The sequence below is a fragment of the Aphelocoma coerulescens genome, chromosome 11 (assembly GCF_041296385.1).
Source record: "Aphelocoma coerulescens isolate FSJ_1873_10779 chromosome 11, UR_Acoe_1.0, whole genome shotgun sequence".
Taxonomy (NCBI): domain Eukaryota; kingdom Metazoa; phylum Chordata; class Aves; order Passeriformes; family Corvidae; genus Aphelocoma; species Aphelocoma coerulescens.
Genome location: NC_091025.1, coordinates 3,108,706 through 3,230,601, shown reverse-complemented (window position 1 = coordinate 3,230,601; position 121,896 = coordinate 3,108,706). Strand labels below are relative to the sequence as shown.

The 121,896-nt window shown below is 44.4% G+C and overlaps 3 protein-coding genes across 9 annotated transcripts; 2 read left to right on the top strand and 1 right to left on the bottom strand.

Annotated features, from left to right (window-relative positions):
- Positions 1 to 785: 785 nt before the first annotated feature.
- Positions 786 to 37,296, top strand: LOC138117029 (hepatocyte nuclear factor 4-beta-like). 6 transcript variants are annotated; one of them, XM_069026955.1, is made up of 14 exons: positions 786 to 912; positions 5,254 to 5,680; positions 5,989 to 6,212; positions 10,069 to 10,228; positions 11,716 to 13,067; positions 19,032 to 19,206; positions 21,098 to 21,192; positions 28,601 to 28,707; positions 29,745 to 29,900; positions 30,444 to 30,531; positions 31,305 to 31,457; positions 33,152 to 33,388; positions 34,204 to 34,317; positions 35,391 to 37,296. In XM_069026955.1, the coding sequence occupies exons 5-14, from the start codon at positions 12,953 to 12,955 to the stop codon at positions 35,525 to 35,527; spliced, it is 1,377 nt and encodes a 458-aa protein (XP_068883056.1). In that variant the 5' UTR covers positions 786 to 912; positions 5,254 to 5,680; positions 5,989 to 6,212; positions 10,069 to 10,228; positions 11,716 to 12,952; the 3' UTR covers positions 35,528 to 37,296. The 6 variants fall into 6 exon arrangements, with proteins under 6 accessions (XP_068883056.1, XP_068883053.1, XP_068883055.1 ...); XM_069026952.1 differs by lacking the exons at positions 5,254 to 5,680; positions 5,989 to 6,212 and having other exon boundaries at positions 11,716 to 12,265; positions 12,380 to 13,067; XM_069026954.1 differs by lacking the exons at positions 5,254 to 5,680; positions 5,989 to 6,212 and having other exon boundaries at positions 11,716 to 12,540; positions 12,886 to 13,067.
- A 2,040-nt stretch (positions 37,297 to 39,336) lies between these two features.
- ZDHHC7 (zinc finger DHHC-type palmitoyltransferase 7) lies at positions 39,337 to 59,529 on the bottom strand. Of its 2 annotated transcripts, XM_069026958.1 has the most exons (8): positions 59,381 to 59,529; positions 53,896 to 53,981; positions 51,355 to 51,680; positions 48,703 to 48,827; positions 44,087 to 44,183; positions 43,762 to 43,843; positions 42,468 to 42,598; positions 39,337 to 41,477 (listed from the first exon to the last, which is right to left on the bottom strand). In XM_069026958.1, the coding sequence occupies exons 3-8, from the start codon at positions 51,661 to 51,663 to the stop codon at positions 41,301 to 41,303; spliced, it is 921 nt and encodes a 306-aa protein (XP_068883059.1). In that variant the 5' UTR covers positions 51,664 to 51,680; positions 53,896 to 53,981; positions 59,381 to 59,529; the 3' UTR covers positions 39,337 to 41,300. The 2 variants fall into 2 exon arrangements, with proteins under 2 accessions (XP_068883059.1, XP_068883060.1); XM_069026959.1 differs by lacking the exon at positions 53,896 to 53,981.
- A 4,468-nt stretch (positions 59,530 to 63,997) lies between these two features.
- LOC138117117 (uncharacterized) lies at positions 63,998 to 72,526 on the top strand. Its single transcript, XM_069027146.1, has 11 exons — positions 63,998 to 64,360; positions 64,865 to 64,999; positions 65,775 to 65,899; positions 66,166 to 66,234; positions 66,413 to 66,526; positions 67,281 to 67,396; positions 67,691 to 67,746; positions 69,138 to 69,190; positions 69,932 to 70,059; positions 70,816 to 70,972; positions 72,056 to 72,526. Exons 1-11 carry the CDS (start codon positions 64,151 to 64,153, stop codon positions 72,141 to 72,143), a joined length of 1,251 nt encoding a protein of 416 aa, XP_068883247.1. The 5' UTR covers positions 63,998 to 64,150; the 3' UTR covers positions 72,144 to 72,526.
- The last annotated feature ends 49,370 nt before the right edge of the window (positions 72,527 to 121,896 follow it).

The following is a 121,896-nucleotide window of genomic DNA, read 5'->3' as shown; positions in this document are numbered from 1 at the left end:
CACTACCACGGGCTTCACTCCTCACTGACCAGTGCCATTGAGTGCAAGTCTTGAAATATTTGGGGAAAATGATAGGGAAACACCAACCATTGCTCTGTGCTGAACGTGACTTAGAATAGCAACTTATGAGCAGATTAAAAATCAGCTCTCGCATCACCTGGATATTCAGAGACCTTCACTGTGTGTTCCTGAGCAGTTCTTATGACTAAAGTGGTCTTAGAAGAAACAGGGATTTTCAGACATCAATTATTTACTGCTGTGATAGGTAAGCTCTGCTCTCACATGTACCATACTATTATTTTTAATTAACGTCTCTAGATTCTCTGGAAAACCCTACTTGCCATGTGAATCCTTATAGCTAAGCAGCATTGAAAATACCTGTATTCCTCACTGCACCTAGAGCTGCAGAGTCAGAATGGTTTGGGTTGGAAGGAACCTTAAAAATCCTCTTGTTCCAATCCACCTCCCACTATCCCAGGTTGCTCCAAACCCTGTCCAACCTGGCCTTGGACACTTTCAGGGACCCAGGGGCAGCCACAGCTTCTCTAGGCAAGAAGGAGATGGGTATTCATGTGAGTGTGGCATTTGTGCAGCACTTTGGGCCATACTGTTGGGCAGAGATGGATATAACGAGGCATGGAAAACATAAATTCAGCTGGCTGGGATCACGGGGTGAGTAATTATAACTGTGGAAGCCCAGCAGGTGGATTAGTTACTGGGCTGCCTCTGCAATAAGCAATTAAGGGAAAACATCTGTTTCACATCACCCATCTCTCCTTTTCCAGGATACTCCTCCGGTTTGTCTCTCTGATGCTGCAACCTGGAGACAAGTCATTTCTGTAAGGAGGTTGTGCAAACATCATGTGTTCCTGTGTGGAAAGCAGGGGACACGGCCAGGAGCAACAGGACACGGTAAGGAACATCCGGAATGAACTCCCGACTCCCTTGTTTTATTTTCTATTGGGTTCTGCCTTGTTCCATTCCAGAACGAAGCTGTTTCCAGGCACTGGCAGCAGCCCTGTTAGAGGTGCAGAAAATAAACCCTCTGCTCAGTGACTCAATATCTCTGCTGCCATCTTGAGTAAGAGGAAAGTCTGAGCATCTGATCAACCTTTTCCTGCTTGATTAGGGGTTTTAAAGTGGATTTTATTAAATTAGCCAGGCCAAACTCACATCTGGTGTGCAAAGTTGGAAAGGTCCTGTCTGCACCAGGAAAGGTTCCCATGCTCACCAGCGCTCCAGGGTATCCATGGCTGATGCTGAGTGTCCTTGTGCTGCTGAAAACGGAGAGCAAGTGAAGCAAAATGGTTTTTGTATTATCAGCACGGTTTCTTCATGCTCTGGGTAGATTTAATTGGGAGAGAATCTGTTCAAAATTATGGTAAATCCAGAATAACCCTGCTTTAGGTGAGCTGGTTTCCATACTGCTGCTGTAGGTCGACATGCACAGATGTAAGAGAATGGTTTTTCCCCCTAAATTGTGGCTATTTCTTACTGGGATAAGTCACCTAGAAGTTAAATCTGGTTGTCTATAGATTATCACAATGTCCAGGCCTCTGCCTGCTAACAGAACATAGACAGAAAAATAATTTTTGAAGGTGTGGACTTCATTATTTAATTTATCCAACTTGCCTTTAATTTATCCATCTTGCCTGAGCAAGCATTGCTTTCTCTAGAAGCCCCTTATCCTTATTGCTCTTGTCTGGGATTTATTTTTCAAGCAGGGATTAGATTAAATTTCTGTAAAAATATTTAATACACTTGATCAGAAATGTGGGGTTTAGCAATGGATCAGTGTGTCACCTGCTGTGCACCCAGTAAATGTTGGTTATTTTCTTCGTGTCTTGATCTAAAATCATGAATATACAATTGGAACATACATTTGGTGAAGAAATGTATCCACCCTCCTTTAGAATGACATAAAAATCTCATGTTTAATTTAAAGTACAATGGAATTGCTGCTTGGCTTGAAGTGCTTAAGTAATATTAGAAACTTTTGCCTAATCTCTGTTTTACAGATTAAAATACCAATATTTCCAGTGCAACCAGAATTTATTAAAGCAGGCTATTGCCTAGGGAAATATGCCTTTGGATGTGTTTCTATCAATTCCCCTGGAAAAAAAAAATAGAATATAATTAGTGTTGCATAATCTTCTAGAGAGAAAAGTGGGCCAAAACCTAAGTGCATAAAGGGAATATTGCAACTGTGGAGTGTAAATTGCTTGTGGCTGCCAGGCTGGTTGTCATTCCTGGGGGCCAATGCCAGTCAGAAAGTCCTAACTGGAAGAAAGCAGCAAGGCTGGTGATGTCCAGGAGAAAGATGAGAGGAGCTGTTGTATAAAATTGGGAAAACAGAGTCCCAGAGTGACAGGTAATTTGTTTTATATATACCTTGTATACCCATCAGTGAAATTCAGGCCAAAATGAAATTATTCCAGTCCCTGGTGATGGAGTTTCACTCTGAGTTCATGGAGACTCCACTGGCTCATGAGACGTTGCTAAATAATTCTCAGTAATTGTCCCATTCTTTCTCCTTCTCGTGGTGAAATCAGTTCTGTGGATCAGCCCCTCTTCCAATTAAAACAATTGGCTGATTAAACTCTCTCCGTGCAGTGAGATCAGATTTGGGTGATTCTCACAGTGCAGTGACTTGATTTGGTGGGGACTATGTGCATCTGGGACTGAGCTGCTCTGGTTTCCCTCTTCACTTCTCCTCCTCACCTCTTGTCTGCTGCAGTTATTATAAGCAGGGTGTTTCTTGCAACATTTCTGAACAGCACCTGGGCTGGAAGCTTCCATCCCCCAAGTGCTGCTGAAGTATAAATAAGAGCAATAAAGAGCCTTTTCCCTCTACTAATAATTCATTGGTGTTTTTATGCAGAATTCTGGCCTGGAGCAAAATATAATTGGCAGGCAGCTTTTAACAGGGGAGGCCACAGTGACCTGTTTCAGCAAGGGACCACGGAATAACAACCTCATGTTGTGCTTTAAGCATCACTGAAATCAGAAACGAAGCTTGGCTTGGAGAGCTCCTCCAGGATTTAAGGCTGGTTTTCCCATTCCTTCCCTGAAATATCTGGGGGAAAAAACCCCAAACACACAGGAGGACAGAGGAGGACAGAGATTCTGTTATTCCATGTGTCAGGGGAGAAATAGCTGTAGTAAGTAGCTATATGGTGTAAAAATGCAGGTCTGATCTGTCCCCAAGCCTGTGACCTTTGCCATACATTTGGGTTCCCCAGATTTGCTGAAAACTCTGCCCTGAGGGAATGTCGACAGTAGCAATTCACAAATGAAAAAACAGAGGAGTGCATAATTTGCTGGTTAACTCCAATTTCTAAATGACTCATTTGATGTCACATATTCTTGAAGATATGAAATGGTTCTAATTAAAGGCAGATGTGCAAAATATAGCCTATAGGATGGATATAGGGAAAACATACTTTTCCATGTGAGTGGCAAAGCCCACAGCCACAAATACCTCTCCAGTTTGGCAGCCTCAAAAATGCATCCACAAATATTATTCATCTCAGTGGTCTGCAAAGATTTATCAGGGGTTGCAGCTTCCTGAAAACATCTGTGAGGCTCAGGGGTTTGTGTGTGTTTGTCACTTGGCAAACAGTCACTTGCTTTTACTATACCCTCTAAGAGAGCAGCAATTATGAGTAAGAGAGTCTGGAAGAGACTGAAGTGTTCAAAAATGGATGTTATGGGGAAAATATAGCTGGATGTTTACAATAATTTCTCCAATTTAAAGTCATGAGAAGCATCTTTCCACACATCAGTATGTGTGCTTACTGCTTTTTTTTGGGGGGGTGGTAAATCTTTTAGAAAGGAAAATCTGTCTGAATTTGTCCCAAATACTTTAAAAGTAACTTGTCATTTTGGATTGTGCAGGATGGTTTGGGTTGGAAAGGATTTTAAAAGATCATCCCATTCCATCCCCTGCCATGGGCAGGGACACCCCCCACTATCCCAGGGTGCTCCAAGCCCCATCCAGCCTGGCCTTGGACACTTCCAGGGATCCAGGAGCAGTCACAGCTTCTCTGGGCACCCTGTGCCAGGGCCTCCCCACCCTCACAGGCAAGAATTTCTTCCTAATATCCCATCTAAACCTAAATTTTTGCAGTTTAAAGGCATCACCCCTTTGTCCTATCTCCAAATGCCCTCTCCAGTAGATGAACACATAATCCTGAAGCTCCAGGGGTTGAGTAAGAGGTGTCTTATTGATGAACAACCAGCACTTCCCTTATGGACATTGTTGAATCATTATGTTGCATCTATGATTCTATGGTTTCTCCATGGTCCCTAAGGCATTTTAAGAGATATCCCTTACTAGAAATAACAAAAAAGCAAAAATCTCCATGGGATATAGGATGGGCAACCTGTTAGAGATGATTCACACAGTGGAGTGGGCTAAAGACTGTGTAAGGGTACAAAAATGCATCCCACCAGCACCAGCATTGCTTTCCCACATTTCCAGAGACTGGAGTGCTGTTCATGTCCCTCAGAGCCTTGATTTGTGAAGGAGTCAGGGCATAAGCTGCTGAACACCAGTGAGGGATTAAATCTTTGCTGATGAGTCTCATTTTCTATCTCTCCATGCCCAGCTGAGATGGATATTTTTAATGACCTCTGGGTGCAGAGCTGGAGAGCAGAGACAAGCAGCGAGTCCCAGAATTACTGGGGTTTCTCATCTCCTGTTTTAAACAGAGATAAAATGGGCATTGCTCCTGTGCCTCAGTTCTCTAGAACAAGCTATTGGATGTGATGGAGCTGAACTCAACGATTCTCCTCCCTTGCAACTCAGGATATTCTGTAATTCTGTGATCTTTTCCTACAGGTTTTCTCATTTTTCTTCTTGAGTTTACCCCTTTGATGCTATTATGACTCATAGATGTTTTCTCCAAAGCCTCATCAATTTCAACACAATAAACATTTTCAGATAATCCATCATTTAAAAAAAATTTTTTTAAAAAAATCAATATTTACTTAGGTTTGTGCCTGTTTCAGCTTTCCAGTCCCCTGCAGAAAGTTTTTCTCCAGAGCACTTAACATGTTGGTTGAGGATTTTTCCCTTTTACCCTTGATGCTGAACTCCAACAAAATGTTTGTGTGTGTGCAAGAGCTGCAAGGTCAGATGTGCAAATAGGTAATGGATTGTTGCAGATGAAATGGACTTAGCCTTTGAGTTTTGTTTTGGTTTTTTTAAGTGGTCTGTCTCCTCTCTGAAATGTTTATATTTGCACTTAGTTTACTTAGAAGACAACACTGAAAGGAGTATTTTGGAGGAATTCCATCTTTGTCCTGAATTATGAACTTTTCTGAAGAATGGCAAAGATAGAAAATCTGGTGGACAGAAACAGAAGTCAAAACTATCCAACAAAACACTGCATCATTTCCCTGGAAGGAACATTGTTGAGTTTACTGTAAATCTGATGATGATTCCTGTGATCACAGTCAAAGGTCAACCCATTCCTGGTGATAATCTGAGATAAACCAACAGATGTTATCTCATATGAGAAAAACACAGTGTGAAGACACTGAGGAGAATGGTTTGCAAAAAGTCTTACAACCGGAAAAGGCGGCTTTTGGTGACATTTGAATCTTCCTTGTGATAAAACTGGATTCAGATTCCACCACAGAAATCTTAAAATGCAAAAGAAAAACAAGGGACAAGGTAAATTCTTTTAAACTCAGAGCTAGGCATTTGTAAGATACAAGGCAAGATTATAGTCCTGCATTAATTTTTGGGAATGTGGGAGATTACAGTTTAAGATAAATGAGTATGGCTGTGATGGAAGAATCCCTTAAAAATGGCACTTTATGTGCTAGAAAAGGGCTTGTAACATAAAGGCATTCCCTAAAATAGAAAGCACAACACCAACATAAAACACTCATCATGTTTTCAGTGCAAGGCGAGGATTTGCACTCCTAACCTCCCACGATGGAGCTGGGCCTTCAATAGCATTTCTGTTCTCTCCTCAGCTGAGCTAATGACAGATCTGAAGAAGTGTTAACACCGCAGCCAAACAAGCTCGAGGTGGCAGGGATGTTGTTCACAGGGGACATGGGATTCACAGCAAATACTCTTTTCAAGGCTGGTTGCTCCTGATTAAATGGTGTTTTCAGCAGGAAAAGCCAAAAACTTGCCCAGAGGCAGTGGAGTGCTCCAGATGAGTCCCATGCCTACTCCAGCAACAGTGGGTGAGGTAATGCTCTCCCTGGCTCCTCTCTCCTCTCCTGCTGCCAGCCCTGGCTCAGGCTGGGATATTTGCTATTTGCTTGCTATTTATTTGTTATTTTTTATTTATTTGCTGTTTATTTGCTATTTACTTTTTTAAAATTTATTTATTTGCCAGTTGCTTTATTCAGAGGCCGATGTCACCCACGGTGGAGGAATCCAACCTAATTCCCGATGGCTCCGTGTGTCATTTTCATTCTTGGCAAGGGGAGTTTGTCTTCTGTGACTTCACCACCCATAAAATTTGCAGGTTGAGTGGAAGTCACCTAAACTCCCCATGAGCTCTCTTTAGGGAGGTTGGCATTGCCATGCAGTTCCTCCGAGGTCTCTTGGACACCTGTCTGAGTTTGGGATGAATCACCCTCTGGACACAGCAGGAGAGGAAACGGCCTCGAGTTGAGCCAGGGGAGGTTGAGATTGGATAGTAGGAAAATTTTCTTCATGGAAAGGGTTATCAAGTGTTGGGACTGGCTGCCCAGGGAAGTGGTGAAGTCACCATCCCTGCAGAGATTTAAAAAACATGTGGATGTGGCACTTGGGGACATGGGTAAGTGGTGGGCTTGGCAGTGCTGGGGGCATGGTTGGACTGGATGGTCTTGGAGGTCCTTTCCAATCTTAATAATTCTATAATTCTATGACATGCCAATTTTTCTTTAGGGGTTGAAGAGATACTGATTTTTCCAATCCATGTGTGAAATCTTAGTTTGGGATGGTGAAAATTAGGAGAACTTCCTGATGGTGGTCTGGAGAAGGGGCTCTGATGCAACCTCGTAGTTCTCTGAGTGACAAAATCTGGATGAACACATGGGAACAACTCATCCCAAGGGCAGTGAGAGGAAAATGAGGGCAGAAAAGGAAGTTTAATTATTTTATGGTATTTCCCCCATGTTTTGGTTCTCTGGACAGCATATTCCAAAGCTGTTCTGTAGTTTCTATTCAGTGTTGGATATATCAACAATTTGGAGGAATTTGGGCTGGATTGCTCTGAGACAGAGCAGAACTCAACCCAAACTCTTGCAATTATTTGAGCTTGGATTTTCACATGTAAGCCCAGCCTAGGAAAAACTTTCCATCTTTGTAGGAAATAATTAGAAAAAGAACATTTCCCTGCCAGAGAGTGAAAAACTGTGCAAATCTCACCTGTGAAACACAATATGAGTTTGTTGAAATAAGTCCCATCTTAATTTTGGTGAGTGAGGTGAAGTTTCACAAATGTGTTGATGTTTTTACAAGCTGATGGTGCCAGATATGATCTCTACTGAATTCTTATATTTTCAGATAAAATGTGTTGTTCCCACAAATTTGTCAGTTTTGCTCCCTAGGACATAACTTTCATTTTAGTTTCAGAAGGTTGCCAAGGGTTCCAAATTTGAGTCAGAAACTGGTACCATACCTAACATTTGCGAACAAAAATAAGAACCAAAATGTTTCTGTCATTCCAGTGCTTTAAATTTTGTTCATAATTAAATACTTTAATTTCCCTCCCTTCAGTGACCTTCAAAGTTCCATTAAAAAAGAAACCAACAATTCTTTTTTCTATAAAAAGAGTATTAAATGAAACTTGTTCCTATTTTTCCGTAGTTTTTTTCAAGTGTTGATCAGCTGATCTCTTTCCAGAAAAGAAAAGAGACAAAAAGTCCCTGAAAGGAAGAGAGACAAGAGGTCCTTGTTGATGTGAGGAAAAATATTGGGGTTTTTTCAAAAATATTGCAGCCATTTCTTTTTTCTGAGAATTTACTTCTGCTCATGGAAAACAAAGAAGAGAAATTCCAGCTAGTGCATGGAGGCATCAGGTGTTGGCTATGAAGCATTTGCCAGGCAGGGACAGGTTTATAAAAGTCCTTGGACCCCACATAGGGGAAATGAGATTTTAATCAGATTTCACTCAGGTGTCCAAAAAAGGGGATTTATTTCTAAATCACCAGTGACCTGTGGCTCCATCTTTGCAAATCCAGTTGTTATTCCCAGCGGGAGCTCCTGTTTCTCAACAGAACTGAAATTCAGGCGGCTTCGCATTTAGGAATCAAAAGGAGCCCTTTGTGCTTCTGAAAGTCTGGCCTTGGCCAAGTGTTCTGCAGCCAAGAACAAAAATTAAGTTAACTCAGAAAGAACAAGTCATCAGCCTGACCTTTGGTCATCAGAAGAATGTAAAACATCTTAGATTTATTCCCCAAATCCAAGTCAGATTTCATCTGTGCTGAACATTCGGTGCAATAACTGGGAATTTCATGAATTAGCCAATGTGGAGTCACTGCTGGCAGTGGGGTCTCCAGGTGATTTGTACTTGACAGTTTGTAAAGACCAGAATCCAGCATTCCAGCCTGCTGGAAAGAGCTCTTTAAGGGCTTTTTAATTTGGTTTGGATTTGATCTTTTGTTGTTGTGTGCTTTTTTTCTTTTTTGGAGGGGGTGTTGTGGTTTAGATATTTCTTTGTTTGTTTGTTTAAATTGTCCTAAAGGAAGTTTTTCCAGCATAGTGATTGGAGCTTGTTTAAGTTTCTATTTACTCCAGAGGGTTGTTATGGAAGAGCGAACCTCATTGTTCTAAAGCAAAATGAGTAAATGATAAATGAATGTGTTTGGCAGAAGTAAATCAAAATAAGTTTGTCTGCAGAGACAGGAGGTGGAGGTCCTGATATTTTGCTTTTCTCCTCTCCATCCTCCTGTATGATGGGTGGTGATCTCCCACGTCTATCAGGTCATAGTCCATCACGGGACTTGTGAAATTTCTTAAATGATTTTTATTTTATGAATAATCACTACACAGACAAAATCTTTTTGGGAGATAACAGCTGGAAGAACAAGGAGCCCCTCACAGTGGAAGTTACAACATGTGGAAATGTAATGTTCATTGTAAAAAGAAATACCTGAAAATGTAGAGACATTTTGTTGTTTACTGTACCATAAATATCAAACTGCACCCAGGAAAGGGGAGAATTGATTTAATAACATCTCTTCTAGATAACTTTGAAATGTCTGCCATGGTAATTACATGCTAATGATATGATTTCACACTGCTTATAATCTCAGCAGCACACTGTTTCTAATTATACATTGCCCAGAAAAAGGGCCTTGCTGCTTTCTGTCTTTAAATTATTGTTTTTATCCAGACACCACCTGTCCAGGTAGGTAATATTATAGCTACTGTTGGTTCTGAGAACCTCCTGATCATTGATGGATTTATGTTCACTGCATAAAAATCCTTTTCCTGAACCCTGCAAGTTCACAAAAAACTGTAATTAGTGCTGCATTTCAGTCAGAGAAAATTTCAAAACAGTGGTAGGGGATTTTAAATGGCTCTCTATGAATAAAAGCAGAAAACTTCTTTTCCAAAAATACAGTTAATGACTTCTGCCTCACCATTTTGCATAGCAACAAGTCCTTCATTAAGTTTTAGTCTCTCAGACACCTCTCCCCATATGCAGCATTGAGTTAGTGTCCTTTAAAATCATCCTCCAAAGATTGATGTGCAGCTTCCATGGCTTGCAAACATCTTCCCCCATCACTTACCTCTCCAGAGAAATGTTATTTCTGACACCCTGCCCACAGTACTTTGTGTTCTCTCTCAATCAATCTCAGCATCCTTATCTTTGTTGCACTTCATCTTGTCTAACAAGCGTTCCCAAAAGCACCTGAATTTTATTTCTAGGAATAAGTGTGCTGTCTTATTGGGACCATGTGTTCTTCAGAGCCTGCCCTGTGCCCTCACATAGGAGAATCCACATTGATTCATTCCCAGAGCATGAACTTTGAACACTCATATTATTTTTATTAAACTTAACTCTGGTTCTTTCTCTTCTCTCCCCTTTCCCCTGCACCCTCCAGCTATATCCAGCCTCAGAGTCAAAACAGGGATAAATGGAAAACACATTGGAAAGAGGATTATGTCCATATGGAGGAGGATTGACATCCATTTCCAAACTGGGAAGAACGTGCTATACCAGCCAGTTTTGCCTTTGGTTATCCACCTGAGATGCCTGTGCAGGTGAGTGCCTGAGCACCCAAGGAAAAGAGGGACACTCTGGGAAGTGTCTCAGCAGAAAGTGTTTGTCAGCCTCACAAATCTCTACTCAAATCCATCCTTTCTGCGGTCACAGTCTGGGAAGGATTTGAGTTCTCTTCCCATCTGCCTGACTGCTCTGTCAGGTTGGATCATGGTAAGGTAAAAAGAAACCAGCTTGACGTTCCTGGCTCTTGGCTGGGCCATTGTCACTTCATTGTGACACGAGCAGTCATGCTCAGGAGATGTGAGGCCACCTCCGAGTCTCCTGATGTTGATAAAACTCAGCCCCAGCCTTGAGTAGGTCCCAGCTGAATTGCAGCTGTGACTCAGAAAGTGATGTAAGAAAGCAGGGAGAGGAAAAAGAAGAAACTGTTCAGACCTCAGCAAGGTTTTGTCCATCTTCAGGAGTGGTTTGGAACAGGGCACTGACATCTGTTTGGAATAAATGCCACGTACTGTCCCTCCAACCCCACCTTCCACAACAAGTCTGTCCTGATTATCAATGTGGATGTGGTGCTGAAATCTAGTCCTGAACTATGAAATTTGCTCTATAACCTTTTGTCATTTCCAGAATGAAAATTGTCCAAGCACATCCTCATCCCACAACTTTCCTTGGAAATTTTCCTCAACCCTCACATCGTACTGAGGGATGGAAAATGCTGAGAGATCTCTAAAGCCAACAAGATCAGGGCAGGAGCCCTGAGTTCTCCTCTCTGAGCCTCAGCTGTCCAAAATCTTGGTAAATACCAAAATGGCTATTTTAATGGTGAGAAATCCATTAAAAAACTCTCCTGGAATTGTAGAAATGTGAAAACCCTTTGCTGTAGTAGTAGCAGAGTTCTGAGAATCAGGCAGGATTGTGTCCACAGCTCAGTTTAAAAAAAAAAAAGAGCCAGATTAATGGGCATAATCAAGCCTGACATTGAGTAAGAGGCAAGAACGAGTAATCAGATCCCAACTTAGCTGATGCTGGCATTACTGGGAGCCTGGGGCACAGTCCAAGGATAAAAACATAATGTCTTATCTAAGCAAGGAGTCATTTGTGCACCACTGGTTACAACATGTTCTTAAAAAGGGAAAGAAGGAAAAGGAAAATATGGCACATGAAATTATTTTATTCCCCAGAAACGATAAGAAAGTAAAGCTAAAAGTTCCTACACCCAATCTTTATAGAGGAAAAGCCTTTCTAGAGTTAACCCCTTGCAATGTCCACTGTAAAACACCAGGAGATGAAAAAATATTTAAAAAAAAAAAGTGAAATGGGGATTAAATCAAATTAATATAATGAAGACACTTAAAACCTCAGATTTTGGAATATTTCTTGCTATTTGGACATTGCTGGGATCCATGGGGCCGGCCTGCTCCTCGGTTCAGTGAGAGTTCAGCAGTCTGGCAATCCCATCCTTTGGCCGAGGCTCCTTTTCTGGCAACACATCTCCCTGTTTCTCAAGACTCTTATTTTCCTCCAGATTCAACAGGACGTTGACCTGGATCTCTCAGAACAGCTCATGGAGAGGAAAGACCCTCTGACACAAAACAACGTCACTGGAGAGAGAGCTGTAATGTCAGGGAGGGCATCTGGAAGCTCAAAGTGGGAATAAACCAATCACTCCAAGCTGTATGGCTTTGCATGGCTGAGTTTTATTTCCATTCTTTTGAAGCACAGCTCATGAGTCTTAACAAGGAAAGAACTTTTGTGTGAATCAAAAAAGCTTGTTTGTGTAAAATTCAGTAAATTAAAAAAAAAACCCAGACCAAACGCCACAGGCCTGCGGGGAAGAACTGGAATTGAATTTGTGTAATACAGACCTTTCCCAGAAAAGCCAGGCGTGGGTCAGCGTGCAATGCAACACCACACATCTGCTAGGGATTCTGCCCAGTTCCTCCCAGTCTTTTCCATTTCCATCATTTGCCATCATTTGAAACCTTCCACGATGACGACTCTCAACCAAAGCCCAGCTCTTCCCCAGCAGGGGCTCTGGGACTCTGGGGCTGCCTGGAGTCGGGAGGAAGACACAGGTGAGAGGGATGGAGGGTGGTGGGTGGAAGGCACCTCCTCCACCTCACCTCTGCCTATGGAGCAGGGTGAAACCATGTGTGCAGCTGGAATGAAGCCTCATTTTCCCCTTCCAGCAGCGACTCAAGGTGTGACCCAGTGTAAGCACTGTGGTGTCTCATGGAAATTACTCAGGTTCTCAGTGCTGACCTGTTTTGATGATCTTCATCCAGTGGGACATGGATTTATTGTCCTCATCAGCCTCAAGTGACACCGTTTGCTCTTTCCCCATGGGCTGGTAGGTGAGCAAGGTGACAATTGGTGATTGGACGTGACCACTGCTCTGCCCTGGGAGAGTGACACATGTGTGCAATGGCCTCTCCTCAGCCCTTCTCAAAATGTTTGTCCAGGAGCAGCCATAAATCCGGCTATATTGACCCGAAGATGCAATCCAAGGCGTTTGAGTCTAGGCCTTATCTACATCACCTTATCTGGAGCGAGAGAGCGAGATGCACCCCGGGAAGGGAGGGGACTGCGCCAGAGGGATCGGCCTCGTCCCTTCTGTCCTGGCACGGGGAGGGGACTGCGGGCAGAGCTGGGTAATGATTTGTCATTGCAGGGACCGGGGTGTCTCTCTCTGCAGAGGAAACCTTGGCCGTGATTGACAGCAGGGCTGTTTCTGCTGCTTCCCTCGCTGTTGTCAAGTAATAATGAAGCTTTGTCAGTCCATCATGGACATGGATATGCCAGATTATGTTGACTCCTTGGACTCCTCTTATACCATGCTGGAATTCGACAACCTCCGTGTGCTCCCCAATAACACCGGTGAGATTTTTTATTCATTTCCTCTCGAATAAGCTCCACTATCTTTGTTATAAAGCTGGACTCCGAGGAAAGGCTGATGGGAGGCGTGGGGCAAAGGGTGGAAGGGGTAATATTTAAGCAGCTGACCTGTCAACCTCTCTTGCATCCGTGGTTATGTTTGGGCTGAAACGCGACCCCTTCGCTTGCCGGTCCCATTTTGGGTTATTCTTTTCTTTGGTGGGCTGAGCGTCATGTCCTGAAGAGCTCACCAGGTTTTGCAGACGTTGGTAGAGGTCTTCATGGCATTCCCTGTGTTTGTCCCCCTGTATTGCTTATGAGAGGAGTAATTACCAATATTTCTCGTTAAAATGTGCGTTTCATTCCCGTATATGACTTCGGTTGATATTTAATCCTCAGGAAAACATGTCGTGCCAAATGGCATTTGCCTGTGACCGCGTGTCGTGTTTAAGTTGGTCCCAAGGACCTGGATTGAGAAGCAATATCCAAATGATTACTAGCCTCATAGTTTTTTTTCTGGCTACCAAAATGGTCCAACAGTTTTTAGGGCACAAAAGGACTTGGCTGGGAGATGGAAGTGTTTATATGTCGAGACTTCCGCTTCGTTCACAGGAATAAGGCGCTTTGTGTAGTCCTTAATTTTTTTGCAGTCAAAAGTACTCTGACATAAAGTGAACTGTATTCTGTGAAATCAACTGCTCACTGTGTAAAAATAAAGGGCATTTTGGTCATTTTGCATGAAATCAATCGTGCAGCTGAATGAGATTCCAACATTAGTGATCCCTTTGGAGAGTTTTGGCAGCCTTTTCTTTTAATTTGTTAAGGAGCTTAGTGAAATTAAGATGGGATTTTCACATTTGCTCATTAACTGGCTCATCAAAAGAAATCAGTGTTTCAGTAGGGCTATCACCTACAGAATAAAATGATTAGAGTTATTATTGTGGGGCATGGAGGGAGGTCAGGAGGCAAGTAAAGTTAAACGGCCTAAAGAAACTTGAATTTAAAGTTGCCTTCAGTAAAGCTCTGGCTGTCCCGAAATCAAGGATTTTCAATGTATATAGGTTTTGCCATCTCCAGATAGACTGGATCTTACTCCTTATTCTTGCAGAAAGGTTTCCATCTCCCATCCTACTCCAGAAATAGTATTTAACATAGAGTTTTCACTTTGTCACTTCCCATTGAACAACAAGATATTTTTCACTTTTTGAAGTGGCACAAATTTCCTCAAAATTTGATATAATTTTGCAAATGAACCACCAACGCCTGTTTGGGCTCTCTGTTGATTCACGCAGTGGAACTGACAGGTTGAGTTTTTTTCTGAACTTTATCGAGCTCGGTATTGTGTTATTTGGTTAGCTGTTAATGACTAACCAGCTCTCTCGGGAAGTAGCTGCTTTGAAATTAGCTTGTTTGTCTTGGGTAAGTGTCCTTTTCTACAGTTTGTAAAAATAACTTCAAAAAAGGCCTGAAATGGTCATGCCTGGAAATCTATTGCTGTCCAGCTGAGTTCAGTCCCCTGAGATAACTCAAAATCACAATTTCCTCGTAGCTTCAGAGATATTTTAAAATTTGTTAGAATCAAGAAACAATCACATTTTAGGTATTTTTCACAATTATACTGGACTTCTTTAAGATTGTTTATATCTCTCCTAAGACTCATCTGTATTTTCCCTACTAAATGACGGCAGCTTTGCCCTCTATAAACATGAACAGGAAGGGATGCAATATTTATTTTAAAGGACTCAGTTTCTTACCTTCTGAACAATTCCAAAAGTGAAAATTGGAATATTATCAAATAAGGTCATGCTTTCTTGAAACCAACTCTTTCCTCCTTCAGAACATTATTTCACCAAAATTTTGGGTGGATTAATATTCTAGAGCACTTCTTGTGCTTAGATGTTTCTTCTTCAGGGAGCTGCTATCATTCTGAGATTTGCCCCGATACGTATTTTGGATTTTCCACCTTCAAATAGCTCATAATTTGCCAAATATTTCAAAATTAATTCAAAACAAAGACTAGAACATTCTATGGGAGTGATATAAAAAATATTTTGGTTTAAACAGATGGCAAAAGGAAAGGAGCAAAAATCACTTCTAATTCTGTCTCTCCCTTGAGAAATATGTGTTGTAACAGCAGAAATTTTCCCATTCTGTACAAATTTGTTTCCTTTACCTTGGCTGGCACTACAAACCTTGTTCTCGGGTTCTTTTGTGTGGTTAATGCTCTTGTCAGAGCTCTCACTGTGGTTAGGACATGAAGCATTATTGCCGTGCAGCCCCTGTCGGGGAGCGCTTTCTCCCGGGGTGGTGCTTGTTGTCCCGCCTCAGCACACGCACACCACACCGATCCTTGGGATTCTGGCACAAGGCTGGGGAAATATTCCCAGCCCTGCTGCAGTCTGACCCAATTCAGACCATGCAAAAGCCACCAGAGATGTTTTGGCAGTGATTTACCATCCCTCCAGCTGCAGGAGTGCCTGGAACAGCTCTGGCCTTTCCGGTTGGCCCCTTCATCATCGTTCCTGTAGGATTTGGGATCACTAAGTCACAGCTTTGTTTTATATCTCAAAAACCCTTCTATTTGCTGAAAGCTGATGTAGAAAGAGGCCAACCTGCACGTGGCCAGGGTTTAAACCCCCTCCTGCCCTACTTTTGTGTGTACAGGTTTCGCAATGCTGGCTTTGGCACCGAGTTTGACTCTGTGTGTGTGTACAACCCATACTCGTGATGTCTTCACGTTCTAGCCCAGCATGTGGAACTTGGGGATTTGTTAACTGCAAATTCTGTGCACCAAAACTGGGATTTCTGAGTAGGTAAAAGCCACTCTGGAAAGTACTGCAAGACAATTCTCTTTTACAATGTGCATCTAGAAGAGCTGTAGCCAATAATGGAACTGAAAGGAAAAGCAGTGCAGGGGTCAGGTATCATGAGAACATCCTCAGTGTCATTTCTTATCACTGTAAAACTGGCATTAACACTTCAGCCCTGGTTAGGCAATGATTTATATCCAGAGGCAGTAGGTAACAAAAATTTGTGTGCATTTCTGTTGTGAGATTGGCTGCCCCCAAAGCTGGGGAAGCCACTAGGATGATCTTCTCAGCCTTAGGTAGCTCCCAATCTGCACACTGACTATATATAACTCACAAAAAATGGTCAACACTTCAGATATTTCTGCCAGTGACCCTTGGGGACAGCCCCAATGAGGAGTCTGGCCACAAGCAGAGCCTCAGCTCAGAGCCCCACAAAGTCAAGATGAGTTGTGGTCTCTTCCTGGAGAACAAAATCAAGTGCATCTCTCCAGTGGAAATTTCTGAGGCACCAGGGCATGGCTTAGGAACTGTTCAGGTTATTGCCTTGTGTCAGGCAGGGATGGAGCACACGAAGCAGATTGCACAGGCAGTGAGGGGACTGTGCTGCCAGGGATCCTGGCTTTCCTCTGCCTTTCCTTGCAGAGATCAGTCCAGGAAAAACCCAAACACTGCCTGGGTTTGAAAGAATCTTCTGGTGCCTGCGATATCCACTGTGCTTTGCTCTTCTCTGAGCTAATTCTCATTTGGGACCCATCATTAGCTGGTGACAGGATTTTGTAATTAAAATTTATCATCCTAATTAATGTGCATTCTGGCTTAGGGCTTTCCTTTTATTTATTTATTTATTTTTTTAATTTTCTGTTCACATTCAGCCAATTCAGCTGAAAAGGACACGTGGATCCTTCCCAGGGATTGAGCTTTTAGCTGTGGAACTGCCCTAACACAGAGCCACCCAACTCACTGGTGTTTTGTTTGTGCTTCCATGGATACAAGTGAGGGCAAAATTTGGTTTGCTAATTTCCACAGGCCCTCTCACACACAGTGCTGATGGTTCCTCCTTCAGTAATACCTGGTTTAAGGCTAGATTATTAATTCCTTCCTTATATCAGCAAGCAGATTCTCATGTCCTACTTACATAAAGGAAAAAACAAAGCTTTTCTGCTGAGTAAATACTTTCCAGCATCAGGAATGTTTTGTGGTCTGGACCTAGCTGAAGGATGAGGGGTCCATTGGAGACCTAAACTTGGCTTGATTCCTCTAAACTCTAGAGAAAGCATGAGTGGAGTGAAGAGGAAATTGCCTGTCTTATCTTTATTTTCGTTGTGCAAAATTTTTAAATGGAATCCTACACACTCGGTGCATTTGTTTATGGTTATATGCTCCTTCAAAAAATGGATGGAACAACAGATGCCCAAATGTTCTGCAGTTATCCTCAAAGGAATATTCTGTACAGCTCATTTAATACTGAGTTATTAAGTAAAATAAAATCAAGAGTCATTGCAAAGAAAACCCCTAAAAATCAACCGAAATTGCTATTAAACATGTCTGACACAGACAACGTCCCCAGAGGACCCAAGTGTCACTTCCTGACAAATGTCAGCGCTGGGAGCCTCTTACGCAGATTTTGGGAAGAGGCAAATCTCAATTCCAAATCTCAAATGTCATTATGACCTAAGAATGATTTTGGTGCTGTCATTCTTGCTTGTCATGTTGCTCCCATCTTGCTATAACCTGCTTATTTACTCATCCATACGCCAGAAGGTGAATATGAACCAAAAGGGTTATTTTAGGGGGTGACGGGAAGTCTGAACTTTGCATTACTGAAGTCTTAGCTAAAAATATCTTAGTCTCAGTCTTAGCTAAGAAACTTCCCAGTTTTTGAAAAACTAAAGCTTTGTTGGCTTTGTTATTTTGGGGGGGTTTGATTACAATTTTCCTTGCACAGCAAATATTTTCACTATAAATTTTTGAAGTGTGTTCACACAGAAAAACAACCTTCCCTCGCTCTCTCTGTATATGTACCCAGATTAACCAGAGCTATTTTTATGCGTTATGGATTAGAAAACTCTCTCTAGGCAGATCAGATGGCAGTTCCTCCCCTTTGAGGAGTTTTCTCTAAGAAACTGTTAAGCTGAGCTTTCCCTGTCTCTGCTGCGAGGACGTCTCATCGCAGAGACGTGTCAGGATGTGCCTTGGCCCAGAGACTCCTCTGAGGTCACTGGAGCACGAGATGGGCTCCTCTGGAGCACAGAACATGCTCCCAAGAGGTATGATAAATTCATAAAACTGTCCTGCAGTGGGTGCCCGGGTCAGGCTCTGCAAACAGATGGAGAGATACAAGCACTGTCAGCTGCCTCTTCGCAAGGATCTCCTGTTTCTTCCTTCCCCAACTGTGCCTCAAATTAGGAGGATTAAGAGGGCAGCGAGTCTGGTGGTTAGGGCCGAGGGAGAGGTTCCAAGGGGAGTTTTCAGCAGTGTGTACACACAGGGCAGGCAGGGGCAGAGCTATTCCTGCCCCAAATGAGTGGGTGCAAATGGAGGACATGAGAGAGGGCATTCATATGACCTAATTTTGGGTCCCTAATTTAGAAATCTGATCTTCCTGCACACCTCTGTTGCTTTCTAGTGGAAAGCAATGAGCCTCTTCAGAGGGAGTTTCAGAGCAGTGACCAGACTTAGGACTAAAGGGATCCCTGTTGGAGCTGCTGTCTCTGCCTTCCAGCTGCAGAGGAGCTCTCAAGAACAGTCTTTTATCTTTAGCACCTCTGTCATGGGCATGAAGCAATTCATCCTTTCTGCCTCTGCTGTTTCTTCTCTGCATTCTATTTATTCAAGTTCATGAGGTTTTTTTGTATTTTCTGCTGTGGACACCAGCTTTGGACCATGTTCTCCAGGTATGTCATTCAGGAGGTGGCTCGCCATCCCTCAAAAACATAAAACTCACATCCAGGTGAGGTTTCTTTATATGTGTCCACAAAAGTATTGATAATTGATAAATTCTCAGGAGTCGTTTGGGTTATGCAGCTTGACCTCTTATCACTGAAGTGAAGAAAAGCACCAATACCAGAAGCAAAGGAGCTGAGCTTGGGAAGAGCATGGCCATAAATGCTGAGGTTTCCATTAAAAGGGGTGTCTAATTGTCCCCATTCTCTGCCAGCAGAGGCCATCGCGGCTGAGTCAGCAAACACCAACCTGCTCCCCAACGGTGTCAGCTCCCTGTGCTCCATCTGTGGGGACCGGGCCACCGGCAAACACTACGGGGCCTCCAGCTGCGACGGCTGCAAAGGCTTCTTCAGGAGGAGCGTCCGCAAGAACCACGTCTACTCCTGCAGGTACCGGCATTTCGGCAACCGATAAATGCAATTTATGGACGCGGGAAATGATTTGGGGTGGGGATCAAGGGCTCTTTTCTCAAAGTTGCCAAAGTTGCCACACCATGAAGGCCAACAGTAGGACTGCAGTTTGGTTTGCAAGGAGTAAACTCGGTCCTATGTCTAAACTCAGTCCTGTCTCATCTTGGACCCTGAGGCCTGCATTGAGTGAACTCACCATCACTGCTTTCCCCATGGTGTAAATTGAAGGAAACTCGTAGACTTGAGAATCACAGAAAGACAGCACTAGGTTGGAAAAGACCTTTGAGACCCTCGAGTCCAACCTAAAACCTGAGGTTTGACTGATGTGGAAAATACATAAATACAGACCCTGAGCATGGAGTGACACCATGACCTCGTCACAGCCCAGCAAGGGATAGCCAAGGTGGCAAGGACCAAAGCTCCAGAGATTTCATCATTCTTGCTTTTCCTGGTAAAAAACAACAGGCATCCAAGAATCTGTCGCCTCCAAAGCCCTCTCACAGCTTCTCTGTTCTTGTTTTGAAATACAATAAATGATGTACACTGACTTAGCAGTGATGATTTTATGAACGTTCTGAGAAATAAGTGTGGACTAGAGATGATTTGCATCCACTTTGGCACACAGGTATACATTTGAGAGAGGCTTTTTGCCAGGAGGAGGCTATAAATTACAAAGCTGCTATCTTGCTTGACCTTAGAAAAATGATGTTTATTTTAGCACAGGAGAAAGTGGAAAGAAATCCCAAACCTGAATACATTTAAGCCCTTCATCTCTAGCTAAAACCTGGAAGTTTTCTTTCTGTTCCAAAGCTTTTTATCCTCTAAGGGCATTCCCAAATTTTTGTAATGCAAGTCACCCTACTCCTTCAAAATGTTCCTGGTGCCCTTATCACTCTAGGACACACCAGCCACAAAAGACACCTGAGGAGACAGCAGCATCCACCCACACAGTGCCCATCCCATGAACTGTGGGACTCCTGCAGGAGGAGATGACAGCTAGTACTGGTTTCTTTGAAATTTCAGCTGTTGGTCTCCTGGGAGCAGAGTTGTTGCCTCTCCCCAGGAATCTGTGAATCTCTGTGATAGTTGGCAGCTCATAGAAGATCCACGGCATCGAAGCCAAGCTTGTGTGCAAGCCCTTATTTAGTGAGCTCAGCCCAGCTCAGGGCTCTGCTTATCACAGACGTGAATTCCTCTGAAAGTCTTTGGGCCTTTGTACCTTTGGCTTTTTACCAGTCTGGGAAAGTGCCTCAGCTTTTACAACCTCTTGGTCCTGGAGCAACCCACGTCATCCCCTCTCTGCATGGAAGATCCCCCTCCCATTGTTTCACCCACCATGGGGAGAGCTGCCAAGCCTGCGTGGGCCACCCCTGGAACAGCACAAGGGTTCCTAAATCCCTGTTGAAATGAGGAGGAATTAGGAGGCCACGGGCCTCAGAACAAGGCCGCAGACCCAAAGGACTTGTGGCCTATAATGCAGCTTATTCTACACAAATCATAGAATACTTAACAAGGGAAATCAGACAAAAACCCCAACACCCAAAAACTGTCTGGAAGTGGGAGATGGAGCTCCTACTGAGCCCAGCTTGAGTCACAGTCATGTTTTCACAGCCAAGACCATCCCAGTCCCTGCAGGGTGGGTGGTCTGAAGCCGCTGTGCTCCCATCTGGCAGGAGTGGCGGCGGGGAAGAGGAGGAGCTGGGCCAAGCCAATGTGGATTCAATCCATTTCTTGCAAACCTTTGGCTCTTCTCTAGGATTGTGCAGTGTGGAGCTCAGGGAGGTCTGGGGCTGTATTTGGGGCTGCTCAGGGTGAGGGGGGCGCAGATACCAGGCTGGTTGCTCATGTTGTATTTCCCATCTCCTCCCAGGTTCAACCGACAGTGTGTGATAGACAAAGACAAGAGGAACCAGTGCAGGTACTGCAGGCTGAAGAAGTGCTTCAGAGCTGGCATGAAGAAAGAAGGTGGGTGCAAAGAGACATTTCAAATGTGCCAGCTGCTGTCTCGGGCCCTGCTCCCATTGCAGAGCATGGCAGGGAGCAGCAGCAGCACTGGCTGGAGAGATGATGATTGTGTGTCACAATGAGAGATCTTTTGTTGCAGCTGAAAGCCCCATTTGCCATTTTATCTCCATTTCAATGAGAGCCCAGTGACATTATTCACCCATCCTGTGAGGCTGGTCTTTTTGGGATATTTTAATCCTGGGAAAGGAATGGGCTTCCTCAGGGTTTATCTTTTTTCTAAGTGTTTTACAATAGCAATTTCTGCTCTCCATACCCACTGGTATGACTCCTAGCTCCACCTGTGCCAGTCTCAGTGAAGATCTGGTACCTTCAAAATCATAAATACCATCAGTTTGCTGCTTCAGGTGGTGTGGTTGGCTTGGCTGATGCTCACGTAGCTGCGTGCAAGGGCAAGGTACAGCCTGAGTACAGTGCCTTAAGTAGCAAGAGCCCGTCCTCTGTGACACAGGGCACACAGGCAGAGCTCCTGCAGCAAGGTGACTCATGTGTCCCCCACAGGTGACACAGGAACCCCAAGAGAGGACATGAGTCAGAGCCAAACCCTTTGGTCGTGCTGCTGGTTATAGTGTGACCATGGAGCCACCAGCAGCACCAGCACAGAAGGGCCAATCCCATATTGGCCAACACCTTTTGTTGCATGTCCCACTGGCTGTATGGAGAAGGAGGAGAGTTGTAGGCTTGGGTGCCAGTGACCATCAGGATGTGCCTTTTCTAAAGGAAATACTGCTATAGTGCTTAATGCTCAGCAGCAGAAAACTCATTTCTGTTAACCTGTGCCTACATCCAGCTTGCCAGGGGAAGTCTGGGATCTATCACAGCACTTCTGGTCTCTGCTCATCCAGTTCTGCCTACTAGGAGAGCGTGGATGATCCTGTTTTACTGTGATTGTCCTTGTCCACTAAGTGCTTGACAAACTAGGGGCCCAACCAACCTGAGGTGTAGGTTTTCAGGTGATGGTTTCAACACCCTTCACCCTTCATTTGTGCTGTTTCCAAACCCACTGAAAGATTAGGGGGGTAGAAAGGAGCTTGAAAGTTTCTTTCCATGTCACCAACTTCATCCAAGAGGTGAAATTTTTGTCCCATTGAAATCAAGGGGAAATTTGCCATTGATTTCTGGTAATTCTTAAATTTTACTGGTGATGAAATGATCTTTCTGACATTCTGACCATATGTTTCCCTGGAAAAGAAGGGTGTCTTGAAAATTGGCATAAATCATGGATGAAGCAGAAATACTGGCTGGTTTAATTTAGGAGAAATGGAGTAAATAGAGCAGATGGAAAAACAAATAGAGCTGAGACTAATAAAGACGAAACTGAAGCTGATCTGGTTAGTTCTAGATGGGATAAAGCCAAGTACCAATGCAGCAAACTTCACTGCTTGGAAAGGCTGAAATCTGGTTATCAGATCTATTCTTTGAGCTGAAGCATGATTTTTATTGTTTTTTATGGTAAGAGTTATAAAACCTTGGCTCATGCCTCCATCACTGAGTGCAGCTTGATGGAAGATGACTCATTTCAAGTTCCACATTGTCACATTCCTTCAAACTTTTTTATGAGTGCAGTCAGGTTGTGCACTCAGAAAATGCTCCTGTGTTTGGCAAGGAAGATTTTAAAGCACCTTGAGCAACTGCAGCACAGAAATTAGCTTAGCTGACCAGAGCTCTATCCCAAGCACATACGCAGGACTGGGAAAAAAGTGCTCTTGCACAATTGTGTGCACAAAAAGAACACAGCTATTTGCTTTTGGATGGTTCTAGATTAATATTAAACAGTATTGCAAAGATTTAGGGAAAAGGAGAAGCCATGTCTTGGATAGAGCACTATTGGAGTGCACAAATATTTGTACTAAATCTTTTGGAGCGTGCAGCAGTTCATGCTGGGAGGTGGCAGCATCCACACTCGCCGTGCTCTGTGTCCCAGCACTGGCACAACCCCCTGTCCCTGGCACATTCCTTTTGGGCCAGCCCTTACAACAGCAATCAGAGTTTCCAGGGTGTGGCAATAGCATTGTTTATCCACAGCAGAGGGGAAGAAGCTGGAAACGATCCTTTTCCCAGGCTGGCTGTGACAGTACACCTGGGGTGGGGTCAGCAGGGCTGTATCACCCTCGAACGCGCCCCACTGACCCACTGCTCAGTGTCTGTGTGCACAGCCTTGGAGAACTTGCTATTCCCTGGCAAAACTAACAGATAAACAGGAATTTCGGATCCAGAGGGATTTTTTTTCCCCCAATCTTCCTGTGTTGTAAGACGTGACGTGACATGTTTGGATCTTTTTTTTCTCCCCTTTTTTTTTTTTTCCCTTTTGACAACAATTTCAGTGGATAAGGAATTACAAGGAACTGTGTAGCCTGGTAGAAGGGAAATTTCTCCCTAAAGAAATAGCCATGTGATACAAATACCTGAGTAGCCTTAAACTGTGCCAGCAGGGTTTAGGTTGGATATTAGGGAAAGGTTTTTCGCCCAGAGGGGGGTGGGGTGCTGACCAGGTTCCCCAGGGAATGTTTGAGAAAATTACCAGTAGGATCTTTAGACTGCCTTGTTTGTACAGACTGAATTCGATCCTACTTTCTGAAAGGACCAACACTGCCCCACACAAGAGCCCCACACCTTCAGGCTTGTGCTCTGAGGTGGGATCCGGGTTCCATCGGCACTAACGAGAGCAGGGAAGGGACAAAACTCCAGTGTTGAGGAAAGTCCAGTTCTCAGACTTCCTAGAAAATAGCTTGTTCAGAATCACTCCTCTCCCAATTGCATTTTTGGTATCAGTAATTCACTCTGATGAAGACCATTAAAGTTAGCACAAGGGGAGAGGGAAAGGCTTGCCTGAACACAAACCCCTCTTATGTCCCAAAACACCTCTATGATCAGGATTTAAGATTTTTACAGGAGATTCACTCCTTTATTCTTGTTTTGTGGTTAAGGCTGGGACTGTGCCAGAGGTTGGTCTGGATGTTTTGGGGATTTTCTGGCTGTTCCCCCTGGTTTTCTCTGTTGGCTCAGAAGGTTCGATTTCTATTGTCTTGCACAATGCTACCAGGCAGGTTTTTGGTCACTGCAGCATCAGTGGCTCAGAACACCAGGTACTTAAACACCCAAAGAAAACAGCAGGATTCTATTTTTAGCATCTCTCTGAGATCATGTTTAACCTCAAATAAATCAGCAGGGTGTGATTTCTCAAGTGAGCCTGGTCATCTCCTCACACAGAGCTGAGTGCCTGAAAACCTGGGAGCCTTCTGAAATGCCAGCACTGCACTGTCAGGGTTCAGTTTGCTGGTGGGAAAAGAAAAGAGGGGTTAATATTTGACCTCTCATCCCCTTCAAAGTAATTTATGAATGTGCATGAACTTCTTTAGTTTTATGCAGAAGTAAAAAGAATGGTTGTATCACTCACTGCTGCAACACAGTGGGAGGGTTTGAGGCTTTATTTATTATTGTGAAATTGGACAGTTTTATAGGACAGTTTTATTAGTGCTTCACAGGGCCTCTATCTTGTTTCATACCTTTTGTTTGCACATCTCTTTTGCCAGCTTTCAGAAGGCTGGGACTGCAGTTTATTGCAAAGGATGGAAAAGATAAAGGATCTTCTCTACCTTCAGTAGTCATAAATCATCCCACAAGCCCATGAAAGGATTAAATGTACATGTACCATCAGGATTTATTTGTGAATAACACACACCACACCTACAAAATCCGAGGTAGCTCAGGGAAAAAAGATTATTTGTGGCTATGAATTGATCAGGCAGCAGGAGGAGTAAATCTGTCGGTGAAGACAGAAACACTGTGAGCACCGATGAGTGCACCACGCAGGGACCTCCCTCCTCCTGCTCTCTCTGTGCCATTTATCACCACATTTCCAACTCCACCAGCATTAACTGACACTGGTTTTAGTGGAGTAAGGATGGAAACAGTAATTCCCGTGTAGGCAGGGGTTGAACCTCCGCAGTTGCCATGGAAAGTCACTGGGTTGCTGTTCTCCCAGCCAGTGCCTGTGCCCCATTTATTGGACTCCCTGGAGGTTCCTCATCCCAGGCTTTGGCTCTGAATGGCAAGGACAAATAGTTTGGGAAGCAGAGGCTTGTTGCAATCCCACAAACACGGCGCTGCATGCCCGGAGCTCGCGGCAGAGGGTCCAGCCTTGCTCTGAGTGACAAAACCCTTCCGAGGCTCCCCTGCGTCACATGGAGAATATGTTTGTTTTCCCATCCTCTTCCCACAGCCAGGACATGCTGTAGCCAGGGACAATTCCCTGGAGGGAGACACAGCCATCGTCCTGCCCTCTCTCCCCTCTCCCTGTGGGAAAGCCCAGCTTGGGGCCACGCTGTCCCTGGCCAGCACCATCCTGGGGGCTCACAACCGCTGACGTCCCTTCTTGCGGGGCTGTGGTGGCTCTTCGTGGTGTTTACTGGCTTTGGGAATGTGCAGAGGACAGGATTAGAGTGGGAAAAAAACAGGGAGCAAAGCTTTTGCCAGGCACTTCTGGAAATAGCAGCCCCCGGGAGACAGAGGGATCCAGCACTGGCTTTTTAGTCCTTCCTGCAGGTTGTTGCATTTTACTGACTGCAAAGCCAAGATCACACCTGAGCCCAGCACCCCCAGGGCCAGCACGTCCCTCGAGCACTCCCACTGCCTCACCAGGAGTGAGCTGTCCCTTCCCTTTTACAAACACAATAAATATAGCAATATAATCAGTGCACAGTAAGAGATTAATTTTTGTGGCAGGTGAAACATTAACTCCCCTTTGTATCTAATTCCATCACATCTTGGGTACTTTCAGCGATAACACCCGAATCACCTTGAGAAAGTCGGTCTGTACCATCCACTTACACTGGAAGATTGAGCTTATCAGAGCATGAGGGAAGCACTGAAATATGTGCCATAAAAAGCCTCGGAGGGAAAAACAGGCTGAGGCTTCTTAAAGGAGTCTGTTGTGGTGACCAGGTCTGCCTGGGACTGTGGGATTTACGTAAAATCGGATGTGTAACTCGGCTGCAAAGGCAAAACTTGTACCTTTTCTTGTAAGGAGGCAGAGAGCCTTACCCTGAGAGCATGTGGGGGAGCATCTGATATAAATCCAGGTGTAGAAGCTTGGATGGGGATTCTCCAGAATAGCCAGTGATGGCGCAGATTGGGTCAGGCTTGTTTCTCCTGAGTGCTGGATGCTGCCACTCGCCTTTCTGGTGGACAAATAAAACCCCTGAAGGGTCAAGATTATGGTTCCTATAACCACCTCCAGGCTTCAGGGAGGGGGCCCTGGCTGACCCCCCCCCTCCTGCATAGGGCAACTTATGCTGCTATCTAAGGAAGGTTAGCAGAGCCTCCCAAAAGCTGTGGTTGTTTTTTCTCTAAATTGATGACAAATTGCCTCTGTGGTGTCCATAGCCTGAAAATGCTCCAGGAATGTGTTTGTGTGTGGCACTTTTCACAAATGGATGCATCCACCCAGCCCCTTGCAGGCAAGACTGGCTCGGAGGTACAAAGTGAGATCTCCACAAGCTGATCCTGACTGACAGCAAGGCTGAGCCCCAGCTCTTGGAAAATAAGCACTGCACTCCAGTCAATAAGGGGAGACATTGATTTTTGTCACTGGTGCTTGTTTTCTGCCCTTTCACTTTGTTGGCCCCTCATCAGAGGCTGGTTAGGAAAACAGAGCAGTGGTTGGACATGAGCTGGCAAAAAAAAAAAAATCCACCTTCCCTCAAATTGTGCAAAGCAGTGCCCATGATTTTCCTCTGTATGGATTCCCAGGAATGAGCCCTGTGCAAAGAGCGATGCTCTGAAACAAGACCCAGCAGCGAGGCAAAGGCTCAAAGGAATGATGGCAAAATGACTCTGCTGATCTGCAGAAAAAAAAAAAGATCATTGCTGGAAAAATCTTCTCCAGTGGCCACTTTTGAGATAAACCCACACTGTTCTACACCTGAGGGGTTAAAGCACAGAGTGAGCTCTGGCAGCTCTGTTTGAGTCGCTCCCCCCAAAATAAAGCGAAAGGAGTCTGGGATTGCTGGATGAAGGAGGAGGGATGTGCTGCACTGTCACCACATGCTAAATCTTCCTGCTCCCTCTGCTTTAAGGACCTGACAAGTGCCTTTCTGAGCTGTTTGTAGCCAAGATCTGTGAGCTGCCAGGGAAGCACTGAGTCTGTGTTCAGGCTCCTTCCCCCAGCCTCGAGCTGCTGGACAGAGGCAAGAGGGCTTGGGGGAGACACCAACACTGAAATCAGGTTGGGTTAATTCTAAATTCTTCTTTCTCTGCTGCTGTCTCACTCGATGGCTGAGGTGAGTCAGCTCTTGGAGAGTGGAGGTGAGTCAGCTCTTGGAGACCGTGTTGCAAAAATGAGCTGCTGAAGTGCAATCCCAGCTCTTCCGTTCCCTGGTCAGGGCAGATGGAGCATGTGGCTCGTGCTTCGGGGAAAAGGATTGTTTAAAGGGTGGAATGGGCCCCAAAAATCAGTGGGTTTTTTGCAATTCACCATGGCATGTCCGTACCATTCTGTCAGCAAAGAGCCTGGGCTGATCTTCGCTCTGCTGTGGTCCCTACAAGGTGTGGTGTGTGTCCAAGGTCTGTGGCGTTGCTGTTGTGACCACTTCAGGACACTGAGCTGGTTTCCAGCAGGCATTTGCACCAGCAGGGCTGGTGACAAACCCTGGCTGCGTCTTGTCCTCAGCTGTCACTGCTGTTGGGGTTCCAGGCTCACTGAAATCAGATGGGCAACATTGAGGGAATGGTTTTAAAGGGGAAATCAGTGGATTTAATCTTCCTTTTCTTGATCTTCCTTAATGGAGTGGCTCTTTCTGTGTCCCATGAGTGGTGATGTCCCCTGGGATCCCACCTGCAATGCCTCAGGGACAGGGGACACTCCAAGGCTGCTCCAAGGTGGGGTTATGGGATGCTTTTCCAGCACTGCCATGAGATGAGGTGCAGCTCCAGGAGCATTCTGCTGCACCAGGAGCTCAGCAGGGGAACCCTCAGCGCAGCCATGGCAGAAAGGGTACCAAAGGCCAGGGCTCCAGCGGTGTGGGTGCATTGCCAAGGGGAAAGGGGTGACACCAAATCCCTAAATTACCCCTGAGCTGCATCAAACCCAGTGGGACCAGCTAACATCCCATGGGTGCTGCTCTTACTCCCAAATGGCCTCATCTCCCTCTTGTTCTTGGTCTTCTCCCTCTGAGGTGATGTTTTTCCCTCCCCCAGAGCCTGTTTATTCCAACATCCAACAGGAGTGGAGGGTCTTGAAGGAGCAAAGCCTCGTCCACTCCTGTTTAGGGACTGCAGGGAGCAGCAGCCTTTGGTTGGAGGGGGAAATTCTCACTGACACAAGCACCCCTCTCTCTCTCTCTTGTTTCAGCCGTGCAGAACGAGAGGGACAGGATCAGCATCCGCAGGAGCAGCTACGAGGACAATGGCTCTCTCTCCATCAATGTCCTCACTCAGGCTGAGGCCATGGCACAGCAGGTAGGACACGTGGGGACAGCCCTCCAAAAGGGTCCGTGGCTCTCAGCAGTTCCAGCCCTCTAAACCAAGCAGGGCTGGATGTTTTTTCTGCCCTTGGATGGCTCCTGCACAAACCCACAGAGAAGAAAATGCAAAATATCCAAAAGCAGACAGGAAAAATCCATTATCAAGGCAATGGAGCAGATGCAGCCTTTGGTGTGAGATACAAAGCTGAAATTCCAAGGGCTGAGGGATGTCACTGAGCCCAGGTCCCCTCTTCCCCCAGCTTAAATTGTTGCTGCATTCCTAAAATCTCACTGCATTCACACGGAATTTCACCCTTCCTTGCTGCACTCTCTGTCCTGCTCCGAACACATTGTTCCAGTCATGGTTGATTGTATCTTTCCTCATAACTTCTTTATCAGGATAACAATTTTAGGGCAGAAAAATACTGTGAATAATTCCCTGGGCTTCAGCTGATGCTGATTGCTTTTTCATTTCATGCTCCACCATAAATTTCACCCTGAGCGTCCTTTAAATTCTTATGCAAATACCCTTTCTCCACTGAAACGCACGGCCCAGATGTTGCCCATTACATGCAGCAGTGAGCCCACTTCCTTTACAAAAATTATGGCTTTTTAACCCTCTCCCTGCCACGCAGCCCTTTAGAGACCAAAATGGGAATTTTGTGTCCCTGACAGCGACTTGGAGGAGAAAGGCTGGATGCATTTCATGCGTTTGGCTGGCTGGAGCGATGGATGGGAAGCTGAGACGCAGTGCTGCTGGCTCCTGCTGGGAATGGGAATGTTTATTTTGTCCTGAGCCAGCCTGGAGGGTGGGGAAGGAGGTGGAGGAGGGCTGGGTGTGTGTTGGGACTGAGCACCACCTCGTGGAAGCTGCTCCATGGGCTGTGAGTCGGACACAGCCGAGCACAAGGGTCCAGCCACAAGGGTCCAGGGAACATCTTCTCAGGGCCCTGACGGGATGAATTGTTGCTGTGGAGGGTGATAAAACAGCACTGATCGGGTCCGAACACAGCGGGGTGGTTTCTCTTTCAGTATTTATCCCTGAGCCCCGTGCACAGCACAGACATTGCCATGAAGAAGGTTGCCACCATCCACGATGTGTGTGAGTCCATGAAACAGCAGCTCCTGGTGCTGGTGGAATGGGCAAAATACATCCCGGCCTTTTGTGAGCTCCCCCTCGACGACCAGGTACAAATGCAAATGGCTCTTCCCTGCAAACCCCCTGCCTTTGAAAGGAATTCCCAGCTGGACCTTTCGGCAGGAGAATCTGACATTAACACACAGATCACCCTGTGCAGAGCTATAAACAACAGGAGAGAAAGAGGAATAAGGGCCAAAGGACCAATTAAAGATAACTTCAGCAGCCAAAGTCCCTCAAAATATAGAGCTGGTCACTCCAGCCTGCAAAAAATCCAGGCAAAAATTCTGATTTTGCCTTTACTGGTGCCTAATAGTTGAATATAGGATCTGCTTATTTCCTAAGAACTCAAATTACTCAAGCCTCTCTTTGCTCTTTTAGTTAAAAACAGCTTCTCATTTAGTTTGCCACGAACGTAGCACTTCTCAAAGTGAACACACACTGATATTTTCTAGCCCTGAACAGAACTTTATCCATAGATCTGCCAGATCTAAGCAAACACCAAATGGGGCTTAATTAAACAGCAACAGCTCAGCACTCCATTCTCTGCTTTGCAAATATAATCTTATTTCTTTCTCCTGTGCCACCTCCAGGTTGCCTTGCTCAGAGCCCACGCAGGGGAACATCTGCTCCTTGGGGTAGCCAAGAGGTCCATCCCATACACTGATTTCCTGCTATTAGGTAAAGTAGTGAAACACACTCCTGCTTTTATCATTCCCCCCTCCCAAGTCATTCCCAAGCATTCTGCATCCCTGAAACCCCCTCTGCACTCCTGGGTGTGGGCTGCACATCTGGGTGGAGACTCAGGGCTGGAGGGGAGAGTAAAAAGGAGCAAGTAAATTCACTGGGATTTTTTGTAACTGTTCCCTCATTGCTTTGAAATTGTGGATGAGAAGCCCCCAGTATTCAACGGGGTTGCCTTGTTTTGGTACCTGAAATTGCCAAGGCACAAGCAATGAGGTATTTGGCTATGGATACTTAAAAACTTAGCAGAAACCCATGTTAAAAATAACAGTGCAAATAGGTGTTTCCTTTTCATGGAGCTCTCTGCCACCACAGGCGGGATTGTTCTTAGAAAAATGAGAATACTGACCCTGAAAGGCTCATGTTAAAGAAAAGAGAGAGGGATAAATTTGTTTCAGAAAAGAAAACCAAAAATAAAGATGCAACACTGCTTACAAACAGATGCTCGATGTAACAGAGGGCAAAGCAGAGCAGAACAGGGAGCAGGCTGTGGGCACAGCGTGGGTGCACTGACGTGCAGTTGAGATAATTAAGGACCAGGGAATGAGATCCAGGGCTTGCTTCTCACTCTTGGATCAGATTATAAAGCTGCAGAGTGGAAATTGCTACAAATGGCACTGGGACTGTCAGGCAACACTCCTTGGGGTAACTGCTGGATGAGACTAGAGCCAGAGCCAAAACCTCATGGGGAATTTCTCTTGTCTTCCCAGGGAATGATTTCATCATCCCAATGCACTGCCCAGAACTGGAAATTGCTCGTGTGGCCACCAGGATCTTGGACGAGTTGGTGAAGCCCTTGCGGGACATCCAGATCGATGACAACGAGTACGCCTGCCTTAAAGCCATCATCTTCTTTGACCCAGGTGAGATTCCTTCTGACTGCCAAGCATGGGGCTTGCAGTGCAGTTGGAGGCTCTCCAAAAACCAGGAAAACCCCTTGGAAGCAGCTTGACATCTCACCCTGCCCGTGCTGGAATGAGCAATACTCCGCAGTGCAGTTTTAAGTTAGAAGTGACCTGTCCCCCAGTGTTCTACTCTTTAGCAAGTGTGAACTGCAGCCAGGCCGATGTGCAAAGCTCTGCAGGCCCTGGAGGAGTTTGGCTCCTTCAGGAGCTTGGCTTTGGGAAAGCCCATCAGCCTGAAATGCAGGAGATGCCCATTAAGGACATACATGCCTGTACTAATTATGTATCAGCAAAGTGAGCCAAATGAGCAGCAGCGTGGAACATCCATCAGAGCCCAGAGAGCACCATCAAAAACCACAGAGAGCTGGGCTGCTCAGAGTGCCCAGAAATATCAGGGATCTGCTAATGGATCTTGCTGGAAGCCAGCAGTGACCCAGGGCAGGGCTGATCCACAGGATGGAGAACAGGGAAACACAGAGGAAAGCCACAGCTTGCTTTGAAGCTTTGCTGTGTCTCGTTCCAGAAGCACAGGGGGTTCTGCCTCAGCCCAGATTCCAATGTGTATCTCCCTGGAGCTCATGGAAAAGATGGGAGAACAATTCCGAGCCCAGACAATTCCCTTTTGTCTTTTAGCATGGAGAAATCAAAATATCTTCCATTAATTATTGGGGTATTTTGCTGTATTCACTGATTCAAAATCAAGATCCGGGAGCTTTAGGAGCATCATGAGCTTTGGCTCACCAAAGCCTGCTGTGACCAGAGTAAGGGTGCTTTCATCAAATTGATTTTGACAAATCACCTTCTCAGCTGATCAGTGTCTCCCTGCAGCTTTAGATCAATGTGACAATGAGGTGCTGAGGTTTCAGCTGGAAGGAGGAAGTGTGAAGCTCCCCAGAAGTGAAGTTCATCCATGCTAATGAGCAGGAATGTCCTCAGAGCTTCATGCTGACATACAATCATTCATTAACCACTTTATCTAATCTCTTGGCACTACAATCCCGAAAATGTGGTGCCTGTGGATTCTTTGCAGACAGTGAAGGAAATGGTGCAGTGATGCAGAAATCTCAGGTTTAGATAACAGCAGAGGCAGGAGTGGAAGGCTGTAAATCCCAGTGCTTCACCTGACCCAGGGGCACGTTTATTTGCTTAAGCAAAGCTGGACCAGTGGTCCTTGAAAAATAGGATTGACCACAGGTCAAAGACAGGGAGAGCAAGACAAGAACCTGGTGCTGCAGCGAGTGCAATCACAACATACACTGCATTTAGTGGGGGTAGTTGTGACTCAAAATTTTCAGGGGAAAATTCCAGCCTGTTTTCATGGAAGGATAAATATTTTAACTTCTAAATTTTTCCCTTTTGCCAATGGCAGTAGGCAGACACATCCTGAAACAAGCTCCTTTTCTTACTGTTTCTCTTCAAAGTCTCCTCGAATTACGGTTTCTCCTCCAATTACTGTCTCCCTCCCAATTCCCCTCCCTGTTTCCCTGCTCCATGTGAGATGTGAAGCAATGGCAGCCCAATCTGTCAGCTGATCTTGGCGACTCTGTCAGAGCATCACTGCCATCTCATCCTTTTCCCTCCACACAGCCTGGCTGACAGGGCAACATTTGCTTACACAGGCCAGCAATTAACTCAGTTTTTGCCTCTCCCAGACTGCAAAGGCCTCAGTGAGCCTGGCAAGGTGAAGAACATGCGCTTCCAGGTGCAGGTGAACCTGGAGGATTACATCAACGACCGCCAGTACGACTCCCGCGGCCGCTTCAGCGACATCCTGCTGCTGCTGCCGCCCCTGCAGAGCATCACCTGGCAGATGATCGAGCAGGTGCAGTTTGTGAAGCTCTTTGGTGTGGCCAGGATCGACAGCTTGCTGCAGGAGATGCTGCTGGGAGGTACGGACCCCTCCTGAGGAGGGGCAGCAAAGCTGGGTTATCTCAAAGCTGTTATAGGGCTTTGGGTTTGTGTCTTCTGGGGGATGTATGGGAGGGAGGACAGGGGGAAATGGTTTTAAACTGAAAGAGAATAGGTTTAGGGGATATTAGGAAGGAATTCTTTATTGTGAGGATGCTGAGGGCCTGGCACAGGGTGCCCAGAGATGCTGTGGCTGTGCCTGGATCCCTGGAAGTGTCCAAGGCTAGGCTGGATGGGGCTTGGAGCAACCTGGTCCAGTGGGTGATATCCCTGCCCATGGCAGGGGGTTGAAACTGGATGATCTTTAAGATCCCTGCCAACCAAAACCACCTGATGAATTGTAGCTTGAAGGGTCCCTCTCACTCCAGTCCAATCCCAGAGCAATTCTTTCCAGCCCAGCTCTGGAAATCTGAGATTTACAGCAAAGGATCCACTCTGTGGTGTGGCCCTCGACTTAGGCCTCCGTCCTAACTGAGGCAGTTTAAGGAAGACAACACATCTTTTGTTAGGAAAGTGCAAAAGCTATAACTTTATGGGAAACCCAGATAAGAGCAGCACTTGGGACACACCCCCAGGCAGAACAGCGCAGCTGGAGAGCAGCTGAAACCCCAGACATCCCAGGAGGCTGTTCCTGCACAGTGAGAGGCTGAGAGCAGAGGAAGGAAGCGAAGATGAGCCATTAACCTTCACCCACAGAGGTCTTCCACATCCTCTGGATGAAAAAGATGTACCCCAGAGCAGCTGGCTTGTCGGGAACCGTGCAAGGAATGATGTCTCTTCCCACTTGCACTTGCAGGAACCACTGCTGATCTCCAGTACCAGTCAGCACCACCCAGCCTCAACCTGGAACCGCTGCCGGGACATGTCCTGCAAAGCAACATGAGCTCTGTGATCCACGCTGCTCCAGACCGTATGTGGCCCTTTTTATATTATACACAGCCCATTTTTACATCATTTACAGCTCATCTTTAGATTATTTACAGGCCAGTTTTACATCATTAGTGTCAGCATAGGCAAGGGACTGGGCAGGAGATATAGTTCAGGAAAAAAAAGTTTATTTAAGTAAATTTGAGTTCTTTAAGTTCATTTAAGTAAATTTAAGTTTAGTTGAGTTCTTTATTTATATGAGTTGAAGTGTTACACTGGAATCAGAGCTCTCAGTCCCCCTGGCTGACTCCTTTCCATGATTCCAAACAGAAGTTAGGATTTTTAATGGCAGCATGACCCAGGGGGGTCTTGAGGTGTTACTAAAACATTGCAAGATCGAAAAAAGCAGCAATAAATCAAGATTGGGTGTTTCTCTGGATGTGGCAGCACTGGGAGATGGCACAAAGGAGGACTGAGGGTTGTTTGTGGCAGGAGTTCACTGTGGTTGTTGCCAAACAATAGGACCTGAATCCAGGACCAGCTTTACCCACACTGGGCACGGCTGGGGTGTGGGTTAAGGCATTTATCCCCTGTAGGACCGTGCTGTCAAAACCAGAAAGTAGAACAGGAGCTGTAATTTAACAACCACTGCCATGTAATCACAGTGTCCTGCACTCACAGTCTCCCTCCCTCTACCGGTAACAATCAGGTACCTCCCGGAGTGTATTCTGCTGTTTCTCAGCTATATAAATGTTGGCATCGTGCATTTTAGGTGGCTTTTATTTAGTTTTTAAGCCCCTTTCCAGCAAAGGAGATTAGAGAAATGCTGTGCTCTGTAAATGAGGTACAGTGGGGCTGCAGGCTGAGCTCTCCTCTGACAAGGAGATGAAGGATTGAAAAGCAGCTGGGGGCGCTTCCCAAGTACAAAATACTGAGAAGAACTGGTCCATGTCTGTCAGTCCACCCTGTGCCTCCTCACAAACCAGGAAAGAACCAGGAAAGAAGGATGTGCCAGGATCCCCCAAGCTCCTGCTCCTCAGTTTGTAGGACGGTTTGCTGATTTCTATTGAACAGCATCCAAGTCCACCTTAATTCTGTTTCTTTTCTCTCCCACAGCATCTCCTGACACATCCCTTCCGTCTCCTTCTGCCAGCACAGGAAGTGAAGACTATAAACTAGGCTCTAGCGCAGGGCCCAGCGCCATAGTGCAGCTCCTGCCTCAGACAGTGATCCCCAAGCAGGAGATTTTATAGGGAGAGGAGGAAGGAGAAGGTGGGAGCAATGTGGAAAGCGTGCTGAAAGTGAAACGGGCCCTTTCTCTTTGCAGAGGCAAAGCACAGCACCCCCCTGCCTGCAGTCGGATCGGTCGCTCCCACCCTTCCCCGTCCGTGAGCCCAGCGCCAGGGGCAGCCTGCAGAGGAGCCTCACCTCGGAATTCCCACCACCATCACCCCCATGGGATTGGGGTTCATGCCCTCCTCAGTAGGGCCAGGACTGCCAGCTCTTCAGGGCAGGGCTCCTCAGTGTGTTTGTGATCATTGCTTGGTGCCACCGTGACCCTTTCGGAGCCTTTGGCCGCTCTCTCCATCAATCCCAGTGCCTTGCACAGCTCCTGGTAACCCTTCATGCACACAGCATGGCCTGAACTGGGGTGAAAAGGTCTATTCCCAACACAAATTTAATTAATTACACTCCCATTTCTCCTGTGGCATGTTCAACTTTAGGAAAAATACCGTCAAAACCTTTAGCAGGCCAAGGCCTTCTTGTTCCACCCAGAGGGGCCTTGTTCCCATAGAGCAGCCAACATTTAACAATGGCCAGTTGTTATTTATGACCAGCAATGCCAACATTTTACTATTTTCCATAATTTCCAATATATCCAGAGTCTAGTTGTGAGCCAGTTGATGGACTCTACCCTGTGAGCACATCTAACACACGACAGCAGCGAAGATCTCTGCCTCGCACCGTGGCTGCTGGTCTGGTAAACCCCCAAATCAAGGTTGACTTATCCCAGCCCCTGCTTTGTATCTTCTCCAAATGTTTACTGCAAACAAACCTGGAAGTAGCAAGTGCCCCAAAATACCTTTTCTCAGTACACAGATGTGATTTTTCTGTAGTTTTATATTTCTTTGTAATGTCTACAATGTAACCTCCAAGGCTCTGAATTACCCACAAAGAGGAACAGGCAGGTCTGTGAGCCACTTATTGTAAAAAGAGTTTGTGCTTAAACCAAGGTGCTTCTGCCTTAATGTAACATTTAATCAGCAGTTAAACAACAAATTAAATAAGCCCAGCGATGACTACACAGCCTGAAGAGCTCCCAAAGTGCAGTCGTTGTGCCACGGAGTTGATCTGAATGAATGGGACCTTATTAGAAAGCAAATGATCAGATTTCCACAACACTTAAGCTCATTTGTCCACCAACCTCTGTCTAACAGCCACTGGGGGATCAGGAGTGACTGCCCTGAGCACTGGGGCACGATGGAGAATCCCTAGTTCTGACCCTCTGCACAAATCACCAACCCCCCCAAACCCCTCCTTGCTGATGGCAAACCCGAGATGGTGGAGCCCAGAGGGGCTTTGGGGAGCACCTGGAGATGTGCAGCTGGAGGAAACACAATCCCTCACTGAAAGGGAAGTCGGGAAGAGCATCCGAGCTCCCACCAGCAGGGGAATTACAGCCTTGCCCTTCTGCAGCACCAGAACGAGCTGAAAACCATCAGAGCACAGCTCAAATTTCACCTGGACCAGAATGTTTTCTTTTTCTCCTGCCTATGATGAATTTGATCTGACATTTTATGCTGATAAGTCTGATTTGAAACAGCTCTATCTGGACAGCAGGTTCCACTGCAGGCATTCCTGCTGCATGACAGATGCAACTGTTCTGAGCCAGCACTGCTTCCAGTGCCTCCAGCAGCTCCATTCCATTCCTCTTCCAGACATTAAAGGTACATTTATACTCATTAATGGTAAGAAAATAAATCTATGGGGGAAATAAATTCCATATTCTCGTATTTCATAAGGACAGTTTGCCTTTTTTCTTGAATTCAAAACCAAGTTTCCAAGGTTCTCCACCGATTTCTCCAACACAAATATCTATTTTTCATTAAAAAGAAGCACCTATGGCTGCAAAGTCTGGCTTTCACTGGACACCAATGGAATTCACAAGCTAAGAAGAAAATAAAGTTGTCCAGGCACCAGCAGCTATCAGAGTCAGCCCTCAGTGTTCAGCTGGTCTGGTGAAGATTTGCAGCAAGAATAATTTACTGTATAAAGGCCCAAAATGGGGAGTTTTGCTGTGAATCTTTCTGGCTTCCTTATCTCAAACCCCACTGTAAATTAAACCAATACTCTCATGCAAACACACCTCAGAAGTGGCTATTTTATTGGAATTATTGGAATCATGATTAATGAAGCAGGTTCAAAGCCATCATTTAAAAATATCTCACTTGCCAGATGCCAGCTGCTTATCAGAATGGGGCACCTCAGGCAAGAAAGCCATAAATATTTCTAAGTTATCCCTTTCCGTGACAATTCTAGTATTTGGCATCTTTACCATTGAATCTGGGTCTAAAATTAACTTTATGCTGCACTCTAATAGAACAAGAAATTGCAGAAATATTTTGGATGTGCAAAGTTTCACTTCTGTTATTAAAAAACTCAGCCTGTGCTTGCTTTGATGCCTGCTGGATAATTTGCAGGGCTCTGGTTGGGGATGACAAGAGTGAAGTGCAGGATAGGAGCAGATGTGCTACTGGAATACAGGCAGGGAACAAAAAGACATTCAGAACACACAAAACCATGACTAAGTGAAAGAAGCCAAATAAAAAATTAACAATATCTCATCAGTGAAGAACCACCAATCCACATTAAAACATGAATTGACCTGTAACCCTGTTCAGAAGAAAACAAATATACAGAACCAATGCTGGTGCTTTCCATTTTAGTGTTATTAACAGATTCCAGAGTCATTTTACAGCCCAATTTCTGTATTTCAAACCCCCTTCAGCCACCTTCTTTCTCCAACAGTGTTAAATACATTCACGTGTGGACCTGAAACCAACAGAAAGCAGCAGAAAAGTTGTAGAAATTTAACATTTCTGCACAGGACAGGCATAAAAAAAATCCATAAATGAGTTCTTGCTAAGTCTAAGGCTTCAGAAAGGATTCCTGGAACAATATTGACACTACTACCAGAAATTAAACAAGAAAATAAAAAGGAGATAATTGGCAGGATCCATCTGCAGGGGCCTCTGTTCCCTTTGGAGACGAAACAAACTCTTCCCTAAAATACACATAAACACAGCCCTGCCCGGCTGCTGTGGCACACAAACACAATCAAATCATTAACCTGCTCAAAAATATCAGCAGCACTGGCACCAAGTCTGTGTTCATGGATTTGGAGCTCTTTTCTCCATGGAAACAGCAGAGTAGAAAAGTGTGATCTATCTCAAAGTATTTAGAAATATCTCCAAGTATTTTTTAGCATTATTGCAAAGGGGAAATGAACAGCTTTGAGTCTCTCCATCCTTTACTGCCATTTGTTCCTCCTCCCCCTTGTTTGGGTGGACACTCCCAACCTGCTGCTCTCCAGGCTGCAGAACTGTCTTTGCTCCTGAAGCTGCAGAAACAGAGGAAAAACCCAACATCTGCACAGAGAAACTGGGGAGGCCAAAGCTGTATTTATCCCAAATTCCTTGGAAGTGCAAAGGCTGGAATACTGAGGTAAGTTTTCAAATTGCAAGTGTTTTCCCCACTCACCTCAGACCAACAGGGCTGGAACACAATGAGCTTTAAGATCCCTTCCAATGTAAATCATTCCATGGTTCTATACCAAAATAAGCAGCTACACCAGAGGAGGAAGAAAAGGGAATGCCCAAGAAGAGTTAAAGAGTGTAGCTTAAAATTCTTAATAAGCAGAGGAGCCTCTTTAATTTGGAGCAATATCACCTGTTAATTAATATAAATACAAATTAATTACAAACTGAAGGATTCAAGACCATATCCCTGAAGCTGCTTCAATCTAAATATATGTGGGAAAAAAAAGTGACATGTAGAGAAGTTAATCAACTAAGACTTCAATTCATTAGTTTATTCTTTTTTTTACATAATAAAAAAAATTACAACATAAGGATTTGAAAAGCCGAGTAAACCGGATTTCACACGCACACATTTGCCAAGTCACAGGGTTCAATCACCTGGAGTGATGTTTTCTGATTTTCTCATTGAACAATATACACAGTAAGAGCCTCAGGACAAAGCAAGACACTTCCCCCCCCCCCAATCTTTAAGGTGTGCAACTGAATATGCACAGAATTCTGTGGAACTTCCAGCTTTCCCCTCAGTTTTGTTCATTGGACTGCAATTCCAGTGGATTTCCAACTAGGAAGCCTCCAGCATTCCACACCACCCTCCCCAAGAGAAGTGAAAATATCCCAAAGTATTGCACAGTTTTGTTTACAGGGCCACAGACAAGAAATGGATCCCTCAGTACCTTCAGCCACCCCATGGAACAGAAGCTGATGGAGCTGGAACCAGGATGCCACAAAGAGATGGAGAAGCAGGGCACTGACAAAGGAAACAGCTCCTGCAGGGCACAAAGGTTGGAATGCAGGGCTCTGAACTGCTCGAGGTGGGACAGGTCACCAGTGCCACTGGCTGAGCAAAAGCAAGAACAGGACAATTTTAAGGCAAGTCCCAAAACAGGGAGCTATTAACTTTCTAGGCACGATTTCAAGCTATGCATCAAGGCTCCTGCTTTATCCTTTATATTGTCAGTAATTTATAGGTTAACAATAATACAAAAAATAGTCTAAATGTAATTTTTAAAGAATCAACTTTTAGCTGGATTTTTATTACTTGCAGCTCGTATTTCATTACTTGCAAATTTATGAACATTTTTTAGCACTACTGCTGTTTGTCAGGCCCACATAAAGCAGTTCTAGATCTATATTGCTCTCATTTCTTCAAAGTAGTTTTGGTTGGAAATGGTTAAACTCAAAATAACTCGTTCTATTGCAGATATTTCTACATTTAAGATATGTTGTACTTGAGAAAGGAGGGAAGTTGCCTCCTTCTCTGATGTCTTTGTTCAAGGGATCCTTAACAGCTTTCCTTCTATGAAAAGTCTGTACAGTAAAAAAGGGGCAGAGCAAGACCCTACAAGGACAAAGTGTTTGCAGCGAATGACCCCCAGTTTGTCCACTCATTGTCACCTCACACAGCAGGACACTGGTCCCACTCACCCCTGCACAGTCCACACTTGAGTTCCTCTGGAAACAATGCATGAGGAATTGGAGATGCACCTCCCAGGGCAGGATTTGGCCCCCAGACAAGTTACAAGTGTTGTCGAGCAAAAATGTAACCTTTCCCTAAATTCCAGATGGGATGGACACTGCCAAACACAGGCCATGCTTTAGGGAGCCTGGAAAGATGCTGGGCAGGGCTGTGACAGTGCCTCTGTGCTGGGCACCAGCCCTTGGCATCACCTGCAGGTGAGGAATGTGTGGGACACAGAGGTACAGCTCTGTTTATCAGGATGAGCTGAAAGAGAAAGGAGAACTGAACTAAGCACTATTCCCTGAAATCTGCATTGAGAAGGCTGTGTCTCCTTGGAGATCAACTTTCACCAGAATGCTCCTCCTAATGATTGACAACTGCACCCAAGGACTTACACTTGGTATAAAAACACACCGGTAATTCCCCAGACATTTATCAAATAAAAAGGATTTAACAAAAAATGGGGAAGTAATCTCAGAAAATAAATTACAGTAGCATGACAACATTTGGCTTCTTTAGTGTGACCCCGTGCTTTTCCTCTGGTATCCTGCTGTGAAGATCATGGCAGACCCAGTTCCTGTCTCAGAATTAATGAGATGTCTGTGACAATAAACGTAGAAAACTCTGCTTGCTACAAGCAAATGTCTGATATCAGTTTCACCTGGTCACAGATTATATGTAGATAGCCTTCTCTGGCCCCAAAATAAATATTTTATAGGATTCTTGCAAGTTCCAGCATATTTAGACTCAAACAGAAAACTCAGGTCCTCCTTTCTTTCCTCGCAGTAGAAGTCGCCTGATCCGAAATCCTGCGAAAGGGTTGATCCACAGGAGTGAGGGCTGGCCCCCAAAAACAGATTTCATCCCTTCCCAGCGGAGTCTGCGCTCCCACGTTGGCTTTTCACTCTTCAGTCTTTCAATCTCCTGTAAATAAGCACAGGCAGGGATGCACTGCTAAGTCCAAAGTTTAGTTTAATCTAATGGTGGCTGTAAAAACTGGGTTTGCATTTTTATTGCATTGCTCCTCAGCTCATTAGTTTCTTACTGCTATTTAATTATTAAGGAAGAAAGCAGAAATTGTTTTAGCCCCTTGGATACAGGGCAGGAATTTAGGACATAAAATATGTACAAGAAGGCTGATCTACCTCACTCTCTTTCCCCCCCAAGATAAAAGACAAAAATCCCAGAAAAGCTGATGGATCCACAAGCAATAGGCCTACCCTGCAAGTTGTTTACTCAGTTAATGAAAGCAGACAATCAGGCTCCTGCTCCACAATTACTGGAGCCAGGATTACTCTCCCAAATGCATTATTTTGATGGTCGTTTTCTGTGCTTCCCACTAATGAAGGCTCAATATTTACCAATTGTTTTGCACTTCTCCTCAGTACAGAAACACACTTTTAAACATGAGAAAATATTGAACAGTCACAGGATTCAATTTCCTTATGTTTCCAGTCAATTATTCTCTCAAGATGCAATACTGCAGATCAAAGGGCAAGGGAGCTAAAGGCCCAAACTATGTTTTATCCTCTGATAAAATGTATCAAAGTGAAGTGAACAACAGTGATTTTCAATGTAAACCTGAGAAAAGCAAACACTTCCCATGGCACCCATCAGGAATTTGTGCCAGCAGAGAAGGGAAAGTCAAAACTCAAGTCAGAAGCTTTGCATTCTTTGTCACTTAAAACCAAACTACAAAATGTCAGAAAAGCAAATAGTGCAATAAGCTCTGTTAGAAAGCAACCCCCAATAAACTATTCCAATCTTCCCAACTGTCAAAAAAAAAAATGAGGAACTATTGAAGTTTTGCAGCTTTCTCCAAAATAAAAGCCTCTCCTCACGCAAATAAAACCACATCTAATCACATCTTCCCAAAATAGATCTTATAAAATACAAAAAAGTCGAGGTTTTTACCGTTTCATCATTGCATATTGAGTGGATTTGGGTGCCAAACATGACTGCAGTGAAAGTGAGAAACAGAAAACCTTCAAGGCACAAGAAGATCATCAGGATCACAGTTACAGGTGGGGAGAAGTCACTGCACTCTGTGAAAATGAGATAGGTGGTTACAAAAAACCCCAACAGCAAATTATAGAGCATGTTCTACATGTCTGGCACTTGAAATAATATTTCACAATTAAAACAAACTTCTGTTTTTGCAGCAGCTTTATTTGCTGACCAAGAAAATAAAGACTTTTATGGAAGTAACACTTCTGGCTTCCTATAAAGCACATGGTAACTATTTCTGCTATCCTGCCTCGGGATTTCAAGGATATCAAATAAATGTTTGCACATGAGGTGATTGAAGAACTCAGAACTGCCCATGTGAGAGCAGCTTGGAGCTTCCTGCATGACAGATGCTGTAAAAACCATCCCCACTGTCAGCCCTGACTTGCTGGCTAATACAGATGTTCCACTTGGCTGTGATTGCTTTACTATTCTTCTTTTAATTCTCCACACAAAGTAATCAAGTTCTGCCTCACATTTACAGTTACATCTCTGGAGAGCCTCTGATCACCTGATTAACTCAATTCTATTTTAACAGGGAAGGCATGGGATAGTGTACAGGAAGGTGAATGTTTAAAGTAAAAATGTTCTAAGATTCCATCCATTTAATGAAATATTCAGAAAAAAATGAAAATCACATGGAATTCCCTGTTGCTTCATATACCAAATGAATATCAACAATATTCTGCTAAAAGCACAAGACCAGAATGAGCTCTGGCACACCAGCACATTAAGAAATGCAAGCCAGAAGTCTAAATAAAAAAACTGGGACAGTTTAGGAAATTTCTTTTCTGCAGGAGCTCCACAGTTAGCTCCAGTAATGGAATGAGGGAGAAATTCATTTAAATTTCAGATGTCATTCCCAGAACTGAGGTGGGACACACAAAGCCCTAATTTAGGTGATGTAGTGCTGAGCTGGTTGAGGACCAGCTCGGTTTCCTTCCTACTACAGAGGTAGTAAATTACTACTGTGTGTAAAGGGAGTGAGAATGCCCCTGACAGCCACAGCTCTCACAGAGAATGACTGATGGAAAAGGGGGAAAAAACCAAAGAAAGAAAAAGGAGAGTGTTGGATAAACAGATCTGAAATGTTTTAAGGACATCACTTTAAAAAGATGGGACTAAAATAGGTGGAATGCTATGACTTTTCCCTAATATCTGCTAGATTATGATAATGAAAACTAAGAGTTTATTTGCTCACCAGTCCATTGCCCTCGGACACAGGAGAAGAACTGAAACCCACAGAGTACGAGAGCATGAGCTGAAATTAGGGCTATGTACATCTGCAAACAAGAGACAGCATCATTTCACTCACTGTCACTACACAAAACACAGCAGAATGAAGAAAGTTTGGAACAACAGCACTGCACAGGATTAAAATGAATATGGGTAGAAATATCTTGCAAACCCACCCAACCAAAACAACACGATCGTGTCCTGAAGCCATTACTCACTAAGCACAACCAAAATTGTTATAATCAAGGTAGATTCAGACTAAAATCAAGCTGCTGGTGATGTTCACTTACCGTAAACAGAACAAAGAATCTCTGATTTTTCTCCCCCACACAATTATTCACCCACGGGCAGTGGTGATCCATCTTTCGGATGCATCGCTTGCAAATACTGGAAGAAAGGACAAGAGGCTTCTGTTGAGAAATTGTATTTTAGATGTAGAAACAAGGGCAGCCAGTGGCCATAGGACGATGTGCTGAAATATTTCTTGACAAACTGCAGACAGAATTTGCATTTTTTTATAGAAACTGTTTGTTCCCTCTCACAACTTAGCTTCTGTTACCTCCAAAACTGTGTACATAAAATATTCCTCACAATAAAACACCATCACTGCATAGCCAAACACACAATCAAGCAAATCCAGAACTTCAGATATTTGTGAAGTTCTTTGCTCAGAGATGAGCAAAGCTTCAGCTCTCTCTAGATTCAGTATTAATGAAACCTTTTCCCTTCTGGAGAAGCTTTCTTAGCTTCTAAAGTAAGTATTTCATGTTTACAAGCTTTCAAGTTGTAAATTTTGCTTGTGGATAAGAAAAAGCCCAAGAAATTCACATTTTCAAGAGAGAAACTGTCACTCTTGAGGTCTCAACCGGCCATAAAATTCTAAACTTGCGCAATCAGAATCTGAAGTAAAGCACAGCTTACACAGTGTCAGACCTTGCTTCCTCAACAGCAAACACAAAGACTGAAACTATAACCAGCACTTATTGAGAGGCTACTTGTTCAAGACTCCTTCAACACTCCTGTTCTCTGCTGGTTCACTGGGTTCCTGCCCAGTTTTGAGTCAAGGCTATGTCAACAGAAGTCAGTAACTCCATTTTACATTTGCCATACAGCAGCAGAGGGCTCAATTCTGCAGCCAAATATGAAGAGTTATACACGAAAAACAAAACAGTTGCAACATCTGTTGTAGTTCTTCATAAATCAATAGCTTAAGCAATGCTGATGTTCCATTTTCCCAGCTTTGTACTTAACACAGCCACACACTCAGTGCTCCAGATTTTCCTGTGGAATACCCAGAACATTAAAGATTTTTCACTTCAGCAGTTACCAAGCCAAATAAGCCTAAAAAAGGCAGGCACTCTAATTCAAACCCCTTCTTTTTAACACAGGCTGATTTATGTGTGGTATCTACAAGTACTGCAGTGAAAACCACGAAGCAAAGCTGGGTGACTGTCACTGGAGTGACAAAAGAGGGAGGTGTGGGGGGAAATCAATGCTCTGAGGCAGAAAATAATTTTTAAGTCATTACATTTGTATGATTCTAAGGTAATTCAGCAAGAGGCAGAATATATCACTGTGCAGGTGATGTGGAAGAATCCCAAATGAAGCTGCCTTTGCCCTGAGCTATCAAAACCCAGCCCCTATGCTCCCCTTGCCTCCTGTTTTATGGACATTAAAGAGGATTCATCCTCTACTACAAATGACTTTTTAAATACAAGTGAAAATCCCAATACCAGATAAACACCACAACCATTCTCTGGTGCAGGAAAACCAGGTATCACTCAAGAGGAGGCATTCAGGAGGCTTCTCAAAAGACTTTCCTTGCTGCCTGTAAGTTCAGCCTCTCATTTCCCTGAGTACCACAACCACACAAGGCTCCTGATGTGTCACAGAATCCACGCCAGCACTCTAAAAGCAATATTAATGCAAAGTGCTGAGTAAAATCCCATCCAGGCTCAATTGAGCTGAATGCTGGAGGATGTGAGGTGGGCAGGACTCGCTTCTGCTCATTCAGAATTTCTCACAAGCCCACACAGAGCTCAGATATCTGGAGCCCTGCCTTCATTCCTGATCTCCCACCAAAAATCTCACAGCAATGCTTAAAGCAGTGGTTCTGCCTTCTTCCTACCCCATCCCTTGTATTTTATTCCTTTTTATACAGCAGGAGTTTGGGGAAATCCCTCCCTCAGCTGCACCCTGGGTCATTCACCCTACACAAAAGAGAAGCAAAGAGACCAAGCACCTGTGGATGGAGGAAGGTCTCTCCTCCAGCCTGGAATTGCTGCTCCATGAACTTAGGGAGGTGCAATTACAGCTCTGAATGCCAAAGATAACATCCAGAAAGACACAGATAAAGACTCAAGAGAAATGGGTGTGGATAACAGATATTCCCAGGGAGCCTAATGGAAACATCTCAGTGACTTAATTCAGAGTAACAGCTCCCCACACACAAACAGAGGCACTCAGAACAGGCAGAAATGATGACAGCTGTGCTCCTTCAGTGAAAATGAAAACCCATTCACTCAGGATAGAGTTCTTCCCCGTGCTGAAAATGTTAACTGCTCAGTAAAACATCGGTTTAATGTATTTCAGACATGCTTAGCTGTAAATAAAAGGTTCTTGCTCTTTTCCCCATCACTAATATGTATTTTGAAACTATTTTTCTTCCTTAAAAGAACTTCTGTTGCAGTGTTGCACAACAATTTTCGTAACTACATCCTAAGAGTCTCTTCTGTTAATAATGTACTACTCAAAACATGCACTGTGGCTTTGAGTGAAGTATTTCCCAACAGGAACCAACTTCAATTTTCATTTTCAAGTCTCTTCTATCAGCAAATTGCCACTTTGAATACTTGGGACTAGACCATCCTTTTAATGTGCCTGGAATGGGTTTGCAAACCAATAAAAAATTGGCAGCATAATCAAACAAACCCTTTTTCTATTGGGCAAACTCCTGCAGTGATAAATCGAAGGCAAAGATTCAGATTAACAGAAACAAAGACAATAAAACCAGAAATCCAGCTGCTGAGAAAAACATGACAGCAGCCTCACAAAAGGATACCAAAACACTATCAGGCTCTGGCTTTCTCTTTCAGAGGTTCTGTGGAGCCAGAGATGCACTGAGCAAGCCCCAAAATGCCTCCTTTGCCCTTAGGTAGAACATCAAACAGAATATTTAACCAAGGATTAAAACAATTCATAAGACACACAAAGCTGGATCCCTAAACAGGTGCTTGGGGAAAACAAACCCTTTGAAAATATCAGGTATCTCTTTTATCACAGGCATTATCTATTCTTGCTCTGCTTTAACAATAAGTGTTGCTCAAATTCTTGCTATAAAGAAGGTATTTGAGCTCCAGGCTCTCTGATACTCCAGCTCTTTCTCTGTCATATGGAGAGTTCAACATATGATGTCTTCACTGAGGGCTCCTTCCAAATTAGCAAACCCTATCGGGACCAAAGATGTGGCAAATGCTTTCCAAAGATACCTGCAAGGTCTCTGTAGGAATCAACCTAAATGTGGGATGAGAAAATCAGTGAGATCCCGCCCAAACTCAGCAGGGGCTCCCAGGTGTCCCTTTGTGCAGCCCATGGACACAGAGCCAGGCCATGTGAACACTGCACAGCTCTTCTGGATCCCCAGGGATTTATTTCCACCTTCCATGCTGCCACAGGAGCAGCAGTGCTGTCTCCACCCCCAGCCATCCTCGTGAACACTCCCGAGCTGATAAAGCATCAGCACCACACTCCCTGCACAGGAAGGCAGCCCTGGGATCTGCACCCCAGCAAAATCCACACACAAACTAGCTGGAGGTTGTTCCATACTCGCCTGTTCATCCATGGAACTTCTCCCTTCACACTCCAGATACAAAAACCCACTCACAGCTGAGAGAAGAACAAGAGCTGGGTGCCAAGGCTGAGTATTTATAATGGGAGCAGCTTCTCAGCCATAGCATTTGCACTGAGCAGTGACACACACGAGGCTTTTAATTTAGAACCCACAAAGCTACAGAATCATCTCAGAGTCCTGACAAGACTCTGCTCTGTTCTTTTGACAGGCACTAACTCAAGGATTTCAGTTTAATACTCCTCACAATTCACCACACATCACTCCCCACACCTAGAGAGCCACCAGAAGCATTTGCATCTTTATGTAAGCTCTGATTATGCAGGCACAGCTATTTTCAACTGGCACACAATAAACACTACAACAGCATTTCCACAGTGCCTGAAAACTCCAAAGATTGAGAATTAAAAATATACATTTACTATCTCTTCCATAGCATGTTTAGTTCAAATGATCATCACTTCTGTCCTTACTCAAATGGATTTTTCAATAAGCAGAAGTGCATTTAACCAATTATTCATGCAACTTTGGGAAAATAATCTGCTAATTCACATATAACTTCAAATGCACTGCAAAGAAGAGATGACACAAAGTAATCATTTAAAACTACTCTGAATTTTGTTAATTTAAGACTGCAGGAGTCATTTCTTTCATCAGCTCCTCTCAGAAATTTCTCTGAGATCCTTCTCTTTGCCCTGCATTACCCACATCACAGCACAATAACTGCAATTGGAAAGAATATTCATTGGAAAGAATTGGAATGAATTGGAAAGAATATTCACAGAAAAAGAATTGGAAAGAATATTCACAGATCAAAATTATTTAAAACACCAGAGAACAGTTATTTTTATAAAATCTTTGAGTCTCTTACTTCTCTCCCCTCATCCATAGTCATTTTTGGCCACAGTATATTACACTTATAAAATACTCTGCAATGTAGGAATTTGAAAGTTTAGCAGACACCAAAAGAAATTTGTGGGGGATAAAAATGAACAGATAAATATCAGGAATGTTATTCCATGCCTCCAAATGCAGAACTCTTTAAGAAGTCTGGCATACCTGCAGTGGTGTGCACGCTCAGGTTTGATACTACAGCACTTGGGACATTTGTAGATCACTTCTCCTGGTTTCAGTTGCAAATTATCCATGTATTCTTTAGTGGCATTTCCTTTGGGCACAGCCCCCTGAAATCATTTCAATTAGAGGAGAGAAAGCTTCTTAAATGGCATGAGAGCATTTAAAAATACATTTCATAGACTTCATACCAGTAACCTCCAGATAACTGCTGAAATAAGTTCATTTATTCAAAGCCAGTCTGCTGTAAGCCAGAATCAATTCCAAATGAATAAATTACCTCTGCTTGACCTCAAATTCAGCTTTATTTCAGCAAGACTCATCTCTGGCCAAGTATTAGCTTAATTCTCATAGAATATCCTGTCACCAGCCCACAGAAATGAAGAGGGAGACACATCTTACCCTGCAGATACAAGCACTGCTCAGCATTTGCTGAGAAGGTAACCCAAATACTTGTTGCAGCATTTGATTACTGGGCCAAGCCATCCACAAAAGTTAAATCAGCAACTACTTAAAAGACGTTATTTCAGCTCTCTGAAGCCAGGGTTTAACCACCTGCCCCAAATTTTGAGAACTGCCATCCTTTTTTCCTTAAATATTTGGCTTGGACACTGTTAGCATGAACCAGCACTGGCTTCTTCATTCTTCTTTATTGGGGAGCTTCATGGTAAATAGTTGAAGGAACTGATTCAAAAGAAAAATAATTGATTGGGAAAAGAAATTAATTTTCAGTCATTAGTTCTCTGATCTGATTATCACAGAGCAGATCAGCCTCCTGAGTTCAGGATCTAAATTTGGATCAGTAAGCAGAAAACAATGGACAGCACCACTGTCACCCTGCTCATTTATGGAGGTAAAGCCTTATCTGTGAGAGGAAGTGATTGTGAAATAAACTGGGATGTGACACCCAAGTGCAAGGGCCTTTCTGTACCAACTGCTCCAGGTCAGCAATTCCTTCACACAGGAAGAGCTTTCTCCAGGTCAGCCTAAACCAACTGCAACATTCTACAATTAATTCTCATTCCAAAAAAAAACTCGTTCAAAAAAAAATGGCAACTTCAGCACTTGACACAGACACCTTAAGAAGTTCTGAGACAGAATTAAGAAACCAGCAGGAATTCAGATTCCACTGCCAAACACCCCTCTGCTTAGGCAGGGAGTTTTTGTTATTATGGCCTGGAACAATAGATTTGTGTTTGTGTTGCCCAAGAGACAGCCCAGGTCCTGTCCCAGCTAAGCTCTTTGGCTGAGTGGTGCTTCAAACTTGAACTGGTACTCACAGGGGTTCAGAGAGACTTCCTTAAACACTCATGTTGTACTTCTCAAGTGTATTTTGCAATCTGAATGTTCTTACTTGAGTTAATAATTTGGTGTAAACATCTCACATTCCCTTATTCACCTGTCACAAGGACGAGAACCTCAGGCCATGCTTTTAAGCATTTTGCTGACAAAAATATGCTCTATTTCAAAAACATCTTTCACAGTCACAGCCAGCCACCAAAAATCTATTTTTATAGTTACAAGAGTAAATTTAATTCACATATGTTTCGAGGCAGCTCATTCCTTTCTTCCTTTAATCTTAGTTTCTATCACACAGTTGCGTCTTCCATTCTGGGAGTCAGCAGGAAAGGAACAGAGGAAAAAAAGCAGTGACTCATCCCAGTTTAGATCATGTTTTACCCATAAAGAACAACACAGGTCTAGAAAGACACCCAGGTTTACCAGCTCGTACGTTTAAGCAATAAATCCTTAAACCATTAACTCTCTTAGCTGTCACAGTTTGTAGAAGTTGTAATATTTCATCACTGGGTGTGGGCAGAAGCAAACCAAAGACCTAGAAAATCATTAACTACAACACCCTGCTGGGGTTTTGAATGCTCCCATAACTTCTCTATACACTGCTACTGTCTCAAAATCTGGAGAAAACAGATGTTCTCCCCCTCACACCCCTTTTCCCAGATTTATTCCCTAAAAATAGTAATAGATTTTAATACCAAATAAACTATTTCATCTCTTGAAGAGTAAAATTCCTAAGAAAAATGAGCATTTTCAACATCTCTAACACCTGCACTGCTTCAATGTACGTTCAGTGTAAATCTCCCTTCTCTCTGACTCCAAAAACCTAAACACAAAAATGCAGGAATCATGTGGGATAGTGATTTTTCCATTATGCCAAAGTGTGCCTGAGGTTTTGCAGCACATCCACCTCTAGAAGTTCTTCCATGTGCCACAATTGGAAGAAACATTTCAAGAGATGCAACAGGATGAAGGTACAAACTGTGAAAATAAATCTGATGAAAAAAAAGTAGGAAAAAGGAGGACAGAGAAGACTAAACTTTACTAGCTTCCTCAGGACCTGGGGTAATATTTTATGGGTTTTTCTTGAGTCTAACACTCTTATAAAAATTTTACATTGACTGTTCCTTTATGGTTTCATTAAAGGAACAACAAAAGAAGTACAGGTACCATCCTGACAGTAAGTACAGGGATCATCAAAACCTTGAGGGTTTTTAATCTAACATGAGGATTTTGACTCTAACACTACTTTTCCCAGCAGGAGAAGACTGGTATCACTTCTACAAACTTCTCTGCAGATGGAGGGAACAATCCAATGCCAAGGAACTCTTGGATACTTACTGGATCAGTCAGCATAGTCCTCAGGTGCGACGACAGAGCCAGCACCGCCAAGCAGTTAAAGAGAACCCCATTGATCACAGAGTACCAAAAGTCTTTGGAAGGCAGCAACATGACAAAAGTCACTACGAAGTCTGCATAGACTACCAGGAGCCAGGTCATGATGGCACAGACCATGCCACAGCCATCCCGGATGAACCAGACCCTCTCGGCCATGTCGGCCTCCGAGGAGGAGGAGGAGTCGTAGCTGTCATTGTCGGCCAGGAGCGGGTGGTGCTCGACATCGCGGAAACGGTGCCCTGATGACTGCATGGTTTGCTGGCCTCACCCTGCAGGGACAAAGATACCATCATCATCATCCTCATCATCACTATTATTAACTAATTATGAGGAAACTGAGTGCAGGTGGCTCTGGGTTTTTGTTTCTGGGAGGTAAAGCATGTCCGACTTCAGAACAGAACTGAGATTCATTTTGATCGACTCCTGAACAATTCTATGGCTACACAAAGATGAATATGAAAGAAGGGGGGACATGTTTTAAGGTTTTGTTTTTAAGACTTAGTTTTTCGTTCTTATTATTCTACTCTAATGTCATTGGTAATAAATTAGGCTGATTTCCCCAGGTCAAGCCTGTGATGGTAATTTCTGAGTGATCTCTCCTGCCCTTATCTCAACCCACACGCCTTTTTTTCTATTTTTTCTCCCCTTTCCAGCTGAGGGGAGTCACAGACCAGCTTTGGTGGGTGTCCAGCCAGGGTTAACCCACCACAAACATGCAACTTCAATGCCTGACAAAGAGATTTTAGACTGGTTTCATTTCCATCACGCTGTGCCCATAAACCACTCCTCCTCTTCTGTTAAAAACACAACTTCTCTCTTTTATCTCAAACTAAAATGGCAAAGTCTTCGTTAAATTGCAGCTCATGTCTCTCTGAAAACAGCAAATTATGGCACCAGACTGTTGACTTCTCATTCTGCTCTAGTAAGTGAGGGAAGAGCAGAAAGGAAAACCAGGATGGGAAAAAAGCTGTTCTAATACATTGCTCACAACAAACAAGCAAGTCAGAAAGCAACTAAGTATCTTGACAAAAATGCAACTGCTTTGGAAAAACCACAAGCTTGTTACAAAGATATATTGGATAACTTATGAAATGGTCTCAGATCAGCCCAAACTTAAGGGAAACAAATGGTTGTGGTTAAATTAACATGGCAACAGATTACATGAATCAGATTTTCAAAGAACACATTAATTAATTTAATTTCATGAAAACTCTTTTAGGGCTTTGTTGTCCTTCCAATGTGGAGCAAAAACCAGACTTGAAGCCTTAACAGTTCTCATGAAAACAGAATTATTTTCCAGACATCTCTCTCAAGGAAAGATATGGAATGGCAAAACTGAAGTGCTATCAACAAACAGGAGACAAATTAAAGCTTAAACATTAGGCCTCAAGAATATCCTGCTGCTTTAAAAGTATACTGTGTTCTAAAAATCATATTGATTCATGCTATTAAAGGCCATGTCTGAGAGAAACTTGAAAGCATTTCTATTGATTTATGACAGGCACACAGAGGTCTCCCTTTCCCCCCCCCTTATTAATGGCAGCCTATAGACGACTGTAGGGATTATGGCACTGCAATTTCCATCCCAAGACCTTGAATATGGGATCACTTTGTTCCTCCAGAATGGTCCAAGTGACCATTACCAGGTGAAGAGAGTGGCACTGAGATGGGTTTTGATGAAGCTATGTTTGTCTAAACCCTTTAGAAACTCTCTCTCAGGAAGCAGATAAACACATTTTGCCCAGGAAATCCTTCTGATCCTTGAGCCTTGATGTCAGAACCAGGCAGAAGCAATCCAAGAAACCAGAAATGAAAATAAATATATGCAGATGCAGCAGAGAGATGTGAGAGCAACTGCAAAAATAGCTGGGAAGCTCCCAGGACACAGTGAGGTGTCTGAAGGACACATTCTCTGCTTGTGGAACAGAACAAACTGAAATTCAGCTCTGCTGCTTGGATCTATTACAATTCCTAGGAGTTAAATTGTGTTTTCTGTTCCCACATTGGGGTTTTTTTGGACTAAAGTCCTTTCTCTCATCAGAATGCAGCTGCTAAGCCACAGATGAAGTTGTCACACACTAGAAAATCACCGTAGGAAAGAATGAACTTCACCTCCCTTAAAAGTAATTCAGACTTAACCTAGATAAGGCCCTCTTGTCATCCACTTTAAATTATCCTAATCTTTCTAAATGTTCATAGTTAAAACTACAATCTATGCCAATTAAGTCCAATAGCACTTTGGGACATCACCAGCCCTTGTGGTCAAGAAAATTCAAGTTTCATAAACTCCATAATTAGCAGCTGGAACACGAAGATAACCATGCAAATCAGTTATTACTCCATCAGAAAAGGGCTTATAAAACTTTCAAGGAATGTTTTAAGTATGGAATTGCACAGAATTACTGCACTCATTTTGCTTAAATGTCTTAAAAACAACCAAAAAAAATTTAGCACAATAAAAGAAACTCAAAACAAAACAAATACCTCAAAAACGTTTTGTATGTTATTCTGACATCCTGTCCTGCCTTTGGGCTATCCCAGGCTATTCACATAATCATGTCTGTTGTAATCTGAAAAGACATCACCAACAAACTGATTAGCAAAGCTGCATCACAAAAATACTGTTAAATACAAATAATAAACATCAATAATAAACATCACTTTGAAACACGCTGCATGTAGCTACAATGAAAAAGTTTGTATTTTATTTAGAAAACCAGGTACTTGAAAACTTGGCATTTTCAGCTGTTAACTTTTGGAAATCACCACATGGCACTTGGAGCAGGATTGCAGCACAAAACCTCACATTACATTTCTATTTGGGGAAGAGAACAGAAGAGGTGTGGGCCTGAATTGCTGTCTGATTAAAGCTGCCTAAAGAAGTACCTAGGGTTTTTTTTCTTCATTTGTTCTATTTTCTATTTATTTGAAGTAAATTTTGTGATGTGGAAATCACTCTCATTTGCAAGGTTAAATTAATAGAGTTTGAGAGTAACATAAGGATTCTGACATTTAAGAGCTACAGGAAATACAAAGTCACTTTCTTGAAAAGGGAAGCTTCTGAAAGCAGCTTGTTAGAAATAGATACTCCAAATAGAACATTACTGATAGACTCCTTCAGTATACATTTTCAAATTTTCCCAGTTCAAGGGGAATTGAAAAGGAGAAGTCTCTTATTCAAACAAACACAAACATTCTACTGCAAGACTAAATGGTACTGCCAATGTTTATTATGCACATATCAGAATTATTGAATAGATTGGGTTGGAAGGGACCTTTAAATGTCCCCCAGTCCAACCTCCCACCATGGGCACGGACACCTCCCACCATCCCAGGTTGTTCCAAGACCCCATCCAATCTGAGCTTGGACATTTCCAGGGATGAGGCATTCACAGCATCTCTGGGCAACCTGTGCATCCCCATTGTAAAGAACTTCTGATATCAAATCCCAACTGACCCTCTGAGTTTAAAACCATCCCCCCTTATCTTGTGTATCACTGCAGGAAGCTGTGATTGCTTTGTGGTTTGCTTTACAAATAAGCTTTCAGGCTTTTCTTAAACCTCACAATATTGTGAAATCCACAACCATTAAGTTGTCACTGATGTGGCATTTGGTGGCAGCTGAGCAGAGACACACGAGCAGACAGGTTGAGTGTCTCACATTAATGTCCAGTGTCACCCACCCGTTTGGAGCTGAGGATGACAGGCAATGGAACACGACACACTCAGCCTCAGCAGGTGAAATATTCAAGTCAGAGTAATCAGCTGCAATTGCTCACAGCGAGTTTATTGACAAGACAGGGATGTGATTTGTTCAGTCAGTCCCTAATCCCAACTGCAATCCTGTGCAAAATCTGTGTTTATCACAGCCTCAGCAGTTACTGGTTTATGTGCCAGTGTCCCCTCAGATCAGCTTTGCAAGAATAATGGATTTAGGCATTCTCATGTGATTTCCCTTGTCCTTCTCCCCCCCAGATGCCCCCACCTCAGTCCCTCCAAGGGAAGAGGATCAATGTTTGAAAGCTCTCCCTTTATGAAGAGCTCAGCATCCCCACTGAGATGCTCACAGCTTCCCTCTACTCTTCATTTATTTGCTTCAATGCCTCTCCTAACCAAATTTACTTTTTGTTGCATACGTAAGAGTACAAAAGGAAAAAGCATTACACTCCAACCTCTAATACACCAAGCAACAGTTTTTAATTTGACCTTTCCCAAATCATTATCTAGCACCAGAAAAGAACACTAAATTATTCAATGCTTCATGCACAACATCATCTGTTTGCACACGTGGTTCTATTAAACCTGACCCAATCCAGTTCCACTCTTAGGTGTTACTTGAAATTCTCAGGTTGGGAATGTGTCACCTGACCTGCACCTCACTGGTACTGAAACTCAGGCCTAAAATGCAGAAATACCATTGGAATAAAAAATACCCCAAACAACTTTTGAAGAAGTTACATTATAAACTCATGATCACCAGAAAGAAGAGTCCTGTAAAATGACTGGTTTCAGTGGAAAATTACCCCAGGGCATTAGGAAGATAAATGACACAACGTAACTAATTGTATCATAAGACCCCTGAACTGGTAATTAAATTTTTTAAAAAAGGCACTTCCAGGGTTAAGAACAGTCCTTTTCCCTGCTATTTTTTGAGGCAGACTAGAAACGCATTGATGAAGGAAAAAAGAAAAGCTTATTTCTCTGCAATTTTTTTAAACGAGTAAGAATTTATATACAGGCTAAAAACCCATCAGCTGTCAAAGCACGAATTTTTTTGGCTGCCTTTTCCTTCAAGCTACACAATGGACAGTTACTACGTTTCCTTCCATTTCAGTAGTAACACAATAAAGAAAATGCCTTTATTTCAATATTTCTGATTGCTCTCAATAGTTGTAGGGACACCAACACATATTGCACATCAGAGTAATAATCCTGCAGCACTTACACATGATGGATTTAAATCCTACCTGGAAGCAGAGCACTGGCAAATCAAAATCACAGCTCTGTAATCTAAGAGGTTACAGTATAAACATTAACTCCAGGAACTTCTGAGTTTTAAGTAAACCAAGCAGGCAACCTCCTCCTGCATCCAACTCCATGGGCACTTTGGACTGTTCACTGCTGACAGATAAATATCCATCAGACAATGTCTGCACGGAGTCATGGCTAATTTAGAAGAATCACCTACTTTTATTACAGATCCAGGCAAGCCATACTGCAAAGGCATTTAAAAAGTCAGCTGTGGCTTGTTTCAATTCAAATCAATTCAATTCAATTCAATTCAATTCTGGTCTAGCAGCCACCCTCACTGCAGTTCAGGAATCTGGGATGTCCTTAACACAGCACACAACTCTGGAGAAGAGCAGCTGAAACAGCTTGTGATGGAGATCCATGATACAACCCTGAAGTGTTATCACCAAATCCATCCTCAGTGGCACAGCTCACCATCTTTCCAAATCCCTGTTGTTTTTGCTCTAATGAAAACATATTAAGTATTTATCTCTTGAACTTCCTATTTATACCTTGCAGCCCTTTCCTTGTGCTGGTCCATCTCTGCTCTACTGCAGGCACACAGGGACAGGTCACAGTGGGAGCACAGAATTAATGTGAGACTGTGTGCAACACATTGACAAAAATATTCACTAAGTACATATTTAATACAGTCAAGTTTCAAGCTACTGTAACAATTCTCCTGAAGCCAGACCATCAGGAACACTGGAATTGCTCCTTTCCAGCTTTGAAAAGGGGATGTGCTGCTTCTAAATCATCTCAGACTAAGGGTATATTAGAAGTACTTCAGCATTAAGTATGAAGCTCTTATTGGGAAGTTGAGCACCTAATTACTTATGTATTCTTTCAAAGTGAAAGAGAAGAAGTTTAGTTTAGACATACAGGATGAATTCTTCCCTGTGAGGGTGGGGAGGCCCTGGCACAGGCTGCCCAAAGAAGCTGTGGCTGCCCCATCCCTGGAATTGTTCAAGGCCAGGTTGGACAGAGCCCTGAGCAATCCCATCTAATTGAAGCTGTTCCCACAGGGGGTGGGGAACAAGATGATCTTTAAGGTCCCTTCCCACCCAAACCATTTCTACGACTTATGCCAGTAGTATCTTTACCAACATCCTCAAAACCCGGAAATGAGGATTCACGGTAAAAGAAGTTATTAAAAATGAAAGAAAACACCCCAGTGCATGTATTCAGAACACATTGTACAAAGTATTACAAAGATTTGCTATCAGACATAGAACAGATTTGTGATACCAAATCACTCTTCCATAAGCACATAATAACACCTGAGACATTCAGCAGGATATCTTTTCAATAACACATCTTTCACCCAGAGATATGAAAGTCAAAGAAAATATATTACACAAGACTTTTCTGCCCAGCAAAGAACCAAACACACTATCTGGTACACCAAGAGGTCACTGAGGTACAGCAGCAAGGACAAAACACTCCTGGACTAAACAACCTTCACTTGAGAAGGACGCAAACATAAATCTATGGCTGGGCTTTGATTTCTGCCTCTTCTGGAACAGGGCCACAGGCTTGAATTCAGATCAGACTCCAGAAGGCTGCAGGCTTACACCAATATCAACATTGGGATGTGAAAGCTGAAAGTTTTACCTCTTTGCAGAGAGCAATTGGATGAATCACATCCTACTTAAGAGAGTAATTTTTTTATTTCTAATTTTTGCATTCATCAGTGCACTCTCCATCCTCGCACTCAGCTGAAGAGAGCTCAGGTATCACATACAGTGATTGCATTGTGATATCAAGCCGGCAAGCACATTTTTATGTCAGCTATTATATCCACATCAATATCCATGTCCATGTGATTCTTCCTTCCAGACTCTAAAAATAATGCTATTGGTCAAACTTTCTCACTAGCAACTTTCAGTATTCATTAGAGGAACATTCGAGCCTTTGTTTCAATTGCTTCTCATATCAGACACATAAACCCTCATATTTCCTCAATGTTCTTCATGTTCAGCCTTTCAACCGCTGCAAAATTCCATCAATTCACCTTCCTTAAAAGTTCTCTGTCCTCATAAAAGGCATAAAAAAGAAATACAACAGATCTGTATGATACAATATATACTATGCTAAAGGAAAACCAAGAAGCTTTAGAGAGATAAAAGTATTACCAATTCCTTTCAGCCACAAAGAGCTCTCAGCTACTTAACTCTAATCTCAAACTGCTAAAATTTCACATCAGTTTATCTCCTAATGAACCAGTACGGCTCCTTTTTATCTGTAAATTTTCAAAGTCAGAGAGCATTCACTTCAAAAGAACTAATTTAAGTCTGTTAATGTGAACAGTCACGGCGACTTCAACCTAATTATGTCTCCAGCAAAGCAAACAGTTACATCACTGTAATTCTGCATCCTGATACCATCATACGAGTGGATATTCAGTATAAAAAGTAGCCAGTGATTTCCCAATCCCTTTTTTTATGTCACAGATCACACTCACGCTGTGCTGTACGAACCCACCCTCTCATTTCAGAGCTATTTGCATTCCCACTTCCTGCAAGCGCTGCTCTTCCCTCCTGGAAATAAGGAAAACTAGAGCCACTTAAATCAGGGAAACTCCCTGGAGCAAGCGCCAGGGCACGGCTGGAAAGGTGGGAGTCAAATGGGAGCTGCTCCCTGCCCTTCCAGCTTCCCACGGCGGCAGCTCGGACTCTCCAGCACCCGCGCTGGGGCTCAGGGACACATCCAGGCTTCTTCCCAGAGCTGCTGATGGACGACTTTTTTTTTTTTTTTTTTTTTTGGTGTAAATAACGCGGAAAGCCACAGGAGACGCAGAAACACCCCATTAACGGAGCCCAAACAGCAGCCCAGCCCTCAGCCCGGCCTGAGGCGGCTCATCCCCGCTCGCCCTTCCCGGGGCCACCGCGCTCCTTCCCGCGGGGACCCGCCGGGGCGAGGGGACGCCGGCGCGGGGAGGGACGGCGAGCGGATTTACCTCAGCAGCAGCAGCAGCGGCGGCGGCCCCGCTGCCCTCGGCGCGGAGGGGCGCTGGGGCCGGGCCCCGGCCGCTGGAGCTCCGCGCCCGCCGCCACCGCGCCCGGGGGTCCCGAGGCTCCCTCGGACCCGCAGGATCCCGGAAGCCGCGGGGGCGGCGCTTCCGCGGGAGGCGGAAGGGGCGCGCGCGCCGCCCCGCGCAGGCGCGGCGGGAGGGGCGGGGCGGGGCGGGGCGGGGCGGCCCTGAGGGCAAGGGCGGGGCCGCGGCCGGGCACACCCGCAGTGCCCGACATGCAGCGCCCCGGGCGGGGAGGAACGGCCGGGGTCGTCCCGTTCCAGCTCCTGCCTCGGGCAGAGACACCGCGCACTGGCCCAGGGTGCGCCGAGCACCGTCCGACCTGGCCTGGGACAGTGCCAGGGATGGGGCCGCCACAGCTTAGCTGGGCAACCTGTGCCAGGGCCTCCCCACTCTCACAGGGGTGAATTTCTTCCTAACATCTAATCCAAACCTGCTCTGTCAGTTTGAGGTCGTTCCCTCTGGTCCTGTCACTACGTGGTCGTATAAACAGTCGCATTCCATCTTTCCTGTGGGCTCCCTTCAGGCACTGCAAGGCCACAATTAGGTCACCTTGAAGTTTCCCTTTTCCAGGCTAAACAATTCCAGCTCTCCCAGCCTTTCACCCCAGCAGAGCTGCTCCATCCCTCTGCTCATCCTGCTGCCTCCTCTGGGCTCTCTCCAGCAGCTCCAGGTCCTTCCTGTGCTGGGATCCCAGGGCTGGATTCAGCCCTGCCCGTGGGGTCTCAGCTGGGCGGGGCAGAGGGGCGCGATCCCCCCGCCTTCCCTGCAGCCCACGCTGGGGGATCAGCCCAGGGCATGGGGAGCTGCTGGGCTGGGGCCTGTGCAGCCTCTCACCCACCAACACCCCCAAATCCTTCTCCCAGGGCTGCTCTCGATCTGCTCGTCCCCAGCCTGGTTTGAACCTGGGGTGCCGTGACCCATGTGCAGCACCAGCACTTTGTCTTATCATACCTCATGGACTCACTCGGGATTCGAGAGTAAAACTGAACTTGTAGGCTGCCAAGTGATGCCTCATGGTGTTACTGCCTCCCTGGAGATCTATATCCCTCTGGAGGCTTCCTTACCAGCAGCAGGACATCACCCTGCCCCTGCGAGAACTGAACACGGGTTTTACTTCAGTTTCTCCATGAAGAATTTTTGCTTTATGTCTACACATATTTCATTACAATCCTTCATTAGCTTGTACGTCATCCCTTGAAGTGTTCAAGGCCAGGTTGGATGGGGTTTGGAGCAACCTGGGATAGTGGGAGGTGTCCCTGCCCACGGCAGGGGGTAGAACTGGATGAGCTTTAAGGTCCCTTCCAACCCAAACCATTCTGTGATTCTGAGATTTCACTTGCGAGAGTCTCAGAAAGGTGATTTGGCACCTAATTCAAGAGCATATTCAGCAGTTCACTAAATTCGGACAACGTGTGCTTAAACATCAGTAGTTAAATTGTTTGATATGGAAATAATATTACATGACACTCATTCGGGATTTCCCACTGTGTATTAGGAGAAATACAGACCCAGTAGCTTAAAAGATAGAGGCAAAACAACAAACCTTGCAGCGTGTGAGCTGAGGATATTTTTAAAACACATAAAAAAGTGCTGAAGGATGACAAACAGAAACGATGACAACTCGGGCGTGCGTCTGCATCCTTTTTTTTCTTGTAGCATGACCACCATCTAGTGGGACACGGGCAGCCAGCGCACAAGGGTTGTGTGTGCTGATAAGTGCAATAAAATACAGCTGCTCACACGCCTGTTTGTCTCTTCTTCTGTGATGAAAACCTTGATTTTACATATAATAATCTATTTCCCAACAGCTGGGTTTCACACACTAAATCAGTCGATGCCAGTGTCTCTGTTATTCAAATAGAATTATGTAAATATCTATAGACACAAGACCATAAGAGCTGATTTTTTTCTAAAACTGCCTTCTCCCTCTGTGTTTTCCTTAATGTAGCTAATATGCCATTTATGCAGGAAGGAAAACAAAATGAATATTATATTCTTAGTTGTATTATATTTATTATACTCTACTATATTAAATTACAGTGAGCTTAACCCTTGAGGAAACTACCATTCTTGTGCTTTTATTTCTGGATGGCTGAGATACCAGAATTACCCAGGAGTTACAAAAAAGTCAGGTGCTGTGTCATCTTTTTTTAGCAATATTGCAGATGCTTAAGACAGTATGCAGAGGGTTAAATTTATGCTAACCAGGAATTCTTAAAGTCAGCTTGCTTTTTCTTTGTGTATCAGTCACAGATTTCTCATTTCCTCCTGACCTTAAAAACAAATCAGTTGAGTATTTTCCTCCCCACACTTTTGCTAAACATGTGGAGCAGCTCTTAGGCTTGTTTTAATACACACAGTGTTGGTGTTGTCACGCAAAAAACATCCCCAGACATGTCAGGACTTTGGTTCTTCTGCAAGTCCCGCTGGTGTGGAACCCATTTCCACCGCAAATAATATTGCCAAGATAAACTGTTTGCCAGAGATAACTTCAAGTCCTCAAACAAATTACCTAAGAAATGTGGAAACAGAAGGTTGCATGAAACAAATTGTTTCCATGCTTCCTGTCCTCACAGGAAGGAACGGAGCTTATCTGTGTTACAGATTCCACAGGGACACACACACACAATGCCTTCACCGTGGCTTGGGGAGACTCTGGGAGGTTTGGAATGCTTCACATATCAGAAGAACCATATGAAATCTTCAAGCCCCATTTCTCCTCCCCTCAGAAATGCAAATATTGAAATTCAAATGGTTTGTGTAAAGGCCTCTGACAATTTGGCGAAGGGCGGCAAAGCTCTTGGGTTGCACTGGGAACAAAAAGAGTTTAGAAGAGTCTGCCATTTGTTGTAGCCCCTTCCATCTCAGGCAGACTCGAGCTGCTGAGAATATAATTATGTGCATGTTTGTAAAGTCCCAAAGGTTTGGTATTTGTGTGGCTCTTTCCCCATTGACTATCGCTTTGTGTCAATAATGTCTTTAAATTCTAGAAGAAAAGAAAAGCTGTTTTTCATAATCCATTCCCTTCGCAGCATTTCTGTGGACGGAGCCACATCTGCCGTGCTGCAGGTGCAGGGTGATAACATTGTGACACTTCTCTTTCTTTCAGACTGTTTTCAATCCCTCCACAGCACAATCTGAAGTATGAAAACAACCTTATTATCCCTCTGGCTCTCTGCCTACTCAAGGTGCTTAACTTTAAGATGTGCCCCTTCAATATTGGCTGAAGCAATGGTGATTTACAGAAATTAATTTCTGAACCTCATTGTCTGAATCTCTGGTGCCTTCTGTCCTTCTCCTTTTAATTTGATGTGGCCCGTGGACACCAATAAAGCAACACAGAACAGTTGTGCCAGTCTCAGAAAAGGGAAGCTGTGTAAAACCAAGGAACCTTTTTAAGAAGATAAAAGGAACATCATATATACTAGAAGCTTTTGAGGGAACAGTAGGAACATGATCACTGAGGCAGTGTGAGTGCACATCAGTATCAGGACAAACTAGATAAAGGGCAGAAAGGAGCAGCAGAAAACAAGTTACATTCAGGGAAGAAAATCAAAAGAACCATAAGCACTGATCCGTTAGATGCAAACCGGGGCAGAGGTGGTTATGAAACCAAACTGAGGCACAACTGTAACAAGGCATTAAAATGCACAATAAATGCTTTTGAAAGTTAACAGGGAGTCCGCTGAGAAGTTTGGAGACCTAACAAGAAGTCAAAACACCCAGGAGACAAAGAAAGCACAGGTTCTGTGAGCTCCAGCTTTCTCCAAGGCAAGATGAGCTGCACTTCAGCTTCTCCTGAGAGGCTGGGTTTGTTTCAGTGTAGGAAAATGAGACTAAATGCTTGCTAACTGCAAAAGGAATAAAAAGATCTCTTGGGCAGCCAGCCAAAAGCCTTCAAAAATATGGCATCTAGAAATGGTACCTATAAGAGATGCTGAAGAGATGCTGTGGGTGGGGCTGTTTGGTTCCTCGGGTGAAGTGAGCTGCTGCCTGCTGGCTGGAGCCGGCAGTGGGAGCAAGTAAAGGACCCACTTACGCCAAGAGCCCAATAAAACAGGATCAGAAATCATAAAATCATAGAATAGTTTGATTTGGAAGGGTCCTTTTAAAGGTTATCTAGTCCAACTCCCCCCTGCCATGGGCATCTTCAACTAGACCAGGTTGCTCAAAGCTGCATCCAAATGTTTCCAGAGATGGGGCATCCACCGCCTCTCTGGGCAGTCTGTGCCAGTGTTTTACCATGCTCCTTGTGAGACACTTATTTAATATATCTAATCTTAAACGGACTCTCCTTCAGCGATCTGCAGCAAAGAGTTCGGTGCCTCGGGGAAGAGAGCCTAATACGCACTTTTTCTGCACCGCATCACTGGACGGTTTCCTAGAAATTCGGCTGCGTCTTTCCCAGGAGAATTGCCTGAACTTCCCTTGGAGTGCGTAGTAAATAAAAGGAGCAAAAGCAGCTTCCCAGAGTTGGACAAGCCCCTCGCGGAAGTGACTCGAGCCATCCCGGGACACGGCGGGGAGCGGCCGCGAGGCGGGGTTTGGAGGCGGCCGGAGCCAGCCCCGCACCGGGCTCCGCACCGCGCCCAGCTCCGCACCGCGCCCAGCATCGCTCCGCACCGCGCCCAGCTCCGCACCGCGCCCAGCTCCGCACCGCGCCCAGCACCGCTCCGCACCCCGCACCCCGCGATGCCGGCGCTGCCGGCGCTGCTGGCGCTGGTGGCCGTGGCGCTGCTGGCGCTGCTCGGGGCCGGACGAGCAGCCGCCCCCGGCTCCTGGGCGCCGCTGAAGCGCTGGGCCCTGGGCTGCCTCCTGCTCTGCCTCGGCGCCTGCAGGCAGCGGGCGGCCGGAGGCACCGCCGAGCCGCGGCGGCCGCGCCCGCTCCGCGCCGACCCCCACGTGAGTGGCCTGGGATCCCCGATCCTGAGACCGCCTTCCCCGGGACCCGCTTCTGCGACACCCTATTCCCATTCCCTGGCATCTCTGTCTCACTCATCCCTGGCATTTCCATCCTCAGCATCCCCACGTTCCCTCAAAACACCCTTTCCCCTTTGGACTCAATCTTCCCTGGACCTACACCACCTCCACCCCACTGCATCCTCTGCATTCCAGCACCTTGCATCCCCCTGGCAATCCCTCAGGTACTCCCGTTCCCTGCGTCCTGGTGCCTGGCAGCCCTCACTGCCCAACCCCATTTTTTCGAGCTGTCCTGTCTTTTGACTGATGTTTCACTGCTGCTTGCAAAGGTCTCTGGCTGTTCTTGGGGTGCCTGCTATGAAATACAAAAAGTGAAAGTAAAATTTGATCCCTAACAGGCAGCCTATGGAAAACAAAAGATTGCTGACCTACTCTTCTCCCTTTCCTGCCTCCAGCTGGAGCTGAAATCCATTTCGCTTTCCCCAGGCACTCGATTCCTTGTACTTCACTGGCTTTGCAGAGACCAACAAGACCTTTGTGATCGCTCGCCTTGCCAGGCGTCCCGCAGGCCTCTGTGAGATGTGGCTCTTCCTGAGGCTGGACGGGATAGGGGAGTTCGAAGTAAGTGCTGGATGTGGGGTGATGTTCAGGAGAAGTTTTTAACTCCTATCTTGAGCCTGTGATAGGATCCCAAGCCAAAATTAATGTTCTCTGCATCTTCACACCAGTAAGACTGTGTCTAAAGGCAGTGGAAGAACTGGCCAGAGTACTGGGTATGTCCCTTTTTCAGTAGGATCTGACACTCGTTCCCCTTTCCCATAGCATGCACAAATCAGCATATTTTCTAAAAAGTGGCTTATTAAATCCCCCAGGAAGAATTTGAGCATCCAGTATTTCCAATAAGGTGCAGCACATGGTTAATGAGTTCCATTTTCTGCTTATGGTTGGTTTTCCCCCCTTTTTTCATTTTAATGCTATAAAAACCATTTGGAATTGCCTCTTTGAAAGAGAAGGGAAAGCTTTTAGGGAGTTTTATGCACATCTGCTTTATTCTTGCTGAAAAGAAAGCTTAATCAGATATTATTAATCACATTTTTGCCTGTGGATTTTCTTTTTCTGTTAAGAGCTGGCTACATAGTAAAGAGGGAGAGAAGACCTGACATAAATCCCTTTGCACTCAATTCTCTTTATGTTCACAAATCTGTTTCACTAAGTAGCCATGACTGGAAAAAGCAGGAGAAATCCTATTTGCAGAATATAGGGGGGGAAAAAAAAGATATAGGATTGATGTGTATTATTTTGGGTTTTTAGTAATATTTAGTATAACAAGACTACTTTGTAGCATCATCACAATTGAATAAAGCAAATATTTTCCTGAAATGTTTCCTCTTTTTAGCACCCACAGCATCCAAACATGATGGTGAGAGATGAATCCGAAGAGATCTGGAGTGGAGGAGGGCTCACTATGGAATACTTGGAGCCCCAAATGTGCTGGAAAATAAATTTTGATGGATTACTCAGGTATTGCAGCACTCCCTAATGTCATTTATCTATACTTAAAACCATGGCTTTTTCAGCACTATCTGGAAACATATTTAACCAACTTGAACCAAAAGCTGTTTGGTAACTGACATACTTTGGTTTTTAAGGAATGAAATCATATCTGGTAGTGTATAGTATTATAGATTCTTCTGCAGTGTCTCCTATTCCATCTGATTCCAAACACATAAGAAACATTTGGTTGTTTGTTTAGGAGTGATATAAAATTATAGTGCTTTGCCTTGCAGGAAAGGACCCTACAGACAGCAGTGGACTGAAGAGGAAGGAGAACTCGTACCAGTTAAATTCTCTTTGCAGTAAGTGTTTCACCTTTGCTTTGGGATGTACAGTGAGCTCATGGCTCATTTAAAATGCTGAAAATCAGAATTTTCCAAAAAAATGCAAAGATTTCCACTGTCAAAGTAGCAAGGTACAACTTGGCCTAGCATGATCTGGATGCTAATAATGTCTTTTTTTTCCCCTCTTTTTTTCTAGTTGGGAGAACTCCACAGAAGTTTTTAACTTTAATGTTGACAGTAACCCCAGCACATTTGCTCGTGCTTTAGCCCAGGAGCCGTGGACTATCAAGCTCTTCCAGAAGGTCAAAAAGTGAGAGGCAAGATCAATGTCTTCTGGGATTAATAATAATTTTTTTCTACAGATCTCTTCAAGGTCTGTTGTGTGGTGTAGTTGGTGGAAGATTTTAGAAGGGGGATTTAAATTTGAAGTGTTTTAATAAAGGACATGGCTCCGGTTTTCAATGCCACACCAGACCTGGGGGATCCTGCTCACAGGTGGGATCTTCCTTCATGTGGTGAAGGATGGGGGTGAAACCTTCAGCATCAGAAATATTTTTTATTCTTTTTTCATTGGTTTAGGCAGCTTCCAAAATCAGTGGTTCAGGTATATCTAAGAAGAGGAATATAACCCTGTGAAAAACGAGCTGAAGTGGGTGTTTGAATTACTATACAAGCTCTGGAGAGCTGAAAATATGAGCATCAAGAACATGTTGTCTAAATAGAAGCAGAAATTATGTATATCAATAATGTGTGGGTTTTGGTGATACCTGCTGAGTTCTGAGCAGCAGCTGTTTGGCAGCCCAGCATTTCTTCAAACAAAGGGTGATTTTTTTAGTCTGCCAGGGTGAGAATTTGCTGTTGTTTCATTCTCAGGTGTCTCATCATGTAGTAATAACTGGGAGATGTAGAAGTGATTGCTGATGTGTAAAATCTGGGATAGCCATGGTCCAAATGCTCTGAAAGTTCCTTCATTTTGGGATATAAATCCATCAGATTGGCATCGAGGCTTCTTGAGGAGACCTGGAGGTCTTGTCTGTGCTGATCCACTCTTTTCTTTCTTCCAGGCAAAGGGAACAGCATTTCCGACATGAGCAGTGGGGCCAGTCTGTTGGAGAGATTGACATAGAAAATCATGGGAAAATGGAACTTTCCCTCAGAGGCGTTCGGAGCCACTCCTATGGTAACAGCACTGGAAAGAATTCCCTCCCTTGGGAATACCTGCACTGTAGCTGGCACTGGCAGGGCAGTGAGACTAAGGATTATCTGTAAAAACAACCAGGACAATGCCTGGGCATGAAGTTAAGGCATTCCAGAGGAAATACCGTCACTATTTTGGGGATGTACGTTGCTTACCACGTTATCAATTACTGGGTATTTCTTTATCCAAAGTTAACACCAACTCAGGTCCTGTTTGTTCACACTTCCCAGGAATGGTGAACTTCAGGTTGGGGGATTTTTGTTCTTTCTTTTGCAGGTATCCGGAATTGGGCTGACATTTACCGCTATGTCATGATTTTGGCACACTTTGAAGTAGGTATTAACAGGGCAATGTGCTACTTAACCAGGAAATATTTCTGACCTTTTCAGGCATATTTAAGTACCCGTAAATAAGGAGTTGGGAGCATCTGTGGTGTACAATCAGAGGTGCTCATGGTGGCACCATTAGCCCAGATCAGTGTCGGGAGCAGCTCTCAAAAGCAGAGCTATGTGTATAAAAACTGAGATTTTGCTACACTGATTGAAGCAAAACTTGTTTTGATAACTGGAAACGGTTCATTTTGGCTTTTTAAAGAAAAATTCAGCAGGTAGCTTTACAGGAGAGTTTCTCAGCTGCTGCAAGTACCCAGCATTTCATGGAGTTGCTGCAATGCTGATTCCCATTAATGGGAAGCCTGAGGTGTTTGAGGCATCCTGAGCCTTCGTGACAGCACTCAGCAAATATTTCTGCCTGTGCTGAGCAATAATTCTCTGCTTTGCTGTGTGCAGGAGAGGCAGGGCTGTGGCTGCTGGGAGCACACAGCCCAGGGACAGGCTGAGGGCTGGCCCTGCCAGCTGCCAGCCAAACCCAGCAGATGCTCCTCAAAAGGCATTTCCTTTGCCAAGCCAGGCGTGAAGAAAAACTCTTATTATAGGCAGCATTACAGGGGTTTAGCCTGAATTCTGAATAAAAGTTATTTTCCCAGATATATGGGGCCAGCACAAAAGCACAGCTTGGAAAATCCCACTTCTGTGCAAATCCTGATTTATCATGTGCCTGTGTACCTTTTAATAAGACTGAGCTTTGGCACCACAATATATAACCAGGTAGTAACTTCTCCCTGTTCTTCAGTTATTCAGGACTCACATGACTGTGGCTATTCTGCCCCTAATTAAAAGCCAGCTGACTTCATTAAGAAGTTTATTGCAGACTGAAGTTTGGAGTCCTCTTACCCTGAGTGTCTGTACATTTACAGCATCACAGAGGAGGCTTCAATTTGCCTCAGAGCAGCCCAAATGGAGCATGAAAGGTTCCAGACTCAAGGATGGAAGAGAAATTAGTAAAACCAGGAGATTCCAGTTCCTTCTTAATATTTTCCCTATCTGCTGCTCCCAGACATAAACTAATACAGGTTAGAAGAGAAGTCTGATCAAACTCCATCAGTTTTGTACTCCTTCGCAGGCTTTGTTTCTCTCCTATGTCCTCTTTCTGTGGACTTTCTGTTGTCCCCATTGTCCTTAATTTGTCCTGAACGTGTTTGGTTTATATTCCTGGATTTGTTTGCAGCCAGATTTTCATGGAAGATGTAGTGAGAGGCTTTTAAAGTATGAAGCCATAGCACACTGCATAAGCTGAGTTATACCCAGTGTTTTCTTGGTCCAGCTGGTGAAGGACCCTCAGAAACGAGTCTGCATGACTTTGGCTGCTTTGTCTTTTCTTGCAGGATGGGACTGCAGCACATTTAACAGTTATTAATATGCCAGCTACCACAACTCAGTAAGTGACCAAAGAACTTTATGTTGCTAAAACCACTCATCTTTAAGGTGACAAAAGCTGCACTACAGGACACCTGTGTGCACATTCTTGCTTTGAACCTGCACAGCCCAATTTCCATCCATGCCCTCATGCTCCCTGCTCCCAGTTTTTCATTTGTAGTTAGTCACCAGGATGGCTTTTACCTTCCCTTGTTTCCTTCCCATTCAATGATTGAGGGCTGATGCAGCTGCCTGCATGACTGTCTGGATGATTTAAAGGTACAAATTGGGCACTTCCAGCTGTTTGAGAAGGTGTGCCTGACTGTAGTCCACATTCCACAGGGAGCCCTACCTTGTTGACTGGTGTGCTTTGCATCCAGAGTATTAAAGACCAATATCTGTGGCCCCAAGGTTGCTCCAAGACCTGTCCAACTTGGCCTTGGACACTTCCAGAGAAGGGGCAGCCACAGCTTCTGTGGGCACCCTGTGCCAGGGCTTCACCATCCTCACAGGGAACAATTCCTTCCCAATATCCCATCTAACCCTGCCCTCTGGCAGTGGGGAGCCATTTCCCTTATCCATGCCCTTTTCCAAAGTCCCTCTCCAGCTTTCCTGGAACCCCTTTAAGCACTGGAAAGGGGTCTAAGGTCTCCACGGAGTCTTCTCTTCCCTGGGTTGAACAATTCCAATTCTCTTGGCTGTTTCTCTGCTGTTTTTGAGTTTTGGTTGAAATTTAAATCTGCTCCATTCCTCTCCCCTTCAGCCTCAGTGTAGGTTATGTGTTTTTTCCTGATGGGAGGAAGGCTGGCATTGAGTGGTCCAACGCCTCCCTGGCTGAGATGGCTGAGGATGGGGTTATCCAGGATGAGTATGGAGTCAGTTTTACTGCTGGTAAGCTCAACACAGTCCAGCTACATCTGCCTTCATTGCAGGGATGCAGTTCCTTCAGCAGAGGAAAGACTATTCAGTGAGATTCCATGTGATCTTGGGGAGTGCATCACCTCACATTCTCACCTGAGAAATCAACTTAGAACCATAAAATCCTGGTTTGGGTTGGAAGGGACTTGAAGATCCTCTGGTTCCAGCACCCCTGCCATGGGCACTTCCCTGCTTAAATTAAATCATAGGTGTGGTGTGTCCTGGGTGAAATGTGTCCACTGCAGGAGCAGGGCTGCAGGTTCCAGAGGGAGAGTTCCAGGTTCTGTTTGTGGTGACTGTTGCTCATATTAATCCACATAAAATATATATTCTGGATATGGCATGGGGGAAAACCCGGACTGGATTTTTCCTGGAATACGGATTGGGGGAAAAACACGGACTGGATTTTTTTCCAGAATAAGGAATGGGGAAAACCCAGACTGGATTTCTCCTAGAGTACGGAATGGGAGAAAACCCAGACTGGATTTTTCCCAGAGCATGGAATGGGGGCAAACCCCAGACTTTTTCTGGGGGTTTCAAAAACATCTGTTATGAGGTGGATTCAGCTGGAAATATGGTTGATCAGTTTACTTGATTTACAAAGCAGACAGAACTATTACTCTCCAGAAAGGCATAAAAACCCCCATACACAAAAATAATAGTGCAAATTTTGAGATAAAATACTACTGAAGGTCGGTGACATTGTTTCCTTTTTTACTCTTCTCCAAGGTGGCAAGAGCTTTCATGTTTCTGCAGCTCTGGATGAGCAGACCTGTCCCGTGGTGTACAACGGCCTGACAGGGAATGGAGTTTTCCACGAGTGCATTGCAGATTTCCAACTGAATGGGTTAACACCGGGCTGGGGCCTGGTTGAATTTTATTACAGGTAAAATGACAGGCAGGAAGAGGTAAAGAACTCCCATCCTCCTATATTGACTTATATGGTTATGTCTCCGTAGATATTTGAAGCAATATGCACAGATTTTTTTTACGTGATGTAAAAAATGTTGTTCATTTAGTGCTTAATGTGTTTATGAAGTTGACAAACACTCTATATATTATTTGAAAAGGAATGATTGCACAAGCACTTCATGGGTGCAGCCAATTTGTTTGTTATCTAGGTTTCTGTGGGTTTTATATAGGTTTCCATATAGGTTTATCAGTTGCAGGATGGTCCATTCTCGATGCTCTCTTATTTAGAAAATCTGTCCCATTATAGAAATAAAGAGTCCTCTGCCCCAAACAGAGGCTGTTTACATGGTGAAACTTGCTCACTCAAGGATTAGTGTGGACAAGATTTATTTGAACAGATAAATGTGCAGAAAATCCCCGCAGCAATGGCTCCGTTAGGGGCAAAATTATATTCACAAAGAATGTGTGTCCCTTCTCAGTGAAGTGCTGTTCCTCCTGCCACATGATTATCACACTCTTTCATTGGCGTCTTTTCCATATGGAGTCTTTGCTTCCATGAAAGAAAAAGGCAAATGTTGTTGTTTACATTTAGTTTGCTTTTTAAAATAAACACTAATCCTTGGCTGTCAGAGGAAATGCCATAAATGACTTTCAGGAGATGCAGAGCTCAGCTCCTTCTGAAAACCAGACACATTTAAAGAACATAAAGCAGGCCAAAAGTGCAAAATACCTGCTGGGTGAACTTGAACCTGCTGCTGCTGCCAGGTAACTGCTCCCTCCCCTCTCTGGCTGTCTGAACCTGCCTGGTGGAGGAAATGACCCAGCAGGGAAAGCCTCAGATAAAACCCAAACAGGACACGCTCTGCAAGTCCAGACAGTCCCATCCAGCTCTGGAGCCGCCCCAGGGAGTATTCATTTGGCAGTGCTGACACAATTCCTGTTGGCTCTACCCCATATCTGCTTCCAAATCAACCCCATGGTAGAAATGAAAGGGTGGGGGTGTTGTTCTTCCTCCTTACCACGAGACGCCAACTTAGCATCCCCTCTCTTCCCACAGGGATGAGGCTGCCCAGCCGGTTCCAAATCTGCAGCTTGGTTCCAAAACAGAAGGACCTGACCCTGCCACCAAAGGCTCTCCTCCATGATCACTATCAAGCTTGTCCCAGAAATGTTAGCAAGCAGCAGCTTTCCAAAAAAACATAATTCCCTGCAAGAAAATGCACTGGTTTGAGTGTGGAACTCACCACAGGATGCTGGGGTGGTCGAGGGTATTAAAGGATTTGGAGAGAAATGAGATATATTTTTGTTAGTGCAGCTTCCAGTGGTTGCTAACCAGGGTGGTCTGATTGCAGGAGGAGTGCACTGGGAGGGATCACTCCATGCTCTGTGCTTTGGTGTTTTCCCTAAATTGCCAGCTGCTCCCCATCGTGACGACCAGGACCTCAGGCTCTGTGGATCTCTGACCCAATTTAGCAGCTCCTCTGTTCTCCCAGATTTGTTTTTGAAATAAAAACTGTGTATTTCTGAACCCTCTGGTTGTTATAGTCATTAAAACATGGGAAAAACCTGTTACAGGAAACTGCACGGATTTGATAGTTTTGTCTATGACTGTGTAAAACATGAAGTGGAAGGAGCAGGAGAAATCACATCTAGATGAGGTGTCCTCTAGGAATAGCATTAATGGCCAGTGAAATAAGTGGTACGAACACGATTTTCCCTTGTCTGAACTTAAGCCAGGGTCTGGTAATCCAGTTTAGAAAGGGATCTGAATTCCTCATCATTCCCTCGTGGGTGCCTTATTAACCACAGCATCCATGACAGTCACTGGCCCAAGGTAGCCCAAAGTGTATTCCCTACCTAGATGGCTATTAAATACTGAAAATTGAACAGACTTGAGATATATATTAAATACAGCGAAGTGGAAGGTCTGGAGAGGAGAAATTAAGGAAAGATGCCTTATAGTTAATAGTGCCACCATTCCATTTCAGAAAATAAGGAAATGTGAGTGCACATCTTTGTGTTTTTATAATCCCTGCTTAGGCTGACACTGTAGGAGACTTTATTAGAATTTAATGGAGAGTTTTTCCTTTCTGAGGCAGTCCTTACACCTATTGCTGCAAGAGCTTTATATGCTTAATGGATGTATGAATATAAAATGGTTCCACCTGTATATGTGACACACGTGTCCCAGTTTGGGATGCATCACTGAACAAGGCTGGGATGCTGCAAGCAGCAGCCTGGTGTGCTGTAACAGGCTGATCTTAACTCCTGCAGCTGTGAGAGATTCCCATTCCCAAATTTCTAACCTCATCCCCGTTCTGCACTTGTGCTCTTGAGCTGCACCCCAACAGGTGCGGGTGCTGTGCCCCTCCCTCCACCCCAAACCACCTCTGGATGTGCCAAGCTGACTTCTGAGTGCATTGATTCAGAGCTCTGGATTTTAGCTGGACCTCTATAAATACTCCTCCAGTTACAGTGGTATTAAGAACCACATTCTTGTGAGCCTTGCACAAACCCAAAGATGTCTTAAATCTGTCTGTGCTCTCGTGGTCTCGAGGTGCTGAAACAGGGTGCTTCTAAATTACTCCAGACAATGGTACTTTGACAGGAGAGAAGGCCTTATGCCTCTTTTTACACCTAAGAAATCAGTCAAATAGGTAATTTTAGAAAGGTTAGAAAAATAACGATGTTATATATCACAGTTTGTTCCTATTAAGTGTGTGGCTTGTTTTGCTATGATCTCAGGAACATCTGTTCCTTTTTTCTGTGGAGTTCTTGTCATCTCTTTCCCTTTCACTTATTTCTTGCAGGCTAAAACATTAACATTTAGAAGGTGGAAGACAGGCACATAATAAAGCAAGGTTTTGGAGGTGTCAGAGCATGCAGATGATGAGAAAAATTGTTAATTATGACTCTGGAATGAGAAATCACTGTAAAAAAAAATTCCCTGTCCAGGCCAGAAATTAAAAAGCCATCCCATCAAGGAAGGGATTGGTCTGGCTGTTTCCTAATTCCAGAAACTGGGCTAGAAGTAGGGATGCTGTGGGAAAAAGGCAGGTGTGTCCCCAAATTATTGGAAGTTCATGTTCCTGCAGTGGAGGAGGCAGAGACGAAGCCTTCATCACTCTCGCTTTGTCCTCTTTACTTGTTTCTTTTGGTACCAGTGGGTGGAGAATTAGAGCACTCCTGAGTTCAGTTGGGAAAAGTTCAAGCAGGGTACAGAAAATGATTAATAAAGCTTGGAGCTGGCAGGTTTATTTGCCAGGTGATGAACTACTGGTAGGGTATTTCAGCTCCAAGGACTGAAAAAATTGACTGTCGGGGGGTTTTCTCCCTGGATTTCAAATTACTTTATAGCAAGCTTGTGTCCAGGACACATGGAATAACTTATTTAATTTAAAATAAATCTCCCAAGCCCCACACTTTGACCATATGAAGTGGTCCTTCACTTGCAGCTCCTTCCTCGGTGGAAAAATCCATCTTGGGAAGTGCTTCTGCAGCCCGAAAGCATTAATTTTGAGCCAAAAAAGCAATAAATGGAGGTGAGCCCTGGCCAGAAGTGAAATGTAGCATATGATCTGCGTGAAGGGGGGCAGCTGGAGCCTCGGTGGGATGAGCTGCTTTCCCAGCATCTGGGAGGAGAGAACACCTGTAATTCCTGCTGCTGTCGGTGGGCCAGCGCCTGACACGGCAAAACGCTCCCACCAAATCCTTGCACGTCCCCCCGGAGCTCCCCTGCATGTTGAATTTCAGGATTCAGGCCTTGTAAAGAGGTCATTTAAAGGCTGTCAGCCCCAAACTGAGCATTTCCCATCAATCTGCCCTTGGCTACTGATGTCTAGAAGGGTAAATATTTTACCACGCTTATTTATTCTCCTTCCTTCTTGCGATTTTTCATGTGCTCATAGTAGAGCTAGAAAGGCCATTTTCAGTGACATTGTATTTCACTGGCAGAAAGAAAGGAAGAAAAAAGGTCTTTTTTCTGTTTGGATTTATGTTGTAGCTTTACAGTTGGTGAAGCAAAGTGTAGCCCAGGGAGCTCTGTAATTTATCAGCGGAAATGCACTGTGTGGCCAAATTATCTCTGCAAAGCAACTAATTATTTCAAAAGTGGACTTTTCCCTCCTCAAGAACATGCTCGGCAGCCAAATGACTCAAAGACATTCCAACCAAAGTGACTGATAACCACTCACTCCCTTCTCCCATTTACAGGAACCCCGACTCCCTCACATCTGCCATAAAAAGTCACATTGCTCTTTCTCCATCCAAAATTGCTCTTCCCTAAATTGTGACTCCTTTATTGTTGCTCTCCCAACAGCCTCCAAGCTTAAGTGTCTGAAGCAAAGTCGCCAAAGAGATCTGTCCTGGGGGGTTTTTTGGGTCTCCCCTTTTGAGGTATTTTCCTCTCCTCGTTAAAGCTGTCATTAATTACCGCATTGATTTTTGCTTTTATTCAGCATAAAAAAATTTTATTAAACTGTAGTGCAAGTGAAGTTCATTCTAATCTGGCCATAAAATTTTACGAGGGGTGTAAATCAAAGGGAGGAGTGGCAGCAAATGCTCTGGAACAGTTGAGCCCTGTTCAGGCTCCCTCAGTGGAGTTAAATCCCTCCAGGAGCAATTAGCCTAACGAGCTGCTTGGTCCACTTATAAATAACGTCACTGATGGAGACATCTGGAGGTGTCTGCTCTGTGCACGAGAGACTTTCCAAATATGCTGAGTGGTGAATGACCTTTTTATTCCTCATCCACTGGATGGGGGTGGAGATGCAGATCTGACATGTCCCAGCATGTCACGTTTTTATCCCGTTTTCCAGGAAAGATAAAGAAGGGAAAGTAGGAGTGACAGTCTCAGCCAGCGTGTCCTCTTACATTTCCTGATAGCTGAGCAGGGGACAGCATGTCTGAAGTGCTGACCCCAAATGCTTTGGGCAAAGTAGCCCAGAAATGGCCCTGGGCACAATAGACCTGGAGAGAGTTCAAGGCTGAAGTCCTTGTCCCAGCCCCAGGACCATCAGGGACTAGCAAGGGATTTCTGGCTGCTGTAGGTGTTAGAAATGGATCTACAGAAGGAGATCTGGATGATAGATCACAATCTTTTCCTTCTGCAAAACACCCCAAATGATGCACACTTGGTACCTTTTGAATAACCTTTTTTAACCTTCAAACCTCCCTTTCGGATGAAGCACAGGAAATTCCACTGTTTGTTGCTTTTGCTGTCACTCCTAAATGTCCTTTGCGAGAGGGCTGGGTAATCGGTTGATAAAGAATGAAAAAATTAATCACAAAATCAAGTTTAAGAATATTTAATAGTGTTTTGCAGAGGTGAGGAGTAGGAAAAGCTGTGAGGTTACACAATGGGCTGTGCTGCTGGTTGTCTTTACTAAAGCATCCAGATCCCAGTGTTTCCTTTCCCACTCTTGTTCCTGCTGTTATTCTAAGGCATGTAGGCTTCTACCACATGTTTATAAGCTGATAAAGCCATAATGCCAGGAATGTTTTCCTTCCTCTATTACTTTAACAAAATAAGTGATTTTGCAGATATAGCCCTGTTTACCCTACTTTCTACACCAAAACAATAGTTGGGAATAAATGCCATAATTCATGGAGAGGTGAGAAAATAAGACTTTCTCGGCCTAAATGCGGATGTAAGAGCTGTGCATCTCTGTGGAGATGAGAAATGTTCTGCTCTGCTGTCACGCTGGTGCCACACCACTGCTTTGCTGGGCTGGCAACCCTCGGTGGTGACAGCAGGGCTGACATCCTGGTCAGCCCAAATATCTGAGAGTAAATCCCAGCAGGCATTACCGAGCCCGTGTGCAGCCACTGCTGAACAATTCATAATTGGACATGTCAGGCAGCTCCTGACGACACGGGTTTGGCTCCCAGCAGGGCAGAGCAGCCACACAAAATGCTTTTCATAATGCAGAAGGAGGATTTTAACTGATCTCTCGTGAGATTTTCCCAAAGCCATAAATATGCTCCTCTTGATCTGTGGTGCACTCGGAGGAGCCGTGTGCTGTGTGAGGCTTTCAGAACAAACACTGCCACAGAGGAGTTCAGGGGATGGGGAAGAGCCTTGAGCCATCACAGCCAATTACACTAAACTCCCAAAATACATAAAGCATTTCATCAAGGGAGATCAAAGTGCCTTTCATGGGAAGGAAGAGCTATGATCTGTCTTTTACCCACGGGAAAACTCTGGGGAAGAGGCTGTCTGGCAATTCTATAGCAGCATTCTTCAACTGTTAACCCGAGAGGTTGCTCTCTGTTCCTCACAGCTTCCGTACGCCCTCGCAGCCTCTCCTGGGCTCTGCCCAGACCTACAGCATCCTTTGCACTTTTTGGGGTGGGACACAGAGCAGGCAAGGTGAAAAAGGGGGGCAAAGTCTGCAAAAAACCCCAAACATGGTCAAACCTGTAAATGAAACCTGGCAGCACCCGCTGTACATACCTGGGGTGTGATGCTCCGTGTAAATGCTGTATAATCACCCCCAGTAAAAGGGTTGAAACTGCAAAAAATGATGTTGGACGTGTTGGACTATGAAGAATGCTGGGTTTTAATGTGCATTATGAATATGCCATGATGAAAATCCCAAGGTTTTCCCTGCAAATCCCTGCTAGGCTTTGGATTTCATAGTCACAACTGGATCAGCTCAGTTAGCATTGAATGGATATTTAGTGGAGCGCCTTGTTCCTGGAGAATTTGGTATTCTAGAGATGATGGAACAGCACTGAAATGAGTGATGATTAAATCAGTTATCCCCCACCTTAATGAACTGTGGATAAATTGTTCCTTAAACATTATTTCCATGTTTTTTATTCATCTCAGAGAGAAAGGGACATCTTGGCAAAGCGTGCAAGAGAAGCATGGAATGGTTTGGGTTGGAAGGAACCTTAAAGATCATCTCATTCCAACCCCCTGCCATGGGTGGCACACCTCCCACTGGAAGTCCAGCTCTCCACAAAAACACACGGAGTGATGCTCGCAAAAAGACTCAGGATCTGCGTTCACACGTGATCTCCAAAACACGATGGTTTCCCATGGATAACCACTCCTGATACAGCCAGAACACCAAATGTTTCTACTCTGGGAAGGGATTTGTGGAGTCTGGTTTCAGCTGGAACCTGACTTCAGTGCCTCAAAGGCTCATGTAGCTTTAGGGATGCTCTGGAGCACATTTGAGGCTCTGCTGATTCTTGAGGCTCTTCTGCAACTGGTATAAACTGGATAATGGAAACCCCTTTCTAACCATCCTTTCTCCCTCAGGCTTTCCCGGCATCACTGATGAGCTGTGGCTCTGCACCCTGTCTTGCATGGACTTGGCCAGTTCTCTCAAGGAACACATATCAACTCATTAGCTGGAGATTCTTTTCTGCATTCATTTTACTTAAATCCTTCCCCACTCACACCACATCTGACTTCAATGCTATTTGCTAATATTGTTTAGCAGTATTTCCTAGAAAAGTTATCATTTATGGCACTTTAATCATTCCCACTGACTGAGGAGGGAGGGCCCTGGCTGATTTTGTGCAGGCTGATGGGCAAACGGAGCAGAAAAGCCCCCAGATGTGTCCGGTGCCTCCCACGTGTGCTGGAGCTCTGTTGACACAGCACAATCCATGCCGTGGAAAGCTCCTCTGCATCCCAGCAAAGAGCACCGCCCCATCCGCCTCTTTGCTCCCTTCAGGATGCTGCTTTCCCTTCTCAGCAATCCGGGATGGTTTCGCTGTCTCTCCCCTTTCAGCCTCCCGAGACCGGCGCTTCCAATTTGTCTTCTCCAATGACTCCGGAGGGTGTTTCCGCCAGGACCTCGTCTCTTGAATTTGTTTCCCCTGTCTGATTCACAGAGCCCGGGTTTGTTTGATCTCCCAGGGCCGGCATTTCCAGCAGCTCCCTGGGGCTCCATGAAAGGGGAGTAAGGAAGAAGAGTTCACATGTGCTACGCAGAAATCTCCATATTTTAAAGGGTATCCTGTATCCCCGCTGGAACGTTTTTAATGGTCCACAAATCAGAAAAGAAAAGAAAAAAAAAGTGGAAAACCACACTTAAGGCATTCATTGTTCAAAGCCCAGATCCCTGGGACTGCTGGAGGCTCCACGGGGCTGGGATCCGAGGAATTCTGTGCTGGGATGGGCTCCGGGAGCCCACTCACCCAGGGCTGGGTGGAGGTGCTGCTCTCAGGCACTCACTGTTTGTCTTTTAGGGAAATGTTTCCATTTTTGGGAAGGGAAGCAAGCAGGAAAATTTCCAAGGAAGAATGTGCCAAGGTATTAGGTAGGGAGATTTATGCCCTGCTTGTGACAGGGGATGGGTGAAATATGTGTTAAAAGAGGTAAAGACTGGTTTTATTCCTCTTTAAATCTCCTTTAAAGCAGAATTCTGCTCTCCTTGTGACATCCTTTGATGAGACTCCATAATCGCCGAGGCTGGCCAAGCCAAAAGTGGTGGCTGGGATTTTCAAATGTGGTCAACCCAGCATTAATCCAGCATTTGTCTTCCCTTCAGGTTCTCCATTTGTTCCCTCTGTGATTCCCAGTCACTAACACAGGGAAATGTTCCAAAATCAGCTCTGTTTTTTTCTTGAAGTGAGCTGCTTAATGTTCTGCTTTAGAGTTTGGTGACAGGGCAGTGAGGGGAATCCCCAGGTGCTGAGAAGGCTCCAGCTCTTCAGCAAGGAGATGTATTTTGAGGGAGTGATATGCAGAGACCAGATTTAATCTTAGGTAGACTCAGCAGTTACTGAGGTTGAATAAACAATATCCCACAAGAATATTGGGACTGGCCAACAGTTTGCAGCTTGTTTAGACAAACAGAAAGAAACATAAACTTGTGAAATTGTGGGAATGGATTCCCCAAAGCTTTCCCCAAATGTGCCCATTATCAGCTACAAATACTTCCAGACTATCTTTGTTTTATAAAGACTCCTTGAAATGGGATTTATAAAAAATTGTGCTGTAAACATCTGGCAATTCTTCTGCTTCCTGGTCAGTAACTGACTAAAGCAGAAATTGTGTTAATTATACAACCAAAATGGCATTCCATTTGATTTCTGAATGTTCTGAGTAAAAATGTAATTTCTGTAACTATTCTGTTGCAGGAGAGTGCAGCCAGGTGTGGGTTGGTCTCTTGTCCCAGGTAACAAGTGATGGGACAAGAGGAAATGGCCTCCAGTTGCACCAGGGGAAGGTTTAGGTTGGATATTGGGAAAATTCCTCCAGTAAAAGGGTTGTCCAGCCCTGGCACAGCTGTCCAGGTGGAGTCCCCATCCCTGGAGGTGATGCCATGATTATTTTTTGCCTTTTTCTTTATACCCCTGTTATACCTTTTTACAACTTCTGTATTCTCAGTGCTCTTTGCCTTCATTCTTGGACTTGTTTGTTCAGCCAGGAGACGAAACATTTTAGAAGCTTCGTAGCCAGGGATCAGTGTGCCCCAGAGCCCAAGGTCCTCTCCAGAACACATTCTGTAAACCAAGATAGAACCATCCAGGGGAAGGGTCCTTGGGGAGGGGGGCTCACTTGAGCCTCTCATTGGGGAATCTTTGATAGATCTGCTAATTAGTGAGACCTCTAATGATATACCCGATCTTTTGGGGGTGGGCATTGTGGGGTGCATTTTGGTGCATTCGACCTGGACGTGGTGCACCTAAGGATCCTTAAAATAAATACCAAGGTAAAATCCCTTTTCCCCTTCTAACCGTGTTTGACTCTTGATTTTAAGACCAGGAAAAGGCATCAGAGGGATTTAAAAGCCATGTAGGTGTGAGACTTGGGGACACAGTTTAGCGGTGACCTTGTCAGTGCTGGGAAACAGTTGGACTTGATGGTTTTAAAGGGCTTTTCCAACCTAAAAAAAAATTAATTTATGATTCTGTGATTGGTAAGGAGGTCAAAATCAATACCAAGGTTCCAACAGTGAAGCTGTGCAGACCCTTGCAAAATGTTGACAACCTAGAAAGATCAGCAGCTTGTAGGGAATTCCCACTGCTTCAGCAGAGGGATTGCTAAAGGAACCTCTCCTTTCTGGGAGAGCAGCTTTGGCAAACCAACCCCACAAATCTGAGCTCTTCAGCTAAAACTGTGAAACAAAGACTTGACACTTCTCCCATCCCGCCCCCAGCTTGCAGGGCCACCAGTGCCACCCACCACTGACTGTTTGGCACTGGGTGAGGTGTGTTCATCAGGAAGAACTCCTTCTCCCTCTGGGGTAAACAAGCACTGGAATCCCAAAATCCCAGAATCGTCAAGGCTTCTCTTTGCCTGATTTGCTCTCATAACCGTGGGCTGATGTCGATTTTTTTGTGTCCTGGACACATTTGCCCACATCCATCCTCCACCTCCCAAAATGTGCCACATCCAGAGGGGACAAGCCAATGAGCTGGTGAGGGTACACGAAATTCCAAACATTTGTCTTGTTTCAAAGCAGGAGCACCGGAATCCATGGAAATATCCTGTGATTACCAGGGCTCTAGAGACCTCTCGTGGACAAACACATTTGCTTCCTTCATGTGACATGTTTGTTTTAAAGTGTATTTATTTGCCAATCATTTATGACAATAACAACAACAACAACAATAATAATTTTATTAATTTCTTTATTGTAATATATTCCATGGTGACACAAAGGTGGATTCTGCTCCTATAGTGATGATCCTGCAAATTGCATCTTAAATATTTACCCAATTTCCCCCTTTGTCTCGTTCTCCATTAATATTTTGTCAGGATTTTTGTATTTACGAAAATCCTATTTTTGTAAATAAAAACACACCAAAAAATTAATACAAAAGTGCTGTTTGGCAGTGAAAACTCATTTCAATTCACACTGGGTTTGGGGTTTTTTTTACTATTTTAACTGATCAGAAAATACAGATGATACAAAAGGAAGAATTAAACCAGCAGCACTAAATTTCATTCCTATGTATTTATTGTTGACTGTAAATGATTTGGAATGTGGTATTTTTTTTCCTCACCTGAAAAACTTATCAAGATTCATCAATTGTATTGACTCCATTCCCCCTTCTTTCTTTCTTGACCAGTTTTTGTCACAAAGCAGAAAATTTTCATCAACCGGAGAGAAATCCTGGCTTTGCTGAGCATTTCTGGGCTGGCAGGGGGAGTTCATTGGTTGAAACCCACCACTCTTAAACAAGAAATAAATCAGTGAATTTTTATTGATAAAAAACCTCCAAATTTTTCCCCTGAGAAATATGTTAACCTGGTTGGGCCCAGGCCCTGGGAGGTGACTCCTATGAGATGAGATTTATCCCCAAATCCCCTGTCTGTAGCCATCTGCCAGTACATGGATAAATTGCTTTTTCCAGAGAGATTATTTGATTTTTTCCACGATCCGCCTCATTTTCCAGCTCTATCCTTTCCTCACTTGAGTGAGTTATTGGTGGCCCTTGATGTTCTCACTTAACAAAAAGCATAAGGAGAAATTTCTGTTTACTGCACCGCCCTGGCTTTGCATGAAAGTGCCGTAAAATTAAAGGCAGACAAAGAATTTTATATTAAGGAGATGTAATTAAAGCTCTCAGTGCTTATCTCCAGCCCCCGTGAGCAGCCCACTGTGTGCAAGGCAAAGGCAAGGCAATTTTTCTTTTTAATATTGCAATAACTCTAAGCTCTTTTAAGAGAAAACCCACTGACTATTTGGGACAAAAAGCTACATTTCAAAAATAAATTAAAATCTTGGCAGGCAGCACTTGATTTCACGGGAAAATTTCAACGTGCCAGACTGCTGAAAACCAAACATATTTCAGCTGAATACTCTTTGATTTTTGCAGGAGGAAGAATTCCTTTTTAGCTCTTTTCTGCCCTTTTTCTGCAGGGCAAAGGTCTGGCAATATTTTTTAATTATCCTTTGTAGTTTTGGTTGTAGGTACAAAGATGTGGTGGGGGAACTGGGGAGAGAAGGATGAAGATGTTTGGGTTCAGGGCGAGCTCTTCGTTTCCCAAACTGTGCTAGGAATGCTTTATATCCTCTATAATACCCTACCTACTGTGTGGATTTTGAGTGGATTTTAAAGTGGATTTTAAAGGAATTTTTTGTCTTCAGCTGGTGGCTCTGTTAAATTCAAATACCTGCATAACCTTGACACCACTTTTTATTTGATCCTTGTCCTTGTGCTGTCTGTAAACCAGCATCTTCTCACAGTAAGAGTATTTTTCAGACGTCAGGGAAAGCCCAGAGAAATGTGGTAGCAGAGGATTTTAATTTGGGATGGTTTTTTCTGATTTTTTTTCCCCTTTGATTCAATGCTGCATATCAGCTGTATCCAGGCCAAACACAGATCTGAAATCCCAAATTCCTTTCCCATTTTGCTCTCTCTCACTACCTAAATCTTTCTGGTTCCAGTTTGCCAAACCACCAGGAACTTTGAGGCTGGATATTATTTTTTGTGGTACATCTTATCGGCCAATTAGTGTTTTAATTTAAATGTACAAGTGCCTATCTCTCTGTTCACAGTTATTCTGCCTGATATCAAACAATTCCTTGCTCACAGGCTCCAGGAATCAATGTTATCACCACTCGTGGAGTATCTTATTTGCTTTGTGATAGGAGAGCTGAGCGCATTCTGAAATTCTATTTTCTGGGTTTGGGACTTCCATGTGCCACGCAAAGCACAGTGAGCTCAGCAGGCAATTTTCCTGTTGTTAAGCCCTGGACCCTAATCTGAAGGAAACAAACCCAGCTCCTCTTATTTTCAAACAGATAAGATTTGCGAGGTTATTAATCACGGGCTCAAATGGCCACGCTGGGAATTGAAAATGATCAACGGTTTGATATAAAACTTGTCAACATTTATTCCAGAGACGGACCATCCGTCCAGTGGGAGCCTTAGAAAGTCATTTTGTGTCTGGTGGATGATAAAGGGCCATTTAAGTGCATAAACAGCCATGACATCATGCTGAACTTACATGTTCTTTCATCTGCCCCTAAATGAGACCGGTTCTTTTTGGTTATTGCCCTGAGCTTTGATTTTGGAGCCTTTTCTCCCCCCATGGATCATTTAATTTATTTATCCTTTTCTAAAAAAATTATTATGATTTAACAGAACAAGTCTCTGTTGTTGGGTTCATTTTTCTCAAAGAGCTTTCAGGCTGGATTCAGAGGATTAACTCCTGGGCAGGTGTAAATCAACATCGAGCTGGACTCCCTCAGACAAGGGTTTAGCTCATGGTGTTTAATCTTGGTGAATTTGTGCTCTGGAAAACATGAAATTACATCCTCCTCCATATAAACGGATCCTGGGAGTGCTGGACACATTGAGAGAAGATAATTTTCAACTTTCTTTATTGCCTTTCTCAGCACTGCTCCTCAGCCATTAAACCTATTTCATGGGTGGTGGATACACAGGGCTGCCCAACCCACTGACAATTAATGACAGAGATAGCTAAAAAAGGAGATTATTTTCTTTTTGCTGTAGCTGCCATGAGCACTACGAGTGCCCAACAGCCTTTAGCTGGAAGAGCTTTCAGTGTGTGGTGTAACACCACCCTTAATTTGGCAAAATAGTTTTTAAACCCTCAGAAATGCCCCATTGAACTCTCCCAGTGACCATTTGGTGCTGAAATAAACTGCCAACATGGCTTGGAAAGGGTGGGATAAATATGGATCTACCTAAAAATGTATAAAATAAATGCATGTATAGCTGGTCCTGATGGGAAGGGACCCCTTGCTCGGATGCCACGGTGCAATTCCAGCCTCCATGGGACACCCATGGCCTGCCAAGGCTGTGCTGGAGGAGCTGGTGATAAGATCACAGAGTGTAATAAACCTCTCGAGTCCTTTCCAAGGGATAAAAGATGGGAAGCAAAATGTTTTAAGTGCAGCCAGATTGCTGTCCTAGGCTGGGGAGAGGAAAGAAAGAGCAGTGAAAATGGTGTTTGGAGAAGTGGTCTCTGAACCGTGGAGGATTTTGTTTGGCATTGAGAAATTAGGCTGTGGAGACTAAAGAAATGTAGGTTTTTGTATCTGGTGGTGCTGCAGCCCTGAGCTGGCACCTCTGGGGCTGCAGATGGCAAAAGGTAAACGTGGGGCAGAAGTGAAGGGAAGAAACTGAGATAAGAGTCCTGCAGAAGGACAAAGATTTCTCTCATTCCTCTCTGTCATTCCTCACTCCAAGAGAAAAAAACTCAGGAAGATGTCGAGGGAATTATGGATTTTCCCTCATTTGTACAAAGAGGTTGTTGTTAGAGCAGAGAGGAGCAGTGTTCTTACACCAAAGGTGTCAGGCTGGGGTTTTTTTATTGCAAATTCATAAAGGAAAAATAAAAACAAATTTATTTTTTAAAATCCTCTATCTGAAAAATGATCTCTGAGCACCAGCCATTGTTTAGGTGTGTATTTATTAAACACTGGTTAAATTGCTGCCTGGAGCTCCTGTTCCTATCCCTAACAGGTTTTGTGTCACTTCTAAGTAGAAACTTTTTCAAAAATCCTTCAAATCCTTCAGAGCAGAGGATTGTTTCCATTTTCCATTTCTTTCTGGATTAAACAGTTTTCCATTGCTGTCTGATCCTGATGAGCATGCAGTCCTTCTTCCCTGCACACCTCTGCAGTGGCAGAATGTTCTCATAAAGTCCATTATAATCTGGCAGAAAATATCCCCAGTCCTTACACATTTTAAATGTCAGAAAAACCAATGAAACGAGAAGGAAAAATGGGATTGAAAATGGGATTTCCCCAGGGCATTTCTCTGTTTTCCAAGAGATGGACCCTCAAATCCTCCAAGATCACAGTCACAGAAGTCCTTGGGGTGTGACCTTGGAGCATTTAGCTGGAATTGTGCCAGCTTTGAGCTGGCCCTTAGCTAAACCCCAAAACACCCAGCCCACACCTCCGAGGGGCTGGAGAGCCTGTCCTGGGCTCTGCACTGGGACAGCTGCGTGCAGGTGTGAAACAGGAGTGCAGAGCCCTGGCAGCAGAGCAGCTCTTCCCTGCACAGCGAATAACCAGCGCAGACAATCCCCCCACAGCCATCAGCTGAGCTTTCCCTGCTGCTGAATTGTTTTCCTTGCTGTTATTTGGGAGAAGGCTTTTCCATGAGCTGGCTGCTTCTGAATCCCCCGGTGGCCACGAGTAGTGAAATGTCTGTAGTGTGGATAACATTTCTTTGGAACAGGAGTGATTTGTCTGAATAAAGCATCGACAAATGGGTTTTATCAAGATCCACACACTGCTTTTCAAGGGAGAAGCTTTTATGTGGGAAGAGACATTTGTTGGGGCTTTCTCTGTTGGTGTTTTAATTTTACCAAGGGTAATTTTCCCTGGAATGTGCATATAATTTTGAATTTCACAATTATTTTAATACAAAAAGTGATTTGATTACTGGCTAAAGCTGAGGTGAAACTCTCCACTCTTTGTTAGGAAAAGGTTGGCTGTTTATGCAATTCCAAATTCTTCCTTTTAAAATAAAATTTACAGCCTCCTGAAATGGCTCCCACGGACCTCCCAGACTTTGATTTCTCTCAGAGTTCTTGAAGGGCCTATCGACCCCCAGACTGGGAACAGCCTGGAGTAATTACACCTGATGGGAGGTGTTAATGCCTCTGACACTGCCTGCCACTTGTCTCCACGCTTAGGAGAAATTTATGTGCCAGCTTGGTGTTTTACTGCCGAGCTGGATTCTTCCCACTCCTCCTAGGGATTACCCTCTGCGCCATGAATCTGCTTGTTCATTTATCACTGCAATTCCTCAGGTCAGATTTATTTCCAAGAGGAGAACAAGGTGTGGGCTGCACATGGTGGTGAGGTTTGCAGAGGAGGTTAAGGCACAGCTGGGTGGGCACAGCATTGTCTCGGGCATTTCTGGGTTCAGGATGGAGGAAAAGCTGGTGGAGAGAGCTGTAAATCCATGCAATGCGTGGAAAAGCTGCCTCCAGGTCTGCTGAGAGGTGGATTTGGGGATATATCTAAGAACAGCTTGGTAAAGCACCACCTCTCAGTCTCTGTCTCGGCTGGGGAAGGTGGCATGGTTGGTTTTCCAACCCCCTGGGTTAAACGGTGTCTGTCCCACTGCAAAGCCATACCAGAGATGAGAAAATTCCATGTTTCTGGGGAGCAAACTCAGCTGTGGTGGAGCCCGGTCCATCTCCCAGATGGAGCTCCCAGGCAGCACACCTGGAGCTTCGCCTCTCCTCACCTGGTTTTGTGAAATCCCATTTCTCTCCTGCCCAAAGCCCAGCTCCTCCTCCTCCTCCTCCTCATTTCACACAATCCCTGTGCCAGCACACGATGGGCTCCGTGTGTGTCTCCTCTGTGGGACCCTCTGCCCCCAGGCCCCCATGGTAACCACTGGGAATGTGTGGCTGGAGACAACTCAGAGATTGTTTTTGCACAGCTTTTCCAAGTGTGTGCACCATGGAGCAGGAGCCTGCACATGTTGGGTGATTTATTTCTCTTCTTGGTGCTCTCGCCGTAGTTCTGCTTGCAAAAGGCAAATATTCAAGTGCACTGGAGTAATTCCAGCTCTGTCATCTAAACAGAGAAGTGATGTGTTCACTTCCAGTTCTAAAATATGACATCCAAGGGAGGGTTGTTCACGCAGGTAAATGTTCTTCAACACAGACAAGTCACCTTACTTGGAGAAGTCAGAGCTTGCTGATGTTCTTCATCGCATCCTGAATCCAGAAGAGTTGAAAAAGCTGCTTTTTAGTCCACAGCAACCAGCACTGAGGTGTGGAAGCCTCTGCTCTGCCATGTGCCAGAGCTGCAGAGTGCAGGCACTGCTATCCCTGCAGGAATTGCTGATTTGTGCCGGGCAGAGTGGGTCTGGGATTTATTTTTCCAGGTGGATGTGGAAGAGGCCGGTTCTGCACCTCGTGGCGATGAACACAGCAATTTCCCCATCAGGTTCTGACAGGTTAAACTCTTCTGGGTGATGCTGAGAGCATTTAAACACCCAAACACTTATGGTTATCTGCAGGCACCACACTGATCTGTCAGTACTGATACTCAAAGCAAAAGTGCTGAGTGAGGGTTGAGTGACAAGCAGTAAAAAAAGAAACATGGAGCGGGAGGAGCAACCCCCCACACCTTGTGTGCTCATCCCAAGGGCTTTGTTGGGCATGTGGCCCATCAAGCAGCATCTGCAGCCCACATTTCTTGCCCTGGTGTGTTGGAGGACGTTTGAGGCTCTCCAGGAGCCTGCCTTGCCTCGGGACAGCTGAGGGTGGCACATGGGAAACGGGAGCAGGGCTGGAAGATAAATACAGCACGACGAGTGTTTGTCGCCTTCCACAAGAGCTTCACCAGCTGCCCTGCTCCTTGGTGACACTGTGTTTTGACCATTAGCTTAAAGAAACCTGATGCCATGTCAATAGGCAGGTTCTGGTCTCCAGGTCCTTTTGCTCTTTTTTTTTTTTTCCCCTCTCATAGGGAATTTTCCATTCTCCATTTTAATTGTGTCAGTGTCTACTGCTCGTGTACCATAGGTAACTCAAACCATATTTTTGTAGTCTATTCCCAGAACTTTAGATTAAGTTTGAGGTTAAAACCAATTCAAAATGAGTGTTTCATTGCTCTTGCTTTTAAGTTAATCAGAAGTGAGGAAAGGGAAGATCAGTGGAAAGCTGTTTTCACCTTGGTTCAGGGAACTTTGAAGAGTTGTGCTAAACCAGTCGAGTTCTTTAATAATGTTTTCAGCCACACTCCATCAAATATCGTGGCTAAACAGTGAAATGGCCAGACCTTTGAACTATTTTTGTGTCTCCTCATCACTTCTGCCCAGGACTCTCTCCTAACAGCAATCCTGAACACGAAGGCAGGAGACACAGCTCACACCTGAGCAGTGCTGCCTGCCAGACCTCAGCTGATCCCAGAAACCCTGTGAATGCTCCCACATCTAGGCAGAACCTGGGGGTTTATTTTCATTGATAGCTTAGTTGGGTGTAAACCCTGAGGGGCTCCCTTGGTTCAGGCCTCTGCAGAGGCTGTGATACAGATGGAACCTCCCTGTGCCTCGGAAGAGCCCCTGTGAACCAAAATCCGTGGGGTTTGAGTGAAAAAATGAGAACTATCCTCAGAGTAATTTATCTCCCCCTGCAGTGCAAGTGCTGCTGAGATTTGGTGACTTTGAAGTCTGATTCAAGAGAGCTGGGGGAGGCTGATATCTGGGATAAAACATTGACCAAAGAGTGGTTTCTCCTGGGCTGGGAACCAAAAAGCAATGGGTGAGCTGGTGAGAAGCAGCTCTTTCTGGGCAGGGGACACACAGAGGAATCACACAGATCCAAGAAGTCTCCAGAACCCTCATTTGATGCAGGAAGGTCAGGTAAAAAACCACAGCATCCCAGTGCCCACCTGCCACCTCTGCCAAATTGGCATCACACTACCTGTGAGCCTTCCTGGAGGGAGGAGACCCCAAATGCTACAAAATCAGCGAGCCTTTCCTGGAGTTTACATTCCCATGCTGAGGCTGGGAGATGTGAGGGCATGTGGAAGATGAATGGGGGGGCTCAGCAGCGCTGACGGAAAACCAGGTGATGTCTGAACGTAGGTCTGGTTGTTGGCTGAGGGTGGGGCCTGAATCTTTGTGTTTAATACAGGATAATGGTCTCCTGTGGGACACGGGCCAGCAGGACTGAGCTGGGAGCAGCAGCCAGCAGCGCTGTGCCACACTTCCCCTCGCAGATGAAAAGCCCTTTCTGTAACCTCAGCAACAGCCCCTGCCACAAGCTTTGTTTTACAGAGCGCTGGAGATGCTGCCCATTAAACAGCAATTAGTCCTTGCTGGATCCAAAGCCCGCCCTCTCTCCCAGATGGCCACTTATTAAGATATTTATGGTTAATATGAATTTCCCCTGCCATAAATCAGCAGCCTTTATACCTGCAGGGAAGTCAGGGCAATCAGCGACCCTGCTCAGCTGGGCCGGGCAGCGAGCGCTGGCTTGTAAAATAAAGGTTGTAACAACTTCTCCTCGTCATAAAAACAACGGGAGGGGGAAAAAATCCCAGCGCTGGGATCTGATAATGGGCTGTAATCAAGCTCTGGTGTATTCTCCTGGAGGAGGCTGGCAAGTGGAAAGTTACCTGGATTCACTGGTCACTCAGGGACTTCTGGACAAGGAGCCAGAGCCCGCTGCAGTTCGAGGGGTGGGAGGGTGGAGGAGCAGGGGTCTGGAGCCTGGCTCCAGCCTGGCTCAAAGGTGTCCTGAGACATGTAGGATCACAGAGTGGTTTGGGTTGGAATGGACCTTAAAGCCCATCCAGTTCCACATCTTCCTCTGTCCCAGGGTGCTCCAAGCCCTGTCCAGCCTGGCCTGGGGCACTTCCAGGGATGGGGCAGCCACAGCTGCTCTGAGCACCCTATGCCAGGGCCTCCCCACCCTCCCAGGGAAGAATTCCTTCCCAATATCCCACCTAACTTGACCTTCTGGCAGTTTAAAGCCATTCCCTTTGTCCTGTCCCTTCATCCCTAGTCCCAAGCCCCATCCAGCTCTCTTGGAGACCCTTTAAGCCCTGGCAGAGGTTCTAAGGTCTCTCCAGAGCCTTCTTCAGTCTGAACACCCCCAGCTCTCCCAGCGTGCCACTGCACATTGTTTTGCTCCTGTGTTTGGCTTCTGGCTGTAGAGCAGTTGTGAGCAATGTGAAAATATTCCGAGTATTTCTACCTTTGGAGCCAATCTCATTTTTCCCGTGATTTTTGGTGTTATCTGAAAATAGCATTGATATCAACCCTGACAGACTCCAACCACAGACCTCCAAACCAGGGAAATCACCCTCCCTTTCCCTGTTTTTAAGCTAGCAGGGAACTGTTTCCTCTGTGAAGTGACTTTCTCTAAAATGCCTGAATTGACAGATGTCACATCCTCCCCTCTGCAAGTGTGCAGCTCCCAAGAAGGATTTTCTCCCCCCCCCCCCCCCCTATATAATACACGTGACTGCCTCAAGCTGCATCTCTGTCTCTGGTCCTTCCTTTCAGGTGTTTCCTCCTGTCTTAAATCCCAGAATGAGGGATTTCACTGCATCTCACACAACAACCACGTGACTTTGAGCACTGCTGAAGACATCTCACCCTCTTTGCCTTCCCCAGGACACCTTCTTGTGCTCCACAGAGGAAAATCCACACCTGCACGATATCCTTGCCTTTTCATTAAGGACTTTCCATTAGGATTTAATCCCCTGCTAACATTGGGATAATTTCTTCCAGGATGAGTTCACAGCTGCTTTAGTACCTTTGGAGTAGCACATCCTGGTTAGAGAGTTAATACAGTGATGAAGGGATAGAAAAATCACCTTTCAAGGTAAAATCAGCGCTTTTTGAGCAGTAAAATCAGCTTTTCTGAGTAGCCAGGAGCTGCTAAAATACATCAATAGATGGCACTATTTTATACTGTATGAGGCCCCAGGACAGGTAGGGAGGAGCAGTAAAGCTCAGGAGGGGTTGTGAACACAGATTTCCTCCCTCCATGCAAAAATGCTCCACCAGGACCAGTGCAGAAGAGCTGAGGGCTTTGCTCTGTGTGATTTCCTCTCTTGCCTTTCCTTGTGCTGAGCCTTCGGCAAAGGTGAAGGTTTAAGGATGATCTCTGTCCTTTATGGTTCTGGGGATGCTAAGGCAGAGATGCCTGCATGTGTTTATTAAACACCTGGAGCTAACCCTGCTCAGAAAATAATCACTCCCAACCACTGCCTGCAGTCTCGCTGCCAGAAAATTGCTCAGCTGGGGTGACGCTCTTATTCCTCTGAGCCCAGAGTTGCTTATGGAGTGACTGAGAGCAGCTTTACCTCCAGCTGGGCAGGGTTTAAAGGTTTCTCTAATGTCAAATGGCTCTGGGTGTTTTAGATCTTGGCATAATTACTCCTGTTGTTAATGCAGTGTTGTAACCTCACTTGGGAAAACTGGAGAAGGAACCTAAATTGCAACTTGGGGCAAAATGGGACTTTTCTGGTATCTGTTGTAAAGCACACTCTGCCTCCCCAGCCTGATTTCGTCATCCCTGCCAGAATGCCAGGATAATCCTGTAAAAATCCACCAGGTTTTTTGCACCTCCAGACTCTGGGGACACAGGAGCAGTTTGGCCACTGTCTGTCTGTCTTTCTGTCCCCAGGAACTGCTGCCACCACCGTGGTGCTGGATGCAGCCAAAGATGCCACGGGTGTGTGACCAAAGGCACCCAAGGGACCAGCTCTGCTGTTTGTTGCCATTTCTTCCAAGTTGGCCAGGATTTATTTTGGAGGCTTTAAAGGTCAGAGAGTTCAAAGTTCAAAAATGCTCAACAGACTGAATGTGTATTTTGCCTTTAAGTAAAAGAAAAACTAAAAGGAATCTGTCCTTTACTGCTAAATCCCTCATATCAGGAATTCCTGTCATCCACTGACAGTGATCTTTTTATTCCCTCTAGTAACTGATTTTTTCTTCCCTCTCCCCAGAGCCTCCCTTGTTTTGATTGTTCTCATTTATTACTTTTCTTTTTACTTGGCATCTCGGAGAGCTGTCACCGTTCCGCCTCTGTCCCTTCATGTCTATATTGTCTGGTTTTCTGTGCTAAAACCAAACCAAAGTCGTGCCTGAGGAGCAGTAAAACCTCCTGGTCTCTGCTAACGCTGCTCAGCAGAAAGACCAAACTGTGCCCATTTACACCCAAGCCATTTCCCCCTCCCTGCCCTCCCGCCTGCTCCCTTTCCCTCCCTGATGCAATGCTAGGTTTGTAAAAAACTATTTGCAAAAAAACCCCTGACTACTCTGCTGTTTTTATCTGGAGGAACATCTAAATCACTTAGGAGTCTGCTGGCTGAACTCAGTAAATAAATAGCAGCGAGCTCAGTAGTAGCAGTGAGTTATGGCTGTGTCCAGCAGCTGCACTCGCAGCCACCCCTCCACCAGCACAGGGGCCTTTTAATCCGGCCCTGAAGAATTCCAGCAGTGTTCCCAACACTGGAAAATGGGGTCTTGTATAAACTGTCCAGGTAAAGTTGTGCTCAGGCAGCTTTTGCTGCTGGTGAGAAGTGACAGGGGTTGGTCAGAGGTCCCCTGCGTGTGGAGGAGATGCTCAGACCTCACTACACAGAATCCCAGGATCACTGAGGATGGAAAAGCCCTCCAAGATCACCCAGTCCAACCTGTGACTGATCCCCACCTTGTCCCCCAGCCCAGAGCACTGAGAGCCATGTCCAGGCCTTCCTCAGACACCTCCAGGGATGGGGACTCCAAACCTCCCTGGGCAGCTCCTGCCAATGCAGATTCGATGCAGAAAATCATTGACTCTCGAGAAAATCTCCAAGGAGTTGTTAAATCCCAAAATAAACCAGACAGTGAACCATGCATGAGAAAAGAAGAGTCATGCCCTGATGCTTGGAATTTCTCTCCATGCCCCTCTATGTGTCAGGAGAAAAAACAGGCTGGAGAGGGACTTGGGACAAGAGCATGGAGTGACAAGGGGGAATGGCTTCAAATTGCCAGAGGGCAGGGATAGAAGGGATATTGGGAAGAAATTCTTCCCTGTGGGATGGTGAGACAGTGGTACAGGGTGCCCAGAGCAGCTGTGGCTGCCCAATCCCTGGAAGCATCTGAGGCCAGGTTGGACGGGGCTTGGAGCAACCTGGGATATGGGAGGTGTCCCTGCCTGTGGAATGGGATGATCTTTAATGTCCCTTCCACCCCAAACCATTCTGGGATTCTGTGCTTCCACACAGATGCAAATGTTGGCTCAGATGCCATTAATTCTGTAGCATAAATTGAACATAACCTGTATTTATTCCCACTACGTCCATACACACAGCTCATATAAAAACAGGGATGATCTCTCTGCTAGCACATCCCCTACATCATAAATCATTCTGTACATTTCTATACACAATAGAGGTTTAGTGTAACCTATATTTGTGTTACATATTGTGTCAGAAAGTCCTAGTGACATCTGGGATTTAAGGAAATGACTCTTTATTCACTTCTCTATACTGATCACAAACCCTTAGTTTTTATTCTCTATATTCTAAATAAGTTCTCTGTGCCACTGAACAATAATGCCTTATTATATTTTAAATGTTCTAAATGCAAAAATCATACTAAGATATAAAATATTCTGAGGTTTTTTGTTTTGTTTTGTTTTGTTTTGTTTTGTTTTGTTTTAAATCCAGAATAGCAGCATGACTCGGTCCTGCTCTTAACTTGTAACAAAGCTCACAGTTTTAGGTTCATTAGGGTTTTTTATTGCAACCTCATAAAAGCATTTACAATATTTCATTATATTTTAAACCAAAAGCACTAAGAGAAAATGCCTGAAATAAAAATGTCCATAATTTTCCCGTTGCCTTGTCACTGTCTGAAAACCTTATCAGAGTTCCTCGTTATTTTAATGGTGTAGGATTAAGGGTAATGAAGAAACATTTAGGGTTCTGCAGATCACTTTGATTGCATTGTATAAAGTACCAGCACTTCTCTGTGATTTACTGCTCAGTTGTTTGAAATAGCCTGTGGGATTTATCAGTCTTGGAGGAAACTCTGTTTCCTTGAACAATTAGCTCAGACTAAAGTTGTGTAACTCCTTTTTCTTGATTATTATTCTTTTTTGTTTTCAGAGCATTTGTGGATGGGAAATAACAAACTCTCCACTGGGTGCTACCTTGATATTTAGCAGGGTAAAGATGAGTATTTTCATTACAAATGTTCTTGGAAGCATCTTGATTTTCTAGCGATTTTCTCCCTTTTTTTAACATTAAAGCCACTTTTTTCATTTTTAAATTGGTTTTATGTCTATATTTGGGATAATTTTCATTTTCTCATTTCTCTTCTCATTTTTCATTTGTCTTTCCACTCAGATCTGCTTTCCTCATTGCCCACAGGGATTTCTCTGTTTCCTCATGGAGTGGGGTGTTTCTTAAGGTACAAAATTGTTTTGACATAAACCACTTGCCCTCAAACAGAGCAATAATATTTTTAATTATTACAATGCTCATAAAATAAAACAAAAAATCCAAATAACTCCAAAATCACCCATACATAAAAGCTTTTAAAAATTGTGAAATTTTCATGACAATTAATGCTGATCTTCCAGCTTTTCCTCTTGATTAAAGAGCCCATGGAATCTACCAACTTCTGCAGGAAGAGTATGGTGGGATAAACCCAAACCACACCTTTTTGGGTGGTTTCTTGGCTTAATTCCTGTCAACTCAACCCCTGGCACATGGATTTCTTCCACCTGGGATCCAAACTGTGCTGCTGCTGCATGACCTGGGGTTTGGGGAGGTTCACGAGCAGTTCAGGGCATGTGGCAGCACGCGGGGCTTCAAACAAATTGTTGGCATCGTGTCTGAAATGTTTCAGAGTTCCCCAGTGCCGGCAACTCCTTTGAGCAATTTCATAATTGAGGATTAAAAACAATGTGTCTGTGGTTTGGCTTTCACTGGAATGGGATGAAGGTGAGGCTGGACCAGTTCATTGATTCCCTTTGATGAGTTTTTCCCATGGTTTGCACAAGCCAGGAAAGAATCCATTGTCAGGTGGGAAAGCCTTCATGGAAGCAGAGCCCCGCTCCAGGTTCAGCTTTTCCTAGAGGGATGATCAGGAACTGGTCATGAAAAATTGGGATTGCAGAAAATGCATACTATGGGATATCCCCAGCCTTAAAGGTGTGATCAACACAACATCTCTCGAGCTGGGGATGATGGAAAAAGGCACCAAGAATCATAAAATCCTGGAATCATTCAGATTGGAAAAGACCTCCAGGATCATCCAGTCCAACCTTTGAACCAATACCACCATTCCCACTAAACTGTGTCACCAAGTGCCACTTCTACTCATTTTTGGAACACTTTCAGGGATGGTGACTCTCACGCTTCCCGGGGGAGCCTGTTCCAATGCTTAACTACTCTTTCAGTGATTCAATATTTTTCCTATTATCCAACCTGAAACTCCATTGGCACATTTTAGTATTTGATAAGATAATTTTCCATTCTCTTCAGAGATCCAGGCATGTGTTGGAAGCCTGGAAATTGGTGAATATTGGTAATAAGGCCGGTGTGAATATTGTTAATAAAGCAGGTGAGTCCTAAGAGCCACAAGAACTTTGGTTTAGGCTGGACATGACCCTTCCTGCTCCATTTTCTTAAGGCTCAGCTCATGTTGCAATTCCTCCACTTGCTAATTGTGCAAGGAAGGCATCCATCAGTGCTTTTAGTGCTATAAATTCCCTAAATTCCAGTGGGATTGAGACACAGCTGATGACATCTGTCACCTGGCCAAGGCACCATAAGCAACATCCATCCAAAGCTTTCAGAGCCACTGCCCTACAAAAGGCATCACAGGCATTTCATGGCAAGCTTTTCCCTCAAAAAAGAAGGAATATAGGCCATGATCTCATATCCAGCCACTCTCAAAAACATATAAGCATTATAAGATCTTACTACCTGCACCAAGCTGAGCTTTGTAAGGCTTGGAGAGGTTTAATCCCATGTCTGCTGTTTGGAAGTTTCTTCGCTGGCTTCACTGAGCTGGGATTATTGTCTCTTAGTCCCCAGCTACTGGCTTTACACATGTCCAATGGCTTCTTTTTAATATCCCTGGTCTTGTAAGCAGAGCAATAACGTAGGAACCATGGTATATCGTGTGCTATGTGACACCAGAAGAATAATTCTATATTTCTATTGGGAGATTCCAATAGACTTAGGAACTTAAGGAATCACTGAACAATTTTGCAGTGTAATCAGTGCTACCAAAACCCCTCTCCCAACAATGTTTTTGGGGAGGGGGGACAGGAGGAGGGGAAGATTTCGAGCTAATTTTTTCCATCTGGGCTTCATTTGCAGATTATGTGGGAAAAGGAGAGATTAATCCACGGGAGGAATGAGCACACATTAATTTGCCATCTGGGGATGTAAACAGGAAGCCCAACACGTTGAGCCTTGGTGGCTGCTTATTGCTTCAGTGAGGAAAGATGAGTTGACGCCGTGGGTCTTATGCTGAAAATATTTTAGTAAATTCTAATAACATATTATAAACAAATGTCAGTCCAAAGCTCTTCTGAAAAGGGGAAGAGAACGTTGTCCTTGGATACAAGAGCAGCTGATAGGAGGGGAAAAAATATCCTTTGAATGAATTTGGCAAGAAAATCTCACTCGTTTGAGATTATTTTTCTTGAAGTTTGTTTTTTTTGGGGGGTTTTTTGGTTAAATTTTCTTTGAATTGAGCATGTAAATGATCCTCCTGCTCAGCTTTTGAGCATCTGCTGCTGCTCCTTTTAAAATTTAGTAACTGACCTCAAGGATTGACAATGCTTTTGAAGCATAAATTTAAGAATAATCCTTTTGTACTGTGATGGTTGAGTGAAAGAGGGATGATTTTCTCCCCTGGCCTTTTCTTTTTGTTTCCCACATATTCATTAAGCCCAGCCCAGACCACCTCTGTGTGGTGTAACCTGGAGGTGACAGGATCCCATCTCTACTTCCCTGAAATATATATCCCTATCTTTGCTGAGCGTGTTTCTCTGGAGAGGTGGAAGCTGAGTGTTCAAGCAGGGATGACACTGATTCTCCTTTCCCAAGACCCAAAGCTCAACTCCCACCTTCCTGTCCCAGGCCAGGGGTGGCTGCTCCAGGTTTCCCATCACCTGCACGAGCAGGATTCCAGCACCTCCCCATAGCAGGGCAGGAACAGAGGCTCGGCAAGATCCTGCTGCAGCATCATCACACAAAAATCATTTCCCTGAGGCTACAAAAGCCTGGGTCAGGGGGTGTTTGCTCCCAGATTATCCAGAGGATGATTTTTGCCTGTCTGGGCAGCAGCTGTCACACTGAGGTTCATAAATACTCCCAGGGAGAAATGCTCCCAGGTCCCTGCAGATAATGGATTGTCCCAAGCCAGGAGTGTTTATTTGCTGTCCCTGCTTCGAGCCAGTGGTCAGCACTGTGGACAATAAATGTCCAGCCCTGGCATTCATCATTATTACAAAGTTCATTTGAGAGATTAGGGCAGGTTGTTTTTATGTCTGGCTACAGAAATGGCACAGCCCCTCCTAACTGCCACTCCTCTATCCAACTTTTAGGATCTGCTGTGGATGGGTGTTCCCATCAGGCAAGCTTTGCAAGGTGGGATGTTCCTCACACCCTTCGTCCACCCCCATGCACCCCACATTCCTCCTTGCCCAGGAATCTGCTGCGGGGATGCTCTTGTTGATGATACAACATAAATTTCCTTTGTGAGGAATGTGTGAGGGCAGCCCAAGACTACAAGAGCCCACAAACCGAGAAGATAACTCATTTAAACCCCAGAGCAGTCTCCTTCCTTGCCCATATCCCACATTATCCTCTCTATTAATGTTTTTTCAAGCACATCTGTGTATATGTGTGTGTGTGTATGGACTCATCTACTGTTAATTGTGGGGTTTTGTGAATTTCCATTCCTGTCTAATGACTTTTTACAGGCAGTGCAATTACCAGTTCTTTTTATTGCCATTCTAATGATTCAAACATGCTTACAAGAAAAGCATAGTCCAGCTAAAGAAATAGCTGCTGTAAAATTCTATATATATTTTCTCCACATAGCTTTAAATTAATCCATTTTTATTAGGGTGCTTGGCAAAAAAATTAATCGGAAATGGAGTCCAAACAGACCAGGATTTATTGCAGCTCTATAAATCTGAAGAGTGACTTGATTGATTTAAACCATTTTTACAGTAAAATAAAATAAAAATAAAGCAAGCAAATTATCCTGGCTTAAAAGCTGGAAAACCATTCTGCCTTCTTGTGCTCTGCAACTTGACCCAGCTGAGACAGTGAACTCCAGCTTGGCTTTAAGATGAAAGAGGGTAGATTTTGATGGGATATTGGGGAGAAATTCTTCCTTGTGAAGGTAGTGAGGCTCTGGCACAGGTGAGGCTGTGATGCCCCATCCCTGGAAGTGTCCAAGGCCAGGCTGGACAGGGCTTGGAGTAACCTGGATAGTTGAAGGTGTCCCTGCCCATGGCAAATGAGCTTTATGGTCCCTTTCAACTCAAACTGTTCTGTGATTCCATGATTCTGTAACTTTGACAGAGGAACTCAGGCCAAATGGGGTTTGGGAACTCAGCTCTCAGTAGCTGGTAGGACACCTGATCTCCCCACGGATCAGTGTGGCTCCCTGTGGACCTGTGGTGGATCAATCGTGGGACGGAGCTGATCCTCTGTGGGCAGCCTCTCACTCCAGGAGGAGATGCATTGATTTCAGTTTTGAAGGTGGTTTTAAATCAAATATGCAGCAAGGGATCTAAGTTTAGCCATAAGCACTTCAAGCCTCAAGGATGCTAAACTATTCCGTCCTCATCTCTTTAAATATGTCACCATTTTGTGGCCCTTTATTTTTGGGTTTTTTTTGTGCAGAACAGCAAACCCAGTGAAAGCAAAGGTCATTTTATCTATGATGTCCTGTGACATCCAGTGCCTGTCTGCACCCCACTTTATGAAAGCCAGTCCTGCTGGAAAGTCAGTGGGTGCTGAGGGCTCCCAGCACCACCCATGGTCTCAGTGGGCCGGGCAAGTGTTAATGAATCCTCGGCTCCTTTGGAGGAATGTTTTCCAAGACTCATTTTACACGCTTTAAATCAAAGCACAGAGAGTTGCCTTTGTAAGTTTTGATAAATGCTCTCGTACTATTTGTGTTCCTGTGGTGTTCAGAGGCTTTAGCAGAGTTTGGGGTCCTGTTGCAGAAGGTGCCGTACAAAACCCTCTGAAGAGCTGACAATGTAAACAGCCACGGCAAAAATGTGAGATATGGAAATACAGGGAGGTGATTTGCCAAAAATCCAGGGAAGCTGGAAGCAGCTCCCCTTCACCATTGCTTTGGTCACCCAATGGTCCAGCTAAAGACAAGACTCAGCTGCCACAGGTGTGTCTGTGGCCAAAATTATTCCTCTTTTTTAGGTGTTGACTTTAATGCTGCGCTTGGAGGAAACAAGGTCTGGCAATGTTGTTCAGAGCGAGTGGAAATTCAGGAGCCACAGAGCATATGGAAAAGGGTCCCCAGGGAAGTGGTGGAGTCACCATCCCTGGGAGTGTTCAAAAACTGAGTAGGAACAGCACAGAGTGTTGTGGCTGAGTTGGCAGGGTGGTGATTGCTCTAAGACTGGATCTTGGAGGTCTTTCCCATCCTTAGTGATTCCATGGTTCTACATTGACCTCTAGCAGAAGGAAAAATTATTTACAGCAGACCAGGAGCCACCCTGCTCATCACATCCCTCTGAATATCTCATTTTGGAAAAGGAACTTCAAGATTACAACACTTTTCAACCATTTTATGGATTATTCCAACTTTGAGAACTAGAAAACATTTTCTATCCACTGTGGGCAATTCTTCACCCAAAAAGCAGTCACCAAATCCTTTGTTTCCCAAAAACTACTGCCTGTCCCTTCTCCTTGTCCATAGCAGGGTGCCCTGGGCTGCCCCATGCTGTCATTGCTCTCTCTCACAGCCCTGCAAGTCAAGTCCCTCAGCCCTCACTGGCGGCTTGGTCTCCATAAAGGAACCCCAGGTCATTTATAGTAACTAGCAGGGGCCGACCCCCAGTGAGCCCCCAGTGCAAATGTACCCCTAGCCATCCTGGTTTTTATAAATGATGTGTTTTCCTCCTTCCCCCAGTGCTGTCCATTACCCTGACCAGTGTGGACAAGACAAACAGCACCTCACCCCAGTGTGTCTCTGTCAGGGGACAGAAGCCGGAATGAAGGCTGAAAATGCCTTCTCAGGGAGTCACTGTTGACCTCACTACTTACACAGACAGCTCCGATTCAAGAGACGACTGCCCCTGTGCTCCTATGCATTCCCAATCCCTGTATTTGCTTGGTTATTTTTCTTTATCTCCCTGCTTTTCCTCTGTTAACTTCTTCCACTGGCAATGGCCATCACTCAGTGGGTCACCCCAAGTCATCCTGAATTGGAGCGTTGGCAGCACTTCACTTATTAATCAGCCAGCTCATGGGATCCTGGCAACCTTTTTCTCTCTATAAGGGTAAAGTCCAAGCTGCTCTTTGATGTTGTCAAACCATGAGTTCCACTGGTCTCCCCGCTGATTCCTTTGCTCTCTCTCCCTGGGAGTAAAAAGCCACAGGGAAGCTCTGAGTGTTGTATCAGGCACCAGGCCAATCTGGTTTCAGGCTTTGTTACTGTGTGGAGCAGACAGCCTGTCCAGTCCTGGATCTATATGAGGGATGCTTTCATCTTCTAAGAATGCTGTGCATTTCAGGTTGTTCCACCTATAGAGCCCATCCAGGCAACCTCTGCAAAGTCAGCCTTCCTGAAAAACGAAGGAATAACAGAAATCGAAGTCAAACACACAGATCAAAGTTTGCCCAGAATTTATGTTTTATGGATTCAGAAACAGAGAGGACAAGGTGAAATCTGCATTTCTGGTGGGATATTGATTTATTTCTGTTCCATTTGCCTCCTAAGGCTTGAAAAATGTGGACAAAAAGGAGTCATTCACCATGCCTGAGGCAACGCGAATGAAATTCTGGCCACCACTAAAGGCAGTGGCAAGACTCCCATTGACTATGGTGGGGCCAACATTTCACCCCATGATTTCTCATCTTGCTTTATTTTATTGACCTTTCTCTTGAATACGAGCGAAATGCAAATATTTTTTTCCAGCACAAGTCTTTGTACTCGATGAACTCTGCAGGATCCAAAGCACTTCATATGTATATAAGAAAAACAGCTAAAGACGAAAGGGAGAGCAGTTAACTGTGCAAATAATGATCTCCACAATCTATAAAAAAAGGGCCATGCTCAAAAAGAGATAGTGGTTTAAATGGTCAGGATAAATAAAACAGGCTCAAGGGTAAATTTTGAACCATGAGGAGCATTCCCAAGCCTGCATGGTACAGACCACACATCTCGGGAATGTGGATCACATTCGAGGCCACTTCAGCATTGGCCCCATGGTGACCATGAAATCCCAGACGTTTTACTCTCATTTTGAAGCCATGCTGATGTTCAAAGCCTAAGGAATCCAGCAGTTCTGATGTGAGACAATGGGTGATATTCCCGATATTCTGGCAGACTGTTCACAGGGGGAAAATAAGGCTGTTTCTTTCTCTGTGGGTTCAGTCTCCACACAGAATAAAAATAGCTGATTTCAGAGACAAGGAATTGCCCTCTCTGCTTTCACCCAAAGCCTTCTTTCATCCTTAAAACATTTTAGGATAACCCCCTCTGTGATGCCATTGTGAATCCAGGTAGCGTCACAATCAGTGGAATTATTGTTTTGTCTCCTTGTAGGAAAATGCAAACTGTCAAAGCTGGTTTTCACAATAATCTCACCTTTCACAGTCCCCATCCCTAGCCCACCAAATCCAGAATTTCACCACAAACCTTTCCATCAGTAGCATTCATTCTATCAAGGGCTGTGTTGGATGGGAGATTCAGGCAGCAGGATTGGAAGAGACTTCCCTGCAGCATCTCAGGCACTTACAGATGGTTTGGATGGTTTAGACAGGTCCCAAAACAGTAGAAGGATGTGACTCTCAATAAAACAGTCCTGGTTTTCCTACAAGCAGAGGCAAAAGAAGTCATGTGGAGTGACAAACCAAGGAAGAGCAGCTGTGGTGGGAAGAAAGCAGAGTTCTTGACTCCCAAAGTGAAGATGGGGTTATAATCAACATTTGATAAGACACAGAAATCAGGAATGATATGTCCCATTCATTTGGAGAGCTTGACATCACTCCCAGAAGGAGAAGGCTTCTCTCATTCCAGTGTTCATCTTCACCTGCTGCCTCAGTGTTTTTCAGCAGCCTGGTGCAGTGGAAGGTGTCCCTGCAGGGAGTGGAAATGAGATGGTCTTTAAGGTCCCTTCCAACCCAAACCATTCCATGATTCTATGATCCTTAAATCCACAGACAAGCTCACTACTGCAAGATGTAAAGTCCAAGGGCCCTCCTGCGTGGTGCTGCTTTCCGTGAGGCCTTTCCTTTATAACCAAATAAAAACGAGGGTAAGTTTTAAGTGTTCTGGGCTTAAGTTTTCTCCCCTTTCATTTATTTTTGTTTCAGAATGTGCCTTTTTATTAAAAACAAAAACACAACAAAGACATTTCTATCATCTCTGGGACCATGTTCTGATGCCTCACGGACCACCAGTGGTTCACAGACCACAGGGTGAGTAATGGTGCACGAGAGCACATTGAGTCCTCTGCTCTGACTGCCTCTGCCAAAGGAACTCTGTTCACACCAACATGCTTGCCCAAGCTTTGTCAGACCCAATTCTGCCTGATTTGAGTTATGGAGCTTCCATCACATCTTTGGGGAAAATTATTTCACTGTCTACCAGGTCTCTGGGGCCGGAATGTGGATTCATGAAGCCCGTGGTGTGTATTTAGTAAAAGAGCACTTTGAAATTAATAAGCTTGAGGAAACGAGGCCAAAATTCTGTCCTCAGCCTCACTGGTGTGGTGCTTGTTAGAACACAGAGGAGCCCGTTGAATGACAAGGGGAGGAGGATGGGGGGCTTCTACAGGGGCTGGTACATCACCGAATTTTGGGGCCTCTGGGAAATCCTTTAACGTTAATCACCCCGGCTGGGAAACTGAATAAACCATCAAACCCTCACTAGAAAGCCAGCTCTGCACTTAAATCGGTGTTATCACTTACACAAATAACAAACAAATCGTATGGTTTGGGCTCTATTTCCTGCCTGGAAGGAGTGTGAAGATTGATCACTCACAGAAAGCAAATTTTATACTATTTTTGCTTTATAGCAAGGGGTGGATTGGACTTGTGAACATGGATCAACAATATTGTTCTTTCTGCAAACTTTAGCGCTCACTGAAACGTTTCAGACAAACATCCCATGAAGATTTAGTGGCCTCAGCTTGTTTGACTTGGAATTAGACATGATTTCTAATTAGCCAATCTTCAGCAGTCTGTCAGAAAACGCAGCGAGCTGCCAATTTTCACACCTTAGCCAAAAAAAAAGAAAAAAAAATCCCGATAAAACTCTTAAGAAAAATGGCCTATCAGTTGTGCTGCTAGGAAATTCCCAGTGTGTCCAAGGTTCTTGTCCATTCCCACACACACATAAGCATCCATGCAGCCATGCATATATGCATGTGTGCCTACACACTCAAACACGACCACCACCCAAATCTCAATATATATAAGCTTAGACAGCCCAGACTAAGAACATTTTATTAATTTCCTACAGTTTTGCATACAAAGGGAAAGTTCCACGCAGTTAAACAAGCCTCAACCATTTAAAACAACCAATGTTAACCAGCATTTTAGCTGTTTAAATGAAAACACATGCATTGATGTTTTTGTGACAAAAATCTATAGGGAAATGAACAAAATAGAGGGTAGATAAATGACTCTGAAGTCTAAGCCAGCAAGAGACGATTAGCTCAAGCTTAGAAGTAGAATAAGCTCAGTGGAGCTGAGACTGCATCCATCGTTATTGCAAGTCCTGAAAGCATCCGTAGCCTTTTCTTTCCAAATTTTATCAATTTGGAGTCATTGTTGACCATTTTCCATAGCCCCCAAATCTCAGATGAGAGTGGCTTCCAGGAGGACACCAAACTACAGCCGCTTCCAGGAGCAGAATAAGTCAAAGTGTTGTTTTATGGAAAATTAGGAAGAAATTCTTCACTGTGAGGGTGGGGAGGCCCTGGCACAGGGTGCCCAGAGAAGCTGTGGGTGCCCCTGGATCCCTGGAAGTGTCCAAGGTTGGATGGGGCTTGGAGCAACCTGGGATAGTAGATTGTGTCCCTGCCCATGGCAGGGGCTTGGAATAAGATGAGCTTTAAGTCTCTTCAAACCCAAACAATTCCATGATCCTCTAAAGTGGTAGAAATGGAGATGAAGCAGCAAAATATGTGCTCTCAATGGTGTTGGCAGGCCCAGAGGTGTCTCCATCTAAATTTTTGCTTGTGGTTCACATTTTTAGGTATGGTTCTCTCTTCTTTTCTCTGTCTGATCGTGGTCAGATGTGAGGGAAAATATTGTTCCCTGTCAGCCACAGTGCTTGTTCAGCTTTGAGCCCTTGCATTTGGCTATGAACTTCCTTGTGGGGGCTTCCTGACACTTAATCAGAGCATCTGGTACAAGAAAGGGCAGTGGGGCTTAGTCCTGAAGACCTTTTTCAGCTAGTATGGAACCTCTAACTCAGGCAAATTCCAACGGCCTTCAAGAGACATTTTGGCCAATTAAAGTCTAGGTGAGAACTCCCAGATTTGGCCAACACCAATAAAATCAGAGAAACATGAGTCGCTCTCTCAGCTAATGGTTTCCTTAAAGGCACTACCAGATGCTCCCACATTTCTCTCATCCCTCTGGGCAGCCCAAAGACAGCTCCCATGGATGTCAGTGGCAGCCATGTCTGTTAGGGATTATTTGCATTGCTTAAGCAAGCACTCAGCCCAATAATTACAACAAGAAAGGCTCTTCCTTGAGCCCTCATCTTTAAATTCCTCTTTAGGAAGGTTTTCACTGCTATCACGACCCATTAACTAAGCCATATGTAGGATCCTCCTTCCAGAACCGTTTCACTCCAAAAACACAACTGCTGGGAGAAATGAATATTTGGATCCACTCTTGTTTTCCTTTCTGGCTGTTTGTTTAACAGTGGAAAGATTATTGAAGATGTTATCTCAGAGAGAGTTCACTGGGCCATGTTTCTGTGACAGCATTATTGCAAGGGCAGTTGCCTGGCTCTTATCTTCAGCTAATAAAGGTGTGTTAAAAAGGAAAAATGGATCAAATGTGAGTGACCCTAATTTCATTTGAGATTTTTTTAAAGTAAATATCCTATTTCTGACATCTTTTGTTCAGTTTTAAATGGTTACGCGCTGCTTTTCCTACCTCCAAACTAGAGGGGCTCCAGTCAAGAAAGGAAAATTTGGGTGTCTGCTCTTCACGGTCTTGCACCTACGGAATTGTGTATAACTCAGAAAAGTCCATATATTCACTGGGAAAAAGATCTCCAGCACCCCACAGCAAGCATGAAGCACTTGCTAGGAGAAAGGAAAGTATTTATAAATAGAGGGAAATGCCCAGATGGGACTAAACCATGATTTACAGTCCAGGCTCCTGCAGAAAAAAATGTCTTTCTGCACGTCCAGTCTCCTCAGAGATTCCTGCCCATTGAGAAGAGGGAAAACATAATTTCAGTTGCAGATCTGACCATTTGCAGTCACTCCCATCTGCCATGGATTTGAAGGAGTTTTTGGTGCCCCTCAGAGCTCCATCACGGCCTGGTCCAGCCATTCTGACTCTTGCACGAGGGATTAATCCCTGCAGCAAGGCAACATGGGATTATTCCTATCAGTGTCATATAAATAACACACAGTGAGTATCACACAGACTTTAAGCAAGTCCTCAACATCCCCTTTGGTGCAGATGAAGTTTAGCTGTACTTCTCCCCCCACATTTCCACCGTTTTCCCAGACTGAAGCCGCCTTTCACGATCTGTTGGTAATTTGTGTGCATTGTTACCACTCAACGACCGTATTCTTTCTGCTGACCCCACTTGAACTCGCTTCCCCTGCATCCATGGCACGTCCAGGAGGTGAGGGCTTGGTTTACAGCAACGAGCCCTCAGTGGGGCTACACCTCTGGACCACCCAGGAACGGCAGCGAGCCATGGCACGACTCGGATCTGGAGCCCACCTGTGCTCCTTGACCTGCCTTGGCTTCCCCTTCCTTTCTGGTCTCCTTCAGAGCCACCATGGCCCTCATAATTTAGCACTTAGAGACCTCATCTCTCTCTCCCTCCTTCTCTCTCCTCACAAAATCAGTGGTGGAGTTGACTTTATTTGCCTTCACTGAGAGTGCAGCTGGTGTGAGTGCAGCAGGCTGTGCTGGAAGCCATGGGAACTCCCATGCCAATTTGCATCCTCCGAGAGGCTGGCCCAGGATGTTTTCTATTTTAATTTTTATGTCTGCACCTAGCGTTCCAGTTGGATGTGTTTTAAAGTAAACAGAGTCGATAAATAAAAAATGGTGCATTTCTCAGCCATCCCAGAATATTTCTGTTCCTCCCTCATTGCCTGCCCCCTCCTAGTCTTTTACTGCTTTCACAGATACAACAATTAAATATTCAGCTGGCAGGCCAGTTTCCTCTTGCTCGGTTGATTCATCCCGAAATCCGGTTTTTGAACGGACTTCTCTTAAAAGAAGCAGTTCCAGAGTGGGGAATTTAGGTTCTTGGGTGGAAAACTCCTTATTCAGGACTTTTCACCTCAAATTAGCCATCAATCATCAGCAACCAAGGATGTTTTACTCTGGCCTTGGGAGCCAAAACGCAGAGGCTTAACGAGGAGGATGGGAACAATAACCCCCAGCCGACAGCAGCTGGCAAAGAGCCCGTGATTTCGTCTGGATCTGGATGGTGGAAACGAGAGGGGAGCATGCCCACGTTCCAGGTGAAAGTGAAGGGGGTGGGGATGGGTCTGTCTTCCCCATCAGCTCTCCTGGTGCTCACCTTTCCTGGCCTTCTGCACCACTGTGTGTTTGGGAGCTTTTCCAAATCTGTGACTTCAAGGGAATTTGCCTTAGTTTGAAGCACCAGCCTTTGATCCCAGAAGCCAAAGTCTTTATTAGTTTAAGATGGTAATTAGCTGAAATTAGTAATGGAAAGATTTTTTAACTTAATGAGCCCTTAAGATTTTGAAAAGTGCCGTTGGATGTATTTTTAAAAATACAAATCCCGTTTCTTATTATTTTGTGAAGCTGCTTTCTGTTCATCCCTTTCATTAAAGACCTCAGAGCTAAATACTGGGGATTGTGACTTGGAAAGCATATGGATTTTACAACCCAAAGACGAGGCATTCATCTGCACAGCCCGTTCCTGTTTGTTTGTTGTCCCAGCCATGGGACTTCTTGGCTCGGCAGCCATCGGAGCACAGGTTCCAGACTTTTCAGGCTCTCACTGTGTGTCCCAGCTGTGTTCAGACTCTGGAAGGTCCAGTTCTTCTCCATCAGCCACCTTCCTTCCCTTAAAACAAGCCTGGGGATCGTCAGGCCTTGGTGCATTTCCAAAGTCTGTTAATTGAACCTGCAGGGTTTAGTCCTGCTCACACAGAAGGAGCCCAACTCTGCAAGCTCTGTGCAGCTGCTCTGCCTGTTGCAAATGCAGAGCACATGCCAGCCTTACCTCCCTGCGTGGGAAATAAGGGACTATTCCCAGCCTGCAGGATCTAGAAAGAAAAAAAATATTTTTTTTTTTTTAAAGAAGGTTTCATTCACAGTCTGTTTCCTGGCTATGGAGAAATTATTCCTACACAAAAATCGTGTTTGTGTCCAAAGAGAACTGTGGAAAGGGTGGGATGAGAAAGAAGCTTCCTCAAAGGCCGGCTGAGTAAATGGAGACTTTCTCACACCCTGACATCTGCTGCCCAGAGTCCACTCATCCCTGCCCATGGCCAGGGAGTGGCTGGGGACAGGACCAACGGGGGAGGAGGACAGGAACTCATTGCCTAAAGTGACCCTTCTGATGCAACGTGCCATAGCTCAGACATGAGACATCCCAAAGCCAGCAGACAACCTACAGAGGCTCCTGAGCTGCTTTGCCCACTTCTCCAGAGGGTTTTTGTAGCAAAAATTTGGTTCAATTTTTTTTCAGACAGATGTGAAAGTAGAAGAAGGAATTCAGGTTTTGCGTTGTATCTGCTCCAAAGCAAAGGGCTCGTTCTGAGGCAGTGCAGAAGAGCTGCAGGTTTCTGCTGGATGAGGACTGAGCAAAACAGTCTCTTATCGGGGTCCTCACTGCTCTGAGGAGTCTTCATCATTGTTGGTGAAAGCAAACACCTCCTGCCTCTGTGCCTCCTTTGTATTTTCCTCTTTTGAGCAGTGGATACATCTCTGTGGAAACATTTCTGTTTGTCACCTTCAGCCTGGATTTCCTGAGCCCCTACATCTGCAGCCAGGCTTTGGTCAAAGGGTAATTAAAGGGCTCAAGTTATCAACCCACATGAGGCTGTTTAATGTTGTTTGGGATCTCAGGAGTCTCCCTGGTCCCAATATCTACTCCCAAGGATAAGGGTTTCCCATAGATCCTGTATGGAATCTGTCAGCCCCTTGGAGATGCCTCAGATATTTGAGGATGTCTCGAGGCAATATATTCAACTCCTAAAGTCTATGGCTGTGTCACTTGGTCAGTCCTCCATCTCCCAGCTTGGATATAACTACTCAATGTTCATGACCCCTTGGAACCCTTGCTTCACCCTCCAGCCTGTTTGGTCCCAAAAACTGAAAGTTCCCAGTTCACTGAACCAAGTTCACAGAAAAGGAAGTGAGAGGCAGGCACGGTGTTATCCCACTATTGGGGAAGGCAGGTGAGCTGTCTCCACCAGCCTTTTGCCAGGTAGAACCAGATCCCACAGCTGGTTTGGGAAGGCAGAGAGTAGAAGGCAGCAAATACACAGAAAGCCATTTGTCTGAAAACTGGGACACGCGTTGACTGAGAACATTTTGCAGCACTCACCGTGCCCTAATAGGAACTCACACATTCCTTGAAATGGGCTATTCATTATACAGCAGCTTGTAAAAAACAAAGGGTTTTGTTTTCCCCCCAGCCCTTAAACGTAAGATTTTTAGCTCCAACTAGGACTTTACGAAGTTCACCTGGAGAAACTCCACCGAGGGCAGCGTGTGCCGCCGTCAGCTGCCTGCGGGGCCGGAGCACTTGCTCGGGGCCCGGCAGCCCTGGTGCAACCTGGTGTTCATGGGCCCCTGGTGCCTGGGAGGCCGTGCCAAAGCCACGAGCTTTTATTAGCACTAACTTTCCATGGAGTCGGGAGGGACCTTTCCATTCGCTTCCCCGGCAGTGCAGCACTGGCTCCACCTCAACATTTGCACCTTATAAAGTGTTGTCATGACCCGACTGGAGCAGTTTATACAAGGCCCTTCAAGATCCCCGGTAATGAAGAGTAAATAACCGAGGAAAGCTTTCTCTCACTTTGCAGCTTTCTTTCAGTCTCAAAAGAAATAAAACAACTTACTTAACAGCATTCTTTAATCTTTTGCACCAGTGGCCTCCTTTATAGGGTGTTATACAGAGCCAGTGTAAATCCAACCTCTGTAATGGGGTCAGTGTTTCTCAACAGGTGTTGGGTGGATACAGTGTAAGATCTATTTTTTCAATAAATGTCAGGCCAGAAAGCTTGCTGTTCATACACAGGCACCGTGAACATGTGGTTCTCTCACGCGCTCGCCCTCCCCTCTCCAGTACCCCTTTCCTAAATTTTTTTTTTTTCTTTTTTTCCAGCAGCCCACCAAGGTCTCCAATTTAATGAAGGAAAGCAGTGAATGCCCACTGCCCAGTCGCAGAGCACAAGAGCTACTGGTGTGCCATGCTCTGGGCATAGCAGACCCCAAAAAATTAAAGAAATCCCAAATTTTCTGGGAAGAAATCCTTCCTCCTGCTCTCTTTTCATAGAGTGGCTGCAAAATACTGATGGTGTCAAGAAAGTACAGCAAACAGTGATCCAAAAAGAATCTTTGTGTTGTCTGGGACCAGCCCTGGGCCTGATCCTGAAGTTCTTAATTCTTCTTTTCCAAAGACAAAACGCTCTCTGGAGCTGGCAGACAGCTCACCTGAGGAAGGATGACATTTGTGAGCCCACTGCCATCAAGTTTGTTGAAAAACAATTTGCTTTTTTCAGCAAGGCCACAGTTTAATGTCTCCTGTGCAATGGTCCAGGAAACTTCATCCTAAATGTATTAAAAATATCCTAAATAACTAAAAAATTACTACCAAAAGAAGAAAATTATCAAAATAATGTAAAATTTTGCTCATGCACATGATCATTATTTTAAATGGGTCTTCTTAAATATTTGTGCTTTGATATAGATAGAAATCTTTGCACGAATCTTAAATCAAACTGATGTTCCTTAGTTGGTTACTGCCAGGTAATTAGTAATTAGGCAGCTCCTTCCTGATGTCCTTCCTGATGTCAAAACCTGCCAGAATCCTCAGTCCCCAAATGTTCTGCCCCTGGGAAAGGTGGGTCCAGAGCATGAAACCTTCTCTGCAGTATTTATTTGTGGCTGCAGTAGATTGTGCTGCTGCCCGACTTGCTTGTCCAAACACAAGGGAAATAAATGCATTGTGAGCATTCATTGGGATTTAAGAAGGCAAATCATAATTTGCAATCTTTTGGGCTTATTCAGCAAAGTGTTTACTCATGCACTTAACATTAAGCATGCTCTTAAGTCCATCTCCTGTTCACCAACACATTTCAGCATCTAAATAAATCCTGAAGAACTTTGCTTTAAAAAGGACCGTAAGTATTGAAGTAACTAAAAAAATATTGGTGGGAACATTCTAGCTGTGTCTCAGTGAATTTAATTCTTGTTGAATGCTCACTTCTGATTTACAGAGAGAAACAAGACACCAGTGCCATGTGTGCCACCAAATTTACCTGTATCTCAAAACCAACTTAAGGACAACTGTTTAAAAAATAAGAGGCTTGTCACAATCCTAACAAATTCCACCAATGCTAATGTTTAGCTCAAACCAATTAAGGTTGAAAATCAAGTGTGATGACAGCATGACTGTCCCAGTTGGACAATGAGAAAATCCCCCCCAGAGCACCTATTGGTGGAAGTAAAATTAGTAAAGGAGTCATGAGAGAGAAGGAATGAGTTAATTAACAGCTGTGGGATCAAGTCCTTTATTGGTAACTTCCAGGAATGATTAGATCCCATCAAAATCAGGAAGGGTCTCCATCAAATTCTTCCATGGTTGAGTAATGATCAAAGTGATTTATTTCTCATGAACAGTACAGGATATTTTGAAGTCAAATGGGATTGTGAGGCAATCCAGTCTGCTATTGTAATACTTTATTTTTCCTGATGAAATTATGTTTGATTGGAAAAGCCAGTCTGGATTGGAAGACTTCAGAGTTACAAGGGACATGAGAAAATAGATTTCAAGTTACAGCAGAATGCAGTTACTTTTTAATTTTAAATTAATCATGGATCACTTGTAGTAATCACACCAATCATCACCATCATGGTGCTCTATTAATAGCAGACAGTTATTGATTAGGGGAAAAAAGTTAAAAACAATGACAAGAACAGAGTGCTCCTTTCCCTCTGAGCAGCCCAGGAGCTAAATAAACCAGATATTACATCCAGACTCCCATTTCTGGTGAATTTATTCACCATTAATTGGTCTAATCCCTTCCTGACCACATTCTTTAGGCCCCCACGCCGTTCCGTGGCAGAGGTGCTATATAAATATGATCTCTGGATATTTGTGCAGATTTTGCAAGCCTAAACCAAATAGTGTCAGAGGATGAAATCCTGATTGTGCAACCTCAGCCCTCGAGTCTCTCGCTGGGAGTTTCAGTTGTTCCATTCCATTTGCAGTTTGGCATTTCTGTGGGAGAGGAGCTGCGTGTTCCTCTAATTTTTGTTCCGTGCTGCGTGAGAAACTGGTGGCACTGGGAGAGCAAAATGGAGCTCGTTTCAGTACAAAATTTCGAAAAGGGCACATAATTATCCCAGGGGCATGTCTGGTAAAAAAAAAAAAAAAAAAAAAAAAAAAAAAAAAAGGAAAAGGAAAATATGTTTGTTTTTCCTGAAAATTACTCATGCATTTACAAAATCCTGCCACAAAAGCAAAATTATGCAAAAAATTGCAAAATGAGTAAGAGAGCCCACATCTTCCAGTTTTCATTGGAAATCTTGCAGAAACCTTGCAAGCTCCTAATCAAAAATGAAGGCAACCAAAGCAGACACCTTTCAGAAAAATTCACTGAACTAAATAAAGCCTTTCATTTTTGGTTAAATAATGGTTTGGAAAAATGCCTTCAGGCAACCCAAGAAATGAGTAATTTTCATTTCTTTACCTCCTTGTAGGGATCAAGACCTTAGACAATATTATAGAAGTTTCTTTCAGGCAATATCATGGAAGATTCTTTGAAGGAAGGAAGGAAGTTGTTCCTGCTTTCAGTAGAAACAGCCTTTTCTTCACTTCTCTGAAGTCAGTAATTATATGTCCTTTCTTGCCATACCCATGTGTGAGATTTAGAAAGTAATTTTATTTATTCTCTGAACCATATTCATGTTCCTGTGGCTGTAAACAGCCATATAAATACAAACAAAAAAATGCAGGATCTTTCCAGGTTCAGTGCTGGTATTGTTTTAATTTATTCATTTTATGATACTCCAGCTCATCCCCTTGCAGTACCTCATCCTGTTTTTTAGGGATACCTTGTTATCTATCATCATGGCAGCAATGTCAAGCTCAAATTAGTGCCATACCTTTAATTCTCAGAGAATTGTTCAAGTTTCAGGGTTTGAAAAAAGACCTGAAATGGTTTTAGGTAATGTAATACCATGAGAAATTGTTTGAACATGTGAGACACATGAAGGATGAACACTATCAGTAATAGCAAACTATTTTTGCCTGGGATGTGATCACCAGTAAATACCTTGACCATAAAATCACAAAAAGTAAATGCATTTTAAATCTTTTTACTCTTTTTTTTTTTTTTTTTTTTTGGTACTCACAGGTAATATTCTGAAAAAGGAGATTGAGGATCAGAGTAAAACCTCAGCCACTGTGAGCTAACCCAAATAGAGAGGAAATAAAAACCCCAAAGTTTGTAGCTGTGAGGGTTTATTGTTTGATCAATTTCATTTCAAAGAGTGATCTCTGATTATGAAAGGCTCTGATTAGGGCAAGCAGCTCCAGCTAAGCTTTTGCTGACCTGTACTTGCAGGATGTTTGAAAATTCTTTGCTCCACAAGTGGAAAACTGATGTAGGACTCACATTGCAAACAAGGGAGGAAAAGCCTGAAGGGTTTGGAACTCCCTGGCTCTCTCCATAGGGTCTGTTAGGGATAAGAGTGGAAAAAGAGATGAATCTGCAAAGGAAGCTGCATTTTAGAGGTCAGCAAGCACAGGGGTAAAGTGAGAACTGCCAAAAGTCAAGCTGAGTTAGACCTTGCAAAGGATATTAAAATAAACAACAGAAGTTCCTCAACCAGAAGAATAAAAAGAGAACCAGAAAAGATGATGAGGGTTTGCTGTGCAGTGAGGATGGTGTTGGGGTTGAGAGCAACTGAGTGTAATTCCCAAAATTAAATGAGCTCACTGAATGTGTTTTCAGCAAGGGAGAGTGTACAGAACATGGGGTAAAGGCTGGATGGCTCATGTGGGACTGGAAGCTCCCAGGTGGGAGGGGGGAAGAAAATTCAGAGGATTCACTGTGCTGAAATCAGGCCCAGAAGGGAAACAACATCACCCAGAAGAGTGGAAAAAACTGGCACGATAGAAAGAAATGTTTCCAGCTGGGGTTACCTGAGCAGCTGCAGTTGTTCCTGGTCATCTGAAAACTTCAGGAATTAAAGGAGAGAATGAGAGTGATTAAAGACATTGAGGTAAAGAAAGAAGCATAATGTAATGTGAGCTTACCTGAGGCAATTTTAACATAAATTTTTTCCCTGTACTTTTTACATTGTCTAAAAAGCACCTTGTGCTCCAGAGGAAGACCTTGGTTTTTAAATGAAGAAGAAGGGACCAAATTGTCACCCAGTAGGAAACCCAGAGCAAAACACGCTAAAGGGGAGCCGATCCCATTGTCTGGAATGTTTGGAGTTTATATCAATTCCCAAAGACCCATTTTGAGACCAATTTTAAGTGGTGTCCTCAAGAACCATAGCACCAAAGTTCAGACAATATTAGACGATGAATCCAAATTAATTCTGAAGACCTGATCCGCTAAAAAAGAGGTTCAGCATAGCACATGGAAAGAACCAGAGGACCCTAAACGCTGAAGTAATATAAAATATTTGTATTTAAGGGTGGGAGGTATCAGTCAGTGTCCTATGCTATTCCACTCCATTCCATTCCATTCCATTCCATTCCATTCCATTCCATTCCATTCCACTCCACTCCATTCTTATTTGTGGGAAAAGGGAGGAAAAGGCAGACCTATATGGGAAGACATGAGGATGTTCCCTAGAATGGGACCTTGCTGTCTTCAGCTCAGCCAAGCAGAGATGGAGCAAGGACACCACTGTCCCCTGGGGATGCATCCAGGGAAACATTCTGGGAGGAGGGAAAACTCACTGGATAAAGGGCAATACTGACGTACACAGCACATGCTGGCCAGAAAGGCATTTGTGGGTTTAGAGGGGGAAAAAATGACCTGAAAGTGTCCAGTTTGCTGAATTTGGTGGTCTCTTTAGACCAAGGCATTTCCATTGGCAGCAAAAGGCTCTGGAACAAACTTCCTGCAGAAGCAGCAGAGTAAGGAGTAAAGTAATTAAAAAGGGGAAGCAGACCCCAGAAGTTCTTTGCAATTCCTTATTTCTGGAGGGGTAATTTCAGGTTTTATCCAGAGCTTATTAAACTGTGCAGGACTCTCCATCAAGGCCAGCATTTAATAGTGTCCATAGAGCAGCCCTTGGGGATCAAGAGGTACTAAATATAAATATTAAATAGTCCAGGGCTCTGTTTCGCTGGGTTTCCATTCCACCTGAAACTTTCCAAATCCTCTCCTTCCCTCCCAACCCTGCTTTTCAAACACACTTTTACCAGAGAATCAGGACTGAGCCAAAAACTCAATGTTCACAGTTTCTAGGCCAGCTGGCACAAACCATGGCCACCAAGCTGCTGACCAAAAGAAGCAGGTATTTAACAGATAATTTTTGTGTAACTCAGTGATAGCTGCAATTTGACAGAGGCACATAATTTTAGCCTCCACCAAATATCACAAGGAAGGCTTTGTGCTATGAAATGCTGAGTCACTATTAAGTGCTAATCTTTGCTGTGTTTTCCTCTGTTTACTCCCCTTTCTAATGTCACCACTGACTTTCAAAGAAGTCTGTAGAGCACTGACATGTGGAATAATTAAAAAGATCAGTTTATAAACACAGGGAAAAAAAAGTCTTTTCATTCATATGAAATATTTTCAAATCAAATAAAACACTTTACTCTTACCAAGTTTGGTTAGCATTTTTCCCAATTTACATTTTATGAGCAGCGCCTTTCAGTGTTGTAAAACTCATCCTCTGAGTACTTTTTAATTGAAAGAAAAATCCTACAAAATCAAGTGAGCTATGAATTAAACCCGAGGTTTCCCTGACCTGTTTTTGCAAGCTCTGTGCAAGTCAGGATATGGGACAGTCACTTCCTGCCCTGAAAAAGCAATGAAACACTGTCCCAACATATATAGATATAATGAATTGCAGTCCAACATGAAATCTGTGCAATTTCCCAAGCTCCAGATATGCTGACCCAGTCACATGACCAATAAATAAAGAGGAAAAAACCCAAGGAGGATTTCTCAAGAGAAAGCATCTAAGTGCAATTTAACTGCAGGCAGGACACAAGGTGCCTCTTCGTGATTAAAAGCTGAGTTTCACTCTCCCAGGCTGAACTCTGACTGACACAATGAGCCAGATTCCACCCAGAGCATGAATTCATAAAATTTGAGACCAAGAGGGACCATAAGATCATCCAGCAGACACCCCAGACTCTTGCATTTCACCCTGTTACTCTGATGCTGAGCCCTAAAGCCGGAGCTCGGTTAAATCCCATCTGTGCTCACGTCATCCTGCCCCTGCTATAAGGCCATGGAGCTCATTAGTTCAGGACACAAAGCCCTTTAGACTTGAACTCTTGGGCTGGTGGCTTTGTGGTTTATGGGATGACAGCTTGAAAAAGCCAAACCCACCGTTAGCTCTGAGTTATCCGGTGGGGAATGGTGGTGGACACAAACGGAACCCCTGAGGCAAATATTTCTTTATATGGCCAGTGCTGCTGTAAAGATCCACAGGTCCCACAGCTGTGAGACCCCAAGGGTGTCCAGATCTTTATCTCTGCCTGGGAATTAAAATTGTTTAGTGCAGGGCATGGAGATGAAATCTCCACACAAGAGGATGACGGGTGCTTGTTCCATGAATTTGGGGAACGTGCCTTGTGTTCTGCAAGGGCAAAGGCCATCATTAACCTTTCTTTAAAAAAAAAAAATCTGTAATTAAGAATATCACTCAACTTTCTGTTTTAAAACAGTGTGTTCTCATGAGAGCTCCACAGGTTGTTTGAAATCTGGGCCTCTTCCCAGTATTTTTCAGCCAGTTTCCTGAGCTTGCTGACAGAGCTGTCTGGACGGCCACTGGCTCACATTCCTCGCAGTCTCTGCTCCAAGCCAGCTTCTTTGGGCCCAATTTCAACAAATACAGACGGACCACCACAATCCAGAGCTCAACGTGGGACTGGCACCACATGCCTTTGAGATATTAACCATAAATCAGCTGTGGCCAGCACAGACAGATGTGGGCGTTAAGAGAACTGCCAGCTCCATAGGCTAAATCTGGAGCGGGATAGGGAATGCCAAGGATCGCAGGTCTTTCTTTAATGCAAATTCAGCTGGAGGAGCAGGAACAGCAGCCAATTAGGCAGCTTTCAATAGAAAGCAGGTATTTTCTATTGAATTTGCAGCTGGGATGCCTGGGTTCGAGTCAAGACAGGGGACAGTGTCACAATGTTGAGTTGCTTTGCTCAAGACCCAGGAGAAAGAAGTCAATTTTGTGTTAAAGAGCTCACACTGGGACAGCACCACTGCTGGGGACCTTGGTGGCCCTCCAGGTGCTTCCATGCCTGTCCTCTGAGCTGGGAGAGCAGTCACTCCTCTGAGCCCTGGGAGGAGGCACAAACACAAATCTGTTTCCAGAAACCAGCCTGAAAGGACGTGACTTTGTCACGTGCGATGAGGCTGAAGTGGAGCACAGCATCAACTCGATCATTCCTGTTTCACTGGCACAGGGAGCAGCTCACATCCCCATGGGAAGCCACAGGTTCCACACTGTGGGCAGCTGAGGCTTTTGGGCACACACTGTTGAATATCCATCCTCATCTCAAAAGCCTGCAAGAGTCAAATGCAAACAGAGCCTGGTATTCCTGAATTTCCTTTCTGAATCACTGCTGAATTTGTGATCTTTATTTTCAGGGGTGTCTTGCTCACATCTCACACCTGTGAACACCACGATGTCAGGCTGGGCTATGGCATTAAACTTTAAATAAATATATTTATTTAGCATTAAATAAAAACTCCATCAAACAGCTACTGTCTCCCAATAAAATAACCCAATAAAACTGTGCCTAAATATAATGCAGAACAATAGATATTTTTCATGCTGCTTAATTACTAGTACACTTATTAACAGTGACAATAATCCTAAAAATATCATCTGAGAACACACCGAGGGGCTCATTTTTAAGGATTTATGCATGGGAATAACTTTTCTCCTGTGCCTCAGTCCTGCTGAGGCTGACAGCTTCCTGGCACTGGCGAAACCTAATCCAAAGCTTATGGATATGTATCGATAGGAGTTGGTCCGAGACGCTGCCGAAGGCGATAAGGCTGTGGGATGCATTTTGCTTCCAAGGTACTCCAGCTGTGCTGGCTGCTCCCTGTTTGATATCTCACCTGCCAGCTCCATCCTGCTTTAAAACATGCTAGATGACAGAAAAAGATTAGAGCCTGCTCTCATTTCCAGAGCTGTAGCTAAAGCGGGGAACGTTATGCTTAGAGAGAAAACGAAGCACTGAGCGTTTTATTCAGGAATCAGGACATCCCACCAGATTTTGTAGGGGAAGTTTACGCTGATTACAAACCAGAAACATCTTATTAAAACTCCTGAAGCCAGAAGGGACAGAGCAGCCAGCAGCTGGCAGGTTTCAGAGGTGGACTCTCGTGGTGGAATCCCATTGCCGTGGCGGCAGGTGGGCTATAAACACACAGATGCCAACACCTCCTCGTGAGTGCCCCTGCAGGCTGACACTGCTCCCCAGTCACATCCCACTCACTGCATTTCCCCTTGCAGGGAGGTGTTCTCACTGCAAAAGGAGCTGCAGAGAGTTAAGCTGACAGATTTTTTAGAAGAGATCTGCGCTGGTGGGATGGAGAGCGCTTGGAGAACAGCCTGGCCCTCGTGGCAAGCATTTCTGGTGTCTGGTGTCAAATTTATTGGAAAAGTATCGCTGCCAGTGTCAACTCCAATCTGTGTCAATGCAGAAGTTGGCATCGGTACCAGTTCCTGCCAGAGACGGAAAGCTGAGAGCCAGAGGGATCCACAGGGGGCTGAATATGGAATTCTGAATATCCCCCTTTTAATGAGACAACAAGGTCAGGGGAAGGCGACCCTGCCCTTGGTGCTTCTGGAACCTTTCTCAGCCCTTGCTGCCCTGGCTGGGAGCAAACGAGTTCCTTCAGCCTTCAAAATCAAAATGTATCCATAAAAACTCTTTGTCTTCACTACAGAATTCCCAGATTTTCTGTTGTATTTCTACATTATGGCATAAAAGGAGAACTCATGTGAAATGCAATTTCCCCCCATAAATAAAGCCATTAAAGTTCTTTGGGCATGAAGGTCATGTCTTAACTTCTAAAATAGATTCTACCACTTCCTCACCCTATTTTCTCTCATCACCAGAATAATTTATCTGAAATATTCCAAATGAAGTACAGGAAACACTCAACAGAGAATTAAAAAGGAGGTGAATTTGGAAGCCCCTGTCTGTAATTATTCTAAGACTTACACAGTTCTGCAGTTTCAATCTGACACTCCCCCCTCAGCAGTAATAAAGTTTCTTAAATTCTCAGCAAGCGAGCAAAAAAACATCAGGGGCTTGACTTCAATATCTCTTAGCAAAATATTTTTTTCTCTTTAAAGAGAACAGCAACAAAGAAATCTGTCCTTAGGAGAGCAAACTTGGAGTATGGGATACACTCTGGGAGGGTATTGATATGGATTAGGGTATTTCTGGCAGGCAGAATAAATCCAAAATCTTAATCCTGACAATATTTTTAATAGTGGATTTATTTTCTATATGCAGGTGGGGAGGGTTTTATGGTACAGAATTATAACAATGGACAAAACTCATTTTCTAGTATTTAATAATAGTTCCATTTAATAGAGGACAAAATTTGTAGCCAAGGACTGAAAAATAAGAGAGCAGCATGTTGCAGTTGTGAGGGTTCATGACAAAAGGTGAGCCTAGAAGCAGAATTTCTGAGGCAGTAAATGTCTTCCCTAATTTTATCTGCTGAGAGACACCACTTTTCACCCTTGGCAAGTCAGGGAAAAGAAAGAGCACATTTATTTTTGATGGGAAAAGGTGAAAGAGTGGAAGTGGCAGCTCCATCTTTCCTTTTCCCAGCAGTAACTTGCATTTTCCTGCTGCTGCTCCCTCTCTGCAGCCAAACTCTCCCCACCACCTCATCCCTGTCCCCTGAGCACCCTTATCCTCCTTTAACTTTTCACATGTTCCCTGAACTGAAATTTCCCTCCAATAACACATGTGTGAGACACAGGGGATAAGATAAGACTTGTAATATATCTGTCTAATTTCTTTCCTTCCAGTGGAGATAAAGAGATACAGCTGAATTCTTTCCTCACTCCCATAGCAGCAAAACCAAGAAAATCTTGGAAAAAAGATAAATCCCTTTTGAAGAGGTTGTTGGTTGTTAGAGGATTGCTGCAGCTTTGATGAAGCTGCAAAGACACAGAAAATATCTCCATCGAAATCAAATCAGAAAAACAAAGTTCCTGAGGTTTTAGTTTTCCACATTGGGATTGTAAAAATTGAGTTACTTCTTTGGAGGCAGCGAAGAGAAGGAAATTCCTTTGTCAGAAAGGAGGAAAAGGAGAGGAGACCTGGTACCTGCTTCCTGAGAGCTGCTTATCAGCTGAAGAAGGGACCTGACACTAATTTAAGGGTAATCTCAGGCAAAAGCTCCCAGAATTAATTAGGGTACCCCTGCCACAACACAAATTCACCACAACTCTCTTGGACAAAGGCAGGAGATCTTACAAAGACCTTGTTAAAATCCAGAGACTGGAAATTATGGAGAAAACTCAGGAAACTAAAGCCCTGTTTGCTCTTTTCCTGTCTCCCTTCATGCAGCAATGTGTAAGGACTAGGATTTTTAATCAGATTATGAATAATAATATTAATTTGCAAACCTACCCCACAAAGAGAGAGGGAAGCCTTCCATAAATCAACAGCTCTGCCCACACCTCTGGTTAAAACTAAAGTTCTTGTGCTGAGGAATGGCTGTTCCACCAAGGCAATAAATAAATTATAAACAAAATATAAAATAATAAAATAGAGGAATGCACAGTAAAAACAGAAAGGGAAAAAAACAGATAAATTCTAAATTAATACTAATTAGTTAAATAAGGATTCCTGATGAGCAAATCCACTGCCTTGCTAGTCTGGTGTTAGAATTAGGAAGGCATTAATGATATATTTTGCTAAATGGATGATCTCTCCTTGCTGGATTTCTGCTGGTAGCAGACAAATTTCAAACATTAGGATTATTTTTAAAGCTCTTCAGGAATCAAGTGCAAGATATTAGAGGAGCTTGGTTAGATGATGGATCTGACGAGCTGGGACTCCCATGTAATTTAAGAAAGACTCTCCCAACCTATGGCTACACCAGAACTACCTACAGGCTCAGAAATCCCATTTATAGCTAAGCCTTGTCCCATCTTGCTCTCTTTAACAAGAAAATTCTGATTTTTAGTATATTTGCTTCTCCCCATTGCTGAATTCTTATCTATTACCATCAGAGCTATGGAAAAGAGGTGAAAAATGTTGTCTCCTCCTCAGATTTTGGGGGTTTTGTCTCTGTTTTCTACCATGAAAGCACCACTGAATATTTTGAGCAACTGCACTATTTCAGCTCCAGTCACAAAGCATTTTGGATTATGAAGGCACAGGAGTGATTTATTTCAGCACCATTTAGGAGCATTAGGTGTGCCAAGAGATTATGATATGCCAAAAAGCTGCAAACATTCAGTACAAAAACAAAATCCATGCTGCTGCTGCTGAAAGTCGGGTTAAATATAGAAACCAGGTTTGGTGGGAAAAAAGCACCCAGCCAGAAAAATGAGTGCAATGTTTGCCTGGTCCATGCAGAGCACAGGTGCCACGAGGGGAATTGTTCCAGCAGATCAAAACAAA

Excerpts from the sequence above, each read along its gene's own strand:
- LOC138117117 (XM_069027146.1), top strand. The coding sequence starts at position 64,151 with ATGCCGGCGCTGCCGGCGCTGCTGGCGCTGGTGGCCGTGGCGCTGCTG. Across the intron at positions 66,527-67,280 it reads CTCTTCCAGAAGGTCAAAAA|GCAAAGGGAACAGCATTTCC; the intron begins GTGAGAGGCAAG and ends TCTTTCTTCCAG. Across the intron at positions 67,747-69,137 it reads TGATTTTGGCACACTTTGAA|GATGGGACTGCAGCACATTT; the intron begins GTAGGTATTAAC and ends CTTTTCTTGCAG.
- ZDHHC7 (XM_069026958.1), bottom strand. The coding sequence starts at position 51,663 with ATGCAGTCATCAGGGCACCGTTTCCGCGATGTCGAGCACCACCCGCTC. Across the intron at positions 48,828-51,354 it reads GGACTATGCTGACTGATCCA|GGGGCTGTGCCCAAAGGAAA; the intron begins GTAAGTATCCAA and ends AAATGATTTCAG. Across the intron at positions 42,599-43,761 it reads TGTCCGAGGGCAATGGACTG|AGTGCAGTGACTTCTCCCCA; the intron begins GTGAGCAAATAA and ends TCATTTTCACAG.
- LOC138117029 (XM_069026952.1), top strand. The coding sequence starts at position 12,953 with ATGAAGCTTTGTCAGTCCATCATGGACATGGATATGCCAGATTATGTT. Across the intron at positions 29,901-30,443 it reads AGCTCCCCCTCGACGACCAG|GTTGCCTTGCTCAGAGCCCA; the intron begins GTACAAATGCAA and ends TGCCACCTCCAG. Across the intron at positions 34,318-35,390 it reads GATCCACGCTGCTCCAGACC|CATCTCCTGACACATCCCTT; the intron begins GTATGTGGCCCT and ends TCTCTCCCACAG.